The sequence below is a fragment of the Camelus ferus genome, chromosome X (genome assembly GCF_009834535.1).
Source record: "Camelus ferus isolate YT-003-E chromosome X, BCGSAC_Cfer_1.0, whole genome shotgun sequence".
Taxonomy (NCBI): domain Eukaryota; kingdom Metazoa; phylum Chordata; class Mammalia; order Artiodactyla; family Camelidae; genus Camelus; species Camelus ferus.
Window position 1 is genome coordinate 51,641,122 of NC_045732.1, and position 144,179 is coordinate 51,785,300.

General features: G+C 34.4%; 3 protein-coding genes across 5 annotated transcripts; 1 reads left to right on the top strand and 2 right to left on the bottom strand.

The window, feature by feature from the left end:
* Window positions 1–1,143: 1,143 nt before the first annotated feature.
* LOC102507511 (sodium/hydrogen exchanger 2) lies at window positions 1,144–63,539 on the bottom strand. The gene is made up of 9 exons (XM_006194491.2): window positions 63,284–63,539; window positions 59,943–60,406; window positions 59,180–59,430; window positions 41,109–41,326; window positions 37,653–37,849; window positions 20,572–20,661; window positions 7,832–7,902; window positions 5,260–5,424; window positions 1,144–1,336 (listed from the first exon to the last, which is right to left on the bottom strand). The coding sequence occupies exons 1-9, from the start codon at window positions 63,537–63,539 to the stop codon at window positions 1,144–1,146; spliced, it is 1,905 nt and encodes a 634-aa protein (XP_006194553.2).
* Window positions 63,540–115,864: 52,325 nt separating this feature from the next.
* CXHXorf21 (chromosome X CXorf21 homolog) lies at window positions 115,865–123,041 on the bottom strand. Of its 3 annotated transcripts, none has more exons than XM_032475155.1 (3): window positions 121,642–123,041; window positions 119,657–119,758; window positions 115,865–118,156 (listed from the first exon to the last, which is right to left on the bottom strand). In XM_032475155.1, the coding sequence occupies exon 3, from the start codon at window positions 118,112–118,114 to the stop codon at window positions 117,212–117,214; it is 903 nt and encodes a 300-aa protein (XP_032331046.1). In that variant the 5' UTR covers window positions 118,115–118,156; window positions 119,657–119,758; window positions 121,642–123,041; the 3' UTR covers window positions 115,865–117,211. The 3 variants fall into 3 exon arrangements, with proteins under 3 accessions (XP_032331046.1, XP_032331047.1, XP_006193625.1); XM_032475156.1 differs by having other exon boundaries at window positions 119,657–119,764; XM_006193563.3 differs by lacking the exon at window positions 121,642–123,041 and having other exon boundaries at window positions 119,657–120,067.
* Window positions 123,042–123,060: 19 nt separating this feature from the next.
* LOC116662021 (SH3 domain-binding glutamic acid-rich-like protein 3) lies at window positions 123,061–135,823 on the top strand. The gene is made up of 3 exons (XM_032475157.1): window positions 123,061–123,325; window positions 135,147–135,314; window positions 135,724–135,823. The coding sequence occupies exons 1-3, from the start codon at window positions 123,278–123,280 to the stop codon at window positions 135,787–135,789; spliced, it is 282 nt and encodes a 93-aa protein (XP_032331048.1). The 5' UTR covers window positions 123,061–123,277; the 3' UTR covers window positions 135,790–135,823.
* Window positions 135,824–144,179: the final 8,356 nt, after the last annotated feature.

Sequence of the window (144,179 nt, forward strand, 5' to 3'; positions counted from 1 at the left end):
AAGTTCTTATCACATAGAAAAATATTTTTCTATTTTTAATGTATTTTTGTGAGATGATAGATATTTATTAAACCTATTTTGTAATCACTTCATGATGTAAGTCAAATCATTATGCTGTACACCTTAAACTTATACAGTGCTATATGTCAATTATATTTCAATAAAACTGGAAGAAAAACTATACACAATTATTTAAAAAGAGTCTGACAATGAAGAATATAGACACATTTGTTTACAACACTTTGAACATTATAATTACTTCATACTCTAATGTAAGAATTAGTAACTATAAATGAGAACTGAGGGAACAATTATATTATATTGTTCAATTTGAGAAAACAACTTGGATCATGTGAAAACTTGAATTAAAAGAATAATATCCATTTATTATGATTATATATTTATTACTTTAAATATTTTTCAGCTTTTTTCTCAAGAGCTCAAAGTGATTTTCATATCAATTGATTTTTATTCTCTAAGCCTCTCCACCACACAGTTAACCCTCTTATCCAGCATACTACCAAACAGAATGCTTTTGATATTTATGTTAACTGGCATTTCCATTCCATTTCTTTATACAGGGTTGCAAAATGCACACAGGCAAAAATTGTCTTGACAGCAATGACCTAAAAATCTACAAGTTTAAATTAAGCTGTTTCTAACATAAAGTGTAATTTTAAATTTCAAAATGAGATTGCACCAACTAATCTGCAGACAATTTTTTTTCATTGAATAAGGAAGAAAGGTAGGATTCTAATATGCTTACAAATTTTCAGATTCCTGAATCATCAAAGAAATATACATACACTTCAATCTAGATGTATTAGGTCTATGTTATCATAAGTAAAAATTTTAAATGTGGAATTTGACAGCTCTTTAGTAACCTAAAATAATTTAATAACTATAATACTCAATTTTATAATATGCTAAATAGAATAGGGTTTACTGTGAAAAACTGTATACTTAAGAGAATGTCATCATTTTTCAGGACTTTTGAGCATCATGTAATGCATTGCACTGGCAATTACGTAGAAAATGTTAAAGCACTTCCCCATGGGTAACAAGTTTGAATGTGACTTAAACAGTCACTTGTCATTTCATTTATCCCGCTAATATTTCTGTGACATATATAAGGGGCAAGGTTCATTTGGAACTATAAAATGAAAAGAATCTAGATTTATTCCATTTGTGTAACCAGTAGTGTGTACCGAAAAAAAATCTTACCACTCTCCTGATTTTATAAAGGTTTGTGGTCAGTATTTCTTGAATATTATCCATAAGGTCTTGATCCAGGGGTGTTGAGAATGGGATTGACTTGGTTGTTTCATGGCTGCGGCTGCAAAAAAAAAAAAAGTATCTGGAATTCTCATAGGCATTCAATTCATAAATGTATAAATTTCATAAATACATTCACGAAAAATAAATTATGAATAGAGACACCACAAAGATGGTCTGAAAGGCTATTTGAGGGTGAAGTGGAGAGTGAGCAATGTAGAAAGGCACATTGAAAAGCAGAAATCTGAGCTTTAAGGGTAGTAAATTAAAGTCATTCAGGGAATTTCTATTTTTCTCAATATTTTAAAGTATACTTGTATATCTAGACTAGTAGATATATAAGCAAAAATATTTCAAAGGACAGTTCTGTTTGTGAGTACTAAAATCTGTATAATCCATACAACTGTATACTCTATATACAACCAAATATGTATACAGTATTGATAATACTTCCTCAATATGGGTTTAATAAAGATATAACTTGAATATCCGTTAAAATTTAACTTAAAGTATTTATTTATTCATTATGCAAGGAAAATGGAAAATCAATTTAACTATGATGACTGGGACCAGGCATCAGAATTATGCTGTTTCATACTAGCATTTCAAATGGATTTTGAGATTTTTCTCTTTTTTTCCCATTTTAAGCATTTTTAGATGTACAGTTAATTAGCATTAAACATATTCAGTTTTCTGCAACCATCACCACCATCCATCATTAGAAATTTATAATCTTCTCCAACTGAACCTGTGTACCCATTAAACAATAACTCCTGATTTCTACCTTCGCCTACCCCTGGAAACCACCATTCTACCTTCTGTCTATGAATTTTCCTATTTTAGGTATCTCATATAAGTGGAATCATACAGTATTTGTCTTTTTTGTAGCTAGCTTATTTCACTTAGCACGGTGTTTTTGAGGTTCATCCATGTTGTAGTGTTAAAATTTCTTTCCCTTTTAAGGTTGAATAATATTCTACTGTATATATATACACCACATATTTTTATCCATTCATCTGTCAGTGGCTACTTATGTCACTTCCACATTTCATCTACTGTAAATAATGCTGCTATGAACAAGGATGTACAAGTATCTGTTCAAGTCTCTGCTTTTACTTCTTTTGGGTAAAGGCCCAGAAGTGGAATTGCTAGGTCACATGGTAACTCTACATTTAATTTTTTTTTGAGGAATCATTGTATCATCTTCCACAGTTGGTGCACCATTTTACATCCACAACAGGAAAGTACAAGAGCTTCAGTGTCAGCACAATCTTGTCAACACTTGCTATTTTCTGTTTGTTTTTTTTTTAAATAATGGCCATCCTAATGGGCATGAAGTAGCTTTGAGGTTTTTCTTAAGTATGCTACCACTTAACAATAATTGAATTGATTTTTATTATATATATACAATCTTACAACAATATTTTTATGATAATTATCCAATTAAAGCTTTATTCTCCATCTAAATTCTAAAACATATTATCATCATTAAAGGCTTATAAATTCCTAAATATTTAGCATACTTCTTTTCCTAATATTAATGCCAGATTTATATTGTTAAATCAAAGGGAAATTTCAATATTTCTATGGTCATTTCAGACAATGATGAGAGCCAATTTGTGTGATTTAGATAAAATGGAATTCACATTTAGGATCCTGAATTAACCAAAATTACTATATATATACTTATCAAACACATAAAATTTACACTTAGCCCTTAATTGTGTTTTTATTATATATACTTGACTTAAAAATATATTAATGTTCCTATATATGGCCAAAGCCTAATCTATTCAAGAATTTACAGCATAAAATTGTTACTCATCTATCTTTCCTTCTCCATAGCTAGCCTAGTCCTGCCTAATACAGAAGATCCAGCTGAGATAATAGCAGAAGTCCTTTGTGGTAGAAAATACTTCAGTAGGTCGACCGGTGCAGTTCACTTTTAAAAAACAAGTAAGAAACTCAACAATGAAAACAAGTATGTTCTAATTAATAATCTCTTAAAACACAAATTAGTTTGTAATATATTTTGATATCCTACTTCAGTGCTTATTTGGGAACTTATTCTTCTGTTTTGTTTTGTTTTTTATTTGTTTCTTTTCTATTGAAGTATAGTTGATTTATTATATTATATTAATTTCAGATGTACAACATGATTCAATATTTTTACACATTATACTCCAATAAAAGTCATTACAAAATAGTGGCTATAATTCCCTGTACTGTACAGCATATCTTGTTGCTTATCTATTTTATACATAGTAGTTTATATCTCTTAATCCCATACTCTTATCTTGCCCCTTTTCCCTTCCCTCTCATAACATCACATAATCCAGCCATTCCACTCCTGGGTATATATCTAGAAAAAATGAAAACACTAATTCAAAAAGATACGTGCACCTCCAATGTTCATAGTAGCATTATTTACAATAGCCATGATATGGAAGCAACCCAAGTGACCCTCAACAGGTAAATGGCTAAAAAAGATGTGGCATGTATATACATATGTAATGGAATATTATCCATTAAAAATAATGAAATTCTGCCATTTGCAGCAATGTGAATGGAACTAGAGAATATTATGCTTAGTGAAATAAGTCAAGCAGACTAAGACAAATACTGTTTGCTAACATATTCTTGAGAAGCCATCCCTTAATTTCAGTCAATTGTTTAGAACCCAAAGGATTCCCATTCTTATACTGTGGAGTTTGGATTTTTTTTTTTACCTTGAGTTCTGTTTTGCTTTTGCTTTTGACAATTTCCTTCCCTTGATACCTTTACAGTTTTCTTCTGATTATAAAATATATTTGGTGTATTATGTATACACACCAAAAATGTATAAAATACAAAGAATAATATAAAAATCAAATAATGTAATTACTTAGCTCTTGGTCTATGCATTTCTAGGATATTTATGCACATATACAGATACAGGTATAAATTAAATTTTCTACAGAAAATGATCATGTGATATTTTCTATTTTTCAGGCTTCTTATTCTAATCAACACTGTACCCTGGATATAGTTCTATGTCAATACATTCATGTATATCTAAGGCCTGCATTGTGTTCTAGTCAATTCAACAAGAGCTAAATTTTGAGGCCTCAACCTCTGAATACGGAATAGAGAAATGAGCCCTCCAGTGGTGAAATATATCTCTATCAAATCAAGCACTGGCTGGTTGAAAATGATGAGTCCAATGATAAGTAAGTTAATCCTTTTGTCCTGGGCTAAATACGTAACTACAGTTACTTCATACCAGTTAAAATGAATTATTCTTGAAGAATTTTTTTAATTTTATAAAATTTTAATCAAAACAAACCCCCCCTAAGAAAATTTCATGATGCAGGAAAAGACAAATTCCTATTCAAACACCAAATTTAGTAAATTATTATTTATAATAATATTATTTTCTTCCTTAATTACATTCCCTTCCTTATATTTTCTATCTTTAAAGATCTATCTACTCTCTCCTAACAATTGCCTAAAGACATACAGCAAGGACATCTCCAAATTATATATATTTTTCTCTATTGATATTCCCCAGCAAAAGAAAAAAGAAAAGCTAAATACCTTTTAACACTCAGGTCAGTGCTCAATCAACAAAAGTTAATGATAAATTATTTTACCTAAAAAGAGTGTTTAAATCAAATAAAAATACAAACATGTACTTCTTGGAAGATAGATAACATTTTTAAACTTTCAGAAGCTAAAGTTTCATAGATAGAATTTATCTCATAAAGCCTTGTTCAACACTCCATTCTAAACAATGCAGCCTGTGGTACTCAAACAAACATTCTCAATTTCATCTGAGCTCTTCTTCATATTTTTTCAGGAGGCAATGTGATGAAAGACAAACTGTGCTTTAAATGGAAGGAACTTTGAATAATCCTGTAGTTTTTCTGTGATATCTCATTGAACAAATTAAAACACACACACATGCACAAGCACATGCACACATACACACACATACACACTTACAGCAAAGATGTACTAGATGGTGTGTGTATTAACTGGCCTGCTTCAGCTAGCTCAATGGCATGTTTTCTTTCAAGCTTTTCATAAAGAAGCACAATGCTTGATTTGGGCTGGTCATATTCTCTGAGCAAAATCTTCTGCAAATACATGCTATTGAAATACTCCAGTCTGCTCAAGAAGCAAATAAAGTAAAAATTCCAGGAAATTACTGCCAATTTTTAGTACTTTTACACTCTAGTGAGAAGGTCCCAGGACTGCCTACTACAAATGTACTTTGTTTAAATGAAAATTTTAATCTATTTTGTAAAGAGAAAAATACATATGAGAAATTCTTACTTAATTATAAATATGTCTTTATGAGGAAATTGAAGGTTTTTGTTTAACCCACTAGTACCAACCAAGCCAAGGGAAACAGCCTATAAAGCTTTTCATCAAAGACTGAAATACTGGCCAAGCAGAGTCTAAATTTCAGAGAAGGCCATGAAAGAAAAGGGCTTATACAGTTTATTTCAATGGATGGGAAAAAGAATGGAACACCTTTGTTAAATGTTGACTAGGGAACCTGAATTTAAACTCACACAACAAACCCACAAAATGAAAAATAAATCATGTTAAACCACAGTTTCACAAAACCTGAGTGAAAATGTCCAACTAAATATAGATTTATGGTCAATACATTCATATTTTTAAAAATACTTATACCATAATCTTAAAGACTTTATTGAGGTTTACTTCTTTTTCAAATATTTATATATTAAAAGGCACTTATTGATGTTTCAGGAGTCTAAGGCCACGTTGACTCTAGGCTCAAGCTGTTAACCTGAAATTTGCTCAGGAAGATAATAGGTGGCAGTACCCAGCTTAGAAAAACAAAACTGTAAAAAGTTAAATATCAATTTTTACCTATGAAAAATATTGGACCCAGAAACTTATGGGAGTTGGTAGAGATGCTATTTTAGAGGAGGGGGAGATTTGTATAGACTAGGTAAGAGCAAAGGGAAGAAAAAGGAAAGGAGATGACCTAAATCTGTGTAACCATGAAGTTTTCAAGGTCTGTGTGTGTTTAACTTGTCCACAGAAAAAAATCACTGCATAAAACCACACAGAACATATCTAAACAGAAAGTCAGGTGATTAGCTCAAAATTTTATTGTAAAAAAATTTAATTGTTTGTCTGTTTGATATCTCAAGAAGGACAAGTCAGTAAGTATAAATTATCCCATTCATGGTTTATATTACTTCTGTATGATCAAAAAGAGTCATCAAAATCAAACATGAAAAAGACTTATTTTTGTTTGATCCTTTGCATTTATAAGGAGGGTAAAAGAATCTATTCTTTATTTATCAGAGTTTAAAATAAACCTGCTTTGGGAGTGACCACTGTCATAAGTTCTCTTGATTCTCTAACCTTAACATTGTCTTAGGAGACACCTCTCCTGGAAGGTTAATATAAAAGGATCTCTACAAAGTATCAGTCTTACCAATTCTGCCAAGTGTTTGCTCCTAAAATCCTATCTGTTTTTTCACACAGCCCCTGCAAGGAATCTAGGTTGAAGCAGCAGATTTTAATATGTGTTGCTACAAGGGCACTTGAAGTATATCATAATTTAGAATAGTTCAAACATTTGGATTTAAAATCTGGGACTAGATTTAATATCAGAATTTAAAATATGCCTTTTAAAATTCATTGTCATTCATTTATTTATTAAAAATATTTATTGAGTACATATTATTTGGAAGGACGTTTTTTAAGTGCTGCAGTTATAGAACTTAAAAATTCAGACAAGGTCTCTGTCCTCATGCCACTTATATTTTAGTTGGAAAGAAACATACAATAAGAATAAAGATATATTTTATATGAATTATAATTTAAAATTAAAAAATAAAACATTTAATAAACAAGATAAGATATTAAAATATCAGAGATTTATATGTTATTTAGAGAATTACCGTACATTGATATAACAGAGAATGATTGAGTAATGAGGGAAGAACTCTTTGAGAAAATGAAATTTAAGCTAAGGCTTAAATGACAAAAAGGCACACAAAAATCAGGTAGAAGAGCATCCCAGGCAGAGGGAACACTATGCAAAGGCTTTAAGTTAGAAATGTGCTGAACTTAATTTGTTAGACAGAAGGGAAAGACAGCATGGCTATGTTGTAGTATATGGCAGAGAGAATAGTATGAGATGAGGTGAGAAAGCCAGATTTGTAAAATGAGGTAAGTAGTTTGGATACCTTTTAAGTGACAAGCTATTAGAAGCTTTAATTAGTATAGTAACAAGATCTGATATAAAATCCTTTTTTATGGAACTGTACATAATACCCCCCTCCCAAAAATGGATGGTCTGAGAATTTTATGCACACTGTTTAGTTTTGGGGTCTGGCCTTACTGTCAATCACGTCTCTCACTATAAAAAGAAAGATCTCTGTCTTTGTTTCCTAGCTGTCATCTTTTTCACAACATGTGGATAAATATATCTCAACTATTCCCAACAGAAACATACAGAAATATATACAGGCTTATTTTCATTTTTCTACACATGTATACAAGCATATTTTTGGCAAATCCTCACTTGTCTTTCCAGTAATATTGCCCCCAGTGTCCTGATATGTCTTCTATGCCAGCCAGCAAGTGATCAAAGAACTGAAATATAAAAGAAAGTCTAAATATATAGCATATATAAGGAACTTGGTCAATTACTACCAAATATAATGATCCATCAAAAGCACCTTGAAAATTATTGATTTCATCTGACTTGCTTACTTTTTAATCCCAAACGTTTTGTAGGGTAAGGATAAAAAGGAGACTCTACAATTGTATGTGAGGATGTCTGCAGTAATTCTAATACAAGCATTAAAGACATTCTATTTATAATTGCTAAAATAAATAACAAGGTCCTACTGTATAGCATGGGGAACTATATTCAATATCTTATAATAGCCTATAATAATAAAGAATATGAAAAGGAATATATATGTATAACAGAATCACTATGCTGTACACCAGAAATTAACACAACATTGTAAACTGAATATACTTCAATTACCTAAATAAATAAATAGATAAATAAATACAGTGGTTAAATGACAAAATAAAATAAAGTTGAAAATGCACATGTCAATCAGTATCATATGATAGATTCACTTATCTATCAAAAATATGGGCTTGGTAAAGTGATGTAAATAAAAGATATAAAAAGCATGGCCCCCATCCTTGAAGAATATAGAACCAAACTGAAGAGGCAAAACTTAAAGAAATGGACAGAGATTAAAGCATGTGCATGATAATAGAGTTCAAAATGAAACAGGGGTATATAAGGAAAAAAAAAAAAACAAATCATTGCTTGTAATGGGAATATCATGAATAAAATGAATGGGAATATGGGGACCAAGATGGTAGAGTAGAGAGAGTCACACATTGCCCTCTCCCAAAAATACACCAAGAATTACATCTACAAACCCACTGAATCACATAGAACACCTACTGAACTCTGGAAGAGTGTCTCTTACTTCAAAATACAGGAGGATTCTCACAAAATCCAGTGAGAGAAAACAAAAGAAAAAGAAAAGAAAAGAAAAAAATTGGTGTAGAATGGGTCTTGCAGGAAGGGAGTGGCATAGAAAGAAAGGCACCCTTATACTGGGATGCCCACTCTCCAGCCAGGAAGTCAGAGAAGAAAGAAGCAGAGCTTCTGAGGCTCAGAGGAATAAGTCACAGCCACTTGGTGGACAGAACTAAGGGAAACTAAAATGGAGGGTCCCTGCAATCACCAGCCTAGATGTGAGTCAGCAGGGACAAGCCAAGATGGGCTGCTGGAGAGCAGTGAGGAGCCCAGGCAGAGGCAGCCTGAGGGGATTGGAGGGCAGTATGTGCTCTGATCAGGGCTGTGTGCAGAACAGAACAGTCTGGGACCCCAATAAAAAAAAGCACCGCTGCTGTTGTGCATAGTGGGGAGGGGCACAATGCAGCCATGCCATAGCAACTTTCTCCCCTGGGCTCCACCGTTGGTGTGCTATTGTGAGAAGAGAGGTGAGGCTTGGTCATAGCCATCACTTCTGCATGGAGGTGGGGCTGAAAGCTGAATCCATACCCAGTGGTCCTGCAACTTCACAGGTGGGACTGAGATTTGTTTACAAACCCAGGCATAGAGGGTAGATTTGCTCTCTCTGGATGCTTGGTGGATCATGCCTCTGGGATGAACAGGCAGAGTGTGGAGTTCTAGTACACAGTGCAGATGAGTATGGGTATATACAACAGGCTGGCATATCACATGCAGAGATGGGGCTGCAGTCTGCACTGACCCTGTGGTGAACCATGCTTTCAGGTCTGTGACTGCATGCTCCCTACTGTGGGACATCAGGACTGAGATTGGCAGACCTGCACTGGTGGCTCCTGGAACGCAGAACCTGGGGAACACCAGAGCAGGTGGCTGACATTCCCACAGGTAAGGCAGGGATAAATGCATTATCAACAACAACAAAAAAAAAGCCCACATAACAGTGACAGACAACACCACAGAGGGCATCCTCACTCAGTGGACATCTCTTGTGGAGTATATTCAGAGACTCTTCTTCTCAGCTGAAGTGCTCCAACCCTGCCTACCACACACCACAACTCAGAAATGGGTCTAGAAGACTATATTCCAGCAACAGGGGAGCAGACCAGGCCCTTGTCAAGGCTGTGACAACCACAGAACAAAAAAGGAGGCCCTGTTTGACAACAGGGCAGACTCTGATCACCACTGCACCAACTACACCCCTAATCAAAGGGATAATAGCCAACACACATAGAAGAAAGATATAGCAGCCATCTATACTAAGAACAGCCCTCACTACAAAACTACTAGAGGTACAGTCTATACAAGAACACTCCCACTTTAAATACAAGAAAACAAATAAAAAATAAACAAGCCTTTCAACTGAAACCCCTAAATCCATAGAGCCAGAGAAATATAAGTAAAATGAAGAAGCAGAGGAATTATTCCCGATTAAAAGAATAAGAAAAATCCCCTGAAAGAATGATCAATGAAATAGACTTCGATAGTCTACTAGATCATGACTTCAAAAAGGGAGTGATAAAAGCACTGAAGGAATGAAAAGAGACAAAGAATACTTTAAAAAGAAAATTTAAACTATAAAGAGCAGCCAGTTAAAAACAGAAAACACAATGGCTGAGATAAGAGCCAAGGTAAAGACAGTCAAATGCAGACTAGGCAATGCAGAGGAACGAATAAGTGACCTAGAAGACAGGACAACAGAAGTCACCCAATCAGAACAGCAGACAGAAAAGCAAATCAAAATGTATGAAAGCAATATGAGGGACCTATGGATTAATATAAAGTGTGCCAATCTACACATAATAGGGGTTCCAGAAGGGGAAGAAAGAACAAAGGGGATTGAAAAGCTATTTGAAGAAATCATGACTGAAAACTTCCAAAACCTAGAGAAAGAATCAAGTATCCAAGTACAGGAAGCACAGAGGGTCCCCAAAAAGAAGACCCAAATATTCCTACACAAAGACATCATAATTAAGATGACCAAGGTTAAAGATAAAGAAAAAATTCTAAAGGCAGCAAGAGAAAAAAAAAAAGAGTTAGTTACAAGGGAACACCCATAAGGCTTTCAGCTTATTTCTCTACACAAACAACACTGGCCATTAGAGAGTGACAAGATATGTTCAAAGTCCTGACTGATAAAAAGCTGCAACAAAGGATTCTCTATCTGGCAAGACTATCTTTTAGACTAGAAGGAGAGAGAAAGAATTTTGCAGATAAGAAAAAACTAAAAGAATTCAGCAATACAACACCTATGCTAAAAGGAATATTGAAGGGTCTACTCTAAATAGAAAAGAAGCAGGAAGCTATAGAAATGATAAAGCTATAATTGGAATTGTGATAACTACAAGGAGTTGCAAGAGGATAAACATGAACATGCAAAAAATAAATAAATAAATAAATAAATAAATAAATAAATAAATAAATAAATAAATAAAAAGAACATCCAAATCACAAAAGGTGGGAGAGGGGAGCAAGAAAATATTCCTTCCTTCCTTTCTTTCTTTCTTTCTTTCTTTCTTTCTTTCTTTCTTTCTTTCTTTCTTCATTCTTTCTTTCTTCATTCTTTCTTTCCTTCTTCTTAGGATGTGTTTGAGCCTACATAGGGCTACCAGTCTAAAGCAAACAGATATAGTATGGGGCTAACATAATTGAAAAACAGGGTAACCACGAATCACAAGCATATAATACAGTCACAAAAACCAAAAAGAAACCAAGATAATAAGAAAGAAAATTATCAACAACAAAAAGAAAAACAAAAAGAAAAAGAAACAAAGAAGAAATATCAAATCAACTGGAAAACAAAGTTCAAAATGGCAAAAAGCACACATTTATCAATAATTATCATAAATGTCAATGGACTAAATGCTCCAATCAAAAGACATAAAGTGGCTGACTGGTTAACAAAACAAAAGTCTAAAAAAGCTTCCTACAAGAGACCAGCTTTAGAGTGAAGGACACCCATGGATTCAAAGTGAGAGTATGAAGAAAGATATTTCATGAAAATGAAAATGACAAGAAATCAGGAGCAGCCATACTTATATCAGACAAAACAGACACTAAAACAAAAGCCATAAAGATAACGAAGGATGCTATACAATGATCAAAGGGGCATTACAAGATGAGGACATTATACTCATTAACATATATGCACCTAATATAGGAGCACCTAAATACATAAAACAAATACTAACAGACATAGAGGAAGAAACTGATGGGAAGGCAATAATACTAGCAGACTTTAACAACCTCGTAACATCATTGGACAGGTCTTTTGACAAAAAATCAATAAGGCAATGGAGAAACCAAATGACACAACAGAACAGTTGGATGTGCGTGATATTTTTAGGACATTATATCCCCAAAACATAGAATACATATTTTTTTAAGTGCTTATGTAACATTCTCTAGGAAAGACCACATATGTGGGAACAAAAGAAGCCTCAACAAATTTAAGCGGACAGAAATAATTTCAACCATCTTCTCTGACCATAATGACATGAAACTAGAAATCAACAACAGAAAAATAAATGAGAAAATAAAAGAGCATGGATACTTAAGAACATTCTACTAAAAAAACCAATGGGTCAATGATGAAATCAAAGAAGAAATTTAAAAAATACCTTGAGACAAATGATAATGAAAACACAGCCAAACAAAATCTATGGGATGCAGCAAAAGCAGTCCTAAGAGGGAAGTTCATAGCAATAGAAGCCTTCTTCAAAAAACAAGAACAATCTGAAATAAACAATCTCATCTACCACCTAAAATAATTAGAAAAAGAAAAATAAAAACTAAAGTCAGTAGAAGGAAAGAAATAACAAAGATCAGGGATGAAATAAATAAATTAGAGATTTAAAAATAAACATACAAAATCAACAAAACCAGGAAGTGGTTTTTTGAATGATTAAAAAAAAAAAAAAAGACAAACCCCTGACTAGGCTCAACTAGAAGAAAAGAGAGAGGACAAAGCAAAACAAAATAAGAAATGAAATGGAGCGATTACAGCCAACACCACAAAAATACAGAAAATCATAAAAGAATACTATGAACAACTATATGGAAAAAAATTGGACAACTTTGAAGAAATGGACAAGTTTCTAGAAACATACAGTCTACCAAAACTGAATCAAGAAGAAATAGATCATTTGAAAAGACCAATCACTAGAAGTGAAATGGAATCAATAATAAAAAAAAACCTCCCTGCAACAAAAGTCCAGGACCAGATGCCTTCACTGGGGAATTCTCTCAATCATACCAAGAAGAACTCATACAATCCTTTTCAAACTCTTCCAGAGGGTTGAAGAGGAGGGAATACTCCCAAACTCACTCTATGAAGCCATGATTACCCTGATATCAAAGCCAGACAAAGACACTACCAAAAAAGAAAGCCATAGGCCAATATCATTCAATATCATTGATTAATATAGATGCAAAAATCCTCAACAAAATATTAGCAAACAGAATCCAACAACACATAAAAAAGATCATACACTATGATCAAGTTGGATTTTCCCAGGGATACAAGGATAGTTCAACATGTGCAAATCAGTGTGATACACCACATCACCAAGAGAAAAAAACAAAATTCACATGATCATATCAGTAGGTGCAGAAAAACCATTTGACAGAATTCAACATCCATTTATGTTAAAAACTCTAACCAAAGTGGGTATAGGGGGAACATATTTCAACATAATAAAAGCTATTTATGACAAACTTACAACCAGTATAGTACTCAACGGAGAAAAGCTGAAAGCCTTCCAGCTAAAATCTGGAATGAGATAAAGATGCCCACTCTCAGAACTTCTATTCAATATATATTGGAAGTCCTAGCCATAGCAATTAGACACGAAAAATAAATAAAGGGATCCAAACTGGCAGAGAAGAGGTAAAACTCTAATTATTTGTGGAAGACATGATACTATATATAGAAAACCCTAAAGGTTACACACAAAAACTGCTACAGCTGATAAAAGAATTTGGCAAGTTAGCAGGATACAAGAATAGCATACAGAAATCAGTGGCATTTCTTTACACTAACAATGAAATTTCAAAAAAGGAAAGTAAAGAAACAATCCTTTTTAGAATTGCATCCAAAAAATAAAATATTTAGGAATAAATTTGCCAAAGGAAGTGAAAGATTTACATGTGGAGAACTACAAAACGTTAACTAAGGAAATTAAAGATGACTTAAAAAAAATGGAAATATATCCCATGATCTTGCATTTGAAGAATTAATGTTGTTAAAATGGCCATACTACTCAAAGCAATCTATGGACTTAATGTGATCCCTAGCAAATTATCCAGGATATTTTACACAGAACTAAAACAAATAATCCTAAAATTTACATGGAATCACAAAAGACCCAGAATTGCCCAAGCAATATTGAAGAAAAAGAAGAACGATGGAGGAATAAGCATCCTAGACTTCAGAAATACTACAGTAATCTGTACATTAATCAAAACAGCATGGTATTATTTCTCTCAATTTGATCTTTATTTATCTTTGGTTTGTGCTTCTGTTATTGATTATACTGTTTTCAAACATTTGCTTCAGTTTTTTTTTAATTTTTCTTAACTCGATTTTATTTCTCTACATTTTGTTCTTCTGTTGTTGATTATACTCTGTTATCAAACATTTTTTCTTCTTTTAAATTTCTTTATTTTTCAGCTTTATTTCTGCACCCACTATAGATAAATAAACAAACAAATAAACCCCTTCAGGACCACAGTAAATAACTGATACTCCATAATCCATAGTAGCAGAGATATATAAGTAAAATGAAGAAGCAGAGGGACCATTACCAATTAAAAGGACGAGAGAAGTCCCCTGAAAGAATGATCAATGAAATAGACCTTGATAGTCTACTAGATCATGATTTCCAAAAGAGCAATGATCAAAATACTGAAGGAACTAAAAGAGGTTTTGAATAGAGGCAGAGAATATGCCAAAAAGGAAATTGAAACTGTAATAAGGAGCCAATTAAAATTGGCAAAATCATTTGCTGAGATGAGAGCTGAGGCAAAGGCTGTAAAAAGTAAGCTAGATAATGCAGAGAAATTAATAAGTGACTTAGAAAACAGGACAACAGAAATCACCCAATAAGAACAGCTCAAAGGAAAACAAATAAAAACTAATTAAAACAATATAAGAGACCTATGGGATAATATAAAGCATGCCAACCTATGCATAATAACAGTACTAGAAAGAGAAGAAAGAGAAAAGAGGATTGAAAAGGTATTTGAACAAATCATGACTGAAAACTTCCCAAAACTAAAGAAGGAATCAGATATCCAAGTACAGGATCCACAGAGGGGCCCAAAGAGGAAGAACACAAACAGACCCACACCAAGACATATGATAATCAGAATGGCCAGGGTTCAGGATACAGAAATGATTCTAAAGGCAGCAAGAGAAAGACTAAGAGTTAGTTACAAGGGAACCCTCATAAGGTTTTCAGCTGATTTCTTGACACAAACACTACAGGCCAGAAGGGAGTGGCAAGATATATTCAAAGTCCTGAATGAAAAAAAAAAAATGCAACCTAGGATACATTATCCAACAAGGCTAAACTTTAGAATAGAAGGAGAGATAAAGAACTTCACAGACAAGCAAAAACTAAAAGAATTTAGCAACAGTAAACCTATGCTAAAAGAAAAAATATTGAAAGGTCTACTCTAAATAGAAAACAAGCAGTATGCACAGAAAGAGAAATCATTATTGGAAAGGTGATAACTACCATGAATTACAACAGAATAAACATGAAATTGTAAAAGGGAACATATAAATCATTAAGGGTGGGAGAGGGGAGCAAGAAAATATAGTTTTTCATTTTTGTTGTTGTTTTTGTTCTCAGTAGGATGGGTTTGAGTTTATATTACTATCTGTTTAAAACAAGCAGATATAGTAATGGGTTAATATATGTACAAAATAGGAAAACCACAAGACAAAAGCTTGCAATAGAATCACAAAAACTAAAAACAAACCAAAATGATACAAAGGAAAATTATCAAACCACAAAAATAAAAAGAAAGGAACAAAGAGGAAGTATCAAGTCAACTGCAAAACTAAGCTCAAAATGGCAATAAACACACATTTCTCAATAATTACTGTAAATGTCAATGGACTAAGTGCTGCAATCAAAAGACATAGAGTGGCAGATTGGATAAGAAAATAATAACTACAATATGCTGCATACAAGAGACTCACGATAGGGAGAAGTACATACAGAGATTTAGAGTGAGAGGATGGAAAAAGTAATTCCATGCAAATGAAACAGCAAGAAACCAGGAGTAGCAATACTGATTACACACAAAGTAGATTTTAAAACAAAGGCCATAAAGAAAGATAAAGAAGGACATTAACGGAGCAATACAAGATGAGGATATTACACTCATTAACATATATGCACCCAATATAGGAGCACCTAAATACATAAAGCAAATAGTAATGGATAGAAAGGGAGAAACTGATGGGAATAGAGTCATAGTAGGAGACTTTATCACCCCATTAACATCACTGGACAGATCTTCCTGACAGAAAATTAGTAAGGCAACAAATAAATTAAGTGATATAATAGAACAATTAAACTTGGTTGATATTTTCAGAGCACTACATGCCCCCAAAATAGAATATACATTATTTTCAAGTGCACATGGAACATTTGCTAGGATAGATCATGTATTTGGGCACAAAAGAAGCCGCAACAAATTTAAGAAGACAGAAATTATTCCAAGCATCTTTTCTGACCACAATGCCATGAAACTAGAAATCAACTACAGATAAACAAAGGAGGAAAAAAATGGCAGCATGGAGAGTAAACAACATGCTACCAAAAAAATCAATGGGTCAATGATGAAATCAAGGAAAAAATTTAAAAATGCTTTGAGAAAAATGACAGCAAAAATACAACCACAAAGAATCTACGGGATGCAGCAAAAACAGGCCCAAGAGGGAAGTTCATTGTGATACAGACCGTCCACAAAAAAGAAGAACAATTTCAGATAAACAATTTAACCTACCAGCTAAATGAATCAGAAAAAGAAGAGTAAAAACTCCAAAATTCAGCAGAAGGAAGGAAATAATAAAGGTCAGGGAGGAAATAAACACAATAGAGATTTTTTAAAAAATAGAAAATAGTCAGTCAAACCAAGAGCTGGTATTTTTTGAAAGAGTAAACAAACTTGACAAACCTCTGGTCAAGCTCATGAAAAAGAGAAAATAGGGAGCACAAAAAAATAAGAAAAGAAAATGGAGAAATTATAATCAATACCACAGAAATACAAAATATCATATGAGAATAGTATGAAAAACTATAACTACAAGGAAACAAAATGGATAACCTAGAAGAAATGGACAAGTTTCCAGAAACATACATCCACCAAAACTGAATCAACAAGAAATTGACCACTTGAACAAAACGATCACTAGAAATGCAATTAAATTAGCAATAAAAAAAACCTTCCTACAAAAAAATGTCCAGGATCAGATGGCTTCGCTGGGGAATGCTACCAAACATACAAAGAAGAACTCATGCCTGCCCTTCACAAACTCTTCCAGAAGATTGAAAAGGAAGGAGTATTTCCAAACTCATTCTATGAAGCTACCGTCACCATGATACCAAAACCAGACAAAGATATTACCATAACTAAAACACATAGACAACCTATGGAATGGGAAAAAATATTCTTGAAATTTGTGCTTGACAAAGGTTTAATTTCCATAATATATACACAGCTCATACAACTTAATAACAAAATAAAAACACGAACAACCCAATCCAAAAATGGGCAGAAGACCTAAACAAGCAATTGTCCAATGAATACATACAAATGGCCAATAGGCACATGAAAAATTGTTCAATATTGCTAATTATCAGAGAAATATAAATCAAAACTACAAAGAGGTATCACCTCACAGCAGTCAGAATGGCCATCATTCAGAAGTCCACAAATGATAAATGCTGGAGAGGGTGTACAGAAAAGGAAAACCTCTTACACTGTTGGTGGGAATGCAATTTGGTGCAGCTATTATGGAAACAGTATGGAGATCCCTCAAAAAACTAAAAATAGACTTACCATATCATCCGGCAATCCCACTTCTGGACATATATGTGGAGAGAACCTTAATTCAAAAATACACATGCACCCCAAGGTTCATAGCAACACTATTTACAATAGCCAAGACATGGAAACAACCTAAATGTCCATCGACAGATGATTGTATAAAGAAGTGGTGGTATATTTATACAATGGAATACTATTCAGCTATAAAAAAGAATAAAATCATGCCATTTGCAGCAACATGGATGGACCTGGAGATTGTCATTCTAAGTGAAGTAAGCCAGAAAGGGAAAGAATAATACTATTTGACATCATTTACATGTGGAATCTTAAAAACAAAAGCAAACAAACTTATTTGCAAAACAGAAGCAGACTCTCAGACATAGAGAAGACACTTGTGGTTACTGGAGGGGGGTGGGAGGGGATAAATTGGGAGTTAGAGATTTGCAGATACTAACTGATATATATGGAAAAGATAAATTACAAGTTCATGCTGTATAGTTCAGGGAACTAATTTGATATCTTGTAATAACTTATAGTGAAAAAGAATATGAAAATGAATATATGTATGCTCATGTATGACTAAAGCATTGTGCTGTACACCAAAAATTGACACACTGTAAACTGACTATACTTCAATAAATATATATATACATATATATATGAAAAGAAAACAAAACAAAAATAACGAAAACTATGTGAGAAAATAAGGAACTTTATAAAAGATTTATGAAAAAGAAGAAGGTCTGCTAGACATGGGTCAAGGGTGAGGAAGAGAAGGTTGTTGACAAAGGATTTTAAATACTAAGATTAAAAGTTTGATTTGACATAACATCACAAAAATAACCTGAATATATTTATTAGAAAATAATAAACCCAACTGAGTGATATTTTACAAAATAACATCATGCACTTTTCAAAAATGCCAGTATTATGAAAGACAACAAAAAGTTATAAAACAGTTTTAGATTAAAGATCAATAAATACATACGACAACTAAATGCAATGTATGAGCCTAGATCAGGAGAAAAATTTTATAAAAGTATCTTTGGGCCATTTGGCAAAATTTTGAATATGGAATTATATTAGATAACACTATTGTATCAATTTTAAACTTGCTGACTTTGATAAATACTTGTTATTATGTACTATAATGTCTTTTTTCTTAGGAAATATTAATATATGCTGAAGTATTTAGCATTAAAAAGTCAGGATGTCCGCAGCTTAATCTTAAATGATTCAGCAAATGACAATAATAGTATGTACATATATAAACAGAGACTGTTAAGCTAAAGTGGAAAACATAACAATGAATCCAGGTAAAGGGTATATACATATTCATTGTACTATCTTTGAAATTTGTATGCTTGACATTTTTAAAATAGAAAGCTGGAAAAAGAAAATAAAGTTTGATTTGTTCTTATAAATTGGTTAAATAAATTACTTCTTATCAATGTAACATATAGTATACAATCATTAAAAGTCATTTATATTATAGGAATAAGACAGTAAAAATATGATTTTCTCCAAATGTAACCTAAAAATGTCATTCAATTACAATAAAAATCCCATTTTTTTAACAAATTGAGCAATCAAAAAGAAAAGAATGAAAAGTCAAATTTGTCATGCTTATCTTTACATATTTTAGACTCATAGTTATTAAGAAAACTTAAGCATTTTACATGAAGAAAGCCATTATATATGCTGACAATGTATCCCAGAAAATTATGGACTGTGCCACTTTGAAGTTAGAAGCAAGATAGATACTGAATGTTCTTCTTCCCTTTGATTAAAATTCTCAGATATTTTCCATATTGATGAATCTAAGGATATCTTGAAATTGTTCTTAACATTCTCTATATTTCAGTATTTCTATTGTTATATTTTATAAAAGCCCACCCGGGTAAGCACAATTCAAATTCCATTTTTATATATAAAACCAAGTGATACAGAGTTCACATCTTTAAATTTCTCTGATGCTGTCCTTACTTCTAATGTAGTAGTTATATATTTTCTTATATATATAAACTCTGGGTGATTTTGAAACTCTACTTCAAAGAGTACATTTTGCAATTTGATTTGAAATCTTTAACTGTCTCAGTCCTCAATGGTATAAAAAACTCTGTCAAAGTCTAAAATACTCCAAGAAAAAAAATTTCTGATTACATAAGGATTACACAAGTCAGCTTATAAGCAATTACTTTATAATACCAAATACAAAATTAACTAAGTTACTGGATAATTTAGTCTACTATCAATAATAAATATGTTAAACTAACCAAAAACACTTATGATAGTCATAATTTGAAAAAAAAAGCTCATAATTCATAATTATTCTACCTGGATAGGTCCTTAAAAATCATGTAAACAGCCATTAAAATTTATAGATTAGTAAACCAAGGCCACAAAAAAGTTAAAAGTCTCTCCTAAGATAATGTTGGAAGCTGGGTAGCAACAGAGCAAATGTTAGAATACAGACTTTCATTTTTCTTATTCTTAACAGAAGAAATGATTTATTGATTTTCAAATTACAGATGGTCACAATATAACAAATACCTTTTCAGAATTCAGAAAATCATGTCCCCTTTTACTAGAGAAATTCAAATACAAGAAGACCTAGCATGTAGCGACCTAATGGACAAGGGTCAGTTCCAGTCAACAAAATAACCTAGATGATAATATAGACATCTTACCCGAATGAGAATTTGTTCACTCACAGTTGGTGAGGTTTCTCTTCTTCTTGTCACATCTAATAAGTCAACAAGAGGACGAATGGTCATCCCCTACAAAATGAAAAACAAAAAGTCGAATTCCCTTCATATGAAATAAGTTCTTGAAGATTTCCCTGGTGTGTGTGTGTGTCTGTGTGTCTGAATGTGTGTCTATGTATGTGCGCACATGCACATGTGTCTTAATCTGGTTGTGATAGGAACTTAGAACATTATTTTAAAATTCAGAGGGATCACTGGGCTAACACCAGAGAGAAGTGCTGTGATTTTCTCTTACAAAAATCAAAGGAGAATACATATTGTTTACAAAAATCTGGGTCAGTTAATAAAAGTATTTACCATTATATTTCAAAAACAGGAAGAAGTAGTCAAATAACAGAGCCAAAGTGCTTCAAGAGATTTTCATTTCAATTATTGCCAAATATCTCAGGTATATCCTTTTGTCTTTATTACCCATCATACATTAAATATGGGATTACTGTCCTCTTGGCATGTTACCTTAAATTTTCCTTAAGAGGAATAATAAAAGAAGCAAACATTCTATATTAATAACCATCCATTAAGTGGTGCCACTATATTTATTGAACATATATTGTGTATTAGGCACTGGAGTTACAATGGGGAGGTAAAGTTGGAAGGGCCCATAGCCTTATGGAGCTTACAGTGTCGTGTGTCTCAAGGAGAGAGCAATTAGCTAAATAATTGCATTAATGAATAAACAGTTACAACCTGAGATAAGTGTTCTGAAGAAAATGAAGCTGGTTTATAACAGAGTAACATATTTTAAATTGAACTATAAGAAAAGTTTTTTCTAAGATAAAATGTAAAGGATGAGCAGGCATAATGTACATGAAGGGAAAAGAACCATTCCTGGCTGAGGGAACAGCACTGATAAGGCCCCTATGATATGACATATTAGAGAAACTGAAAACTGTGGCTGGGTTGTAGAGTGCAATGGAGATCCTACTATTGTTAAGACTGGAGAGATAGGCCAGGATTAGACACAAAGCTTTTCAGGCTGTTTTAACCATCTTTAAAAAACTTTTTTCTAAGACTACTTCAAAATTGAAATGGCTTGACCAGATTTATGCTTTAAAAAGATAACTCTAGCTGCAGTGTGAAAAAAAAAAAAACTGTTGAAAATGAGCTATAATGGATAGCAGGAGAAGGTTTAGGAGACCATTTTACTACTCCATGTAAGAGATGGTGATAGCTTAGACAAAGATGATGGTAGGGCAGATATAGAGAAGTGAACTTAGGAAGGCAGTATGACAGAGAGTGGGACATAAATGATAACACTAAGATTCCAAAGGGGTAGAGGACGGTAAAACTAATCTTAATGAGGAAAACTAAACATAGGAATCAGATTGGCAGGGAAAATCAAAAATTAAATTTTAAACATACAAAATTGAAGATCCCTGGGAGATAACCAAGGAAGGATGTCAAGAAAACAATATGTTCTAGAACTCAGAGGAGATATTTTGACTGGAGATATAAATTCGTAAGTCATATGTGTATAGTCAGTAAATGAAGCCATATGTGGGTATGGATGAAATCATTAAAGAAAGAGTAAAGGGTGAGAAGATGAAAAAGTCTACAGGAATCTTTGAAGAACTCTGATATTTAGTGATGTAACAATGAGAATAAGCTTGCAAAAGAGAGAAAGGGAAACCAGAGAGGTAAGAGGAAAATCAGAAAGTGGGTTGTCACAAAAAAAAAAAAAAAAAAAAAAGAGATTTCAAGACAGTGGGAGTTTGACTCATGTGGAATCCTGGTGAAAGCTCAAGTGAAATGAGGATGGAAAATGCCCATTAATAACCTTAATAAAAGAGATGGGAGCAACAAAGTTTTATGAGTTCAAGAGACAGCATTACTTTAGTGCAGTTGTATTGTATTTTAAATAGGAGTGACTTGAGCCTGTTTAAAGCTCATGAGAAGGATGTAGTTGAGAAGAAGAGTATGAATATATATGACAGAAAACATATGATTGATAAGGCAAGACAAGAAAGAAATAGATTACAGAGCATAGCTTGAGATAGGAGGACCCAGCTTTGTTATAAGAAGAAAGAGGAGGATAGGAGCAGATGTAGTTATGTTGGGAACTTGAAGGAGTTTCCATGGATGACTACTATAAGCCAAGTTGCCCTTTGCAGAGTTCTCTTTTCTTAGATTATAGGCATTTTAGGGCTGAATAGAATCTGAGATGATCAAGTAGTTCTCAATTATTCTGAAAATATGGAGGGGGCAGCAATTTTTGATTGTCAAAATGACCAGCACTTCCTATTGGCAATTAATGAGCAGGGATCAGGGATATCAAAGAATAAAGAAGTGTTATGCCCCAAAATCCAATAGTGACCCCATTAAGAAACCTCTCATTTTGAAGATAAAACTAAGAAACAAGATAGTTCCTAATGTCAATACAAGTAAGTTTTAAATAGCAATATATCATAACACCAATTCAGGAATGAGAGATCACTTAGTATAATAATCTATAACACAACATTGTAAATCAAGTATACTTCAATTAAAGAGAAAAAAAAAGAATGAGTGATTACACTCAAAATTCCAAAAATGTTCCTAAAATAGAGGTCAAAATGATTAAAATAAAACATCTTAATATATGCATAGCTCTTATTGTATTTAGTGTTCTCTGGGGTGGGAGAGGTTAGCAATTTAAATTGTCTTTTCAGATTTTTGTGCTGAAATATATCTCTACTATTTTTTTTCTGTGATTACACCATTACCTGATCTTAAATAAAAATAAACATATTGCCAGTACTGCTAGTAATAATTAAATAAAATGAAGTCAAATGTGTCCAAAGTCTTACATTTAACCTTTAAAAATAATTATACTGATTAGGTAAATAAATTTAGAGAAGCCAAAAATCAGACTTTACTCTGTTTACCACTATATTTCAAGCACTCTAAATGCTACCTGGCATATAGTAGTTGCTCAATAAATGTTTGTTGACTACATCAACAATATTAATGTAAGTAATATGAATAATAAAGTGAAATAATAGATGTGAAAGCACTTTGCACAGTGTCATGCAATTGTGTGGTCTAATTAAAGCTGGCTTTTAGATCATAGTTGCAAAGGATTACACTTATCCTTTTAAGAATAAAGAAGAGGGGAAAAAAGTTGTGTGAATGGCTCTTATCTACCAAATGGTTGCTATTTCTACCAGATCTGGTCCACAGGCTCTGACTTTTCTCTTAGGCAATTCTCTCATTTCAAAGCAAGAGGAAGGATAGGGCTGATGAATTATACATATTAAATAATTTGCTATTAGAGAAATTTGCCTTTGTATGTCACTTTGAGAATCCCCATTTATATTTATTCTTAAATCCTTAATTATACATATTAAGTGACTGCATAGTCTAAATTCACTTAATACCTGATTTTACCTTTTGAAGCCTGACATATTAGTGCCCTAATGTGAAAATATAGTAAGTGGAATACCAGTTTTATACACTTTGAATGCATGCATACATAAAAATATCATTAAATGAACTAATAGCAAGAGTGAGTGATATTTGTTCACCTTCTATAGACAAAAAGAAGAGAAAGCAAGACCAAGACTAAGACAGTAAAAGTAAGGGGGAAAGAAAATGGAGAGTTGGAAATTGTCTAAAATGTTGTTTTGGTTTTCTTAAACCAAAGTATGGTTGAACAAAAAGTAAGAGAAGAAGCTGAGATTTGCCCTAGAGTTTACATGTGGGAACAAGGATTTTAAGAAAGAAAGTATCAACTGAAGTGAAAAACATGGGGTGGAATATGGAAAAAACTGGTTTTAAATACACAACAAAATCTACTGCTTTCAAATGAGCTTCCACACTTCTTAGTCATTTTTAAAACACTTTGAAAAATGCATCCCCATAAAGCTTCTATCTTCATGTTATTTCAGAAATGTAGGAAGAAGTAGGTAATAATGTCCATTAATGTTAAGGTTGAAACTTAAAAGAAACTCAGGGGTGTCCTAGCTCTTCATCAGCTCTTCGGCACTTTCAAATGATCAAAATGTTCCAATTTGGAACTATGCAATTTTTTGTAAATGTATCTGAATTGCCCAAAGTCAGGGGATCATCCTATTCACATGGTTTTCATAAGTAATTTTCTATAATTCACGCTTTTTTAGATGACATTTGCGTTGTGTGATTCCACTAAATTCATTCTGACATTTGAAAAATTATCATACAGTGCTTTCATGGGATAGAACTACATCCTTTAACAGTGTTTATCACAGGCAAAAAGCTTCTCAGTGTGAGCAGGTCTGCTTAATGAGCTGTCTTTTAAAAGGTTGACTCCATATTTGCATTTTTTAAACCCATCCACACTACTCTCCATCTTCACTTACCTTAATACATTCTATTCAGCCTACCTGGAATAGATCAAAATTAATATTTCTAAAATAAAGATGTCAAACCAACCTGACTCAGTGACATTTCCTCATATAGAGAATTTTATGTATTTTGTACAATTATACTCTGGTTATCTGAAGATGTGAAATACAGGTGAGGGACAAAATTTTATTCCAAATGGTCTGTATGGAATCTCTGTAGTAACTAGCATATCTAGTTAAATGAAGTATTGAATAAATCAAGGCCATGGTTTTAAAGAAATGGACTTGATTTCAAAGCTCTACTACATATGTTCATAATTTATATCCATACTCCAAATTAACTTTTATTTACAATTTATTCACTTATTTCTTTATTTCACAGATATTCATTGCACATTTCATTGGAGCCCATACTAGAAGACTCTGAGTATATGGTGACAAATGAACCATACGTATTTCCTGCATTTATGGAACTCACCCAAGTAAAGGAGACAGACATCATACAAGTGCAGATGAAAATAACTAAAAGATTGATTGATAGATAGATAGATAATAGATACAGTGATATAGCCTATGAAGGTGTTAAAACAAAACAATAGGCCCAAAATGGAGATGCTTATCCTAAGCCCCAAACCATCAAACCAACACTTAAACTTATTATGGTTTCAGGTCTCCCAGAAATGGAATCAAACCAGTCAGGAATCGCCTGATCAGCACAGGTTAGGTAATCTGCCATACAGACCCCTGCAACCAACTAAAGGAAAGTAACCCAACAATAACCAATCTGTTTTTTTGCCTAGTATAACTTCCTTGCTCCTGCTTCCTTCTGCCTATGAGTCTTTCATTTTGTACAGCTCCTTGGAACTCTCATCTGTTACATTGAATGCTGCCTGATTCATGAATTATAAAGTTAATAAGATGTTTTAAATTTACGCAGTTGAATTTTGGTTTTTCAACAAAGGAAAACAGATCTAAGGTGAAATGATCAGAACAACAAGGGGAATCCACCTACACAGAGTGGTCTGGGAAGCTTCTCTGAGGAGATTGTATATAGCTTCTCTGAGGACTGAAGGATAAAAGGAAGACAGACATGCAAGGAACTTAGGAGACAGTGTATTAAGGAGAGGAAATGACATGTTGGAAAGCCTCAAGCTGACAAAAAGTTTGTCAAATTTGGAGCACTTAAAAGGCTGTTAAGCATAGTGGACAAGAGGGAGAATGGCCCAAAAACATGAGGCTTAAAAGGTAGACATGAGCTATATTTGTCACAGTTTATAGCCATGCTAAGTATTTTGGATTTCATTAAATATTCGAAAAGAATCAATAGAAGAATTTTGGAAGGTAAGAAATACAATTTGTTACAAAAACATTGCTTTTGTTTCTCTGGGGATAACAGATTGAAAGACGAAAGGAAAATGGAAGATTTTAAGGCAGTTCAGGAAAATTTAGAGAAGATGGCAGAGTAGAAGGGCCCTCGCAGCTCACCCTTTCCCACAAATGCACCAAGACCCACATCCACAGACCCACTCATCCAACCAGAGCACCTGCGGAACTCCGACAGAACATCGCCCTCTTCAAAAGATAAAGACGCCATAAATCTTGTAGGAGAAAAGGAAAAAAGAAAGAACAAAAGGCAAAGCAGAGCAGGAAGGGCCCCGCGGGGAGGGAGAGGCAAAGAGGACTGGTGCTCACTCGCTGGGTCTCCCCTCTCCAACTGAGAGGCCAGCAGGACGGAGGGGGGCCTCCGAGGCTCGGATCTGTACAGAGCAGCCCTTGACTGACAGAACTAAGTTAAACGGGCACAGAGGGTTCCCCCAACACCCAGCCTGAGACGTGGGCCAGCAGCTGGGGGCAGGGCCAAGCTGCCCGAGCCGGGCAGAGAATGGGGGCAGCTGCACTGAGGCAGCCCCGGGGGAATGCAAGGGGCTGTGCACCATGGCTGTCGGTGTACAGGGCAGAACAATCTGGGACCTCCATAAAACAGCAAGGTTGATGTGCTCTCGGGGGAAGGGTGCACACCCCCATCTCTGAAAACCCGCGGAAAGTTTTCTGGGAAAGAGAGGCAGGGCTCAGGCACAGCAGCTATATCCTCCGGCCCTTAGCACCCAGGTGGGGCTGGGACAAAACGTGCATCCGCACCCAAAAGGCTTAGCAGCCTCAAATGCCAGACTGAGACTTGCCTACAGCCCGAGGCAGATAGGATCCTTCCATCCTGGTCCCTCAGAGAACTTGCTCCACAAAGACAAACAAGGAGCTGAGCTTTGGCCCAGAGGAGGGGCAAAGCTATCCCTCGGTCTTCCCCGAGCCCACCTGCGGAGCGCCAACCATAGGCAGAGCGCACAGCCACACAGAGCAGCGGAGATACCAGCGCCAGGAGCGGGAGAGCCGCCCCCCGCCTTTCGGGCAGGAACAAAGCCCCTGACTGCTGTGCTGGGAGGAGGGACGACCCTCCCTCCTACCTGTCCAGTCTGCAACATCTCACTGCGGCATCAGGAGGGGGCAGTGACCCGCCCGCCCACAACAGAGGAGAGCTACACCTGACCCAGTGTTAGGAGGAGGCGCGATCTGCTGGCCAACAGGTACTGGGAGCAGCATAGAAGAGGGCGCCAATGGAGGGCCTCTGAAAACAGCAAGCTGAGCTTCCAAAACAGGAGGAAGACAGAAAGACTTCACATTAAAAGCACACAGACTCCAGGAGAACACCAACACCCCCCCTTTTTTTAAAATCTGTTTTTACCTGTTCTATTTTCTATTAGCCTCTTAAGTTTTACTTCTTAATTCATTTCTATTTCTCTTGGGTTTTGATGTCCTGCTATTGATTAGACACAGGTTTCAAATACATCTATTCATCTACCCCCCCTTTTTTTTTAAAGTTTTAAAAGGACGTCTCAACCCGATTAATACTCTGCTTCAATTCGCTCTTCTATTAAACATTAAACACTGTTTTCAAATCCTCTTTCTCCCTTCTTTTAAAATTATTTCTCTCTCTTATTTTTTTTCTTTTTTTCCTATCTTCTATTCCTAAATAGGCATCAGATAGATAAACTCCTTAAGGACCAAAATAGACAACTGATACTCCATAAACCACAGTGCCAGAGAGGTATGAGCAAGATGAAGAAGCAGAGAAACCTTTCCCAATTAAAAGAACAAGAGAAATCCCCTGAAAGAAAGATCAATGAAATAGATATTGATAGCCTACTAGATCAAGATTTCAAAAAAGGAGTGATCAAATTGCTGAAGGAATTAAAAGAGACAGTGTTTAGAGATATAAAATATGTCAAAAATGAAATTGAAGCTATAAAGAAGAGCCAAGTAGAATGCTTAAACTCATTGACAGAGATGAGGAATGATCTAAAAACTGTGCAAAGCCAACTAGATAATACAGAGGAACGAATTAGTGATCTAGAAGACAGGGCAATAGAAAGCACCAATTCAGAAGAACTACAAGATAAGAAAATAAAAAATAATGAAAATAGCATAAGGGACCTATGGGATAATATAAAGCTTCCCAATCTTCGCATAATAGGGGTCCCAGAAGGAGAAGAAAGATCAAAGCAGGTTGAAAAGGTTTTTGAAGAAATCATGACTGAAAACTTCCCAAACTTAAAGAAGGAATCAGATACCCAAGCACAGGAAGCTCAGAGGGTCCCAAACAGGAAGAACCCATATAGGCCCACATCAAGACATATCATAATCAAGATGGTCAGAGTCATGGATAAAGAAATGATCCTAAAGGCAGCAAGACAAAAGCAAAGAGTAAGTTATAAGGGAACCCCCATAAGGCTCTCAGCTGATTTTTCTACACAAACACTACAGGCCAGAAGGGAGTGACAACATATATTCAAAGCCCTGAATGAAAAAAAGATGCAGCCTAGGATATTTTATCCAGCAAGGCTATCCTTTAGGATAGAAGGAGAAATAAAGAGTTTCACAGAAAAAACAAAAGCTGCAGGAGTTTAGCAACAGTATACTCATGCTAAAAGAAATATTTAAAGGGCTATTCTAAATAGAAAAGCAGCAGGATGCTACAGGAATGAGAAACTCACAACTGGAAAGGTGATAACACATGAATTACAAATAATGTAAACATGAAATTATAAAAGAAGACATACAAATCACTGAGAGTGGGAGAGGGAGGCAGGGAAGTATAGAATATATTCTTTTCTTTCTTTTCAAATTTTTTTTAACAGTAAAAAAATTTACTGTTAAAGACCTCATGGGTTAGAGATCATGTTACTATCAGTTTAATAAAACAGTTATAGTAATGGGCTAATAGATTTAGAAAAAAGGGTAACCACAAGCCAAAAACTTACAAGGGAGTCACAAAAATTAAATAAAATCCATGATAATACAAAGGAAAATTACCAAACCACAAAAGGAAGAAGAAAGGAACAAAGAGAATATACCAATTCAACTGCAAAGATAAGTTCAAAATGGCAATAAACACACATCTATCATTAATTACTGTAAATGTTAATGGACTTAATGATCCAGTCAAAAGACATAGAGTGGCAGACTGGATAATAAAGCAAGAACCTTCAATATGCTGCATACAAGAGACCCACTTTAGGGAGAAGGATAAATACAGATTGAGAGTGAAAGGATGGAAAATGATATTCCATGCAAATGGAAAAGCCAAAAAAGCAGGTATTGCAGTACTGATTTCAGACAAAATAGACTTTAAAACAAAGGCCATAAAGAAAGATAAAGAAGGACGTTTTATAATGATTAAAGGAGTGATACAAGATGAGGATATTACACTCGTTAATATATATGCACTCAATATAGGAGCACCTAAGTACATACAAGAATTACTAATAGAGATAAAGGGGGATATTGATGGGAATACAATCATAGTTGGAGATTTTAACACTGCATTAACATCACTAGACAGATCTTCCAGACAGAAAATAAACAAGGCAACAGAGAAATTAAATACTACAATAGAAAAACTAGATTTGGTGGATATTTTCAGAGCATTACACCCACAAAAAATAGGATATACATTCTTTTCAAGTGCATAAGGAACATTTTCCAGGATCAATCATGTACTTGGGCACAAAAGAAACCTCAACAATTTTAAGAAGATAGAAATTATCTCAAGCATCTTTACTGACCACAATGCCATGAAACTGGAAATCAACAACAGAGAAACAAAGGAGAAAAAAAAAGGAAAGCACGGAGATTAAACAATATGTTATTGAAAAAACAATGGGTCAATGAGGAAATCAAAGCTGAAATTAAAAAATACCTTGAGACAAATGAAAATAAAAGCACAACCACTCAAAACCTATGGGACACAGCAAAGGCACTGCTAAGAGGGAAGTTTATAGCGATACAGGCCTTCCTCAAAAAAGAAGAACAATCTCAAAAAAACAATTTAACCCACCACCTGAATGAATTATAAGAAGAAGAACAAAAAGCCCCAAAAAGCAGCAGAAGGAAGGAAATAATAAAGATCAGAGAGGAATTAAATACAATAGAGATTAACAAGACCATAGAAAAAATCAACCAAACCAAAAGCTGGTTTTTTGAAAAAGTAAATAAAATCGACAAACCTCTGGCCAAACTCACAAAGAAGAAAAAAGAGAGAGCACAAATTAGCAAAATAAGAAAGGAAAATGGAGAAATTACAACAAACAAAATAGAAATACAGAATATCATATGAGAATATTATGAAAATCTATATGGAACCAAACTGGATAACCTAGAGGAGATGGACAATTTTCTGGAAACTTTCTGTCCACCAAGACTGAATCAAGAAGAATCTGAACACTTGAACAATCTGACCACTAGAAAGGAAATAGAAATAGCAATAAAAAACCTCCCTACAAATAAAAGTCCAGGACCGGACGGCTTCACCGGGGAATTCTACCAAACATACAAAGAAGAACTCATACCAGTCCTTCTCAAACTCTTCCAGACAATTGAAAAGGAGGGAATACTCCCAAACTCATTCTATGAAGCCACCATCACCCTGATACCAAAACCAGGCAAAGACACTACCAAAAAAGAGAATTATAGGCCAATATCACTGATGAACATAGGTGCCAAAATCCTCACCAAAATTTTAGCAAATAGAATCCAACAACACATAAAAAAGATTATACATCATGACCAAGTGGGGTTCATCCCAGGGACACAAGGCTGGTTCAACATAAGCAAATCAATCAGTGTAATACATCACATCAACAAGAGAAAGGACAAAAACCACATGATCATCTCAATCGATGCAGAAAAAGCATTTGATAAAGTTCAACACCCATTTATGATAAAAATTCTCGCCAAAGTGTGTATAGAGGGAACATATCTCAACATAATAAAAGCTATATATGACAAACGTACAGCCAGCATAGTACTCAACGGTGAAAAACTCAAAGGCTTCCCACTAAAATCCGGGACAAGACAAGGATGCCCACTATCACCACTCCTATTCAACATAGTCCTGGAAGTCCTAGCCACAGCAGTCAGGCAAGAGAAAGAAATAAAAGGGATCCAAATTGGAAAAGAAGAGGTAGAAGTGTCACTATATGCCAATGACAAGTTACTATATATTGAAAACCCTAAAAGGTCCACACAAAAGCTACTAGAGCTGATTGAAGAATTCAGCAAGGTAGCAGGTTACAAAATTAACGTTCAAAAATCAGTTGCATTTCTTTACACTAACGATAAATCAACAGAAGAAGAAAGTAAAGAAACAATCCCCTTTAAAATAGCACCCAAAATAATAAAATATCTGGGAATAAATCTAACCAAGGAGGTGAAAGAATTATACACAGAAAACTATAAACCATTGATGAAGGAAATTAAAGAAGACTTTAAAAAATGGAAAGATATTCCATGCTCTTGGATTGGAAGAATCAATATTGTTAAAACAGTCATACTGCCTAAGGCAATCTACAGATTTAATGCAATCCCTATCCAATTACCCAGGACATATTTCACAGAACTAGAAAAAATCATAATAAAATTCATATGGAACCATCAAAGACCTAGAATTGCCAAAGCATTACTGAAGAGAAAGAAAGAGGCTAGAGGAATAACTCTCCCAGTCTTCAGACAGTTCTATAGAGCTACAGTCATCAAGACAGCATGGTATTGGTACCAAAACAGACATATAGACCAATGGAACAGAATAGAGAGCCCAGAAATCAACCCACAAACTTTTGGTCAACTCATCTTTGACAAAGGAGGCAAGAATATACATTGGAATAAAGACAGTCTCTTCAGCAAATGGTGTTGGGAAAACTGGACAGCAGCATGTAAAACAATGAAGCTAGAACACTCCCTTACACCATATGCAAAAATCAACTCAAAATGGATTAAAGACTTAAACATAAGACAAGATACAATAAACCGCCTAGAGGAAAACATAGGCAAAACATTATCTGACATACATTTCAAAAATTTTCTCCTAGAAGAAATAAAAGCAAGAATAAACAAATGGGACCTAATGAAACTTACAAGCTTCTGCACAGCAAAGGAAACCAGAAATAAAACAAGAAGAAAACCAACGGAATGGGAGAAAATTTTTGCAAATGAAACCGACAAAGGCTTGATCTCCAGAATATATAAGCAGCTCATACGACTCAATAAGAAAAAAATAAACAACCCAATCCAAAAATGGGCAGAAGACCTAAACAAGCAATTCTCCAAGGAAGACATACAAATGATCAAAAAGCACATGAAAAAATGCTCAGTATCACTAATTATCAGAGAAATGCAAATCAAAACTACAATGAGGTATCACCTCACACCAGTCAGAATGGCCGTCATTCAAAAATCCACAAATGACAAATGCTGGAGTGGCTGTGGAGAAAGGGGAACCCTCCTACACTGCTGGTGGGAATGCAGTTTGGTGCAACCACTATGGAAAACAGTATGGAGATTCCTCAAAAGACTAGGAATAGACTTACCATATGACCCAGGAATCCCACTCCTGCACTTATATCAAGAGGGACACTACTTCAGGATGACACCTGCAACCCAATGTTCATAGCAGCACTATTTACAATAGCCAAAACATGGAAACAGCCTAAATGTCCATCAACAGGTGACTGGATAAAGAAGAAGTGGTATATTTATACAATGGAATACTACTCAGCCATAAAAACCAACAACATAATGCCATTTGCAGCAACATGGATGCTCCTGGAGAATGTCATTCTATGTTAAGTAAGCCAGGAAGAGAAAGAAAAATACCATATGAGATAACTCATATGTGGAATCTAAAAAAGAAAAACAAAAACAAACAAAGAAACAAACAAAAACAAAGCGTAAATAAAGGACAGATATAGACTCACAGACAGAGAATACAGACTTGTGGTTGCCAGGGTGGTGGAGGGTGGGAAGGGATAGACTGGGATTTCAAAATTGTAGACTAGATAAACAAGATTACACTGTATAGCACAGGGAAATATACACAAAATGTTATGATAACTCACAGAGAAAAAAGTGTGACAATGAGTGTGTATATGTCCATGAATGACTGAAAAATTGTGCTGAACACTGGAATTTGACACAACATTGTAAAATGATTATAAATCAATGAAAAATGTTAAAAAAAAAAAAAAGGCAGTTCAGGAAACAGTTTGGACTAAGATGATGTCAATTGGAATGGAGAATAGCATAGAGATTCCACAAGGAGACAATACAAGAATATTCATGGCAACACAATTTGTAAAACCAAAAAAGAAAAGAGAAACAAAAAAAGTATCATTTGAAATGACAATGAATAAATAAATTGGTCTACAATCATAAAATACAATATTGTAGAGCACTGAAAATGAATGAGCTACAACTACTCACAACTATGTGAATAAATATTGGTAATAAAATGTTAACAAATCAAAAAAATTCCAGAAAGCTACATGCAAAACATACATATATACACATCCTTCACATACACACTTTTATAAAGTTAAAAAACAATTTAAACTGATTAATATATTATTTATGTGTATGTGCCTATATGTGTAATACATGATTTCAAAAACTACTTTTTAAAAAACAAGAGAATGGTAAATGGTAAATTCAGAATATCAGTTACTTGTGTGAGACAGAGGCAAGAAAACTGTATAGAAGTGCATTGAATGGGTAATTATTAACTTTCTATTTCTTAGGTTGTGTTGTGTTCACAGCTGTTAAAAGTATTAAATAAATGAATAAATGTCACATATGGGCCAATGTTTCTATTGTGTCATGAATCAAAATATATTATTAATATAATTCTGCATATCTGGAAAAATTTTAAATCAAATACTATATTGAAGATTATATTTTGGAGTTTGAAACCATAGGGTTTGATGTAGGGGATAAGTTAGAGGGAATAATCAATGATGCATTCCACATTTCTGGCTTTAGTAATCGGGTAGATGTTAGTGCCATTAACTAAGATAGGATTAAAACAGATGAGGATCAGATTTGACCTCTGTAGACATATTGCCTGTGTGGACAAAAAAAAATGTTGCCTGCCATTTCAGAAAATAATGAATACTGCCTGCCATCTAGCCACCCCTAGTGATGTGCCCTGAAAGGAAAGCAGGGTAGAGAAAAACAGGATACTGGCCCTAGATAGTTAAGATGCATATCAAAGGAGTAATTTCAATGAGCCTAGACTCTTGCATCTTCTCAAACACAGAAAAGAACAATAAGCAGTAATTTTTTGATGTTCTACTACATGTTTTTTCAGTAAAAAGTCTTATATAACCTGGCTCTCTCTTACTTCTCTGGAACAGTTTCTCAGAGCTGTCTGAGAGACTGTTTCCCAATCTATAGAGCTCCGTAAGTTCCCCAAACAAAACATAACTCACAGCTTTTAGGTTATGTCTTTTTTCAGTTGACAGCTCTGATGTTCTTGTGAGACATCCAAGTAGAAGTATGAAGTAACAATTTAATATAAACATCTAGACCTCAGAGTAGATATCTGAACTAGATTTAGAAGTCGTCAGAATTTATATTGCATTTGAAGCTATGAAAATGAATATAAACACCTAATGAAAAATTATAATAGAACAGGATGTTAAGGACGTAATACTGGAGATCTCCCACACTTAGAGACCCAAAAAAAGAGAATCAGCCTGCAAAGAAGTCTATGAAATGCCCAGAAAGACAGAAACACTAGGAGGGTATGACGTCAAAAAAGCAAAAAAGAAAGCACTTCAAGAAAGAAGGAGTCCATTGTATAAAACTCTGCTGACAAGTTTCATAATATTAAGACAAAAGAATATGTCCTAATTTGACACTATAGAAGCTAGCAGAGACTTTTTGGCAAGAATAATTTCAGTGGAATAGTGAGAGCAGAATCCAAATTGTAGTTAAGTGGAACTGACAACCTGAGGCAGCATATGAAAATAAGTTTCTTAATAATAATAATAATAGTAACAATAATATCTTATAAACATAAAGTGCTTTTAAACTTATATTACTATTTGATCTTTATAACAAAATAGAGGGAAAGATAGGTCCTGTATCCCCTTTCTCCAAAAAAATATAAAGGATGTTGAGTAATCAATAAGATGTTCGTGATTAGAAAGCTCATCTAAATGTCCATCAACAGATGACTAGATAAAGTTGTGGTATATATTTGAACCATGGGATACTACTCAGCCACAAAAGGAATAAAATAATGCCACTTGCAGTAACATGGAGGGACCTTAAGATAGTCACTCTAAGTGAAGTAAGCCAGAAAGAGAAAGAAAAATACACATGATATCACTTATAAGTGGAATCTAAAAAAAAAGACAAACAAACTTATTTACAAGACAGAAACAGACTCTCAGACATAGAACACAAACTTATGGTTACCAGGAGGGAAATGGGGTGGGAAGGGATAAATTGGGAGTTTGAGATTTGCAGATACGAACTACTATATATAAAATAGATATACGACAAGTATAGCACAGGGAACTATATTCAATATTTTGTAGTAAATTATGCTGAAAAAGAATATGAAAACAAATATATGTATGTTCATGTATGACTGAAGCATTACGCTGTACACCAGAATTGACACAACATTGTAAACTGACTATATATATGATATAAAACTGACTATATATATATAAAAGAAAGCTCATCTGGAATGAAGTTGTGATTAGCACCAGTTCTTCTGATTTCAGCTCTGGTCCTCTTTCTCCCTCAAGAAGAATAAAGGGGTAAAAATGGTCAGATGATTACAAAGCATGTCCAGTACATCACAGAAAAAAATTCAAAGATATGTTCTACTCATGGTGGACCAGACTCATTTGCCTGAATCACATCATGGCAATTTTATTAATCACCAATAAATAAAATATAACATTGTACTTTTGTTTTCTTTTCCCTCCTGGGTCTTAATTCTTTAAAAAAATTAAAATTTCTGCAATTATTTTAACCACTAGATGGAGTTGGAACGACACGAGAAATTCTTTATTGTACAATCTACCTACAATTGCAACTAACAACACTCCCTCTAAACACCTGAATTCCACCCAAACTCCCTAATTAGAGTCTTAAGTGGATTACATCATTATTTGAAACAACAGGAAAATGTAAATGTCAAATGATGAAGTCTCTAGGAGTAAAATGTACTTGAATACTTGGAGGAAATGCACAATTAAAGGAGTATATGAATGCTATTGATAAATTATCAGAGATACTAAGTAAGAATTTTAAAATAATGGAAATTGAAAATTGTGGTAGCTCACAGTGAAAAAAATGTGACAATGAATATATGTATGTTCATGTATAACTAAAAAATTGTGCTCTACACTGGAATTTGACACAACATTGTAAAATGAGTATAACTCTATATAAAATGTTAAAAAAAAAAAAGAAAATTAATTCTTTAAAATGACTTTGCATTTTGAAGTTACATTGTTTTACCTGACACATATTAAAGTGAAGATCAGTTAATGTTTAGATAAAAACACAATTTGATTTGGGTTGGTTTAATACACATGATTAAGTTTTAAATGAGGATAAAATAAATGTTGAATCTTAGTCATTTACAAACAAAATAAAACAAAACAAAACAAAATTTAAAACCTAAGAAAATAATCTCACCTGTTATAGAGAAATAATTATTTTGTTTAAAGGGAAGCCTGCCAAACTCACTCACATCTTCTGATTTGTCCTACCCTACCACACACACACACACACACACACACACACACACACACAAATATCCACCATCATTCTCCTAGTTTAAAAAATTCAGCCAAAATTTGAAATACCATCTCATTAAATTACTAAATAGGTTTTTAGATTTTTTTCCAATATTCTTTTGGCCAGTTTTATAAAACTGAAATGCAGTGAATTAGCAATTAGAGACAAATGGTGATATAGACAGGACAAGGAGATAATTCAAGAGGAAAGTTGCCTTAGAATGAAATTCCTAAAGCATTTTATTTATTTCCTCAACTACTCTCAACCCCAACCTTACCTTTTTAAGTAGCTAAAGTGCAGTATTTGTTGTATAGCTATTGGTATCAACCAATTGAATAAATGGCACATTCTTCCCTTCCCCTATTGATTTGAAAATAAATCTCATCTCAGCTTTTGCAGATGTCCTGTTTGAGTTATGGTAGAAGCTATTTCATATGCTATAATTGTCTCCCCCAAATATAAACTGCCTCAGTTAAAGATCCTGAAAGAGAATGTTGGTCCATTCTTAGCCATTTAAGTGGAAGATTTCAAATTGCCCTACTTTATTTTGTTTACCTGAACAATAACAGTGAAGAGGATAACAACTGTGGTTGCTGCAATGAAGAGCTTCTTTCTGGAAAACTCTGGGAGTAGAAAAACAAGGGAGAAACAGATCGCTCCCCTCAGTCCTCCATAGGCTATAATAAATTGGTCCTTTCTGGTGACTGTATTCACATGACATTTGTTCACGAAGAAAGTCAGCACAAGAACTCCTAAATTTTCCAGTAAGAAGAATAGTTGAGTAATTAATCAACAGAAGGAAAAGTGTTACAAATGTGTTCTAATAAATTAGTGTTATACTCGACTGGAATTCTAAGGATTTGTGATGAATAATTTAAAAGTCTAAATTAACTAAGCTATTAAAAGGTTTGTTTCCTCAGAGAGTTTTCTTTAAATAGTTACATTTTGTTTTGGTTGCGTTTTGTTTTTTCCTTATGATTGTTCTCAGTTTTCTTAGAAAGAAGGCAGTGCAACTCCCTTCCTTAGGCCTATGTGGATTAAATCAGGGTATTCTGCAAAAGTAGACTCTGCAAACAGAATATAACATTTTTCTTCAGTCTAATAAATATTACTGAGCTGATCAAAGCTAGTGAACTAAAAATTAAGTAATGTGACCTGTATTGGTTTTAATCTTTAATGAGCCAGGCTTCCAGATTCTTCAAGGTTTTGAAGAAAACTATTTTTATTTCTGCCACCCAGAATCTAGAGTTCCAAGACTCAAGTCTCAAACAGAGCTTTTTATTACTCATGTTTGTCTGTAGTCTCAAAAACCAGCCTTAACCAGGAGAGAAGTAAGTGCTTAGTAATGTACCAGTACTAGTTGAAGGAAACCAGTTAAATCTCTGCCCCACAGATCTCACTCCTAGTGATTATCTTTTGAACATCTTAATGTGAATGAGTTTATAAGATTATTTACTTCAAGACCAGGAAGAGAATGCAAGTTTCCTTGATAGGCTAGCTGAAAGTGGAGGTTCTTACATAAAATTTGAGTTGAAATAAGTTGGCCAACAGACAATTTAGCTAAAATTGATTTGTTTGGAAAAAATCCCAGATGCTCTTCATTGGAGTATATGGTTTGGAGGTCCATGGGAGTAGTCTTGCAGCCTCTAAATATAAGAATTGTGGTTCATTTTTCTGTTTTTAGAAATATTTTAATTTAATTTAAAAATTTTACACAGTGCCAGAAAATGAAAACTTAGTCAAACTCTTAGAGCTGACATAATTAACTTTAAATAAAAGCTATATCTACTGAAATGTTTAGAACTTTGAATTTTCCTTTTGAAAACTCTGTCTCCTTAGCTCTTTTAATTTTCTTTTTTATTACTACAAAAGCAAAGGAAGCTCTTAGAAAAAAACACAGATATGCAAAGGAAGCATATGACACCCATAATCCCACCCATCCAGAGAAAATTATTGCTAACAATTTGGAATAAAACCTTCCAAAGCCACATATGACTGTTTAAATTATTATTTTTCTAATAGTAACTGTTTCCCTACTGTTGAACATTTAGGTTGTTCCAGTACTGCCTAAACATATGTAATAACATTTCTAATCACCCTTCTGCTATATTAAAATTACCAGAATTCAGAAGTAGTGACAGTATATTTATTTGAGGCCAAATTACCATTTTGACTAAATGGAAATTCATCCAGCACACTTTGAGTCAAACTGCATTTGGCCAACTTAGGTGTACTGTGTCAGTAATATTGACATATTGCCAGAATGCTGACTTTTCCGTTTTGTTTATTACTCATCTTATGTTGGTTCCCAAACCAAAGGAATGAGAATATTCTGATGCATCAACTACTAAAATCTTCTAATATTTCAGAATCACAAATATATATATATAGATCTTTTTCCTTTTCTCATACTAGATGTAGTGATTATCTATACATTATAGTTTATAAATAAAATGGTATTAAAAAGAGGATTTGTTTCATCTCATGAATTTTCATACAAACTATATATACAAATCTATAGAAATCTTAGCCTCTGTCTTTGATGTTTACTCTTGCTAGGTCTTAACATTTTGTAGGAAAAACTCCTCAATTATCTCTCATTTTTTTCTTTCCTGTCAGCTATTTTTTTATAGTATATGAGCACAAAGTAGACTTTTTTGATCAGTTTTATTTAAAAAGATGCTTAGATGAAAAAAGAACATTTTACAACCCTAGTGAGATTTTCCAGTGGGCTCAGAATAAACTAGAACTTGCCTTCTGTGAACTTGCATGATGATTTCACTGTTAATGGCCAGCCTAAATACATTTTAATGGATGATAAAGCATACCCTGGCCAGCCTTTTTATTCATCCTTAAAACCCTAAGCAATTTCCCTAATATGCCCCTCAGTATTGCTAGAGTAACTTATAGTCTCCAAAGAAAAGTTTACAACGATTCTGTTCATTTGTGGAGGAGGAGGGAAACAGAGATATAAATGTCAAGAAAAGATGATAAACTATAAACTGAATTCTTATGCAGACTATAAAATGTAAGATTAAAGAGACAGCTCAGTTTAACTAGCAGTGAAGCTGTGATGTTTTCAAGATGAAAAATATGCTCACATGTGTATTTCATTTCAGTACAAATGGAGTACTTTTTTAAAATGTTAAGCATTGAATTAGAAGGTTTAGCTGCAGCCAACTGTAAAATCACACAGTAGGTATAGTTTGGGGGTACCAGATGTCACTCAGCCTCTACTAGGTTTGGAGGAAAAGACATAGATGGTGCGGATTTTCCTGCTGGAGTCAGCATTCCCCATGATACAGTCAGTACTTAAATAATACTGATGCAAACGTTAGCAAGATGCATACATGTGTGTTAGGATAGGAAGTTGAAACAATAGTGCTGAGGGCAGTGGTAACTTTTACTCCTTCTTTGTAAACTAAGGTGAGGCAGGGAGATGTAAATACTCAGAAAGAGAAGAATGAAATCTTTCAGTGCTCACCCTAGCAACAGTAATATTATTGAGTATTAATTCTTAGTAGTAGTACTAGGAGCACCCACAAATTTGTTATAATATTCTATATTATAATAGCACAAGTATTCACAGTAGCAGCAGCAGCAGCAGTAGTAGTAGTAGTAAAAGCTAACATTTAGTGGAAGTTTATGATGTGCCCAGCACTATACTAAGCCCTTTGACTGCTTTATGTCATGTAACTCTCACAATAGCTGCCTGAAGTTGATAGCAATACCACTTCTATTTTACAGTTGAGGACTCTCAGGCTTAGCAGATTATATGACTCAAAGCCATAAGGCTAAGTCGTGAAACTAGAATTTGAATTCAGGTAGTCTTATTCCAGAGCCTGTTACTTAGCCTTGCTATTATGGACCCCCTACATAAGTGAAGATATAAAACAGTCCACTTATGATAAGTAAAGCAAATATAGCATATTGGAATTTTAAATATCTTGCTTCTAATGCAATCCCAAATTAAGCTGACATATTTTACACACAAAACAATATCCACCATACCTAATGCTCTCCAGAAAAGACAGAAAATGACAGTGAAACAAATGTAAGGCCAATTCCATTCATGGTTATTTCCAATGGTAGAAACACCAAGGAAGATGAAGATAAGAGTGTCACTAACACTGCTCCACATCTTCATGAAGTACTTGATAGTGGTGTGGGACTTCTGAGAAATGTTAGCTTCCACATAGCGTTTCATGCTCATAGCACAGGCAATAATTCTAAAGAAGAGGAAAAAATGTGTAAGAGTAATACTTGAATTTAACTTTAAGGGAAAGTGATCACACAAATGGTGTTGAAGACTAAATTAGCATTTCTGTTACTCAAGATGTCTGTCTTTATTCCAGAACATGAAAAACATTTCATTTCTGCAGAATTTATACAGTAACATTTCTAAGACAATAAAATGCTTAGTTTTCAAGATAAATGACAGTTTTTACACTCATTTGTGTGCTGAGAACCACCCGCCTGTTTTATGTTTAACATCATCTAATCAGTCCTCCTTCAATAGGGCTGCACTGACAGATTCTAATCATTGGTTGGCAGCAAATCACTCAGAGGCAGGGGCTAATAATGAGAAATATTACATACTTGTAGCCTCTAAAGTACTGTAATCAATAATCAATACTAATCAATTCTAATCAATAAAGCATTTTTTGATGCTTAGGGAAGGTTTTACTGTTTTATTCTATTCACTATGCTTTCAAAATTATGTTTTATATTCCTACTTAATCATCTTTTTCAAGTCTTCCTCAAGAGTATTTCATTGCACCTTCAATCCATCAAAACGGTTTCTGGCCTGCAAGACTTTCTTACGACTCTTACTCATTTAAGGGTCAGATATTTAGATATTTTCTTAATAACTGGAAGCAGGGGAGCGGGAGAGTAGGAAGAACATTGTATATAGGATGATCAACAACCTGTTGGCATCCCATACTAAGTAATGTTTAAATTACTTTCTACTGAAGTGCACACAAGTGCACTCATTTCACAGAAAACAGATGTTCTTTCACCTCCAATATAACCTTTTTAAAATGCAAAACTCCCAGAAAATGGCTCACATTAAAAGCCATAAGGGTATGAATGCCAAACTAGGAATCTGAGAGGCAGACCAAGGATATGAGTCAGCTTTGTAGATTGTAAATCCTCAGTTTTGCCCAGGACCAGCTCAGACTAAACAAATAGTTCTAAATCCCGTAATGTGATACTCAAGGCATAAAAACCATCAGTTGCTAATACTTAGTTCAAACTAATCTACCCTGGAAATCTACCCTGAAAATAGCCAGAGGTTTATCATATGTAAAACTCAGAGAAGTAGGTAAAACAATGATTAGCAAGGAATTAGAGTCAAATTTCAGCTCTGGTTAAACCAGACTCACAAAGGGAGCTTTGAAAAGACCGATTCATCTTCAGCTCCTTTAATATCAGTAATAACTGACTGACAGTTGTCCTTAAAGTTACTGCAGGCTCTTTGGGATTGCTTCAGTCTGATTAAACCTATGAAATTCAGTTAGAGGCACACTGATTTAAGAGTTAATTACTTAAAATACCATTTGACAAGCTTAATCTTTGTTCTTTCTTTGACCTACAGATGATTTTAAAGTATACATATACATATTTACATAAAGATTTTATGTGCTAATATTTAAGTGCTTCTTTTGTGTCAAGTATATCTTCTAAGTGTTTTATCTATTTTATCTCAGTTAATTCTCAGATTGACATTTATGAGATAGAAACTATCTCCATGTCACAGGTGAATGAGGCCTGGAGAAATTAAAGAACTTTCTCAAGGACACTTGGCTAGGAAGTAGCAGAGCTGGGATTGAATCTAATCAATCTGTTTATCTAGAGTCCATGTTCTTGACCATCTTGATATATATTTCACATATACACAAGTTACTTCATTTGTGTGAATGATAACTAATATTTTTAAGTGTGACATTTTTAATCAACTTATGTTTTGCTTTTCCATTTTTTGAAAGTTAGTTACCTTATCTTACTGACTTGCTTTTTATGTTTTCTGTCATTAATTGAGCATTGAAATGTTCTGACATTCAGTATCAGCCCAATATAGCCTCCTTCCTTTTTCAAAGAAACACTGTTAACTGTTCTATTCTGGAAAAAAGAGGAGAATGTAAGAAGCTTCTCTGACTTCATTCTTTTTTTCCTCACAACAGTTTACAAGAAGACTTTTTCAGTTGATTATTTCAATTTTTGAAGGTATAATTTCAAAGTATTTGTTACACTTAAAATCAATCATTGTTACCAACATTTATTGTTTTCTCTGTCAAGTTGTATTTTTCCCTCTAGTCAGTTTAGCTCTAAAGAGCTTCCTCTCCTGCCATTGTTATGTAGTGTTGCTTCTTTGTTTCCTAAGTAATTTGAGATTTTTTTCCAGAAACTGGAAGAGTTCCATGATGATGTTCAGTGTTCCAGGACAAAATTTTAAAATGTTTTTAATTGCTCTATTTTCATTTTAGTCTCAGCTACTTTAAGGAGATAGGCTTGGTCAAGTGGTAAATAACCAGACTTTCAAAAATGTGATAGACAAACATATGCTCTCAATCTTTTACAGATTTTTTTGCTTTCAGTTGCAGTTCTGTGTGTAAATTTTCAGGGTTAAAGCTGAGTTCCTGATATAAGCATAGGTATCTCATGAATAATCAATTTTAGTTGGCCAGTGAAACTTTTTTTTTATATTTTAAACCACTTCCTGGATACGGTTTAAAGTATCTAAAAATATATGGGCATCAAAAGCCTTAAGTGAATTATCAATGCTAATTAATCTCAAGATTATTTCTTATTATTTTCACTATGCTTAATAATTTCTTCTAATAAATAGCATTTGGTTACTTGATAATTATCGTACATTTCTTGTTTTCCCACCTGTTGCATGCAAGTTTTATTCTCATTTCCTATTCTGTAAAAAGAAAATTAAAGCAGTTCAATAACCACAAATTTCCACTCTCTAGAGTCAATTTGTGATTGTTTGAGAGAAATAGAATAATGAAATCCTCAAGGAGTAAGATTTACATAGAGCATCTGCTGAAATTGTTGAAATACTACATGCTGTCTGGTGTCTTTCAGCACAGAACAGTTTTTTGTTTGCATGTTTGACTATCTTAGACGTGATAACTAATTAAAATATTACCTAGAATATATCATTGCCATCATACATGCATTATAATCACATCTAAGGCAATTCCTAATTGCTGCTGTTTAATATTTACTGAGCAGTATGCAGCATTGTGTGATTTCCACCCCCAACCCTCATACATGGTTCCTATTCTTAATCACATTAGGATCTTAGGTAACATAAGGTCACACTGACAGTACATACATTAAACTAGAAATACAATTTGCATGCAAACTGATTATTTTCAAAGATTAATTGTATTTTTTCTTTCTATTCTGTTTTATAAGTATAGACAGACATACAATCACACATCTCATAAAGAAAGACAAGTACGAGATAAAAGATGAATGAAGTAGCTGTGGTTTTAATGGTACTCCCCTCAACACTTAGGTCATTTTTAATTTTTTTGTAGAAATGACACCCCAAAAATATCAAGAGAGGTGGGAATGAAAGATCAATTATGCAAACCAGAAATATGACTTGGTCATTTCTTTTAGCCAGAGAAAGAAGAGCTAATGAAGGTACTAATGTCAGGTAAAGGTAAAGGAAGAGTTCTTTAAGTAAAATATAAGTATAAAGCAGGAATAAAATATACTTTGATTTATTAACTATTAAATATAGCATATTCCTAATAAAATGCTTAGAACTGCTAATATTGAGTGCCTACTACATGCTAGTCACATTCCATTTAATCTTCATAACCTCACAAAAATACACAAAGTGTAATAAGTTGCAGAGCACATATTTTAACCCAACTCTGACCAATTCCAGAACTTATGATCTTTCTATTACCCAATGCCACTTCATGTTAAACAAAAATTATCCTGCATAGATACACTTGTTTTTCATATTTAAAAAGTTCTAAATAGCCTTCTCATATAAAAAAAATTGTTACTGCAAGCATTGTAAAACTGTACTTTATAAGGAAGTAAAGTCAGAGATCTAAAACACAAGGAAATCTAGGGTGGAATTCAGGCATACTTCTGTGACATTGTGGGCTCAGTTCCAGATCACTAACAAAGTGAATATTACAGTAAAGCGAGTCATATGAATTTTTTGGTTTCCAGTAGACATAAAAGTTATGTTTATGCTATACTATAATCTATTAAGTGTGCAATAGCATTATGTCTGAAAAAATGTGCATGCCTTAATTTTAAAAGTCTTTATTGCTAAAAAATACTAACCATCAACTGAGCCTTCAGTGAAACATAATCTTTTTGCTGGTGGAGGATTTGAAATATTGGCAAGAATTACCAAAATATGACACAGAGACACGAAGTGAGCAAATGCTATTGGATAAATGGCACTGATAGACTTGCTCAATTCAGGGTTGCCACAAACCTTCAATTTGTAAAAAATGCAGTACCTACAAAATACAATAAAGTGAAGCACAATAAAGTAAGATATCCCTGTACTAGACTAAAAATTTTTAGGTATGTTTTACCTTGTACACTCTGCATACTTTATGATATTCCTTTACATAACAAACAGTATATGGTGCAACAGTAAATCGCTATAAAATTAAGTTATAATCATTCACCTTTCTGGGTAGTGGCTAGGACTAGAATCTACAATTTAGAACACCTGTCAAAAAAGATCTATGTCAAATCTTTACCAGTAATAATCAGATACAGTTCCTGTAGCTCTCTATGTAAAACAAATAAAGCCAGACTGTGTAAGTTAAATTTGTCTTCTTACAGTTTGGCACTCGCCATGTGCTAATTTGGCAATAATTCTCACCTACTTTATAAGGTTTCATGTCCCTCTCTGTTTTATTAATTTCCCCTTCACTATCATCTGTCACCGAACAGATATTTGGTTGGTCTTTTTTCCTTTTTACTTCTTTCTCTTTTCACTATACAATTCCAAAGTTTTACTTCAGCAAAACTTAAAAAAAAAGGTAGGAAGAGAGACAAATGTTATTCTTTTGAGGTACAGCCATTTATGAGTCAAATTCTAACAATAGATAATTTTTAAACATATAACAAGGGTTTTCAAGAAAGTGAGAACAGCTTTCCTTCTAGACCATTTTATTAGACTATCAATTTCAACCATTTATTCACTTTTACCATTACTATGTAAAGTGTTGAAGTATCAGCAAGCTCTAATAATTAAAAAGGGGCTGTATCTCTGCATACAAATTTTGTATGTATCACTAGTACTGTAACTTGAGCTACGAGGCATTTAATACTTATCAAATAACATTATTTTTACCAGTCCCCAAAGTATTTTACCAGTCTAACTTTTCTCCAGGAGGCACACAAAAGTAAAATAATACTAAGAATAAATAAATGAATTAATAAAACATATCTTCAATAAATATTCAGCATCTATTGTATTCTAGTTAATGAATTAAAACAGAAAAATACAAGAGACATTGTCAGTGTCTTACAGGAGTTCACAGCCCTGGGGGTGGGAATGGATAAAACATGCTCCCATACATATAAGATAAAAGTAATTAGGTCCCTTATAGCCACTTTCTGGAAGATTTAATGAGTAGCCAGTTACAAATTGTCTTCACCACTTAAAATATTTAATATGAATCAGGAATCATGCAATACCTAATGACAGTGAAGTTTAAAGAAGCTATTATGGAAGACAAAAGGAGGGAGCAGGCAGAAATTGCTACAGCTTGTATAGGTCTTCAGGGTTGATAAAGCCATGAAGCCAGCCTCCTCTTCTCCCTTTTCTATCTTCACCACTACCCCAACTACCACTCTTGCTTTTCCTTTAGTTCTCAGACTGCCCATTCTCCTCAAGGCACTCTAGTCCAGGCCGGGGCATGACAGCGGATAAGTGTTCTTTGTTGTTACCATACATTTGAGCACTTCCTATCTTCCTTTGTTGCAACCTATTATTTCACCCGTATGTTTTTGCCTCATTAAGTAAGTTATAAGATCTCTGAAAGCAAGAACTTTGTTTTAAAATTCTTTAATCGCTCATAAAAATGAGAACAGCACTAAGCATATAGGAGCTCATAAACGCTTGTGTTTTTTTAAATTAAAATGTATTTCAGGGAGGATGAAAAAAGATCGACTAAAATCCATTCTAACCTGAGAGACCCTCACCCAATGTAACTGTCTATACTCTAGCCCCAATAGGCTCCTAATGCAGAAGTCAGAAATGAAGCTAAGTGAGAATATCATAGTACATCTTTGTGAAAAGTAACTGATTTAGCTATACCTAAAGGTTTCTCCATAAATTAACAACCAATCAAAACCAAGTATTCTGTTTCCATAGGCTTCTGTAATAAAAAGTTAGGGGTAATGTCTTCATGATAGCTTCATAATAATTTTAAAATTTATGAAAGACATAGAAATTAAATCTTCCTTTGCAAGAGAGAAATGAAAAATTTTGTACTTTATCACAAAACAAAATAATTCAAATGGGCTGTGCAAAGAATGTTTCTCTTTAGTCTCATTCCAGCATATAAAAAATCAAGTAGATGATGACTTTATTCAATATTTTGGCTACAATTCTTACAACAGTCTCTCTTTTGCCTTTTAACTGTAATTTCACACTGGTATTTGATATGATTTGATATTTAGGTAACAGTTATAAAATTACCAGCCTTCATGCACTATTTGTTGTTTCACATCTTAGAGCTGTCACTCCAAGAGTACAAAAATGACAAGTAAGTCTTTTAATAGAATACTATGACTTTTAGTCTTAAAAAAGTGATTACAAAAAAGTTTTAAGCAAGAAAGAGCAGCTGAATGTGAATATACTTAACACTACTGAACTGTACATTTTAAAATGATTAAGTTAGTAAATTTTACATTATGTATTTTTCCACAGTAATTTTTTAAATTGGATGAGCTTTGTGCAGAATTGTTTTTGTCAGTGACCCTTTAAAAGTAGAAGAGATTCTGACCTGTTGAGATGACTTATGCTCCTGTGTGAAAAATTCAACTATGTAATCACCCACACATCTTTTCATCTTTATGGGCATCAGTTTCCTCACCTGAAAAATGAGGGGAGTGGATTAAATTATCTCTAAGTTTCCTTCTAACTGTAGGCTTGTTCTAATTTTGTACTTCTGTTTTTTTAATTTTGAAGAAGAGTAAATGGGGACTGCATTTCACTCTGAAAAGTGAAAAAGACAAGCACCAGGTATCTGTAGATAACTAAAATCATAAAATGCTCTGAATGTATGGTCACTATTCTAACACATTAAAGCAATAAATGCAGCAATTAATGTTTTACATGTAAATCATTTTCCAAGTTTGAGAAGAGTGAGGGAATGAGAATTTTTGTGGTTCTACACTAGTGAAGTTTTAATCTATAAGTGGATTTAGTCTTTGGATCACTATAAAATATATTTTGTTTTGTACTTACTCAAACCTAATTTTAACCAGATAGATATTATATCTTAACTTGAGAGGGGGAAAAGAGCTTATCACAAAAGTTTAAGTCAAAAAAAAAAAAGTTTAAGCCTAATGCTTCCTCCCTCCAAAAAATGTCAGTGGTTGCATTGGGTTGTAATGCTTAGATAATTCATAAGCAATTCAATCAACTAATTTTTTATATGCACTGGTGAAGTAAAAGATTTGCCTAATAAAATAAGTTATAATAATTCCAATGTTTTTCAGTGTATGGAGAAAAGAAAGCTGCCATGGCTTAGAGAGAAATGACCTTCATAATGCAGAGAGAAGCCACTTTACACTGGCGAAAGACCACCATTATGTGATACTCTAACTGAATATAGACCTGGCCTCATTGCCCTAAAAGGAACAGGACCAAGCTGCTCCAGGATTAAAGCTAAGACTTTCCCTTCTTTATAGGGGATTTCTCATGGTGCTTTTCACATGCTATAACAATACATATGAGGAAAAAAAAACCTGGAAGGATATCCAACAAAATATTGCTTATGGTTATGTTTGTATGTTTTGTTATAAAATTTATTTTAAGTTTCTGTCAATTTTCTGAATATTTTACAATGAACATGCATAATTTCTAAGAAAAAATTGAAACTGTTTTCCAAAGTGACATAGTGTAACTCATACACAGCTGGTAGCACTATAGGTTATCAGTTCCATGGGTATTTGGCATAAAGAGAAAATCTGAGGCAGAAATGAGCTAAGATCCCTTCTCATTACATTTAATAGAGTCTAATGTTCACATATTTTTAAGGATGAAGAGAAAATAGAAAATAATAATAAAATGTACCATGTATTGAGCTCTTATCATGGGTCAGGTACTGTGTTAAGCCCTTTACATCTCATTTTTAATACAACACAGTCATATAGCTAGTAAGTAGTAGAGCTGGGATTTAAACCCAGATCTGTTTAATTTCAAATCCTTTGATCTTAATCACTATCCTATGCTATGAACTTTCTTCCATTTCTACCTCACTTAAAAAAATTGACCCTCATCACACTTAAAGTACTTAATTATAATGAATAATAAGCTATTTTCTCAAATATAAAAATATGAACATGTTTGTTCTACAATGACTATTTCATTTATTAAAATATATTCTGCAATCCCCTCACTGCAACAACTCTAGACTTCATTTACCAAATAATAGTTGGTATTCCTGGGACTTGATTTCAAGAATAAAAAATAAATAAATAAAACACAAACTAAAAGAATGCAAACACAACAACTAATGAATGATCATTCATCTGTAACACAAAACCATATATGGTTCTCAGCTGTATTCCACATTTCTAAGGAATTAGATATGAGCAGTCTATAAATTATGCACCTATGAGATACATCTCAAAAGCCTATATTTAGTACTTTAAAGTATTAATGTTATGAATTATGGTTGCATTTCCAGACCATCACACAAAATCTATTTAACCCAGAACATAGCTAAGAAGTAGTAGCAGATTAAACTATATATCCTTGGAGCTGGAGTTCCTGCAGTGCTGGAGGTAGAAGTTTTTCCTTTGGTTTTATTGGATGAGAGACTAGCCTAGAACAAAATTTTAAAATCAGATATTTCTAAGGTAACAGCGAACTATAGCTCCTCCAGCTGTATCATTTTTCTCTTTATATCAAACAAACCCAAGGTCAATTTATAAACACAAAATGTCTATTAATGTTTTCCCTTTGATGACACTTGAATAATTGTTCTTGAAACTTAAAGATAGATGTGGTTAGTCTAATAGATTTGCTTTCAACTAATTTGTAATCCCCATACAGCAATCCAGAAGGCCAAAATCACCCAAAAACATTCTTTTAAAAAATTAAACTTTTTCTTCTCTATGGCATTTCGGCAATGGATCTCTCAAACACTAAAGCATCAACCACCTAAGTCAAGACAAATGAAAGTTACAAAATTGCAAATTATCTTTGAGTGCTACTTTTTATGGAAAATATTTTTCCAGAAAATACTCATAATCTAGTGAGTTCCTCTAGAGATTTATAACCAAAAAAAAGTTTTGTACAAGATCAAATGTTCCCACTCAAAGTATTCCCCTCCAACTAATCTCCAGTTGCTCAAATTATGCTAATTCTTCAAAGACCTGAATCACTTCTTCATGAAGCCTGTATCACTCATAGAAATTTATTTGCAACTCTAGCTTAATTCTTGTCACATCTGCCTAGCATCATAGTTACTCACATAGATGTTTCTCCCTCACAAATATTAGCTAATATTCATTGAGCACTTCCTGTATGTCAGGCACTATGCTTATTACTTTACATATATTATCTTGTTTAATTCTCATGGCAATTGCAAAATAAATAGTTAGGCACTATTAATTCTGTCCATTTTAAAGGAAAGAAACCTAGGTTTAGAAAGATTAAATAACTTGCCTAAGGTTATGCTCCTGGCAGCCACATCTGACTGCAAACCCCAGTGTCTTAAAAACTGCACTATAATTCCCCCACCTACCACCCATCCACCCCACTGAATTTATAGAGGTTTATCCATCTTTGTGTAGCTACCTCTTGATATGGTGACTCATACATTTTTAAATGCTTAATAGAAGTGTCAAATGGCTATTTCCTAGGCTTACTTTGACCTAGATCAGTGCTTCTCAAACAATCTGTGATTAAAAATCAGTTTCTGTCAATGACAATAAAAATGAATTACTAGAAAAATGAAGTTTAAAAAAGACCTATAAAATACAAGTCATAATTTATTATTATATTTAAAAGTTGGTTTAAGACTATAAAAGTTTCCAATCTCTATACTAACCAACAGTTCATGGACCAGCAGAAGTCGATAAACCACACTTTGAATATTATAGGCCTATATTACTATGAAGCATTTCACAATGTCGAAACATATTCTATTAGGCCATTTTAGTCCTTTTGTGTAGAAGTCACAGCAATGCATAAACTCTTTGAGGTCATGCATGGAAGAAAATGTAATACTTGAATAAGATTTAAAACTAAAAATAAAAATTATAGCTTATTTCTAAGTCCTTTCTTAATAGAATTGGCCTTGATTTTTATGTGCTATCTTGATTTGTTTCATGTTTTTTTCTTGATGAATTCAATAAGATTTCTCAGCGTCTTTAAGACTAGACTCTAAACTTTAATTAAAGTTTCAAGTATTGATTGCCATATGAGTAAGAGTTTCCTAGTAATTAAATTCTAGAATAAAAGATCATGTCTGTCATTGACTCATTACAGATCTTTAGGGAATTCATTTTACCTCTTCCTTAAGTATAACATGCTTAAGAAAGTCATTTTCTCACTTCCTGAATCCATTTCTCTATAGGGAAGGTTATATGTGAGTCATAAAAATATGATCAATACAAGAACTTTCTTTTACAGAAGTGGTCTCATGATGTCTTATCTAAAATTTCCCTAGTCATTTATGCATTCATTTGTACATTCATTCAAAAAGTAACAATCAAGTGCTGTACACCAGAAATTGACACAACATTGTAAACTGACTATACTTCAATAAAATATATATAATATTGCAAAAAAAGTAACAATCGAGTCCCTACTGTGTGCAAGTCTCGGTACAGATTTTGCTTCTCATATCATTCTTAACAAAAAGTACTGGTTCTTTCCTGAGAACATTGTTGGCATTGTAATTTCAAAACTGAGCAAGCTGGGTAGGCCAGAGAAGTTTTGCTGAAGACATATCCAACAAAACTTATTTTATCCTGGTTTTAGAAATTTTGAATTAAAACAGTGAAGTTGGTAAGCAGGGACATCTTTGTGATTCCCTATTTAATTGTTTGCTCTAATATCAGTAATTAAACATACAAGTATTACTTCAGTTACTCCATAAGACTAAGATGTATAGGCTTGATAAGTTGCAAAAGAAATAGAAAGAAAATATCATTTGAAATAAACTATGATTCTATTTGGTATCTTTCAGGAATAGTCTCAGACTAATAGTGTCAATCATGAAAATAAAATATGGACTGTAGTTAAAATATTTTATTTTATTTATGTACATATTTTGAGCTAGAACTTTGCTTTAAATTTAAGTTTAGAATTTAAAGTGTCCAACTAGGCTAGAAAATAAATAAAAGGTACTTATCTGGAATCTATAGATAATAAAGATCACAGCTGCCAACTAAAGCCATCTGTGTGTCAGTGAGAAAAAAGACAAACTCTTTCCAAAAGTGAAAGAGAACTATGCTTCACAAGCACATAGTTTTATCATTTGAACTAACAAAGGGGAACTTCTACTAGATTCCAACAGCTTTGAAAGTGCAGCAAAGTTATAATATAATATATATATTTCATTATATAGGGCATTTTTTTCCTATGATGATACTTTCTTGGATAAAGCATTATTATATTGCAAAACAGATGATTTATGAAATTACCAACTAGTACAGTTCAAACTCATTATAGAACTGGAAGCTTAAGCTAAAGTATTCTTAAATTCTAATGCCTTAGCTTTGTAGTTCACTTCAAATACACAAAAATAACTTTAGAATATATTTCTGGTACCACAAAAATAGTATCTGTCACTATATAGAATCATTTCTGAATCCTCATGTTCTGTAAGTGCCTCTTTTTACAAAATTTAGAAAGTTTTTTTAAATGACATAGTGAAGAAAATGGTTTGTAAAAAGAATATCCTTTGGTTATTTTAGCTATAATTAGAAGTTCATTTTTTATTAGAATGTAAAATAATTTTGTTCAAGCTCCTGAATAGAAATCACAAACAAGCTAATTTTACAAATAGTTTCTGTAGAGACCATAACGCTTTATCTAAGAATGATTGTAAGATGAGAAATGAATATAAGATGAGAACTGGCCTGCTACTTTCTGCAATGTAATTTTGATATAATACTATCTACAGAGTCAGCAAAGGGTACACTTTATTAATTGTATATGAAAATTATACCACAAGAATAGTTGTTCCTCTGTTTCTTCTGCCAAAACGTGGTATCAATCTGATATTTAATAACACTGCTTACTATTTTTTGAGATTCTCCAAAACAATATTAGGTAGTCATAGCCATCTGACCCAACCACAGTTAATTAAAACACCTTGTTCTCCTACCTATGCTCATAGGCAACAACAATAAACAGTTTTCTGAATGAAATACAGACGAATTTGAAGCTTGCAGAAGCAAACTCATCATTGTCAAGTTGTAAAAAAATGTACCAAAATATAATGGTGATAAAATATATATTATCAGATTTCTAAATAGAAGTCTAGCCTTGGACATTAATCTCAGAATTATTAACAATTGTTCATTTATAATACAAAGATATATAAATATAATTTAATTTTTGTCATAATAAAATTTAATCTTAAACTTAAATTTTATATTATAGCAATTGGTGCTGCTGATGGGTGCATTTTTTTTAACCAAAATATGTCCAAAGTAGGAGGCAATATAATAAAACTTATTATAAAATATCAGTAAATGTGTACTTATTGACTTCAGAAACAATGAATTATTGAAAAGGCACAAAAATGAGTTCTATAATGGATGCAATATACCACTGTTAAAAGCACTTATCATTAAGATTGGATGCCGTATGCTTTTAGGCTGAAAATAGTGTTCAATCTCACAATTCTACCAATAGATTTTTAATTACTTTTCACACAGTAAAGTCGCTTCCCCATTTCCCCCACAAAAAAACAAAAATCAACGATGACATTGACCATTTCTGAGAACCAGTAATCCTTCAGGTAGAACCTGATTTATACACAGCTCATTTCTTAAAAACTAACTAATGACTGACTGAGTTTAGGTGTTTTGTGTACATTTTTCAAATTATTGTAGAATAAAAGAAAATGAAAGGAAGAGAAATTTTTCCCAAAGTAACATTGTGACTCTGATTATATGTTTGTTTTGTATTTAACACAGTGATTCAATCAATGAATAACTACAGAATTACTACAATTTACTTTTTATATTTAAATAGCCAATCAGTTAATACATTATTTCATTTTATTAGCCACAATTATTCTGTGAAGCAGATATTATCTACCTCTAACAGCTAAAAAATAACTGAAGCTCAGACAGTTTTGGAGGAAGCTTTCTATCTCCATCACCAAAAAAAGTTAAATTTTTAATTATTCAAAAGTATTTTATATTTAAAATCTGTGACTTGACTGTTAGTTGAATTATCACTGTATTCACTTTAATTACAGGTTAAAATATCATCATTACCAAATCTGGTTTGGTCATTTAGGTGACCTAAGTATCAGTGTTCCACTTATTAATCCAAGGTTTTCAACCTAATTAATTTTCCAATACTACAATGTCTTAGAAAAGGATTCTCTCAAATATTTCAAATCATGCTTGTTCTTTTCTTTTTCAATTGCATTCAAAATAATTGTACTTTAGGTAAGACAAAATTTCACACATAAACACAAAGTTTATACTGGTATATTATATATAATTTTTAAAGGTTTTATACAAAAACTTTTAAATACAAAAATGCACCTACAGCCTTAGCCTAAGATAGTCTGAATTATTAATCATTTAATGATTTTGTTAAACTGTTTCTATAGAAATTAAGGGAAGATCTGTCTTCACTACCTTTGACAGTCAAAAGAAACAAGATTGTCAGATATAACCTGAAGGATATTTGTAATCCTAAACCAAAATAAAACATCTTAGAGTTATAAGAAAATTAAGAATCAGAACATTTTTAGAGAAAGCAAGTAGTTTTGACAATATTGTTTCCTTTGACCCATTCTTTCAATACTCAACACAGACATGGCAATACTCTCCACATTGCCAAGTTCTTTAAAAATCCAGGGTGCTCAAAAGAAGGAAGCCACCTAAAAGATACTAAATTAAAAACTTTGGAAAATGCTCTAGATTAGGAAAATTAAATTTAAATTGCCATACCCAATTCATTTGTTGGCCTTTTTTTTTTAACATGTCTTTCATTAATAGGTAACATGAACAATGAAAATCAAAGACAATTTAAAGCACAAACTACATCTTCCAAAAAATTAAAATGCAATCACCCAGGCCCTTGCTTTTAGTCTAAAACATTTTATTTAAAACAGACTAATATCAACCACTATACGGTGACATTTATCATTTACAGTAAATCCTTTTAGAAATTAGAGTAACAAAGTCAAACGGCATTACTTCTGTAGAAGTTAAAAATCAACCCTTTCTAAAAGTCCAGGACCAGATGGCTTAACCACAAAATTCTACCAAACATACAAAGAAGAACTCATACTAGTCCTTCTCAAACTCTTCCAGAAGATTGCAAAGGAGGGAATACTCCCATACTCATTCTATGAAGCCACCATCACCCTGATACCAAAACGAGACAAAAACACTACCAAAAAGAGAATTATAGACCAATATCACTGATGAACATAGATGCAAAAATCCTTACCAAAATATTAGCAAATAGAATCCAACAGCACATAAAAAAGATTATACATTATGATCAAGTGGGGTTCATCCCAGGAACACAAGGCTTGTTCAACATATGCAAATCAATCAATGTAATATATTACATCAACAAAAGAAAGGAAAAAAACTGCATGATCATCTCAATAGATTCAGAAAAAGCATTTGATAAAATTCAACACACATTTATGATAAAAACTCTCACCAAAGTTGGTAAAGAGGGAACATATCTCAACATAATAAAAGCTACATATGACAAACCTACAGCCAGCATAGTATTCAATGGTGAAAAACTCAAAAGCTTCCCACTAAAATCTGGGGCAAGACAAGGCTGTCCACTATCTCCACTCATATTCATCATAGTCCTGGAAGTCCTAGCCACAGCAAACAGGCAAGAGAGAGAAATAAAAGGGATCCAAATTGGAAAAGAAGAGGTAAAAGTGTCATTATATGCTGACGACATGTTACTATATATAGAAAACCCTAAAAGGTCCACACAAAAACTACTAGAGCTGATCGGAGAATTCAGCAAGGTAGCAGGTTACAAAATTAACATTCAAAAATCAGTTGAATTTTTTACACTAATGATGAATCAACAGAAAAAGAAAGTAAAGAAACAATCCCCTTTAAAATAGCACCGAAAATAATAAAATACCTAGGAATAAATCTAACCAAGGAGGTGAAAGACTTATACATGGAGAACTATAAAACATTGATTAAGGAAATTAAAGAAGACATTAAAAAATGGAAAGATATCCCATGCTCCTGGATTGGAAGAATCAATATTGTTAAAATGGTCATACTGCCCAAGGCAATCTACAAATTTTATGTAATCCCTATCAAATTAACTAGGACATATTTCACGAAACTACAACAATTGATAGTAAAATTTATATGGAACCACAAAAGACCTAGAACTGCCGAAGCAGTACTGAAGAAAAAGAGAGAGGCTTGAGGAATAACTCTCCCAGACTTCAGACAATACTATAGAGCTACATGGTATTGGTATAAACACAGACATATGGAACAATGGAACAGAATAGAGAGTCCAGAAATGAACCCCACAACCTTTTGGTCAACTAATCTTCAACAAAGGAGGCAAGAATATACAATGGAATAAAGACAGTCCCTTCAGAAAATGGTGTTGGGATAACTGTACAGCAGCATGTAAATCAATGAAGCTAGAATACTCCCTCACACCATACACAAAAATAAACTGAAAATGGAACAAAGACTTAAACATAAGATACAATAAACCTCGTAGAAGAAAATATAGGCAAAACATTATCTCACATACATCTCAGAAATGTTCGCCTAGGGCAGTCTACGAAAACAATAGAAATAAAAGCAAGAATATACAAATGGGACCTAATGAAACTTACAAGCTTCTGCACAGCAAAGGAAACCATAAGTAAAACAAAACAACAACCTATGGAATGGGAGAAAAGTTTTCCAAATGATGAAACTGACAAAGGCTTGATCTGCAGAATATATAATCAGCTCACATGACTTAATAAGAAAAAAACAAACAACCCAATCCAAAAATGGACAGAAGACCAAAACAAGCAATTCTCCAAAGAAGAAATACAAATGACCAATAGGCACATGAAAAAATGCTCAATATCACTAATTTTCAGAGAAATGCACATCAAAACTACAATGAGGTATCACCTCACACCAGTCAGAATGGCCATCATTCAAGAGTCCACTAATGGCAAATGCTGGAGAGGCTGTGGAGAAAAGGGAACCCTCCTACACTGCTGGTGGGAATGCAGTTTGGTGCAGCCACTGTGGAATACAGTATGGAGATTCCTCAAAAGACTAGGAATAGACTTACCATATGACCCAGTTATCCCGCTCCTGGGCATATATTCAGAAGGAACCCTACTTCAAAAATACACCTGCACCCCAATATACATAGCAGCACTGTTTACAATAGCCAAGACATGGAAACAGCCTAAATGTCCATCACCAGATGACTGGATAAAGAAGTGGTATATTTATACGATGGAATATAATTCAGCCATAAAAACGACAACATAACGCCATTTGCAGCAACATGGATGTCCCTGGAGAATGTCATTCTTAGTGAAGTAAAGCAGAAAGAGAAAGAAAAATACCATATGAGATCGCTCATATGTGGAATTAAAAAAAAAAAAAAGAATATTAGTACAAAACAGAAACAGACTCATAGACATAGATTTCAAACTTGTGGTTGCCAAGGGGTGGGGGGTGGGAAGGGACAGACTGGGATTTCAAAATTTGTAAATACTGACACTTATATGCCAAATAGATGAACAAGATTATACTGTATAGCACAGGGAAATATATAAGATCTTGTGGTAGCCCACAGTGAAAAAAAATGTGACAATGAATATATGTATGTTCATGTATAACTGAAAAATTATGCTCTACACTGGAATTTGACACAACATTGTAAAATGACTATAACTCAATAAAAATGTTTTTAAAAAAATCAACCTTTTCTTTTTTATTTTTAAGTTTTTGGAAAACATGCAACATTTGAAAAAATGCATTCCATTACTTTTAAAAACACAAAATGGGATGATCTGTTTACACCCTAGTACAAAAGTGTTTAGATGTTAATATTCACCATATGGTTATTTAGTGTTACAAGCTTATTATTAGATATGAGGTATTATCATCACTGGTTAAATATCAGTGGTGGATAAAAGAAAAACATAACATGCCCTATGATTTACAAAATAAGTTATAATATTACTTAACTGCCATGACAGAAAGTTCATCTATACAAGGGTTAATGCCAAGTTTATTTATATGGTGTCATTTAATTACCACTATAATATGACTAGGATCAGATACTATTAGGGGAATGATTTTCCCTATGCCATGCCAAATTCTCACCACTTTTGTTATGCAATAAAGTCATACTGTCCCGTACCCTCAATATAGGCAAGTTAGTTGGGATATAGCCATTTAATCTCTACTGGAAGCGCAAGAACTTGACCACAATAATATGCAGTGCTATGACTAAGTGCCTATTAGAGGCAACAGGAAATCCTAGAACATAAAGGGAGGGTCCTCCTCCCATATCTAGGAAATGCAATTTCTTAGACTTCTAGTGGAAAATCAGACTCAATTCCTATGAGAAATTGTATAAATTAAAGACTTGTCCAGATACTTACGCCACAATCCCTGAGAGATGGAACATTTCAGCTGTCAGGTAGGAGAGATAACTATATAAAAAAACAAAAAGAGGTTCAATGACCCGGATGGTCTTGGTAAAGCGCGTGGTAAAGGCAGCAACCATGCCAAACAGGAGGCCAATGAAAATGCCTCCTATTCCAACCAAGAAAAACTTTCCTATCCCAGCCAAAATATCCAAAGGTTTGATAGATGGCATTTCACAGAAAGATTTGAACAGCTTATAGAGCACCTGCATAAAAAAAAAAAAAGATTAGAATGAATTTATCATTCAGAAGAGTCTCAAATTATGCCCCATGTAGCCTTCTAATTTGAGGTTTTTCAACTTTGAAGTCCTTCAATTTCCCATTTCCTTCCCAAAATGAGTTCCTAGAAAGCTTCCCTTTATTAACAGATATTTCTGTAGATAATGTCAAATTATGGATTATTATGTTTGAAAATTGTCTGATGGACTGTGAATATATCCTTCATGGCTAAAATATTCTTATCTGCCATGACTAGGAAGGTTTACCCAAGTTTCCATTTAATAAACTGATAGAAGATTAATACAGTATAAAGGAAGCACTGTTATTTTTGAAAACATATTAATGGCCAGTAAATCACAGTCTCTGTTCATAAACTTATTTCTAAGACTAAATTGCTCAATTATCGTCTAAACCAGAATTCAGTTCTTATTTAAATTTCAAGGGTGATCATAAAGGAACCTATTTAATTACCTAGAAAGCTCATGCCTGGGATACTTACGACAGTAACAGCATCATTAAGGAGGGATTCTCCAAACACCAAAATATGAAGCTTTTCATTCACATGAATTTCTTCAAATACAGAGAGTACAGCCACAGGATCTACTGCAGCAATCAAACTACCAAACCAAAGGTTATGGAGCAATGGCACATCTTGAAGGTTGAAGTACTTCACCTGACATATGCCATAGAGGGAAAGGCCTATCCCAAATGCATTCCAGATGGTTCCAACTACAGCGTACAACAGAATTGTCCCTATGTTTTCAAAAAATGGCCGACTGGGCATAAAATACCCTGCATCAAGGACTATTGGTGGAAGTAAATACAAGAAAAATATATCACTGTTCATAACTGGTGGGGATTTGTCATTTAAACTGTAAATTAGTCCTCCCATGATGAGACCTACAAATATCAAGAGGCAGCTTTCAGGTACAACTGTGGGTATCTTATTATAGAGGTGAAATCCTAGAAAAGAAAAAAAGATAGAGTATTATAACATCTTCATTATCAGTCATCTCTGTATGTCAGCCGTTCGAGTCTATGATTCCAGAAAATAGCTTCTCAGTCATTTAACATTTAAATAATAACTTAATAAAGATGAATATGCATGAGTGGAGGCATTTTTCTTTATAATGGAAAAATATTTACTAATTGAATGAAACTATTCACCGTAAACAACAATAAGATTATTTATGTGCCCACTGAATCATTTTCAAATGTGAGAACATATTTTAAAATGGAAACCATGCATTTATCATCTGGCAATATTCTTCTGCTCTTCTCATGATCATAATGATACACATCAGACACTTTAAGAATATAGAAATCAGAAACATAATTTAAACATCTGCTTTGAATAATAAGAGTTGAAAAGGGCTTTAGTAATCGTAACTAATTCTTCATTGATAAGGGATCATGATTATTTATAAGGAAATTGAGACCAAAGAAACAAAGTAACTTTTCATGGCTATATGTTAAGTATGTGGCAGTTGGGAAGACAACCCAGCCGGGCCTCCTGACTTTTAGCTCAATGTTCCTATAATTACCTCAAACTGTCACTTGGTCTGATTGACAAATGTGGGCTTACATTAATGCATACAACTGAATCATCAAAATAAAATTCCAATCATAAAATTTATTTTTTTCTCATAGAATTATATGAGTCTTTCATCCCATGAAGGGAAATGCACCAATTCTAAAAACCCACATGGCAGCAGTCCTCTGTTTTATCCCGTATTCTTTTACTTTTGCCTACATTATGTCACATCATCATGCCCTAGCTTACATAATGCCTATAGATAGTGACTCTAATTATCATCAATACTCTCTGCTTTAGAAAGGACCTTAATAATCTTTCAAGCTAATCAATCCTCTTCCTCTCTACCCCAGCCCCCACCAGTACACTGCTGAGATCCCTTTCTAATATACTTGTTAATTAATTTGACTATAACTTTCTCAAGGATTGAGGCTAGTTTTTTACATTAATCCCCTAGCACATTGCTAGCACAAAGAAATAGCTCAATAGATACTTATCAAATAAATAATAAATACATTTTTAGAAAAGAAAGTCAGCTGGCTTCTAAGCTAGACTTTATTTTTTAATAGTTTCAAAAGTGCCTTCACATATGTTCTTGTATTTGATTCTCTCATCACACCAACACAGTGATGTAAATACTGTTATTCCTATATTTGAAATGATAAATATGAGGCCAAAGAATCACTTCACTCCTCTAACACATACTTATTGACCGCTTATTTGCAGGCACTGACTTCTAAACTTGAGCAAATATTAAACAGCTCAAAGCAATCTTATCTTTTCATTAAACCATGCTGCTTCCCTCTTTATCCTCTATACAGCCATTTATTTCCTCTAGGCCTTGAAATAATTTGAAAACTCCTCATAGGAAAAATGGGGTCTTATCTCTGTAGCCCATGGGCCCAATATAATGCTCCATACATGAAATGTGCTCAAAAAATATTTTCTGAATGAATGAATGAATGAAAGCTAACAAGGAAGTTTTTTTGTTTGTTTGTTTTTAAACTTACATTCTCTTACTAAGGTTATGGTAAAAAAAAATTATCTGTCAGTGATGGCTCAATGAAGTCCTACTTAAACAAATGGCAACAGATGACCTATTGGGAAGATTCTTTGCCCTATGATCCAGAAGTTAACATTTAATTAGACTATTTATTAAATCAACATATCTAGTACTGCAAAAAATAGTTTAAAGAAACTCTTAACTATATAGAAGTGCTAGTTATTATCATCCAAGACAGAATATATCTCTAATCAAAGAGGTATGAGACTAGCATTCTAAGCTCTGGTTTGTGAACTTCACAAAGCATCTTCTCTCCCTGGGCCTCAGATTTCCTATCTATAAAATGAAACGGTTGGATAAAAATGGTCTCTAATGGTTTATCAAGCTCTGATAATCTATCATGCTATAAATCTGTGGATTTTGTGTATCATCGTTAAATATTACATTTCATAAATGGTAATGCTTTGGTATCTATAAAGTCACTTAAATAAAACTTTGAAATGCTGAACATGATTTATTTTAGAATAAATTCATTTTAAAATAACAAAATTCTACAGCTTGTTTCATGTTTTCCTGGCATTGTTCTCAGTTGTGAACCTACAAATAAATGGTAACTCAATCATGAATACTTAGAACTCTTAAAGGTTCTCATAATTTTAATATCACCATAGCAAAGGTTTGATAAATTATTAAAGAACATAGGAGGAATAACTGAGAATAAATCTCCTTAGGAGAACCATAACACTAGTAATTCAGGGTGTTCACAAAGGTGAAATAAAGCACAATGGCTCTTCTTTTCTTGCTGGATTTATTCTTAGTTTGTGTTTCCCCTTCAATTCTGAGTGGTGGCCAAAAGACCTACCTTTTAACAAATAGGAAATAAGTTTGTCCCATTTTTTGCACTACCTGGCAACTATAACAAGGATCCTGTGAGGAAAAACAAGTCATCTAAAGACTTAGATTAGTCAGAATCAATCAAGATTTCTCTGTTCTCTCTTTTAAAGTTATGCCTTGTCTACTTAACCCTTGAACAGCTGGGACCCTCTCCAGTCTAAGTTCCTGTGCTCAGTCTATTCTTGTCTCCTTCTGCTGGGAGACCACCAATATTTGAACATAATCCCTGCAAGAGGGTTGGCGCTATGAAGAGAAAGGTCCTTTTAGCAGAGATCAGGTGGCAAATATTATAGTTTGCTTTTCTTGGGTTTATTAAGAAAAGGGTGCCTATCTTTACATCTGGAAAAGCCCTGAAAGTTCCCCCTGTTAGGCAACTCCCTGGGAAAGCCTTGGGAAATTCCTCACTTACCTATCTTTGCCAGAGATGCTAACATAATCCAGAGTGTGATCTCAAAAGGAACCTGCACATGCTGGTAATCCAGAGAGAAAAGGAGTGTGTGAGCAGACACCTCTGAGCCATTATCCTGTGTTCTTTTGGGTCGCCAGCTGCCATTGTCTGCTCTCAGGTCCCAGTAGTGCAGTATGCTATCACCAGAGGTTCCCAGAAGCTGGGAGCAGAGCTGCCCCAGCAGCAGAGGTAACAGGAGCCCCAGCCTGAGGGCCATCATCAGCTTTGCCAGCTGTGCTTGCTAAAGTACTTAATCTCTTCCCCAGCTGCATCTGCTCACAAATGCAGTTTGCTGTCCTTGACCCTTAGTCCTGCTGGCTAGCATTTAATGCATCAGTGAAATTTCCAGCAGCCCCCTGGAGTCCCAAAAGAGAAATGCTGGACTGTTATGCCCTGGAATGAAATTAGAGCCAGCCCAAGCCAGCAAAGGGAGGAAGCTGGGACAAATTCACTGATTGACATAGAAAGGGATTTTTACCCCGAGTCCTAACTCTCAAAGGAAGAAAACCATTGGGAACTGGATTCTGGCCACTTAGCAATCTATTTTCTCACTACAAGATGACTCCAATTCACAATGGATATGGAAGAATATTCAAGAATTTCTAAATCTCCAGAGACTTTGAAGACCTCTACATACAAGAATCCTGACTCCAAATTCAAACTACCTTTTGGGGAAAACTCTAGACCTAGAGCTCCTTATATTCATAGAGAGGTGAAAAGGTTGGCAAAATTAAATCAGATCAGCTGCTCCTGAAAATTCCAGGAGGAAAGCATTTTCTTTATTCTGAATAAGTGTCCCAGTAGTAAAGACTGAGATTTTGTTACTACTTTTACCATAATTCCTATCTTCCATGTGCTTTCAATAGAACTTCTAAAAAAGGGCAAGCACCTTCTACTCCCACTTCTACCTCATGTAAATTATGATTACTTTATTTGTTAATCAAATTCCTCAGGTTTTTACTATGAAAAACATATACTGGTTGCTAATAAACTAAGTGAAGTTTCACCAGAGAGGCTGACCTCCAGCATAGTTACATACCCTTTTGTATCATCGTGCCCTTTTCATCTTTATTATACTCAAATTAGGCATGAATTTAAACCTGGTGTCTTCTTTCCTGTTGTTTTCCTTTGTCAAAATCTTTAGATCACATCTTGTTTCATAGATTACCAAATTGAATATCATCAGAAATTCAATACTTACATATTTATTTTATCTGTGGCAATTAAGGAAAAATATAATTAAAAGTAGAATGTGATGAAAGAAATTTTCATATATTGTGGTATATATATATATAAATTAACTTGAATTTTATGTTAACTAAAACAGCCTATTTGTGGCCTATCAAACATACATTGTACATCTGCTTTAATTATGAAAGAAAAAGACGCATTGACCAGAAGTAAACAATGTCTATGTTAAAAATAAAGATTAAATGCCCCTCTTCCTGGGATGCCAATGTTGGCCCTCCTTTGATGATAAGACTCCCTTCCCAGGTGTCAGGGCCATACTGACTTGCTGTGTACATGCATATTTGTTTTTCAGAAACCTTAAAGGAGTTTATCCCTGACTTGCTTAATGTTCTTTGTTCTGAAAAGATATAAAACTGTGCTGGAAACCATGGATCTCCCAGAGCAGTTATCTGAGAGGCTGTCTTCCAGGCTATAGTCCTCAGTTTGGTTCAAATAAAGCTTTTTTTCTATTCCTACTATAGATTGTTTATTACTTTCACTGACAAACATTTCATGCTATTAGTTTCAGAGAGCCAATCAGCTAAAAAAGGAAAAGGCTTTATGCAATTTCCATGTGACTTATTTCCCTGAATTTTCAATGTTAAACAGCCACATCACACTGGCTATATAGTTAACAGGTGGAATGAATAGTATATATATGAATCTCATGGCATGTTGACAAAGATGATGAATTTTCTCTGACTACTATTGTGTTTTTAAAATGTATCTTTGTATCTGTCCTGTATTATTATAAAATCCTTTATTAGTATTATTCCTATAAATATTTTGTATTTTTAGCCTCTAAAATTAAATAGTCCAGAATACACCACCATTTTCTAGGGGTAAAGACAATGCTTTATAGACATTGCTTATATAAAGACATATGTCTTTAAAAAGACATTGTTTATATAACAATGCTTGCAATAAGTACTCAAGTAAAAAATTCAGGGCAGATGGTGACAAGTGTATTTTAAAGTTTAAAGTGTATTTAAACACTTTGAACATTATGACAAATATTTGTGATACCGAGGAAAATTTTTTTCTTGTTTTCTATGTGCTCAGAATACCGCAAAATTGCACAGTAAAAGTTGGAAAGTGTTTTCCTGGTAAATTCTTGTTTTTAATAATAATCATCCTTACCTTTCTGATAGAAAGCAAAAAATATATATACATATACACACATAGAAAGGGAGGTGGGAAGGGAGGGAGAGGGGGAGGGAGGAAGGAAGGAAGAAAGAAAGGAAGAAAGGAATGAAGGAAGGAAGTCCAAATAAGTAAATATGCATTTCATGAAACAGGACGTGGGAGTGTTAACATGGTTGACTATTCACAGAGAACATGAGTAATTAAAACATGAAAGCCCTAGGCTATTAGATAAATCAATGACCCATTTTTTTCTTAGCTGCCTAAACACCATCTAACAGCTAATGATAAATCAATGGCCCATTTTTTAACAAAAAGGAATAATTTGGAGATACAAGCTCACCAATGCATACACTTTTTGATATGTCAACAAGAAGTCTTCTTGAAAATAAATCTAATTTTAAAAAGCAGGGCATAAATTAAAAATCTGACAACTTAAAATTTAATTTCCCTGTAAACTTCTCCATTTGCAATTTCATTTGTCATCATCCTGTACTCAATATTTAGTTATTCACTTTACTTTTAGATCAGAGACTGACACTAACCACTATTCTCAGTAATTATTTTCCAGGTTTCCATTAGACTAAGTTCTGGAGTAATTATATTAGGTATGGAATATTCAATATTGGTGTACCTCATTATCTAGGTCTAGCCTTTTATATAAGGGGCATATAATGTGATTTTAGGATCTATGAAGGTCACCCCATGAAAAGAAAATGCCTCTTTTTACTATTTATTCTTTTCTCTTTTATTGATGTATAATTACTAAATATATTTAATAAATACATAGTTCTTAAGTATTCAACTTGATATTTTGGCAATTTATATACATCTTTGTAACTACCACCGAAAGGAAGATAAAGAACATTTGTCTCATGCTCCTTTTCAGCTTATCCCCACCTTAACACACAGACAACCATCGTTCTGATTTTTTTCAACATAGATTAATTTTTGCCTACTTTTGAACTTCATATGAATTGAATCATACAATATGTACATTTTTGTATCTGGCTTCTTTCGATCAATGTAGAATCTATAGGAATTATCCATGTTGTTATATGTATAAACAGTTCAGTTCTTTTTACTACCAAGTGGTGCTCCATTGTATAAATATAGCATGATTTGTGCATCCATTCTTATATTGATGGACATTTGGGTTGTTACTCGTTTTGGCTATTGTGAAAAAAGGCTGCTATGAAAATTCTTGCATAGTTTTGTGTGGATATATGTTTTTATTTCTTTTGGGTAATTGTTTATGCATGCAGTTGATAGGTATTTCTTTCCTTTTTTAAAATACAGGACAAAGTATTTAATTCTATAGCCCATCGTTATTGAGACATATAATGTAAATCTATAAAGAAGATAATTATGGAGTTAAATTCATGGTATAGGATAAATTACTAAAGTTAAAGGGACTTGGTAAATATAAAAGAGCAATAAACTATGAATCAGGAGACCCACCATTAGATAATACTTTCATGATGTTGGACAGTTTATTTAACCTCTGTGAACTTCTATTTATTTGTCTACAAAAATAAGGTTTAGTGTTTAGTTCAAAATCATTTGAGTCTTCTATGTACCCGTTATGCTATGTGGGTACAGAACTAGATGCTGTAGACATGAAGAGTAACACTGATTCCCTGCAATCGAGGACCTTATGATTTAGTGGGAAGAACAGGCATATACATAAGCAAGGTCACTAGAATATATTAAGTGAAGCTCATTCAACAATATGCATATAACCAACAGTTATCTAGTGAGTGTCTACCTTGTACTTCTTGCTAGACACTAGGCATACAACGCTAAATAATTCCATATACGTTTGGCTTTTGTGATAAGGATTAATGGTAGATTCAAATTGAAAATCCAATCCTAATATAGTATGATTAGATACTCAAAGAGTATCCCACAACATATGGGAGCACAGAACAAGGTTCTTAACCCAGACTAAAAGAAGAAAGAAGATGAAGAAAACTTCCAGAAGAAAAAAGTCTGAGCTGAGACCCAAAGGGAGAAAAGTTGGAGATAGTTGGACAAAATGTGATGAGTTTCACTGGCAAAACAAAATAGAGATATAAACGACCAGAGAAAGGTCATGGCAAATTACAGGAATGTAAAACAATTAAATGTGACTGCATCTTAAATAACTAGCATAAATAGAGACAAGGAGACCCATTGGGAGATGACAATAACCTGAAATAGAGACACAACAGTGAAAACATAAAGTTTGCAGATTAGAAATATTAGCAACAACAGAAGCTACTACTATACCTAAACTTAAGGGACAAAGAGAGGAAATGGAAACTTATCACCTGACAGAATGACCTGGCAGAAACTGAAACATTAGCAGTCATGTTTAGTGAGAGCTGGAGTCATGAACAGCTGTTGCCAGTGATACCACCATGGAAGATAAGACCAAGAGAAATACTCTGGCCTCTCCCTTCTCTCTCTCCAAACTCCCATCAGTACCTACAATTATATGAGTCCACCAGGAAGCCAACTGATACAGGAGCCTGAGAAACACAGCCTGGAGGAGTCTGCCCCTCTGCAAATAAACGTTAAGGACAAAGCAATCAAATGTTAAGGAATGAATCTGAGACCAAAAAAGTCCAAGACTGGTACATAGTCCTAACTACTATCAACTAATACCAATAGTATTGCTATGACAGCTGCATGTGAGAAAAAGAAAGGGGAAAGGAGAGAAGAGAAGACATCCAAAAAAGAGAGAACACATAAGGAAGAAGTGAAAACTTTCAATCTCTTCACTTCTCCAAAGAGGAGAGGCCTGGGTGTACCCACACATAGACTGAAATCTCTTTTTCTGCACCCGATCAGTCAAGAATATGACACATTTCATCAAAATGTGTAGTTCATTACAGCAGTGATTTACAAACAAAGGTGCAGATGGACATACTAGGTATTCCAGAGGGTATGTGTTGTTTGAAGTGCCTCTCCAGCTTTGATGAATACTCTTACACACATACACACACACACACACATACAAACACACAATCAGAATCACTACACTTTTTTACTGATACCATCTACTTTATTAAAGATGTCAGTATCAGAAAACCACTGCCCTATTTTTTCAGAGCCCTTTTGTTATATCATGAGATATTCCTACCTGGAGAAATTACTCTCTCCTAAGAAAATAGAATGGAGCACCATTGCCAGAAACAGAAAAGGAGAGTAAGTTGAAATGCAGTCAGCTGCAGGGGCGTATCCTAGACATTGCAATGGACAGGTACTGGAATATTCCTAAAGGGGATGGGCATTCCCCAGAATTCACAAAAGGGAATATCTGTGGGAAAAATGTTTGAATTTGAGCACATGACACATAATGAGGGCATTAGGTGCCAAATTACAGTGGAACAGTCCAGTAAGATATATTTCCTTCCCTTCACCTCCCCTTCAAACCCCAACCATCCTACATGAGCTAGAGGCAGCCAAATAAGCAATGAAGGAGACATAAAAAGGAAGGTAAAGAAATAGGAAAGAAGCCATCCATACATAACCTCCTCTCTACCAGCATTTCTCACTGCAGGTTTCTAATCATGAGTCAGACCCAACTCTAAGGAGAAAGAGATTAAAAACATAACAATATACTAGATTGATCTTTTAGTACATAAAATTAGACTGTTGATCCCTGAAAGTGACCATAAAAGCAATGTGATCTGCCCAAGATATAAACCATAAGCAGAAGATGAGTATTCTACAGAACTCAGTTAAAAAGTAATAATGGGGATAAAATAGAAGAAAAAGAGAGCAAAGAAAACTCAGTCAACCTAATAAAGACTGTCAACTTAAAAGATCAAAAAGGTAGGAAAAAACCTTAGAAACTGGCAAATAGGAAAAACGCAAAATAAAATGTAAGAATAGGTCTAAATATAATCATAATCATAGGCAAAGTGAATGGAATAAACTCACTGTTAAATGACAGATGCTGTCAGATTGGAATTGCTAAATCCAGCTATATGTTGTTAACGAGATAAACCTCAAATAAAAGTTGTGAAGAAAAAGATTTTAAAATATACAAGACAAATTGCTTTAAAAATGAAAAAAAAATATAGCAATATTAATATCAGATGAAGAGACTTCAAGGAAAAGAAAACTATCTGATGTAGAGTTGGAGATGACACTGATATCAAGGGACATAAAATACTGTCATTGTTCCTTGAATAAGATGGGAGCTTAAGGAGGCTGGGGTGATAGATGGGATTCTGGTCTAAGTCCATCTGAGAGTGGGTCCAAAGTTTTCACAGACCTATGCTATTATTTTTCCAGTCCCTGGGTAATAATTGGTAGAAATCTTATATTGGATCCCTTTCCAATATAAAAGCAATACAGTGATTGGTAGTCCTCGTTGAATGTTGAATACCATAGTTTATTACACTTGGAAATACTGTCCTTACCCATTTATCAAGAGATTTAAAAGGCATAGTTTTGAGTAGGGCTCGAGGAGTAAGGGGATGTTTTAATTGCTTCCCATTCACCCCATTGGTGAGGAACACACTAGAGTTATGGTAATGGTTAAATACACAACAACCAACACTAGACAGATGAGCTCAACAGTAGATTAAGAGTCACATATACTCACAGCCCAGGGGAGAAGGACACCGTATGCCACATAAGACAACACGGTGGTTGCAATTTGAAATAGAGTGAACAAGAAAGGGGTGTAGAAGGCATGCTTTATAGTATCAGGAGAGTGAGGTGATGCCTGGTTCCTGTCAGAAATTGGTTTGTTTGAATAATTATATAGGTTGTCAGGGAAGTGAAATCCACTACTCAGGTATAAGCAGGAACTGTGCCTGGCACCCTTGATAAGCACAGTGGTCTGATAGAGATCTTAACCACAAAGACAGACTACAAAGGGGAACTTTGCAGTTAGGCCATTTGGGCCCTTTCTGGCATCAGAGATCAAGGCAACATATAATATTGGGCCTTAATTTTAGGCCTTATATCACAGAGGCTCTGAAAAAGATCCAGGTGAAAACTGCCCTGTTCTCAAGCCATATGACCTAGCAGATTTGATGGTGTTAGAGGTATCTGTAGTGAATGGGGATGCTATGTGGATTCTCTGGCCCCAATTAGAGAATTATAGCACAGACTCCAGGGGTTACAGACTAAGGCCATGCTTTCTGCAGCAGATGACTACTTGATGTTTGAAAAGCAGACTTGGATATACTACTAGACCCTAGTAGAGACTAAGCACATGACTAGGGGATATCAAGTGACTTACCACTAGACCTGACCATAATGAGCTGGTTATTATCAGATCCACTAAGTCAATAGCAATCAATCATACAATAGACTGGTCCCAAAGTCCCAAGTAAATTGCACAAAAACAGAAGGTCAAGACCTCATGTCATTTGCCTTTGTTGCACTGATGCCTCTCCCTCACATGGGTTACCTTATAACCACTCTGAAATGAAAAGAAAGAGAAAATATTCCAGGACTTGATTCACAGAATGGTGGGCTCAATATGCTGTTGTCAACCAAAAATAGCCTGCTACTGCATCTACCAGTCACATATATGGGTGTCCCTAAAGGGCAGAAATAAGTGAAAATCCTCCCAACTGGCAAAGTTTTATGTAGTACACCTGATTATCAATTCCCTGTGTATAAAAAATTAATTGAAAAAACGGCCACAAAAGTTTTTTCTGACTTTTCAGCTCCTCCCATTAAGAGGTAGAGTTTATCTTTCCACCCCGTGAGAGTTGGCTGGCCTTGTGATTTGTTTGGTACATTGATATAGCATAAGACCAATTCAGGGCCTAGTACTCAAGAGGCTTTCTATGCTTCTCCTCTCTCTCAGAACCCTGAAATGACCATATGAAAAATTCCAGGATAGTTTGCTTGTTGATGAGATACATGTGGCCCCAGTTACCCTAGCCAATAGGTAACAAAGTACCAGACATGTGAGACAGGCCCTCCTAGACCAGCCATCTCTTAGCTGATGCACTGGTTGACTGAAGACAGATGAACAAGCCTGGCTGAGATAAACCAAGCCTGGTCTCGAAAAACAGAATCATCCAGCTCACCAAAATATCATAAGAAAAAATACATGTTTATTGTTTTAAACAACTGAATTTGGATGTGATTTATTCTGTACCAATAGCTTACTGATATAATGTGAAAGGAGAAATGGTTGGAAGTATGGATATCCATGGACTTCTGGGCAATGATAAATGGCTTGGATGACTGTTCAGAGGCCTGGAAATGGCAAGATTAAAACATCAGAGACAAGAAAGTCTAGGGTACAGACATGTGAATGACTCAAAGGAATAGGCAAAACATGAAAAAGTTTGAGACACCCTTTAATGTTGAGAACATCCAAGTGAACAAGATAATTCACCCTATAGATATCAGCCAACCTCTCTCCTAGGCTATCCCAGTGCTTTTGTAGTGGAACCATGAATAAAGCGGCTATGATGGCAAGGATAAGAGCTAGGCAAGGGCTTCCTTTCATCAAGGCTGATATAGCTACCTCTACTGCTGAATGTCCAATTTACCAGCAGCAAAAACTGATATTGAGCTCTATATATAATATAGTCCTTCAAAGAGACCAGCCAGCCACTGTTGCTGGTTAATGACAAAATCCCTCTTCCATCAGGGATCTACTAGTTCTACCATATGTAACATTATCTGAGATAAGCTAGCCTAATTAAATGGCCTAGTAGATGCATGATGAAGGTTCCATTTGGAAACTACACCCTACATGGATGAGGCACGATCCTCCAGTATAAAGCATATTCATTGAAGGAAGAGCTGATACATGGTTCCTATCCTCAACGGCTAGAATAAATTGGTCCAGTGAATAATGGAATTGGCTCTTCTCTCCAACACTGTGGGTTATGACTTTCTATTCCTAAATTTTTAGTCTCTGCCAGATTCAAAGCCCCAGTTTCAATTGGGGAAGAATGCTTCTTAAAAAGGGAGAGTGTAGGGTGCCATTGAACATGAAACTACAACCCCTACCTGGTCATTTAGGACTTCTCATAAAAATAGACCAGCAGGCAAAGAAAGGAGTTAATATTAATATGAGATATTAGCCCATTACCATGAAGAGCTAAGGTTACTCTTATATGATTGAGGTAGGGAGCAATTTCTAGAACCCAGGAAATTTTACTAGGGTATCTCTTTGTGTTTCCACATCTCATAATAATGATTAATAGACAATTACAGTTGCCATAGCCTGGCAAGGGCAAGTCTCCTAAGGACGCAGAACCCTTAGGGTTGAAAGTTTGGATAATCCCACTAGACTAGCAATCTATATTAACTAAAGTATTGACTGAGAGTGAGGGAAAAATAGACTGCAGGTAGAGGAGTGAGACAGTGAATATCCACACAGACTTGGAACCAGTTGCAACAGTAGGGACAATAGTAGCAAGTTCCATTAATCTCCCCGATGTATTGTCATTTGTGGAGAAAGCAGTTGGATATTGCATTAAAAACTTAATGAAGAAAATGAGAGACAGTGAGTGCAAAGGGTGGATCCTATAGGACACATCTGAACACTACCTCACAGCACCTCACTCTCAGGTCTGATTCCAGCCATATAATGACAAAAAGCGGTGTCCAAGTTTTGATTCTACTTCATGCTGACAGTATACTTCATCTCAATAGCACAGTCTTCAACTAAATTGTAATCAAGAATCAATGGATAGACAATATCCCTTAGGCAAGTGGTCATTCTGGGGTACATTTTATATATCTCCTCAGAATGGACCATTTAGATTGAATATCAATTATCCACTGTGGTAGCCAACTTGATTCTGTGTAATTAGATTTATCTCCTTCCCTGTTTCCCTCTCTCTGGTTCCTCATTCCCACTTCCCAAATAAACTATCTTCATGAAAAAGCTTTTGAATCAGGCTCAGCTTTTAAGGTAAACCAGAATGAGACATATGTATTTTGTTCTCCCTGTATTTTTCCCTTCCTGGTTCCTTCTTGTATACTTCAACTCTCAGGGAAGAGTTGAAATGCAGTGCTAAACTCAGAAGTTGCTTTCAGAAAATATAATATTCCTAGTTTTTGGTTTCCAGAAGCCTAAGTAACCTGAGGTAAATATGCTTGGAAACAAAGAATGGAATGTATAAATTTAAGGAGAGAGAACCTTGAGGAGAGAAAAGCATGAGCAGTGAAAGAGAATGAAATATCCCAGGATCAGAAAGGGATTATGATTTGGGATCTCCACAATCAGTAGAGGACCTATACCCTGAATCTGATGCTTCAGAGAGATGCCGGGACCTCCTGGGAGTGGGAGTATGATAGAGCAAGCTGGATCCTAGACAGGACAGCTTATAAATCTGGCAAATAATGTCGTGCCAAAGCTTGACAAAAATGCAGCAAATCTTTAAGGTACCATGTGGAGTCAGACAATGAACAACTCGCTAGCATCCATGTTGCAGCAAAGGCAAGATTTCCAGGAACCATATACAATCTCAGATATTTGTGAGAGTTTAAAGAAAGGAAAAGGTCCTCAAATATACTTATACACACACACACACACACACACACACAAACAAACATGCATGCATGCATGTAACATACAGTGACTGAGATTGAAGCACCAGTTGGTTAGTATGGGGCCTCAGAATTAACTTTAATTTGATTTTTTAAGAATAATGTGATATTTATGGCATGCCCAAGACTGTGTTTGCAATCTCACACCACTATATACCTTTCCCAGCTCAATGCAGGGCTTAGGGGCTTAGTATAGTACATATACTGTTTCTGCAAGCATATGAACACGCTTCTACACACACACACAAAAACACACACACAAAAAAACACACACACACGATCTGTTCCAATCTTCCACAAGGATGAAAAAGAAGTCTAAATGCACTCAAATATTCCTCTCAAAGTTATCATGACTGAAATGGAAATATTTATAGCCAGAGAGCTATATTATTTTTAAAATTGACTTTTTAAAACATACTACAATGTTTAAAAACTCTACCCTCCAACTCTACCTGTCCAGAATTGGATATATGGCCTCATAATTTCTTACTCTAACTCTGATTTTCTTCTTGAATTCCCTGTATCAGATAATGGTACACCCATGTTACACATGCTAGAAATCTGGGAGTCATTCTTAACATTTCTCCCTTACTTTATCAATCTAACCTATTACCAAATCCTGTTATTTCCATTTCCTATCCCTTTCACATATCCATCTCCTCTTCTCTACTTTCACCATATCAGTTCATGGCCTCAACATCTCTCCCTGGGACTAGCGTAATAGCCTCCTAACAGTTCTTCCTGTATCTGATCTCATCATCGTCCAAACCATTTGATGTATTGCTTGCTAAAGTTATCTTTCTAAAATATCAAATCAATAATCTCAATCCCTGCCTAAAACACTTCATTGACTCCCAACAATAAAGAGTATAAAACTCAAACATATTAAATGCTGCTGATAATTATTTCACTCATACCTCTCCACTCTCATTTCCTACCACTTCCTTCCTCTAATTTCATGCTTTTATGATATCAAAATATTTGTGGTTGCTTTCATACCATATGCTACTCCTCACTTCCATGCTGTGGCCATATTGTTATTTGCTTCCAGAAAGCCATTTCTACGTTTCTTCACTGAATAATTTTTATTCATCCTTCAAGATGCAATTCAGATGTCATTTTTTCCAGGAAATTGAATTGTATTAAGTACCCACCTACTCAATTTCTCATATCACACCATGCTTCTATCACTGTATTTTATTTGCTATATTGAAATTATTTTTATTCTTACTGTCCCCCACACTATACTGTGAGCACCTTCAGGGCAATAACTTATTAATTTATGGATCCCTTGTTCTTAGCATTGGGTCTGGCACATGGCAGTTTTTAATCAATACTGAACTAAACAGATAAGTGACTTACCTCTCCAGAATTATGGTCTGCCATCCCCTTCAATATACACTTTCTGTTTCCTAGACTTGGAATATAGTGTATCACAAGCTACTGGAGCAAAAATTCACAAGCAGAAAACTATCTTGGGGCAAGTACCAGGGTAGGAAAACTTAAACTTTAATAGGCAGATTCCTAGGGAGGGTCATTGCGGACAGGTCTAAAAATTAAAAATTCTGGGTAGAGGAGGCAGTTATAGGGGGATTCCCATGCTTCATCTCCAGGAGTTCTACCAGGTTCTCACAGTGAATGTAGAAGAAGAGAAAAATCCCTTTGTGTTTCCTGCAGGGGAGAGGGAGAAATAACCATTTGGATATACACCAGGGAATTCTGTTCTTTGAAAGAAAGCCTGTCCTCAGGAGAAAATATTTTACCAAAGCCTAAGCTATTAAGAGCCTAACTGACCTGGAGGAACTCAACTCCTCTCTGCCTTTCCATGGGGTGGAAGAGAAATACCAACTCCTGCCCATGCTAGTTATCCTGTCCCACCTAAGAGGGAGAAGAAACTGATAAATCCTTGTAAGGTGCATAGCCCAGAGATACACACTCACTGAAAGACTGAGATCTAATCATACAACTATAGACTTACTCCCTCCCCCTATACCTTACCACTGTACCACCAAAAGCCTATTTACCACCGTGTCTTTTACCTAGTATATTATGTCTTGCTTTCAAAATTAAAAGACATACTAAAAAGCCAAAAACACAGTTTGAAGACACAGAACAAATATCAGAACGAGACTCAGATGTGCCAGGGGTGCTGGAGTTATCAGACTGAGAGTTGAAAACAACTGTTATTATGCTAAAGGGGAAAAAAAAAAAAAGGAAAAGTAGATAACATAAAGTAAGAGATGGATAGTATAAGCAGAATGATCCAAATTCTAAGAAACAATTAAAAAGATATGTTAGAATTTAAAAAACAGAAATTAAGACTGCCTTTTATGGGCTAATTAATAGAATGGGCACAGGTGAGGAAAGAATCTCTGAGCTTGCAGATACAACAATAGAAAATTTCAAAACTGAAAAGCAAAAGAACAAAGACTGAAAAAAAATTGGAACAGAATATCCAAGAACTGTAGGATACAAATAAAAAATGTAACATAAGCATAATAGGAATATAAGGAGAATAGAGAAAACAACAGAATAATTTTGTGAAACAATAATGAAGAATAATGAGGAATTAATGTCACACATTAATTCAATAGATTCATGAAGCTCAGATAATACCAAGGGGGATACATGCCAAAAAACCTACATGTAGGCATAGAATATTCAAACTGCAAAAAATTAAAGAGAAAGAAAATATTTTGAAAGAAACAAGAGGAATAAAACATCTTAACTATATATGAGCAAAAAAAAAAAAAGAAAGAATTATATCTTACTGTTCAGAAACCATGCAAGCGAGAAGAGTGGAGTGAAATACTTAAAGTGCTGCAAGGACACACACACATACACATACACACACAAACCTAAAATTCTGTTTCCTGCACCTGTCTTGCAATAAATGTTAAAAGACATTCTTCAGAGAGAAGAAAATGATACATGTCAGAAACTCAGATCTATATAAAGAAAGAAAGAAAGAGACATGGAGAAGGAATAAAATAATTTTAAAAAGTTTTTTTTTCTTATTCTTAATTGATCTAATGGGTTGCAGTTTGTTCTAAGTAATAATAACAACAATGTATTTGGAGTGAAAGGTATAGATCAGTGGTATAGTGCGTGCTTAGTATTCACAAGGTTCTTGGTTCAATCACCAGTACCTTTGTTAAAAATAAATAAATAAACCTAATAGCTCCCCCCAAAAAACAGCTTATTCAATTTTGTATGCTTATGTATATTTATATACTTACATATTCATTTCAAAGTGAAATGAATGATAGCAATGATGCAAAAAATGGGAGGAAGGAATGAAGAATATTTTAAATGAAAAAAAGTATAATTGACATGTTAAGAAAGAAAAGTAAATGGAATCATAAAAAAATTTTCATTTAAAACCCACAGAATGCAGAAAAAGAGTAAAAAGTGAAAGACAAAAATAAGAATAAAGAACAAAGGCAACAAATAAGAAACAATATTAAATGTGGTAAATATTAATACAAATATATTAATAATCATTTTAATGTTAGTCATCTAAATACCCCAAATTAAAAGGCAGACATTTAGAGAGTAAACCAAAAAGAAGACCCAGATGCATGCACCTAATAACAGGGTACCCAAGTATACAAGAAAAAAAAAACTGATAGAACTACAAGGATAAACAGAAAAACCCATTATTATAGTTGGAGATTTCAAAACCCCTCTATCAGAAACGGACTGATCTATAAGGCTGAAAATAAATAGGGACATAGATGAAATCCACAGCACCATCAATCAACTGAATATAATGGACATCAATAGACTACCTCATCCAGCAACAGCAGAAAACACATTCATCTCAGGATTATATGGAGTATTCACCAATATAGATCATATTCTGGGCCATAAAACATACCTTAAATATTTTAAAATAATGTAACTCATACAATGTCTGCTTTCAATCACAGTGGAGTTAAACTAGAAATCAATAATGTAGAGACAAGTGGAAAATGCTCAAATGCTTGGACTGCAACAACAAACTTCTAAATAATACAGGAGTCAAAGAAGAACTCACAAGAGAAATTTTTTAAATTTTAGAAAATAAATAAATATAGAAATAAACTCTAAAACTGTGGGATTCAATGAAAGCAGTGCTTAGAAAAAAATTATATTATTAAATGCATATACTAGAAAAGTAGAAAGATCTAAAATAAGTAATTTAAGCTTCCACTTTAGGAAACTGCAAAAAAGAGAGCAAATTTAATACAAAGTAAATAAAAGAAAATGAATTATAAAAATTAGAGCAGAAACCAGTGAAACTGAAAAAAAGAAATCAATAGAGTAAATTTTAAAATAAAGCTGGTTCTTTGAAAATATCATTAAAATCAATAAGCCTCAACAAGACTAAGACAAAAAGACACAAATTACTAATAATAGAAATTAAAAATATCCATCATTACAGATCCTATGACAAGATAATAGTGGAATATCATGAACAACTCTACGCCCACAAATCTGATAACCTTGTTGAAATGGACCAATTCGTTGAAAGACAAAATCTAGCAAAACTTATGCAAGAAGAAAGAGAATAGCTGAATAGGTCCATATCTAATAAATAAATTTAATCAATAAGTAATAAGGCCTCATAAAAACTCTTACCAAAGTGAGTATAGAAGTAACATATCTCAACATGATAAAAGCTTTTATGACAAGCCCACAGCCAACATAATACTTTTCAATGAAAAGTTGAAAGCCTTCCTGCTAAAATCTGGGACAAGACAAGGATGCCCACTCTCACCACTTCTATTCAACATAGTATTGGAAATCCTAGCCTCAGAAACCAGAAAAGAAAAAGAAATAAAACGGATTCAAATTGGAAGAGAAGAGGTAAAACTGTCACTACATGCAGATGACATGATACTATTCAGAGAAAACCCCAAAGGCTCCACACAAAAACTACTGATAAAAGAATTCATCAAGGTAGCAGGATACAAGATTGACATACAGAAATCAGTGGCATTTCTTTACACTAACAATGAAATATCAGAAAATGAAAGTAAAGAAACAATCCTTTTTAAAACCACAACCAAAAAAAAAAATACTTAGGAATAAGTATGACCAAGGAAGTGAAAAACTTATATGCAGAGAACTACAAAACATTGACTAAAGAAATTAAAGACTTAAAGAAATGGAAAGATATCCCATGCTCTTGGATTGGAAGAATTAATATTGTTAAAATGGGCATACTACCCAAAGCAATCTACAGATTTAATGCTATCCCTATCAAGTTACCTGGGGCAAATATACATGGAGTCAAAAAAGGCCCAGAATTGCCACAGCAATACTGAAGAAAAAGAACAAAACTGGAGGAATAACGCTCCCAGACTTTAGACAATACTACAGATTTACATTAATTGAAACATTCTGGTATTGGCACAAAAACAGATATATGGCTCAATGGAACAGAATAGAGAGCCCAGAAATAAACCCACACAGCAAAGGTGAATTACTTCTTGACAAAGGAGGCAAAAATATATAATGGAGAAAAGACAAGTCTCTTCAGCAAGTGGTGTTGGGAAAACTGGACAGCTGCATGGAAATCAGTGAAGTTAGAAAACCCCCTCACACTATACACAAAAATAAACTCAAAATGGCTTACAGACTTAAATATAAGACAAGACATGATAAACCTTCTAGAAGAAAACATAGGCAAAACATTTTATGACATAAATCTTAGCAATGCTCTCCAAGGGCAGTCCACCCAGGCAATAGAAATAAAAGCAAAAGTAAACAAATGGGACCTAATTAAACTTGCAAGCTTTTGCACAGCAAAGAAACCATAAACAAAGCAAAACAACAGCCTATGGAATGGAAGAAAATATTTGCAAATGATGCAACAGACAAGGACTTAATTTCCAGAATATATAAACAGCTCATACAACGTAATAACAAAAAAAACAAACAACTCAATCCAAAAATGGACAGAAGTCCTAAATAAGCAATTCTCTGTTGAAGACATACAAATGACCAATAAGCACATGAAATAATGCTCAATATCACTAACTATCAGAGAAATGCAAATCAAAACTACGATGAGGTATCACCTCACACCAGTCAGAATGACCATCATTCAAAAGTTCACAAACAGTAAATGCTGAAGAGGCTGTGGAGAAAAGGGAGCCCTCTTACGCTGCTGGTCAGAATGTAGTTTGGTGTAGCCATTATGGGAAACAGTACAGAGATTCCTCAAAAAAAAAAAAAAAGTAGACTTACCATATGATTCAGCAATCCCACTCCTGGGCGTATATCTGGAGGAAACTCTCATTCAAAAAGATACATGTACCCCAATGTTCATAGCAGCACTGTTTACAATAGCCAAGACATGGAAGCAACCTGAATGTCTATCAACAGATGACTGGAGAAAGAATTTGTGGTATACTTATATAAAGAAATACTACGTAGCCATAAAATAGAATAAAATAATGCCATCTGCAGCAATATGGATGGATCTGTAGATTGTCATACTAAATCAAGTAATCCACAAAAAGAATGAAAAATGCCATATGACATTGTTTATACGTGAAATCTAAAAAAGTGACACAAATGAACTTATTTATAAAACAGAAAGAGACTCATAGACATAGAGAACAAACTTATGGTTACCCAGTGGGTAAGGGGAAGATGGAGGGATATATTAGGAGTTCAGGATTTGCAGAAACTAACTACTATATATAAAATAGATAAACAACAAAGTCCTACTGAATAGTGCAGGAAGCTATAGTCAACATCTTGTAATAACCTATAATCAAAAAGAATATGGAAAGGAATATATATATGTATATAAAGGAACATTATATATATATATATATATATGAAAAGGAACATATATATTGAAACAATATGCTGTATACCAGAAATTTACACAATATTGTTAATTGACTCTACTTTAATAATGTTTTAATTAATTGGGTTGAAAGTCTCTCTTGATTTTTGGCAAAAAATTTCCATTGAAACAAATGAAAATTTTAAAATCATTTTCAATCTATATCTCCACCCTCATAAAGATTGATATTGCTCTCTATTTTGACTCATTGCCCTTACACCATACATAAAGGAATAAACATAGTCCAGTGGTTAAGAGTATCTGCTTTGGAGCCAGGGAGATTGAGATTCATATGTCTGATCTGCAACTTCCTACTTTAGAGCCTTTGTTTCATATATACAATGGAGATTACAATAGTATTACCTTACAGGATTAAATAAGATGATGCATTGAAAACACTCAGTAAATTGTAGGTATTATTAAATAAACTGTATAACCCTTCTCTATTCATAGAGTCAAAGAGAGAATTTCATTATGAAAAACAGAGAACATTATAAATCTAATGGAGTGTAGTTTCAACATTATGGTTGATGGAAATCCTAATGAAAACAAAACTGGTGAAAATAGGCCATATATTAATCTTAATGCAAATTCTTCATTTTGGTTTATTTCTGTTCATGGAAAAAATATGTATTTATCATGGATAATTTAGAAAGAAGATAAAAAGACTGCTTCTAAACATTTTTAGTATAAACCCACAATTCCTACTATTCTCCACTAGATGACACTAGTGGGTAAAATAGAATGGTGATTTTTGCCAATATTTCCTAAACTGAGGCATACATCCAGATTATTTTCTGGTATGCAGTCAAATCTCAGAAGCAGTGAGAGAGAGAGAGAGAATGATGCATAGCTTTAAAGTAAAATAAAATAAATGAATCTGCAAAGTTTGAAGCAGCAAAGCAGAAAATGTCTGTTTAATAGAAATTAGAAGAGGAAACAAAATATTTTGGGTAGTGTATTTGTAAATTTTCAATTGAGCATGCAGCAACATAAATCATAACCTCAATATTTTGAATATGTGTTTCAAATATATGTTTGAAAATAGATTACCAGATAGTAAAAATTTCATAATCTAAAATGTTTCTCTTTATCATTTGGCTGCAAGAATGCTCAGGGTAAAATTTAATAGTAGTACTATCCTGATCCCTTTTTCTGTTTTCTTTGTGATATTTCTTTTAAGTTCCTTTGTAACATTCAATGTTTCTGTACTTTCATTTTAAGCCATCTTCAATTAGTATCAGAAGTGGTTGGGAGAAAAATTTCAGGATTACTATAATACATTACAATTATTCATAAAAATAAGGAAAAATTACTATATAAAATAAGTCAAACTCTAAATGCCAAGAAGACACACACTTCTCGGATATTGTTTTGCTTTTCGTTTTTAAAAAGTCTTGTTATTTTATACTCATTAAACTGATTTTTGTTTTTTACAAAATCAATAGTACTCAATACCTTTTACGAGTTTGTGGTAACAGTGGTACATTACTGGTTCACTATAAATATGAACAATTTGTATTTAAGCCAATATGATAATATGTATCAGAAATACATACAATGAAATAAATATTCATTACTGATGTACCTGGAGCAGATATAGACTTGAGGAAGTTTTAGAACTAAATATACAATAAAGAGGCAAAAAAAGTAGTAGAGAAAGTGGAACTTGTATATAACAAAAATTTGGAAACTAAGTTAGTTGCAAAGGCAAGTCCCATCAAGAGCAAGTAAATAGTGTTGTATCAGAGAGGATCCAATCTGCTGAACAGGGTCCAGCAATGACAATGTGGCAAGTGACAGGAAATAATATAGTGGAGGTATGGATATATTCTAGTTATGGAAGGGTTCCCAATGTTTTAATGGGAAATTTTTTCAACTAATAAACAGCATGGGAAATGAGGAATAGAATTAATCCTCTCAGTCAAGGAAAACATTAGCACAGCTTACACAATGTATCAGGAAACACCAAAGAGATGGGATTCTAAGAAAGATTAATTTCATGGACATTAACTGGAATGCTCAACAAGACAAACTACATAGTTGGGTTCAAAACAAACCCCAATTCTATGTACTAAAAAACACTGGACATGGAGAAGGGCCAAGATGGCATAGTAAAATGATGCTCGTAGTTCACCTTCTCCCGTGAACACACCACGACTGATATTCACAGACTCACCCATCCAATCAGAACATCTGCTGAACGTTGACAGAACATTGCCTTCTTCAAAAGGCAAAATACACCACCAATCCAGTGAGAGAAAAGGAAAAAAGAGGGAAGGAAAAGGAAAATAGTGTGGGACCAGTCCTGTGGGGAGGGAATGGCAAAGGAGGAATAGCACTCATTTGCTGTGTCTTCTCCTTTACATGGGAGAGGTCGGTGGGATGGAGGGGAAACCTCAGAGGCTCAGATCTGTACAGAATAGCCCTTGACTGACAGAATTAAGTAAAACAGTCACAAAAGGTCCCCACAACTCCCAGCCCTAGACACAAACCAGCAGGGTTGGGATGGGAAAGACTTCCCTAGCTGGGCAGAAGACTCGGGCTGACTGTACAGAGACAACCTCCAGGGACTGCAGTGTTCTGTGTGCCATTGCTGGGAGGGTATACAGATCAGAACAGCCTGGGCCCCCCATAAAATAAGAAAAAAAGGCAAAGCAACACTGCTGGTGTGCTCTGGGGGGAGGAGTGCCATAGCGTTTGTCTCCACAGACCTGCAGCACCATTACTGGCCTGTTCTCCGAAGAAGAGAGGTGGGGCTCAGTCACAATCACCATATTCTCCTGTGTGTGATTCCCAGGTGGAGGCGGGTTCAAATCCTGAATCCTTACCCAGGGGCTCTGCAAACTCATAGGCAGGACTGAGATTTGTTTACAGTCCCAGGCAGAGGGGAACATTCTGCTGTGGTGCCTCTGTGAACTCTCACCTCTAAGACAAATGAATAAGGAGCAGAGATCTGGCACAGAGCATGGTGCATGCTGGTGTGTCCATTTTCTCTGAGCCCACCTACATAGCACAGACTTACAGAGTGCAGAGCAGCATTGAACCTGGGAGTGACCTCCCCAACTACCAAGCAGGAGCCATGCACCAGGAGGAGGCATCAGGAGGGGGTGCAACCTGCCTTCCTGCCATGCATGAGCTCAGCTCTGGATTGTGGCATCAGGAGAGGGTGTAACCTCCTGCCCACCTAATGGCACTGTGAACAGCACAGACAAGGGGTGAGACCAGAGGGCCACTGGAACCAGCAAGCGAGTGGAGTTAATACAGCAGGGTGAGGGCAGGAGTGGTGACAACCACAAAACAAAAGGAGGCTCCGCTCAATAGCCAGGGCAGATTCTGGCCACCAGAACATCAGACACACCCCCAAACAAAGGGACAACAGTCAAAAGTCATGGAAGGAAAACCTGGCAAACACCCATACTTAAGAAGGACCTCTTGACAAAATTATTAAGAGCACACAGTGTTGAGGGGAACACATCCACTTTTTTTTACTTTCTTTTCTTTTTTCTTTTTATTTTTAATTTTAATTTTTAAAATTTTCTTATGTTTCTATTTTTAATCCATTTCAAAATTTTCTTTTAAAATATTTTTATTAATTTTTTAAAAATTTGTCTCAATTTAATTTTTATTTCTTTTTGTTTTGTTCTTTTGTTATCGATTATATTGTGTTTCAAATCTTTTTTCTTCTATTAAATTTTTTAAAAATCTCTCAATTTGGTTTTTATTTCTCTTTGTTTTGCACTTATTGGTTACACTCAGTTTTCAAACCTTTTTTTCTTCTTTTAAGTTTTCAAAAATTTGTCTCAACTTGAGTTTTATTTCTCTTCATTTTGTTCTTTTGTTATTGATTATATTCTGTTTTCAAATTTTTTTCTTCTTTAAAATTTTTTTAGTTTTATTTCTGTATCTGCTTTAGATAATTAAACAAATAAATAAACCTTTTCAGGACCACAGTAGAAAACTGATATTCCATAATCCATAGCTCCAGAGAGAGATAATTAAAATGAAGAAACAAAGTAACCATTCCCAATTAAATGAACAAGAGAAATCCCCTGAAAGAATGATCAATGAAATAGACCTCAATCATCTACTAGATCATGATTTCAAAAAAGGAGTGATCAAAGTACTGAAGGAACTAAAAAAGATTCTGATTAGAGACAGAGAATATGTAAAAAAACAAAAAACATTGAAACTATAAGAGGAGACAATTAAAATTGGGAATACTCATTTGCTGAGATGACAGCTGAGGTAAAGTCTGTAAAAAGTAGGCTAGATAATGCAGATTAACAAATCAGTGACTTAGAAGACAGGAAAACAGAAATTACCCAATCAGATCAGCTGACAGAAAAACAAATAAAAACCAATGAAAACAATACAAGGGATCGATGGGATAATACAAACTGTGCCAACCTATGCACAATAGGAGTCCCAGAAGGAGAAGAAAGAGAAAAGGGGGTTGAAAAGATATTTGAACAAATCATGACTGAAAACTTCCCAAAACTAAAGAAGGAATCAGATATCCAAGTACAGGAAGCACAGAGGGGTCCAAACAAGAAGAACCCAAACAGACCCACACCAAGACATATTATAATCAGGGTGGCTTGTATTAAAGATGAATAAATGATTCTAAAGGCAGCAAGAGAAAAACAAAGAGTTAGTTACAAGGGAACCCCCATAAGGCTTTCAGGTGATTTCTCCAAAAAACATTACAGGCCAGAAGGGATTGGCAAGATACATTCAAAGTCCTGAATGAAAAAACGATGCAAACTAGGATGCATTCTACAGCAACGTTATCCTTTAGAAATGAAGAATAGATAAAGAACTTCACAGACAAGCAAAAACTAAAAGAATTTAGGAACAATAAACCTATGCTAAAAGAAATATTGAAAGGTCTACTCTAAATAGAAAAGAAGCATGATGCTACAGAAAGAAAAAAAAAACAAGTTGAAAAGGCAATAACTACAATGAGTTACTACAGAATAAACATAAAATTGTAAAAGAGGACATCTAAATCATCAAGGGTGGGAGAGGGGAACAAGAATATATAGGGTTTTTTGTTTTGTTTTGTTTTGTTTTCAGTAAGATGGCTTTGAATCTGTTTAAAACAAACAGTTATAGTAATGGGTTAATATACATATAAATAGGGTAACCACAAAACAAAAGCTCACAACAGAGTGGCAAAAACTAAAAAGAAACCAAGATAATACAAAGGAAAATTATCAAAACACCAAAATAAAAAGAAAGGAACAAAGAGGAAATACCAAATCAAATGCAAAACTAAGTTTTAAATGGCAATAAACACACATCTATCAATAATTACTGTAAATGTCAATGGACAAAATGTTCCAATCAAAAGACATAGAGTGGCTGACTGGATAATAAAACAATAACCTATAATATGATGCATACAAGTGACCCACTATGAAGAGAAATACACATGTAGATTGAGAGTGAGAGGATGGAAAAAGACATTCCATGCAAATGAAAATGATAAGACAACAGGAATAGCAATACTGGTAAAACAGACATTAAAACAAAGGACACAAAGAAAGATAAAGGACATTTTATAAAGATTAAAGGAGAAATACAAGATGAGTATATTACCCTTGTTAACACGTATGCAACCAATATAGAAGCACCTAAATACATAAAGCAAATAATAATGGATAGAAAGGGAGAAATTGATGGAAATACAATCATAGTAGGAGACTTTATCACACCATTAACATTACTGGACAGATCTTCCAGACAGAAAATTATTAAGGCAACAGAGAAATTAAATGATATAACAGAAAAATTAAACTTGGTTGATATTTTCAGAACATTACATCCCCGCAAAATAGAATATACATTCTTTTCAAGAACACATGGAGCATTTTCTAGGATAGATCGTATACTCAGGCACTTAAAGAAGCCTCAAAATTTTTAAGAAGATAGAAATTATTTCAACCATCTTTTTCTGATCAAAATGCCAGTAAGATAGAAATCAACTACAGAAAAACAAATGAGAAAAAAATGACAGCATTGAGATTAAACAACATGCTACTAAAAACTCAATGGGTCAAAGATGAAATCAAAGAAGAAATTAAAAAATACTTTGAGAGAAATGACAATAAAAACACAACCACACAGAATCTATGAGATGCAGAAAAGGCAGTGCTAAGAGGGAAGTTTATAGTGATAGAAGCCTTCCTCAAAAAAGAAGAACAATCTCAAATTAACAGTCTAACCTACCAGCTAAAGAGTTAGAAAATGAAGAGCAAAAAATCCAAAATTCAGCAGAAGGGACGAAATAACAAAGATCAGGGAGGAAATAAATAAAATAGAGATTAAAAAACAAAAGAAAACATAAATCAAACCAAGAGCTGTTTTTTTTTTTTTGAGAGACTAAACAAAATTGACAAACCTTTGGCCAAGCTCATGAAGAAGAGAAAAGAGAGAGCACAAATAAAGAAAATAAGAAAAGAAAATTGGGAGATTACAATCAATACCACAGAAATACAAAATATATGAGAATACTATGAACACCTATATGGAAACAAAATGGAAGATGTAGAATAAATGGACAAGTTTCTGGAAACATACATTCCACCAAGACTGAATGAAAAGGAAACTGACCACTTGAACAAACCAATCATTACAAATGAAATCAAAATAGCAATAAAAAACCTCCATACAAACAAAAGTCCAGGACCGTATGGTTTCACCTAGGAATTCTTACTAAATATATAAAGAAAAAAGTTTACCAGTCCTTCTCAAATTATTTCAGAAGATCGAAAAGGAAGAAGTACTCCTATATTCATTCTGTGAAGCCACCATCACCCTGATACCAAAACCAGAAAAAGATATTAACAAAAAAAGAGAATTACAGCCAAATATCACAGATGAACATAGATGCAAAAATCCTCAACAAAATATTAGTAAATAGAATCCAATAATACATAAAAAGATCATACACTATGATCAAGATGGGTCTACCCCAGGAACACAATGATGGTTCAACATACACAAATCAATCAATGTAATACACTACATCAACAAGAGAAAGGACAAAACCCACATAATCATCTCAATAGATGCAGAAAATGCATTTGATAAAATTCAACACTTATTTATGATAAAAACTCTTGCCAAAGTGGGTATACAGGGAACATATCTGAACATAATAAAAGCTATTTATGACAAACCTACAACCAGCATGGTACTCAACAGTGAAAAACTCAAAAGCTTCCCACTAAAATCTGGGAAAAAACAAGGTTGTCCATTCTCACCACTTCTATTCAGCATAGTCATGGAAGCTCTAGCCACAGCAATCAGGCAATAAAAAGAAATAAAAAGCATGCAAAATGAAAAAGAAGAGGTAAAGAGAGTGAAAGAGAGAAGATGGCAGAGTAGAAGGATTCCCGTAGCTCACCCTCTCCCACAAATACACCAAGACTCACATCCACAGACCCACTCAGCCAAACAGAACACCTGCAGAACTCCAACAGAACATCACTCTCTTCAAAAGACAGAGATGCCAAAAATCTGATAGGAGAAAAGGAAAAAAAAAAAAAGAACAAAAGGCAAAGCAGAGCTGGATGGGCCCCACAGGGAGGGAGCTGCAAAGGAGGACTGGCGCTCATTTGCTGGGTCTCCCCTCTCCAACTGAGAGGCCAGCGGCATGGAGGGAGAGCCTCCGAGGGTAAGATCTGTACAGAGCAGCCCTTGACTGACAGAACTAAGTAAAACGGGTACAGGGGGTCCCCCAGACACCCAGTCCGAAACACCGGCGGGCAGCTAGGGGAAGGGCCAGGCTGCCCAAGCCAGGCAGAGGACAGGGCGGCCACACTGAGGCAGCCCCAGGGGACTGCAAGGGGCTGCGCGCTGTAGCTATGGGTATACAGGGCAGAACCACCTGGGTCCTCCATAAAACAACACGGTTGATGTGCCCTGGGGGGAAGGGTGTATACCCCCATCTCTGGAAAGCTTTCAGGGGGAAGAGAGGCGGGGCTCAGGCACAGCGGCCATATCCTCCAGGGCTTAGCATCCGGGCGGGGGCGGGGGCGGGGGCGGGGGCGGGGGTGGTGGCGAAACCTGCATCCTCACCTAAGGGCTTAGTCGACTCAAAGGCCAGATGGAGACTTGTCTACAGCCCAAGGCAGATAGGATCCTTCCATCCTGGACCCTCAGAGAACTTGCTCCACCAAAACAAACAAGGAGCTGGGTTTTGGCCCAGAGTAGGGACAAGGCTGTCCTTCGCTCTTCCCCCAGCCCACCTGCGGAGCACCGACCCAAGGAGGAGCACGCAGCAGCACAGAGCAGCTGACTGACCGGCGCTGGGAGAGGGAGTGCAGCCCCCCCGCCTTGCTGGCAGGAAAGTAGCCCCTGACCACGCTGCTGGGAGGGGGCGCTACCCGCCCTCCTACCTGGCCAGTCTGCAACAACTGACTGCAGCATCGGGAGGGGCAGTGACCCACCCGCCCACAGCAAAGGAGAGCTGAACCTGACCCACTGTTGGGAGGAGGCACGATCTGCTTGCTGACAGGTGCTGGGAGCAGCACAGAAGAGGGCACCAATGGAGGGCCTCTGGAAACAGCAAGCTGAGCTTCCAAAACAGGACGAAGACATAAAGACTTCACATTAAAAGCACACAGACTCCAGGAGAACAACGACAACCCCCCCCTTTTTGTTTTTAAGTCTGTTTTTACCTGTTCTATTTTCTATTACCCTCTTAATTTTTACTTCTTAATTCATTTCTATTTCTCTTGGGTTTTGATGTCCTGTTATTGATTAGACACAGGTTTCAAATACATCTTTTCATCTTTTCCCCTTTTTTTAAAGGTTTTAAAAGGACGTCTCAAACCGATTGATATTCTGCTTCAACTTGCTCTTCTATTATTCATTATACACTGTTTTCAAACCTTTTTTTCTCCCTTCTTTTAAAATTCTATCTCTCTTTCTCTTATATTTTCTTTTTTTCCTAAGTTCTATTCCTAAATAGGCATTAGGTAGATAAACTTCTTAAGGACCACAATATATAACTGATACTCATAAGCCACGGTGCCAGAGAGGTATGAGCAAGATGAAGAAGAAGAGACACCTTTCCCAATTAAAAGAACAAGAGAAATCCCCTGAAAGAAAGATCAATGAAATAGATATCAATAGCCTACTACATCAAGATTTCAAAAAAGGAGTGTTCAAAGTGCTGAAGGAATTAAAAGAGATAGTGTTTAGAGATATAAAATATGTCAAAAATGAAATTGAAGCTATAAAGAAGAGCCAAGTACAATGAGTAAACTCACTGAATGAGATGAGGAATGATCTAATAGCTGTACAAAGCTGACTAGACAATGCCGAAGAACGAATTAGTGACCTTGAAGACAGGAAAATAGACAGCACCCAATCAGAATAGCTACAAGAGAAACAAATAAAAAATAATGAAAATAGCATAAGGGACCTATGGGATAATATAAAGCGTCCCAATCTTCTCATAATAGGGGTCCCAGAAGGGGAAGAAAGATCAAAGAGGATTGAACAGGTTTTTGAAGAAATCATGACTGAAAACTTCCCAAACTTAAAGAAGGAATCAGATATCCAAGTACAGGAAGCTCAGAGGGTCCCAAACAGGAAGAACCCATATAGGCCCACATCAAGACATATCATAATCAAGATGGCCACAGTCATGGATAAAGAAATGATCCTAAAGGCAGCAAGAGAAAAGCAAAGAGTAAGTTACAAGGGAACCCCCATAAGGCTCCCAGCTGATTTCTCTACACAAACACTACAGGCCAGAAGGGAGTGGCAAGATATATTCAAAGTCCTGAATGAAAAAAGATGCAGCCTAGGATACTTTATCCAGCAAGGCTATCCTTAAGGATAGAAGGAGAGATAAAGAATTTCACAGACAAGGAAAAGCTGCAGGAGTTTAGCAACACTAAACCCATGCTAAAAGAAATATTGAAAGGTCTATTCTAAACAGAAAAGCAGCAGGATGCTACAGAAATGAGAAAGTCACAACTGGAAAGGTGATAACACATGAACTACAAATAAAGTAAACACGAAATTATAAAAGAAGACATACAAATCATTGACAGTGGAAGAGGGAGGCAGGGAAATATAGAATACATTTTTTTCTTTCTTTTTTGAACATTTGTATCGGTAGGATGGGTTTCAGTTCATGTTACTATCAGTTTAATAAAAACAGTTATAGTAATGGGCTAATAAATTTACGAAAAAGGATAACCACAAGCCAAAAACTTAAAACGGGAATCACAAAAATTAAATAAACTCCATGATAATACAAAGGAATATTACCAAACCACAAAAGGAAGAAGAAAGGAACAAAGAGGATATACCAATTCAACTGCAAAGATAAGTTCAAAATGGCAATAAACACATATCTATAATTAATTACTGTAAATGTTAATGGACTAGATGCTCCAGTTAAAACACATAAAGTGGCAGACTGGATAATAAATGAAGAACCTTCAGTATGCTGCATACAAGAGACCCACTTTAGGGAGAAGGACACATAAAGATTGAGAGTGAAAGGATGGAAAAGGATATTCCATGCAAATGGAAAAGCCAAAAAAGCAGGTGTTGCAGTACTGATTTCAGACAAAATAGACTTTAAAACAAAGGCCATAAAGAAAGATAAAGAAGGACATTTTATATTGATTAAAGGAGTGATACAAGATGAGGACATTACACTCGTTAATATATATGCACCCAATATAGAAGCATCTAAGTACATACAAGAATTACTAACAGAGATAAAGGGGGATATTGATGGGAATACAATCATAGTTGGAGATTTTAAGACTGCATTAACATCACTAGACAGATCTTCCAGACAGAAAATAAACAAGGCAACAGAGAAATTAAATTATACAATAGAAAAATTAGATTTGGTGGATATTTTTAGTGCATTACACCCCCCAAAAATAGGATATATTTTATTTTCAAGTGCACATGGAACATTTTCCAGGTTTGATCATGTACTTGGGCACAAAAGAAACCTCAACAATTTTAAGAAGATAGAAATTATCTCAAGCATCTTTACTGACCAAAATGCCATGAAACTAGAAATCAACAACAGAGAAACAAAGGAGAAAAAAAGGAAAGCATGGAGATTAAACAATATGTTACTGAAAAAAAAAATGGGTCAATGAGGAAATTAAAGCTGAAATTAAAAAATACCTTCAGATAAATGATAGTGAAAGCACAACCACTCAAAATCTATGGGACACAGCAAAGGCAGTGCTAAGAGGGAAGTTGATAGTGATACAGGCCTTCCTAAAAAAAGAAGAAGAATCTCAAAGAAATAATTTAACCCACCAGTTGAATAAACTAGAGAAAGAAGAACAAAAAGCCACAAAATGAAGCAGAAGAAAGGAAATTATAAAGATCAGGGAGGAATTAAATACAATAGAGATTAACAAGACCATAGAAAAAATCAACCAAACCAAAAGCTGGTTTTTTGAAAAAGTAAATAAAGTCGACAAACCTCTGGCCAAACTCACAAAGAAGAAAAAAGAGAGAGCACAAATTAGCAAAATAAGAAAGGAAGATGGAGAAATTACAACAAATAAAATAGAAATGCAAAATATCATAGAAGAATATTATGAAAAACTATATGGAAACAAAATGGATAGCCTAGAGGAGATGGACAAGTTTCTGGAAACACACTGTCCACCAAGAGTGAAGCAAGAAGAAACTGACCACTTGAGCAAACCGATCACTAGAAAGGAAATAGAAATAGCAATAAAAAACCTCCCTACAAATAAAAGTCCAGGACCGGACAGCTTCAATGGGGAATTCTACCAAATATACAGAGAAGAACTCATACCAGTACTTCTCAAACTCTTCCAGAAGATTGAAAAGGAGGGAATACTCCCAAACTCATTCTATGAAGCCACCATCACCCTGATACCAAAACCAGGGAAAGACACTACAAAAAAAGAGAATTATAGGCCAATATTAATGATGAACATAGGTGCCAAAATCCTTACCAAAATATTAGCAAATAGAGTCCAACAATACATAAAAAAGATTATACATCATGACCAAGTGAGGTTCATCCCAGGGATAAAAGGGTGGTTCAACATATGCAAATCAATCAGTGTAATACATCACATTACCAAGAGAAAGGACAAAAACCACATAATCATCTCAATCGATGCAGAAAAAGCATTTGATAAAATTCAACAACCATTTATGATAAAAACTCTTGCCAAAATGGGTATAGAAGAAACATATCTCAACAAAATAAAAGCTATACATGACAAACCTACAGCCAGCATAGTACTCAATGGTGAAAAACTCAAAGAGCTTCCCACTAAAATCTGGGACAAGACAAGGATGCCCACTATCACCACTCCTATTCAACATAGTCCTGGAAGTCCTAGCCACAGCAGTCAGGCAACACAGAGAAATAAAAGGGATCCAAATTGGAAAAAAAGAGGCAAAAGTGGCACTATAGGCCGACGACATGTTACTATATATAGAAAAGCCTAAAAGGTCCACACAAAAACTACTAGAGCTTATCGAAGAACTCAGCAAGGTAGCAGGTTACAAAATTAACGTTCAAAAATCAGTTGCATTTTTTTATACTAACGATGAATCAACAGAAAAAGAAAGTAAAGAAACAATCTCCTTTAAAATAACACCCAGAGTAATAAAATGTCTGGGAATAAATCTAACCAAGGAGGTGAAAGAATTATACACAGAAAACTGTAAACTATTGATGAAGGAAATTAAAGAAGACTTTAAAAAATGGAAATATATCCCATGCTCTTGGATTGGAAGAATCAATACTGTTAAAATGGTCACACTACCCAAGGCAATCTACAGATTTAATGCAATCCCTATCCAATTACCCAGGACATATTTCACAGAAGTAGAAAAAATCGTAATAAAATTTATATGGAACCATCAAAGACCTAGAATAGCCAAAGCATTACTGAAGAGAAAGAAAGAGGCTGGAGGAACAACCCTCCCAGGCTTCAGACAATACTATAGAGCTACAGTCATCAAGACAGCATGGTATTGGTACCAAAACAGACATATAGACCAATGGAACAGAATAGAGAGCCCAGAAATCAACCCACAAACTTTTGGTCAACTAATCTTCAACAAAGGAGGCAAGAATATACATTGGAATAAAGACAGTCTCTTCAGCAAATGGTGTCGGGAAAACTGGACAGCAGCATGTAGATCAATGAAGCTAGAACACTCCCTTACACCATATGCAAAAATCAACTCAAAATGGATCAAAGACTTAAACATAAGACAAGATGCAATAAACCTCCAAGAGGAAAACATAGGCAAACCTTATCTGACATACATCTCAAAAATTTTCTCCTAGTAGAATTAAAGGCAAGAATAAACAAATGGATCCTAATGAAACTTTGAAGCTTCTGCACAGCAAAGGAAACTATAAATAAAACAAAAAGACAACCTACGGAATGGGAGAAAATTTTTGCAAATGAAACTGACAAAGGCTTGATCTCCAGAATATATAAGCAGCTCATAAGACTCAATAAGGAAAAAATAAACAACCCAATCCAAAAATGGACAGAAGACCTAAACAAGCAATTCTCCAAGGAAGACATACAAATGATCAAAAAGCACATGAAAAAATGCTCAATATCACTAATTATCAGAGAAATGCAAATCAAAACTACAATGAGGTATCACCTCACACCAGTCAGAATGGCCGTCATTCAAAAATCCACAAATGACAAATGCTGGAGTGGCTGTGGGGGAAAGGGAACCCTCCTACACTGCTGGTGGGAATGCAGTTTGGTGCAGCCACTGTGGAAAACAGTGTGGAGATTCCTCAGAAGACTAGGAATAGACTTACCATATGACCCAGGAATCCCACTCCTGTGCTTATATCAAGAGGGACACTACTTCAGGATGTCACATGCACCCCAACGTTCATAGCAGCACTATTTACAATAGCCAAACCATGGAAACAGCCTAAATGTCCATCAACAGGTGACTGGGTAAAGAATAGGTGGTGTATTTATACAATGTAATACTACTGAGCCATAAAAACCAAAAACATAATGCCATTTGCAGCAACATGGATGCTCCTGGAGAATGTCATTCTAAGTGAAGTAAGCCAGAAGGAGAACGAAAAATACCATATGAGATCGCTCATATGTGGAATCTAAAAAACAAAAACTAAAACAAGCAAACAAAAAGCAAAGCATAAATACAGGAGAGAAATAGACTCATAGGCATAGAATGCAGACTTGTGGTTTCCAGGGGGGTGGAGGGTGGGAAGGGATAGACTGGGATTTCAAAATTGTAGAATAGATAAACAAGATTATACTGTGTAGTACAGAGAAATATATATAAGATTTTATGGTAGCTCACAGAGAATAAAATATGACAATGGATATATATATATATATGTTCATGTATAACTGAAAAAATGTGCTCTACACTGGATTTTGACACAACATTGTAAAATGACTATAACTGAGTAAAACATATTTAAAATAAGAAAAATGTCAAATAAACAACCTAACCTTAGACCTAAAGGAAATATGGAAAGGAGAACAAACAGAACCAGAAGTTAGTTAAAAAAATATATATCATGAAAGTTAGAACAGATAGAGATTCAAAAAATAGAAAAGATCAATGAAACTAAAAGTTGGTTCTTTGAAAAGATAAACAAAATTTAAACCTTTACTAAACTCATCAAGATAAAAAGAGAGAGGGCCCAGATCAAAAAAATCAGAAATTAAAAAGGAGATATTACAACCAACACCACAGAAATGCAACGAAAGATAAGAGACTACTAAGAACAACTATATGCCAATAAAATGGACAACCTATAAGAAATGGGAAAATTCTGAGAAATTTACAATCTCCCAACACTGAACCAAGAAGAAATAGAATCTATGAACAGACCAATTTCCCATAATAAAACTGAATCAATAATTTAAAAACTTGCAGAAAACAAAAGTCTAGCACCAGATGGCTTCACAGGCGAATTCTACCAACCATGTAGAGAAGAGTTAACTCTTATCCTTCTCACACTTTTCCAAAAAATTACAGAGGAAGGGACATTTCCAAACTCATTCTATGAGGCCCATCACCCTGATACCAAAATCAGAAATAAGATATCTTAAAAAAAGAAAATTATAGGCCAATATCACTCATGAACATAGATGCAAAACCTCAACAAAATGTTAGCAAGTCAAATCCATATACTCAGGAAACTATAAGATATGACAAATAAAATTGAAGATGACACAAACAGATAGAAAAGCATACCATATTCTTAGATTGGAAGAGTTAATATTGCTGAAATGGCCATAGCACCCAAGGCAATCTACATATTCAATGCAATCTTTATCAAAATACCAATGGTATTTTTCAGGGAACTAGAATGAATAGCTTAATAATTTGTATGGAAACACAAAAGACCTTGAACAGCCAAAACAATCTCAAGAAAGAACAGACCTGGAAGAATCACTCTCCCAAACTTCAGACTATAATACAGAGCTACAGTAATCAAAACAGTATTGTACTGGCACAAAACAGACACATATCAATGGAACAGAATAGAGAGCCTACAAATAAACCTACACACTTATGGTCAATCTAAAACAAAGGAGACAAGAACAGACAATGGAGAAAAGACAGTCTCTACAATATGTGTTTCTGGGAAAACTGGACAGCTTCATGTAAAAGAATGAGAGTAGAACATCCTCTAACAACATAGACAAAAGTGAACTAAAATGGATTAAAGATCTAAATGTAAGATTTGCAACCACAAAATTTCATGAAGAAAACATAGGCAAAACACTCTTTGACATGAATCATAGCAATATTTTTTAGATCTGTCTCTTAAGGCAAAAAAAAGCAAAAATAAACAAATGGGATCTAATTAAACTTAAAATGTTTAGCACAACAAAGGAAACTACCAACAAAATGAAAAAAACAACCTACTTAGTGGGAGAAAATATTTGCAAATGATATGACTGATAAAGGAATTAATATCCCAAAATATAAAAAGCTCATACAACTCAACATCATAAAAACAGACAACCCAATTAAAAAATAAACAGAAGACCTGAATAGACATTTTCCCATGGAAGAAATGCAGATGGCCAACAGGCATATGAAAAGATGCTCAACATCACAAACTGTTAGAGAAAAGCAAATCAAAGTCACAATGAGATATCACCTCACACCTGTCAGAATGGTTATCATCAAAATGAACACTAATAGCAAATGTTGGTGAGGATGTGTAGAAAAGGGAAACTTCCTTGTATGTTGCTGTTGTGAATGTAAGTTGGTGCAGCCACTCTGGAAAACAGTATGGAGGTTCTTCAAAAATTTAATGATAGAACTACCTTATGATCCAGCAATTCCACTCCCAAGTATATACCTGAAAAAAATGAAAACACTAATTCAAAAAGATACTTGCACCCATGTGTTCATAGCAGCATTTACAATTGGCAAGATATGGAAGCAACCTAAGTGCCCATCAACAGATGAATGGATAAAAAAGATGTGGTATATATAGTAAAATACTACTCAGCTATACAAAAAAGAATGAAATTTTGCCATTTGTAACAACTTGGATGGACTTAGAAGATATTGTGCTAAGTGAAATAAGACAGACAGAGAAAGATAAATACCATATGATATCACTTATATGTGGCATCTTAAAAATACAACAAACTAGTGAATATAATAAGAAGGAAACAAACTCATATATATAGAGAACAAACTAGTGGTTACCAGTGGGCAGAGGGAAGGAGGAGGGGCAAGTTAGGGGTAGAATATTAAGAGGTACAAACTGTTATGTATAAAATAATTAAGCCATAGAGATATACTGTACAACATTGGGAATATGGCAAACATTTTATAATACGTATAATCTTTAAAGATTATGAATCACTATGCTGTACACCTGTAACTTATATAATATTGTCCAATTATATATCAATAAAAATTAAATAATTTTGTACACCAGAAAATGTATTCAATAAAGTGAAAAGATTACTAACATAATGGAAAAAATATTTGCAAATCATATATTTGGTAAGGGTCTACTATCCAGAATATATAAACCCTTACTCCTCAAAAATAAAAAGTCAATTAGCTCATTTTTTAAATGGGCAAAGAATCTGAATAGCCATTTTTCCAAAGAAGATATACAGAAGGCTAATAAGCACTCATAAAGATGTCCAATATCATTATTCATCAGAGAAATGCAGATCAAAAACATGAGACAGGACTTTGCACCTGCTAGGATAGCTACAATAAAAAGTAACAGTTACAAGTGTTGGTAAAGAAATAGAGAAATATTTAGCATTCTACATGGCTGATGGGAATGTGTTATGGTAGATCATCTGTGGAATATAGTTTTGTATTTTCTCAAAAAGTTAAACATAGAAGTTACCTTAAAAAACAAGACTAATAAACAAATTCAGTAATATTGTATGATATAAAATTAATATATAAAAATCAGTTGTGCTCCTAAATGTACTTCTAAATAAACCTTCAGAAGAATAAATTAATAAATTAATCCCATTTACAACTGCATCAAAAAGAATAACATACCTAGTAATAAATTTCTCAAGGAAGTGAAAGACTTGCATGCTAAAAACTCTAAAACATTGATGAAAGAAATTGAACAAGACACAAATAAATAGAAAGATATTCCATGTTTATTGATTGGAAGAATTAATATTGTTCAAATTGCCATATTACTCAAAGTAATGTACAGATTTAATGCAATTCTTATCAAAATTCCAAAGGCATCTTTCACAGAAATAGGAAAAAAATCTTAAAATTTGTATAGAACCACAGACCCAGAATATCCAAAGAAACATTGAGAAAGAAGAAAGTTGGAGGCACCACACTTCATGATTTCAAACCATATTACAAAGCTATAATAATCAAAACAGTATGGTATTGACATATAAACAGATATATACATCAAAGGAACAGAATAGAGAGCCCAGAAACAAATCCATGCATATGTGTTCTATTATGTACAACAGAGGAGCCAAGATTTAACAATGGGGAAAGAACAGTCTCTTCAACAATGGTGTTGAGAAAATTGGACAGCCACATGTCAAAGAATGAACCTGGGCCACTATCTTACACCATATATGAAAATTAACTCAAAATGAATTAAAGACTTAAGAAAAACCTGAAACCATAAAACTCCTAGAAGAAGACATAGGTGATATGCTCCTTGACATCAGTCTTGGGTATGATGTTTTAGATTTGATATCCAAAGCAAAGGTAACAAAAGCAAACATAAACAAATGGAACTATATCAAATGTAAAAGCTTCTGCACAGCAAAAGAAACCATAAACAAAATGAAAAGACAATTTATGGAATGGGAGAACATATTTTCAAACCATATATCTGATAAGGGGATAATATTCCAAATATATGAAGGATGCACACAACTCAATAGTTAAAAAAATAAATTTGACTAATAAATGGGCAGAAAATCTAAATAGACATTTTTCTAAAGAAGACATGCAGATGGCCAACAGGTACATGAAAAGGTGCTCAACAGCACTAACTAACAAGGAACTGTAAATCAAAACCACAATGAGATATCACTTCAAATCTGTTCAATGGCTACTAAGAAAAAGACAAGAAATAACAAATGCAAGTGAGGATGTGGAGAAAAGTGAAATATTGTGCGCTGTTGGAGTGATTGTAAATTGCTAAAGCCACTATGGAAAACAGTATGGAGATTCCTCAAAAAGATAAAAATAGAACTTCCATATGATTTAGCAATTTATCTGAAGGAAATAAAAACACTGACTTTGAAAAGATATCTATGTTCAGATACTCCCCATGTTCACTGCTGCATTATTTACAACAGCCAAGACATGAAAGCAACTTAGGTGAGTCCATTGATGGATGAATGTGCAAAGAAGTTGTGAGCTATATGTGTATACACACACACACACACACACACACACACATATATACCCATTATGGAATATTGTTCAGCTATAGTAAAGGAGGAATCTTGCCATTTGCAACAATATGGATAGACCTTGAGAGCAGTATGCTAAATGAAATAATTCAGATAAAAACAAATATGGTGTGGCCTCATGTGTGGAATGTAAAAATAACAACAACAACAAAAAAAACAAGCTCATAGATACAGAGAACAGATTAATGGTTACCAGAACCTGGGGGTGTATAGTGAGTGAAATGAGTGAAAGTAATCAAAAGGTAACATTTTCCGGTTATAAAATAAGTAAGTCCCAGGGATGTAATGTACAGGCTTTGGTTAATATGCTATTGTATATTTGAAAGCTACTAAGACAGTAAATCTTAAAAGTTCTCATCATAAGAAAAAATTATAAATATGTGTAGTGAGGATATTAACTAGCCTTATTGTGGCGATCATTTCACAATATGTACATTTAGTGAATCAATATATTGTACACCTGAAAGTAATAATGTTATATGTCAGTTGTACCTCAATTTTAAAAATATTCAGCATTTCCACTTCTAGGTATATACACAAGATAAATGAAACCTATGTCCACACAAAAACTTGTGCAACAATGTTCACATCAGCATTATTCATAATAGCTAAAAACTTTCAACAATTCAAATGTCCATCAACTGATGAACAGGTAAACAAAAGTTTGTATATGCATACATTGAAGTACCATTCAGCCATAAAAGGAATGAAGTACTGATACATGCTACAACATGAATGAATCTTGAAAACATTAACTAAGTGAAAGAAATCAATCATAAAATGCCACTTATTATATGATTCCATTTATGTGAAATGTCCAACATAAGCAAATCCACAGAAACAGAGAGTAAATTAGTGGTTGCCTGCAACTTGAGGGAGAGAATAATGGGGAATTATTGCTAATGGACATGGAGTTTATTTTGGAGATGATTAAAATTTTCCAAAATTAGATGGTGGAGATGATTGGAAAACTCTATGAATATACTAAAAACAAATTAAATATATTTTAAATGGGTGTAATTTATAGCTTCAATTGTATCTCAACAAATCTGTTATTAAAATACTCTAAACATCAATTAAACCAAAATTATGCTATAAATAATAGCTTTGAGAATAATGAAAGATGGTGTAAGAGGCATATTTCCACCCCACACTTAATGAGAACTTCATAAGGGAGAAGAAGAATCAGAGGATAGAAGAGAGTCTGATTTTAGATATGGCTTCTTAGAAGGAGACCTGAGAACAGAACCTCTTAGAAATTAGGGATTTTATGTCCTCCTTTACATTTGGAATCCTAGTAGACAATAGCTTTCCAGAGTTTCCCTGCACCAATATATTATCAAGGATGGAAGGAACTTCACATGACCCAGAGTGACACAGGGGCAATTCCATTTTTTCATACTACCAAGAGAAATGATGGAATGTGCTGAGAGAGAGAAAGAATATCCTGAAGTATTGTAACTTTGATTCATTTTGAGATGTAAACAATGTAGGAGGTGGGAGTTGGGAATAACTGTGATTAAAAGAGGTGTAACTGAAGCCATCTCAGCAGGTGCCAGCATAGAGGGGAAACATTAACCAAGGAAAGAAGTATTTCTGTGCTTTAGTGGATGTGAGTATGGGCAGACACTGATGACTAAGTGCCTCTCCCAGATGCCATGGTACTATTTGAGCAGCTGGAAATGTATATACCACCCCAGGGGGAGACAGATAAGATGAGTAGAAATTCTACAAAGACTTCATTGAACCCCGAAATAACTGAGAAAACCTGAAAATGACCAGAACTTCCCCTGAACTGACTAGTAACAAGTTTTGCCATTAGGTGAAATTAAGGCTCAGTACTGAAAGGAAGTTTAGTAACAGAAAAGTGACTTTTTGGAACACATGAATAAATGGTGTATGATAGACATACTTGCTGCATAAAGTGTACTAATATGATATGATAGAAAAATAAACAGAATAAACTTTATTAAATGCAAATCTGTAAGCGAAGACATATTTCCTTCTTCCATGAATGATTCCCCTGCTCCTTATTTAATTTTTATTTCCAGATAACAGAATCTAGATTTGGATAAACTTCAGAAAACAGTTATTCCATTGCACTGTCCTTACCTCTACCTAGCCCTTCCTGGAACATCTCCAGTGACATGAAATTCATAATTCACAGTAAAACTTATTATGTTTTGGATGTTCTAACTGTTAGAGTGACTTTTTAATGATCCAAAATCTCTCTCTAATGTCTGAAAATTAGACTAATTCTGGTCTTATTAATGTATTTACTCACTTAACAAATATGTGACAGACACCATGTTAGGCACTGGTGTTGCAACAGGAAACAAGACAGACACAGTATAGTTTATAAGGCAGACATCAAACATGAATTGGGCACCCTGATTTTTTCTAGCTTCTATGAAGCCATTGGTTTATAAAGAAATGTAGGAGAAAACAAATACAACTAATAACCTTTCCAAAGATAATATTTACTGACAAGGTAGCTATTGAAACAATAGTTCATGGAATCTAAAATGGATGGTGAGGAAAGTGAATAATAGGAGGCGGTTACTTAGATAGGAGCAAGTTAGAGGTATCAATGGACCAGAAGTTAAAGAACATTTTTTAAAAATTTATTGAAGTGTAGTTGATTTACAATGTTAGTTTCAGGTGTATAGCAAAGTGATTCAGTTATACATATACATACATATATTCTTTCAGATTCTTTTCCATTATATGTTATTATAAGAAATTAAATAAAGTTACATGTGCTATATAGTTGTTTGTTTATCTATTTTATATATAGTAATGTGTGTCTTTTAATCCCAAACCCCTAATTTATCCCTCCCTGCCCTTTCCCTTTTGGTAACCATAGTTCGTTTTCTATATCCATGAGTCTATTTTTGGTTTGTAAGTAGAATTTGCATCATTGTTTTTTAGATTCCACATATAAGTGATATCATATGATATTTGTCTTTCTCTTTCTGGCTCACTTCACTTAGAATGACAATCTCCAGGTCCATCCTTGTTGCTGCAAATGGCATTATCTTATCACTTTTTAATGGCTGAGTAGCATTCCATTGTATAAATATACCACAGCTTCTTTATCTATTTGTCTGTCGATGGACATTTAGGTTGTTTCCATATCTTGGCTATTGTAAATAGTGCTGCTATGATCACTGGGGTTAACAAGAAATCTGGTAAGGTAGATAGGAGACTGTAATGATAAAACAGGATGCTTGATGTGGATTAGAGTATTTTGGGGTGATGGCCATGGCTGATGTAGAATAGCCACTGGAGAAAAATATGAGAGTATTTTGGGTAGAAAGACTTTGAGCCATGTATCACAGTCTTCTATAAAAGAGGGAATTAGCCAATGCATAGGAAAGAGTGATATAGAGGATTTCTATGAAACAACGGAAAATTGTTGAGCTGGAAGGAGCAATGGGGAACAAGTGAATATAAAATCCACCTCCCAATCCCAAAGAAGCAATGTTCTCAAGGGAGAATTCAGACTGTTAAGATAAGGAGATGACTGGAATATTCCCAGAAGAAGCTGAATATATGAGTAAATTTTGCCAATTATAGAGAAAAAATTCCTGAGAGTACAGTGATAGAAAACTGGGTGAAGAGAAGTATCTTGATAAAAAGCAAAGAAATGCAGCACAGTATAAGTCTGATCATGCCTTAGAACTCTGGGCATCAAAGTGAGACTGCACAGCCAGAGGATGGGTGCTTGAGGAGATGTGATTATAGTTACATAATATAATCCATTAAGGTGTGAAAAGAAAATATAAGTGCTTCTATGTATATTGTTGGTTGATACCCAATTTATTTTTACTGTTTTGAAAACTACTGCCATAGGGAATATCTAGTCAGGACCACTTCTTTATGTTCTGAATGATAAAACAGAGATCAGAGGCATGAAAAATTAGTCCCAAAAGCTTCCATGAGGAGCATGGTCACAGAGCTTAACTATTTCCAAGCTTGAGGTGATTGTAGGTTCAGCAGTGACAGTTGCAGCATCCATGGCTTACAACCATGTATGTCTACACACCTCTTATGCAATGGAGCAGTGATTAAAAAAGAGAGAGAGATACATCTTCAGTGTAAACCAATATTTATTTGTCAATATATATTTTATACATTTTAGCTAAGCTGGTATAAATAATGGACATATGAAATCTATATTTTAGGGCAAAAATAAATTTAAAAGTATAATAGTAGTCTACTATATAATTGTCAACAATAATTTCCACTAATTTATAGTAAAATAAAATTACCACTCTTCCATGATCTGCTGACAAGTTTTTTGGGGGTATGCATGTCTCTTCATTAATGTCATCTCTGGAGTTAGCCATTATTACAATTTGATTTAACATGTCCATTTCCAACCTAGAATCTATCTTTTGATCTACAGTGAAAAACATAGCTTCAAATATGATTTTTCCACCTTTTAGATAGCTATGAGAAAAAATGAGTTATTTCAGATAAATTGCTTAAAAATTTCATCTTTCACATAATAAGCAATAGATAATATCTTTATTTCAGTCTCTGGAATGAGTCACAAGAACCATAAAAATGTTAGGAATTTTGGAGGGGAAGGATAACTGTAAGCTAGGAAAAACTGCATGAATAACTTATTAACACTTGTATAGACCTTCTAGTTAGTTTACAAAGCACTCCCAAACACATTATACTATATATTATATATAGTATATATATTGCACTGTATCCCTGTGAGGTGTGAGTAGCACGAGTAAAAATCTGATTTTACAAATGGGGTTGTAAGTGACTTCCCAAAGCTCTGATAAGAGGCAAGCTATGATATGAGCCTGAGTCATCTCACCTCAAGTCTGGTGCTCTTGATTTGCTACTGTCTTCCTTGATAATAATAAAACTGAAAAAGAAACCTTAAAAAATGAATTGGTCCAAAACAGTCTAAGTTAAATTGAAAAGCAGGAAGTCTAAAATCATTATTCAAAACCTTGTTGTTACTTTCTTAATGACTTTGTAAAACTCCTTCAGGGAAAGAAGACTTCTGCCTTGCTTACCTACTGTTCTCTATACCTGTTCCTCAGAACCATGTTCTAACTGTTCTTTTCAGCTAAGGAGCTATGATCAGTTGTTCTTTCCACACATGAGACCCCAACATCCCATTCCACCCCCCCCAGTTTTTTGCAATGGACACATCTCCCTGTGAGAAGAAAACTTCCTTGCTCTTGAGAGAATATATACTATCTTCACTCTTCTACTACGCTTTCTTTAATACCAAATCTTGTATCATTTTAGAGCCAATCCATTAAAATTGGGTACATAATTTGTCTTATGTGTTCTAAGGGTATCAAGTATGTGATTTTCCTTGGATAAACTGAAATTTTATGTCATTTGCATTGTATCTAATTAATGTTAAATATGAAGCTAAAAAAATCACTTCTCTGCTGGTTAAGCCTACAAAATCTTTTCAAAGGGCACTCTGAATATTCATTCTCAAGATGGAGAATTATAAAAGTTCTATAAAGAAGAATTTTTCACTAGTTGAATGATAAAACACCACAATGCATAACTGAAGGTTTGCTCCTCAAGAACTTTTTAAATAATAATGCAGTAAAATAACTACTATCTTGGATGAATAATTTAGATCTTCAGCAGCTTGAAAGCAATATATTGAAAAGTATGACCTCCTAACATATTTTTTTAATTTTTGGTGCAACTACTCTATGATGTAACCCAAGTAAATAACATTAATACCCTGCATATAATGTGCTCCATTGATATTATCGCTATAGTCTCAGGGTCCAAGTACAAAGGAATATTTATAATTGAAAACCTAATAATTAAACAGCAGCAACCCACATGACTAAAGTTAGGAGTTCCCAATGAAGACGGCCTTAAAATTGTGGCCTCTTTATTAGAATAAACTGAATATATCCAAGGAATGAAAAATAGAAAATAAACTAAGAAAATAAGCTTATAAAACCTGCATTTCAGAGCCACATTTCAGGAAATTCTGGTCTTTCCCACTAAATACTGTATGACAGATTCTGCAAAGACCCTTCATATAGTATTTCATGGGAAATAAATAAATGACCCTGTATCTATCTTTATCTTCCAGTATTGGGTGGGTCTCCACATTTCTCACCTGTCCCCAACCTCTTTTGGGAAAAAAATAAGCTGTCTAGAATTGTTTTCTAGGTGTTTAAAAATGTCTTAACTTTGTTTTACCAGTGAGAATATAAACCTCTCTGGGATAAGGGTACTGTTCCATATCACTTACACCGCCCCCCCAACATTCACTGTTCAAAAACACAGGTGGAAAAAAAAAGTGACCTTCAGCAAGTCACTTACACTTTCTGACTCTAGGTTTCTTTATCTTTAGAGTGAAGGAGTTGATCTAGATCTAGATCAGAGATTCTTCACCAAATGTCTGTATCAGAAACTAAATAAGATTTGAAGCCTAAGCCTCAGAGTCAGATTTGGTAAATATGGGGCGAAAGACAAAAAAATTTCTCTGAGAAGTTTCTCAGGTGGTTTTGATGAAGACTCTTAAGTTGATAAATAGGCTCTAAGAAATCTGCCATTCTACAGCCATATTATTTCTCCATAGTCCATATGAAAATATTTTATAGCCCTTTTTGAGATCTTTTTGAGTTTAGGGCTCCTTACACTGGCTAGTTAGTTCAACCACTGCTCTTCATCAGCCAGCTATCAATTTTCACAATCTGGTCTATTCAGATGCCTAAATGTAAAAAGTAATGAGATTTATCTTGCTCTCCTTTATTTGGACATTAGAAGCACTGAAGAAGGTGTCCCACATATATTTATATACAAGAGAGCAGTTTTAATATCCTGCAATGATAGGAAAGAAGAAAGCAAACATATTTACCTGCTTATTCAAACAAATATGGTGGTTTGACTCATTTTAATGGATTTGCATTCCTCTTAGGAAAATACACTCACTGAATTTCTACATCCTTTCCATTTTATGAACACTTTATTGCTCACTTTGATTATTTCCTTACCACTGCCCAGGCAGCAAAGCTAAACCAGTGGGAAAATTCTCACATTCATTGCTGTTATTTCTCTTTGAAAATAAGTTCCAAAAAATAGAATAAGTTTACAAAATACATGATGTATCATCCCTAAATCTTAGTGGATCTGGGCATGGGGGATGAGAAATGATGAGTGGCTGCCAGTGGTTGTGTGACAACTGACCCCTTTGGTGCTTGGAAGCCAGAAAGAGCAGCTTATGTCATCATTTGAGAGGAGTATTTGGAAGCAGCAATAAGGCCCCACTATATGGGAGCCTAGGCCACTTCTGGCATGCATACCACAGGGTAAAATTATAGCTGCTGTTGATGATAACAGTGATGATAATGATGATGATGATGATGACGAAAACTATGACGATGACGAGGACATTCTGGTCCCAGCATATAGAAGCCTGGAATTTTGACTCATTTTAAGAAGAGGAAAGTAATTTAACTAGCAATCTTCTAGAAGACCTGGATACCGGTACCAGTTCGGTCGTTCACTAACTGCTTGAACAATTTTTCCCTCTCTTTGGGCATCACTTTTAATTTATAAAATAAGAGCTCCAGATTAGATCAACAATTTTCAAACTATTACGAGGAGCCCCACAAGGGTTGCCTTAATGTGGGAAGAAGGTCAGAATTTTTATTTTCCTTCTTTGAATCAGAGAAACTCTTAAAATATCTGTTTTACATATTGAGACACTGCAAAAGTGTGCGTGTGCATGTGTGTGTGTGTACAAAGGGTGAGGGGAGAGAGAGGTTTATTTCCCTGGAGTTTTAAATGTAAAAATACACCTTGATTATCTCTATGGAACTTTATATCTATGATGCTCTACACCTCTACAATATCTAAACTAGAAAGCAAAGACCTTCCAAGAGCTCACAACAAATCCTCCCTTATTTTTCCTCTATCAGAAATTTTTTTGCTATTGTTGTCATGTACTTCTTTTTTTTCCGTTTCACTACAAGTTTGTTTTTTTTTTTTTATTGAGTTATAGTCAGTTTACAATGTGTCAATTTCTGGTGTACAGCACAATTATTCAGTCATACATGAACATACATATATGCATTTTCATACATATATGTTTTTTCACCATGAGCTACTACAAGATCTTGAATATATTTTCCTGTGCTATACAGTATAAACTTATTTATCTATTCTACATATACCTCTCAGTATCTATAAATCTCGAACTCCCAGTTTGTCCTTTCCCAACCCCTCCCCTTGGCAAACACAAGTTTGTATTCTATGTCGGTGAGTCTGTTTCTGTTTTATATTTTAAGCTCATTTGTCATCTTCTTTTTTTTTTCAGATTCCACATATGAGTGATATCATATGGTATTTTTCTTTCTCTTTCTGGCTTACTTCACTTAGAATGACATTCTCCAGGGACATCCAAGTTGCTACAAATGGCATTATGTTGGTTTTTTATGGCTAAATAGTATTCCATTCTATAAATATACCACAACCTCTTTATTCAGTCATCTGTTGATGCATATTTAGGCTGTTTCCATGTTTTGGCTATTGTAAATAAGCACTATTTACTATGAACATTGGGGTGCTGGTGTCTTTGAATTTTTGAATTAGGGTTCCTTCTGGATATATGCCCAGGAGTGGGATTTCTGGGTCATATGGTAAGTCTATTTTTAGTCTTTTGAGACATCTCCATACTGTTTTCCACAATGGCTGCACCAAACTGCATTCCCCCCAACAGTGTAGGAGAGTTCCCTTTTCTCCACACCCTCTCCAGCATTTATCAGTTGTGGGCTTTTGAATGATGGCCATTCTGACTGGTGTGAGGTGATACCTCATTGTAGTTTTAATTTGTGTTTCTCTGATAATTAGTGATATTGAGCATTTTTTCACATGCCTATTGGTCACTCATATGTCTTCATTGGAGAATTGCTTGTTTAAGTCTTCTGCCCATTTTTGGACTGGATTCTTTGCTTTTTTCTTATTAAGTCATATGAGCTGCTTATATATTCTGGAGATCAAGCCTTTGCCAGTTTCATCTTTTGCAAATATTTTCTCCCATTCCATAGGCTATCATTTTGTTTTACCTATGGTTTCCTTTGCTGTGCAAAAGATTGTAAGTTTAATTAGGTCCCATTTGTTTATTTTTGCTTTTATTTCTATTGCTTGGGTAGACTGCACTAGGAGAATATTTCTGAGATGTATGTGAGATAATGTTTTGCCTATATTTTCTTCTAGGAGGTTTATTGTATCTTATGTTTAAGTCTTTGACCCATTTTGAGTTTATTTTTGTGTATGGTGTAAGGGAGTGTTCTAGCTTCATTGATTTACATGCTGCTGTCCAGTTTTCCCAATACCATTTGCTGAAGGGACTGTCTTTATTCCTTGTATAGTCTTTCCTCCTTTGTCGAAGATGAGTTGACCAAAAGTTTGTGGGTTGATTTCTGGGCTCTCTATTCTGTTCCATTGGTCTATATGTCTGTTTTTGTACCAATACCATGCTGGTTTGATTACTGTAGCTCTATAGTGTTGTCTGAAGTCTGGGAGAGTTATTCCTCCAGCCTCTTTCTTTCTCTTCAGTAATGTTTTGGCAATTCTAGGTCTTTTGTGGTTCCATATAAATTTAATTATGATTTGTTCTAGTTATACGAAATATGTCTTATGTAATTTGATAAGGATTGCATAAAATTTGTAGATTGCCTTGGGCAGTGTGACCATTTTAACAATATTGATTCTTCCAATCCAGGAGCATGGGATATCTTTCTATTTTTTAAGCCTTCTTTAATTTCCTTAATCAATGTTTACTGTCATGTACTTCTAAAAGCCTTCCACTCTTATCTTCCTGAGCCTCAAGTCACAAGACATTGCCTAAGGAAGTTGCACTAACTCATATTTTGTAAAATGGCCCTACAGCCCCTACAGTAGCAGCTTTATACCTAAACAGATTCAGGTCAGCTTTGGTAGTGAAATTCTGAGGAACTATCACAGGAAGGTCAAATTTTAAGCCCATAGGTATCTGGATAAAGCTTGAATGTGTTTTTCCAGAGAATAGAATCCATTGTTCCACATTGGGAATTTAGCCTTTTAATCCAGGCTTCTATGGAAGAAGGAAAACTGACATTCACAGTCAGTTAGAAATGACTCTTGTCCAACGCCATAAATATAATTAACACTGCTGTACATTACATATGAAATTTAAGAGAGTAAATCCTAAAAGTTCTCAGCACAAGAAAAAAATGTTTTCTTTTTAATTTTGTATCCATGAGATGTTGGATGTTCACTAAACTTATTGTGATGATCACTTCATGATATAAGTCAAATCATTATGCTGTACATGTTAAACTTATACAGTGCTGTATGTCAACTATATTTCAATAAAACTGGAAGAAAAAAAGAAGACTCTTGTCTGAAATCAAGCTTCTGATTACAGAAAAAAAGAACTGAGTGCCTAAAATCACTGGACAGAACAAATCTCAGTTTCCCCATGTATAAAGTGGGAAAATGATAAATATAATAAAAGTAACAGCACTCACCATTTATTGAGTATTTAATAGGTATCAAACATCATACTAGACATGACTTATGCTATCTCATTTAAGTCGAAAAACAATCTTAAAAGGTAGGTGAATTACCCACTGCAATGAGAAGGCCTCTATTATTTTTAACTTCTTACCATTATCATTACTGCTATTATTACTGAAAGGATCTAGAATGAGGAAACTAGAAAAACAAATTTCACCAACTGCACAGTCCTGCTGTCACACTTTCTTAACAGCATAGAGTTGCCTCTCTCTTTCAGGTAGTATCCTATCCTTTGCCAATGTTACATTTGTTTAAGAAATAAAAAAAGTACTGTATCTACATCATTTGCTGTTGAATCCTAGTACTCTTTCAGTGACTCTTCCATAAAAGTTCCCACTGGTCTCCCTATACTTCGCTGTAATAGGAGATACTGTGCATTAATCTTAAATAGTTTCTGTTTCTCTCATCCAGTATTTATAGCATATTTTGTGTTCAAAAAGCATTTACCTTAAATTTCCTTCATCTGAAATAAAAAATTAAATCAAAACGCTATAAAGTTTCTCAAGCACTAGGAAAAAGGCAAATCTTTTTCTTCTTATATGTTCCTATAGAGCACAAAAGCGTCCCCTCCCACCAGTAAACACTAACAGCATATGTGAATTCTCATTTCTTATTTTACATTCAGATGGTCCTTTTAAGTAATTAGAAGGGATTTATTACAAATGTTAATTAGGTTAGCAGAAAGGAAGTCTTTACCCCACCCCAACTTGAACGTGATGATTGATTTCTTACAAGTGTGCTGATTCCTTATTTAAAAAGCTATATATTAGTGGAATCTTTTACTACTTACCAAATCTTTTAAACTCCTTTTAATCCTCATAACAGTGCTGTTATATATTTGGGGGGAGTCCTGTTGCCCTCATTTTTAGATAAGGACATTGAGACTCAGAGAAGCAAAACGCCTTGCCAGGCAGTTACTGTATGAGTTGGAACTGCTAAAACACAAATCTTCTCATCGCAAATCCTCTGCTCTTTCTAGCTCTCTTCTTACCTGGTTCACTGAATGATTTACTCATGTAACAGAACAGAAACAGATGTCTCAACATACCTACAATAAGCTCTGTGAATCTATAAAGTCCTCAGGAGATGAATCTCTCTCCCCAGCTCTCCTTGAATTAATGGCTCTGTAAAATGGTATCCTGCACTTACAGCTTCCAGAATTCTTGGTCTTTTTCCCCTTAGTTGTGTCCCTCAGGTCTCACTCTGCTGTTTTAACCACTGTGGAAAAAGCAAGGATAGTGTTTAAGGTAGGGTCACCCAATAAAATACAGGACTCCCAGTTAAATTTGAATTTCAGATAAATAAATAATGCTCTTAATATAAATGGGTCCCAAATATTGCATTGGGACATATTTATACTTAAAAGTAATTTGTTGTTTTCCCAAAATTCAAATTTAACTAGACATTAAAAAATGAATTTGCTAAATCTGGCAACCGTAGGTTAACAGCATAGGTTCTAATGTCAGAGTGACTTCATTTGAATAATGACTCTTACTCTGAGTAGCTGTATGACACTGGGTGACAATTTTAACATCTCTTAACTTCTTCTTGTCTAAAATGAGGATAAAGATACTACTTATCTAATAAGGTTATTGAAAGAATTAAATAAGAGGATAAGAGCAAATATCTTAGTAGAGTGCCTGTCATATAATAGATACTCAAAATAGTAACCATTAATATAACTGAATGACAATGACTAATAATAGCATTCCTCTTGTTAGGTAGATAGGCATTTCACAGGTAATAAAATCTCCAATTATATGGATAAAGCTCTATAGTAGAAATTTAGGGAACTTCACATAGGCAGAAAGTCTTCTCAAGGCATTGAGCTTTTTTATACTTAAGCTTTAAAGTATAACTTTTCAGTGTCTGAAACAAAAATAACTTTTGTTATGAAGAACAATGCAATATCAGTCAATAGCTTTTAGGTCTGAGATGACGTATAAACCAGGAATATTATAAAGTAGAATGTTCAAGATAATCAGTGTCAGACACCCAAGATGTGGTCCTCTCTTTTGTGTCTTAGGTCACTCAGTTTGGTCAACAGGTGGCAAGCAAAAATTTCATAAGTCAATCTGCATCTGGATAGTATATCAAGAAGTAAATGACCTTTGAGAAAAACACAGCAATAAAGATTAAAGGCAAGGCCAGAGAAAATCAAAGAAAGTGACTAACAGTAAAGAAGTCCCAGTCAAAAGATTTGGTGCTCATGAATATATCTCCACTTACTTAAGAGTTGCAAGAGAAAAACAGAGATCAAGTCTAGAAATAATAGTGTTACTCAGCAGGTTTTTGGAACTGTAATCTCAATATTGAAGTATATACAAGCAGAATGAAGGGTCAAAATACTTAACAATTTATATGAATAAGAAGTGTCATAGATAGTACTAGAGTTGGGTATTAAAGATCTCTCATTTGTCTGTTTACTTGCTGGATCATAAGAAGATATAAGGATCCAGAAGCAGGGATTAGAGTGGCCAAGGTAGTTATGGGGGGTTAGGACTTGGAGAGTTAGTGGTGGCAGCTTCACACAAGTTGTCACAGAAATATTTCAACATGTTTAATAATAAATAGAGGTATGCTGGTGAATGACACCAAATAGCAGCTCTGGATACAAGATTCAGACTAGATTAAAAGTAAGCCAGGCAGGTAGAACTACCAGCATACGTAATCTAGAGCTACGTGTTATAACTTTCATGGCCCTAAAATAGTCTTGTGGTAATTTACTTTTGTTCTTTGATTCTATTATCAGCTGAACTATAAACTCAGTTAAAAGCAGTAAAAGCATCAATTTTGTTCATCATTTATTGGGATTGCCTATCACAGTGCTCAATAAATATTTGTTTAATGAATAAAGAGCCAGTCAGTTTCTCCTAGTGCCTGGAGTGTCCTGAGGATAAATATTCCTAGAGGATGAAAAGCTCTGAGAATTCACTCTGATCTTGAACTGGCCTTAGAAGTCTTCTCCAGGTGCAAGATGGTCCCTGTCATTTGAACTCTTAGAAATCAATTTCTAAGCCTCATCTATGGGGAATACAAGGATGCTCTACAATTGTATAGCTTCCCTAAAGCAGAGCTGAACCCTTAAAGGAAAGGGGCAGAACTACATAAGTCACTGAAATCCTGACCAGCCTCTTAAACTTTTTCAATTCTGCTCAAGAGTTCATTTGTCAGATATGAGTCCAGTTTACAATTGTAGAGGGAAATAAATTTCAAGAAGTAGCTGACCAATGAATTTCAATCACTCTCAGCTAAAACCAAGGTCTTATGACAATTTATGTTTCTCATGATAAACTGCCTCTATTAATTTAGGGAAGTAAAAACCAGAACTACAATGTAATTCTGTAAGCTACAAATTTCTCAGCTTTAAATAGAAATAGCACAAAAATTCAAAGAATTAACTGCCCAGAACAATGATTCAGTATTTTTAACTGATGTCAGTATACCTTAATTTAGTTCTCCTCATGTTTATCGCTGTGATCTTAACATAATTATGTAAAAGTTATCTCATAAAATTACAAGTGATGAAGTGCATTTACACTATAATAAATATGAAACCAACATTTCTATAAATTTTTGCTAAACCTTGAAGAAAAGAATACTACATGATTGGGGATTAAAAGTCCCAAATTTCCAATAAGCATTTTTCAAAAGGGCAGGTATCTTTATTTTACCATGAAGAGAACATTTTTTGCCATCATTTTTTTTTTTTTGCTTTCAAATATTACTTTGTTTTTCATTGACTTTCACACATAAGTAGCTGATTGGTTAATTTCCATACAAATGACTAGTCATGAAAACATTAAATCACTTGAAATTTGATTTAACAGATATCTGTTGTTGTCAATTTACTTATTTCTTTCCTTCTTGTATTAACTGCAACCAATTTTCTACTTAACTGCATAATTATTCCAGTTTATTGCACATACTAATCCTCATCAAGCCATCCCTCCACCTTTCATCCAAATATGCATTATGTAGTAATGCTATATTAGTCAGATTACCTGAAAAGAAATTCATTGTATTTAAAGATAAATATATTTGTATATTTATAATGATCTACTCTACTCCTGCCCACAAAGCAGCTGCACTTAAAGGGAAATTGCATGTGAAAAGATATCCGTAGAGAACTATTTATTTTGTTTTTCCACTTCCAAAAATCAGTTTTGATAAGACCCAAATGTTAAAGGTAAGATTGGAAAGAACCAGAAAGTCTGCTTATAACTTTGAGTGGACCAGGTCAGTGTTATCGTTGGTCTTAAGAACCTCAGGGAGACTGGCTTCTTTTAAAGACTAACCCATGAGACAGATAGATGAAGCCTAAAAACCCCAGGAGTCCAGAATAGTCTATCTCTTGAATTTTTTTTTAATGATTTAGGGATACTCCTGACAGAAAATTACTTGAAACTGGGTCAAACCCACTCTGGGACCTAAAATAGTGACCTGAAATCCAAAGATGGGATATAAATTACACTGACCTACACAGGTAAGGAGCAGCATTGTAGTGGGCATCATTCTTAACCTCCTAAAATTTTTCCCTACACAGAAATTTTATGATCCTCCCCAACTGATGAATCAAAAACATTCTCCATTTTCACAGAAGCACAAAAGTAATACTTTCAACTTCTGAAAAAGTGAGACAGAAAGAAATTAATCATTTCATACATTTCAAATAACATTTTAAAGGGAACTGTATGGTCATATAAGTGAAACCCATGATGAAAGACAGAATGAAGAGTGACTACTTAAGGTGAAAATATGCTAAACACAGTCCCATAAGCATATCTAAGTCAAGCATTAAAGTCAGCAGGTATGAGGTCAAGGGGAAAATAATACTAAATTTATCTTCTTTCCTTGGTTAAATATTGCATTGAATTCTTAGGCCATTTTAACAATAAGTATCTTTAGATAAGCATTTTGGTGACATAAACAGGAGGGAGAAAATTGAAGTCTGAGAGTATAATTAAATGCATTTGTAAATTTTATACTAGCTAAATATTATGCTTTTTTACATAATACTATGTAGTCTTAATACTATTTATGAATATATACACTTCATAAAGTATTAATACATATTATAATATCTTAGAAAATTTCACACAAATAATGTTGCCCAACATTTAATTCACTTTAGAAAAGATAAAGCTTGACATTAATATTTCATTATTTTGGTAACATATTAAAAGTATAAATTTAGCAATATATAAAACAATGTATACACAACCATTTTTCAGTATCTACAAGACACTAAGTCAGTTTTTCCGAAATCTTTGCCCATTGTTTCTTCAGAATCAATGTCAGAATGATGGATATGGATTGGAAAGGTTACGGAAGAAGATGCTGGGGCAAGTACCGATGAAAATAAAAACAAGGTAATTCAGGCATATTTGTTATTAGATCATAGAAATTTGAAGATGATGAAAATAAACTAAAGGTTGTATGATCAAAATGAACAAGCTGTAAGGACATCTGGATAACTCATTCTTTAACATTTAATCAAAGACCAAAGAGATAATTAGGGGGGAATATGGGATTTCTAAGGTACAAATCTTATTAACATATAATGAAAACATAAAAATTCCATAACATAAATTCATACCATTTAATTTTACAAACAAAAGTACATGTCAATCATTTTACTATCCAAGAGAGAAGTGTTAGCTGTCAAGTATAGGATCTTGTTCCAAGACTGCAATAAACCATACCATTCCTTTAGGTATGTCATGTTTATTTTATTAATTAATTAATTAAATTCCAAAATTGCCATAACATTCTACTGACTTTTATCCTAAACCAGGATCTTGACTGAGGATAATCTGAGAAGTGTAAAAAGTTGCCAAGAAAGCCTCTTTATTTCTAGGTGATTCTCTATGTACTCTGTTCACTCTCCCTATATGCTTTCCTTCCTCCCATTGCTGAAAAACACCATGCATAGCAGAGTGATATAAAAAAGTTGATGCTTGTCCCAAGAAAGATCAAGGAAGCATCAAGTTTAGTTGCAAATGTTAATGGCAAATTCTCCATTTTTCCTTAAGTCCTCCTTCCATATTTCTTTCAAATATAATTTAAATCCAACATTTCTTTGAAGAATTGCTGATTGACAGCGTGAACGATTCTATCTGTTGAAAATAAAAAGAATGGTGTTTAAGTACTATTCATGTCTTTAAACATTTTTGTAGAAAAATAAATGCTCCCTTCTGATACAGTTTCTACTGGTCTTTTCAGTAGCTGAGAACAATAATCCTCTCCTTGTTCCACTTTTTTTTTATCACTTGTGTGGTAAATAAATCTGATGAGTGAGTGTGAAGTGATTAACTTGGGATGCTCTGACAATTAAATAGATAAGCACATCAAACTTGAATGTAGCAACCATTAAAGATGTCAAAAACAATTAGAATTTATGGTCATAAAATTTAATTATTAAAATTGTCTCCTACAAGAATTCAGATGTACAATTGGTCAAATAATTTATCTGTAATAACCATACCCCAAAGGGCCTGATGTGGCACAATAAGCCAGAGAATACTACTGTTACTCCAGTCTCATAAAACAATCCAACAAACCTACAGTTGGTTCTTATTGTAGATGTAATACATGTTCCCTACTTCTCTGGTTTGATATTTGTAAGTAAGGAGTGCTGAATTCAGAACTATTTCCACAGGAAAAGTTACAGAGATTACATCTTGCTAAAGAGTGTAAGAGAGCTTCCCGAACTTTCGATGCCTCTATGTTCTGCTCTTGAGAGATTTGAAAGCTTATCTGATTTACATTATTCATTAGTAAATTGGAAGCCATAAGATTGGTTATGGAGCAGCACCTAGTAAGATTTTCTTCCAAAAACTGTTTGTAGAGTTCGTCCACTTTTTTTTCCATATAACTATTAAGCATAGAATTAGAGATGGGCTTCTTATGAAACAACATACTTTTTTCTCGAATTTCATCCCCATTCAAAATCTTTGAGGTAGGTAGTTTATCTAGAGGTTCAAAGATAGGAGAATGTCCCAGAGGTATATCTACTGAAAGTAAAAGAGGACCATTAAAAGTATCATCACGTATGTGTTCCACAAAGCATCGTGAATCATACATGTTACCCACGTGGTCTCCTCCAATCTGTAGATCAGGATAATTCTGGCAAATACTTGTACATGACCAAGATCGGTATAAATCTACTTGTGTTTCATCATGTTGTTCTCTCTTTGGTATGGGCAACGCAGCAGATACATTTCCTGGAAGCAATGCACTTTTACGTTTTGTTACAGTTTTCTCATCCACAGGTTTTATTATATTTGTATCATTACATTGCTCTGTTAAACTTTCTTTCACAACCTTATTTTGATTTTCCATTTTATAAGGGGAAAGTGAATTGTCATCTATATCTAAAAGCTGCTTTTTCCAAGTTTCCTTTTCATCATTTGAGGTTTTCTTACATGTAAGTGGTTCTTTGTATAAGAGTTCAATTAAGAAGGCTTCTCCAAGCATTTTATTAGACAAAGTTTCTAACCAGAAGAAAGTAATATATTCCTGTAATATAAAAGAACTCATTAAGGCAATGTACATTAAATTGTGAAATGAAGATTTAACTTCTACATGAAAACACAAAAGATTTAAGGAGGCAGTATTACTCAAAGGATAGAGAATAAGACTAGCAGTAGAGAGACTTGGGTTCTAATTTTGTCATTAACTTTTTACTGTCAGGTGATTTGTTTACCATTCTTGTGTCTCAATTTTCCTCTCAATTAAATGGTGATAATAATGTTCCCCTGGCTTCTTCACAGGGTTATTGTCAGGATAATATTTAAGGTGTACATGCAAGTGTTTTAAAAGTACAAACTTGGAGGGCTTCAAGATGGTGGAATAGAAAAACATGGAGCTCACCTCCTCCCACAAATACATCAAAAATACATCTGCATGTGGAACAGTTCTCACAGAATACCTACTGAACTTTGGCAAGAGATATTATACAAGCAAAGCTACAAGAAAAATCTCCGTGTAACAACAAGGTCATACTGTAATGCACAGGGAACTATATTCAATAGCTTGTAATAACTTATAATGAAAAAGAATATGAAAAAAATATATGTATAACTGAATCACTATGCTGTACACCAGAAACTAACACAATATTGTAAATCAACTATACTTCAATAAAAAGTACAAACTTATACAAATGTATTCATATAGATTCAATTGTCATAAATGATTTATTTTATTTTTTTAAACATTTTTTATTGAGTTATAGTGATTTTACAGTGTTGAGCACAATTTTTCAGTTATACATGAACGTACATATATTCATTGTCACATTTTTTTCACTGTGAGCTACCACAAGACCTTGTATATATTTCCCTGTGCTATACAGTATAATTTTGTTTATCTATTCTGCATATGCCTATCATTATACATGATTTATTTTAAAGTTATTAGTTAAAGTGCTTAACTCTTTCTCTATTTTCAAATAGTTTGCTTAAAATCAAGCCTGCTTTCAAGGAATTGATCATAACTGTGCTTTAATTGATGTCATTTGAATCACGTAAAAAACATATACCTTACAATGTGTATAAGAAATGGATATTTATATATAGCTTGGACAAATGCAAATTGTCTGATTTAAACTATAAACAGAGTCACTTAATTTTTCAATAATTAAATGCAAATAAGTTTATGAAATTCACTGCCATCATTTTTCTTTTTTTCTCTCTCCCTTTCTTTTTTCCTTCCCTCTTCCCTTCTTTTCTTTTTTTTTTTTTTTTTTTTTTTTTTGGACTTAAATCTTATTTCCCAAAGCACTTATGTCAGTCTTTTGCATGATTCTTTAATACAGTTTTAAGACTTTCAATTTTCTGTACAAACTCTATAAGCGTGCAAGAGGGAAAAATAGACTTGATTAAAGATACACTTTTCTTTTAATAGGACTATAATGTCTACTATAAATGTTTCCAGGAAACCTACTTATTCATATTTTAAATCATTTGGTAAAAACTAAAATAATATGAACTAAAATACATAAGAATTCAAACTTACCTTTTCCAAATGTCAGGGTAACTAAGATTTAGTCTTCTGAGATTCCAACAATCCAAACTCAGGAAAAGTCCCTTTTGGCTTGTTTTTTTCCTCAGGTCTTGCCTACACCTCAGAAGGATAATTTTAATCACACAAAATGAAATGGTTCTGCTTTCCAGTCATACCCTAGGACTGAACCAACTAACAGGAAAGTGATGTGGGTTGATCACATATATGGTATGGCAATGATCACATACTAAAAGAGGATCTTGAAAGTATTTATTCAAGATGCAACTGACAATGACAGTGGGAAATGTTAACAGCAATAGCCTTCTTTATTCAAGTGAAGACAGAGACAAGATTATTTTAATTTTTTAAGTATTAAAAAGCAGTATGGTAACCAGCATATTTTGTAACAATTAATAATTAAAAGTAACTTAAATGGCCACCAGTAAGACAATGGTTAAATTGTGATATATCTATTATGTGAAAAACTAAATTTCATAAGATTTTTAATGATGGAATGATAATAAAGAGAAGTAATTACTACATAACAGTCATTCTAAATGTTATACACATACGATTTAATTTAAAACAGAAACTATTATCTCCATTTTATAGAGGAAACAGAGAAAGTTGTATATATGAAAGTTCACAAAGGGTGGAATTAGATTTGTACCAGGCAACTGGACTCAGAACTCATGCTCTTAATCACTATACTGTACTGCCTCTATGTTTATTGATGGAATGCAAGTTGCAGAACCTTATGTACAGTATGATTCCATCATGTGTTGTATGTGTACTATGTGTCAAGCACTTTTCTAAATATTTCACATATACTAACTAATTTAATCCTTTTAACATCTCTTTGAAACAGACATTATAATTGCCATTTTACCTATGAGGAAACTGAGGAGTAGAGAAGTTAGATAAGATATCCATTATCACACAGTTGTAAGTGGTAGAGTCTGGGTTAGAACCCAGGCCACCTGGCTTCAAAGTCTGTGTGGTTAACTTTCCTGGTGTAACAGAATTTTTTCCCCTTTTAATTGACTTAATATATGTAATCATGTTAATGGAAAAGACTACAAATCAAACTGTTAATAGTGGTTTCCTCTGGGAGAAGGGTGGCAGGCAGAAGGTGAAAGGGTAATTTTATTTTTCACTTTCTATATTTCTATAGAGTTTGAATTTATCTACAAAGAGCATGTATTCATGTATTATTTGTATGATTAAAAATAAATAATTCACATACATAAAAGGACAAGAAAAACAACACTATCTTCTTTAGAATTTATTTTCTCCATCTCACAAGTGTCTGGCCCATTCTTTAAAATGATTTTAAACCCAGATAAAAACTGTGAAAATAGACTGGGAAGCATGAACAAAATTTCTACATAGTTGATACTTTCAGCTACAATTATCAATGCAGCTCTTGTTTTACAAATAATTATTTTAAAATAATTATCACAAACATCCTATAGAATAGGTTAATTCTAGTTTTGAAATACATATCGGCCATTTTTTTTTAGGTTGTCAAAGATAGCCTCTTGTAAGAAATAGTGCATTAATTTAGCTTGGAACCAACGGAATGGTTCACAGTGAAATGAGGAACTATTTCACAATACCACACCAGAAAGATAATGAAAACAGTTGTTAAAAAAAATTTTTCTACCACTGCTACCACAAAGAAATATTAAAGGAAAATAGAGGTCTCAAATTGTTTCTAACTTAAACTCCTTCATTGGTTTTATCCCATCTCCTCTGACTTTCTCCTCTCTATTTCCAGCTGATCCAAATTCTAGCAGTCCTCTGTACTAAATATCTCTACCTTTCACTACTGTCATTTTGTTCTTGGATTGTTGTAGCTACTTCCAATCTTGCCTCCTTTCAAATCCATTTGACATTGTAGATTTATCCATCTTTCACATGAACCTGCTAAATCCTTCAATGGCTTCTAATCATCCATGGACTAATAATAAGAATAGACATAATTTATTGTGTACCTCGTAAGTGAAAGATGCTTTTAGGTGACATCTGTTGTTTATTTAATCTTCTCAGCAAATCTTCAAGTTATGATTTTCCACATTTTCACAAAACAGAAAACAGCCTGGAAAGGACTAAAAAGCAAAATCAAACATGACACCTGAAGGTCTATGTGCTTTTCCCTGTTTACTTCCTTAACCTCTATTCCTCCACTTGCTCCCCAAAGTTCCAATTACCATGTTGCTTCATGACTGTTCCTAAAATTCTTTTACTCTTATAATTTCCTGGCAGACTATATATCCTTCAGTTTTCAGTTTCAGTCTCAATTCTTCAGGTCCCTGAAGGGCCTTGACTCACCTAGCCTGGTAGATTTCTCTATATTGCATTTACCTTGTCTTATCAGTTATCACTTTGGTTTTTTCTTATTCATATTGATGTGTTTGTTTCCAAGCAGCATGCAATGAGTATGGCATTTATTATCATCTAAAGTAATCATCATCATTTTCTGAACTACCTGCGTGTCAGATTGTATGCTAAACACTTGTACATACTAAATTCTTTTACCCTTCACTATGATGCCGTCAGGTAGACATCACCTTTCTCACTTTAATAATAGAGAAACTGACATTCAGAAGGAAATAATTTGCCCAAGATGCATAGTTATGAACTGGAATCCAAATCTGCCTAACAGAAAATCTGGTGCTGAGGTTCTCTGGCACTTTACTCTCAATTTTCATTGCCCATTTTTGCCAAACCAAAAAAATCCTGGAAATATTACAGTGATCTTTAAATACTGGAAAAGATTAAAACTCGAAAATAAACGCTGGAATGAGTTATGAAGATATTGAAGAGGAAATGGTCTTTAAAGTACCAGGTTATCTTTTTACAAAGGGGTGGAGAGGAAGTTCTAGGAGTCAGGGACTATTTGCACCCACTATCACACAAACCCAAAGGTCAACTCCCAGAGAGAAAGGGTGCCTCTTGCAAAGCACATGCTCAAGAAGCAGGTGGGGTAGGGGGACTGGAGAGGGAAAGGAGGCACTTCTCTGGGCTAAGAGAAAATGTAAGACTGCTATGGTGGTCCAGACCCATCCAGGTAAATATCGGTTCCATTTGCGCTGTTCCTACAAACCTAGACAACACAAGTTTTAATTTATATGTTTTCTTCACTCATCACTTTGTATTTTGGCCATTTTCTCCCTCTGGTGTCTCGGCCGTTCAGACATGGCCATGTTTCTCAAGCATGAAAGCTCAGGCTCACCACCATTCCCAACCAGGGAGACAGGAGAAGGGGCAGCAGGAATGTAGAGTGCTATGGTTCCCCTGCTATTCCTCCCCTGGGCCTCACAGATGAGGAGAGAGAAAAAACTTTAACTAAGCTTTATTCTCCCTGAGAATTCAGCCCCTCCCCCGAGGCCAATGGGAGCCACAGCCTCCGCCTCACCAGGCACCTGGAGTTCCTGGAATGTGCACAAGCTTGCGCCACAAGGGCTCTTGTTTCCCAGCCAATCGTGAGCGCAGGGCCTCGGGCCGTTAGCAACGACCCTGGAGAAGGGCCGGGTGTTGGGACACAGTGCCTAACGTTGCTGATCCGGAAGCAGCGGTGAAGTGGCAGAATTCGGGTTACTTCTGCAAAGTAGCCTCAGAGTGGAAACAATGAGCTCCATTAAAGTCTATTACACCAGCGTGTCAGGGTCTAGGGAGGTGAGTGGAAAGAAAAGGGCCTTAGCGGGCAGAAAAATGACTTAAGTGAAGACATCCCAGTTGGGGACTTAAGGATTGTGCTGAGCCATTACCATCCCCTTCCTGCCTTCCATTCTTCAGTTCCCTCCTCTGTAGGTTTTTGGGGGTGGGAAGTGCGGGAGAGAACAGAGAACTTCATTAATACCCTCACCCAGGTTGTGCTCTAAGACCTGATCTGGGAGGTTTCTGTGTCCTGAGTTCAACCATCTTAAGAGCTTCCAGTAATTTTGTGGATGTTTCGAATGGATGAGATAAAGAACTCTGTTTAAGACGGGAGAGGAAAAATGCCAGTGAATGGCCAAAATCCTTAGATAAGTCTTGGCAACCACAAAAATACAAACTGATTAATTCCTAAGAAGGTATATTTGCACAGATCAGTCATTTCTTTAGCTTAATTAGAACTAAGGAGAATCATCTTGACCAAGATGTACAAAATATTATAGAGCAATGTTTTCCAGCAGCAATATATTGTGAGCCACATAAGTAATTTAAAATTTTCTAGTAGCCACTTAAAAAATAGATGAGATTTTAATATTTTATTTAACACAAAATATACTAAATGTTACTATTGCAACATATAATCAGTATAAAGATAGGAATATATTATTTTTTCATATTAAATCCTCAAAATTCAGTATGTATTTTGCATTTATAGCACATCTAATTTTGGACTAGCCACACTACAAGTGCTTCATAGTCACATATGACTAGTGGTTATCACATAAGACAGCTCAGTTATAGAAGGACCATTATATGACTAGAAACTTCATTCTGCAAAGTTTTTGGAGAAGCATGAAAACTGAAAGATTTGGAATTGGTTATAAATGGTTGAGAAACATTCATCACACTCCCGATGTGTGCCAGATACCATGACAGGTGCAAGGAATGAGATTTGATCTGAGCCTAGAAAGAATACATTACTTTTCATAAGCCTCATCAGGTAGATTAGAGATTTCACCTGGATATTAAGAAACAATAACAAGTATTAGTTTAAAAAAGAAAATTACAGGCCATTTGACTAGTTATTTTTTTTTAACACTGTGAATTGTTATTGGATATGGTACTGAGTCTGTAAGAGGGAATGATTTGAAATCTGTAAGGACTGAAGTGGATGCAATAGAAGATTCACCCAAATGTTGATTTGTGTCACTCAAACTGTAATATAAAAATAATCTGGAGGACTTATTAAAACACTCCTGAGACCCACTGTAGACTCTGACTGTGTAGTTTTGGAGTGGAGTAAGGCTGATGATGCCAGGCTTATGAACCACCCTCTGACTAGCACTGGTCTAAGCAATAGTTCTTCTCTTAATGGGTTCCTCTGAGAAGGTTTTGAAAAACCACTATAGAAGTGTGGCTAAAGTCACATGCACCGTGTTTCTGCAATTTTAAAGACAAATGAGCCTCAGAAAGTGGAAATGTTGCATTTTGGAATTTCGGAAATTTCTCAGCTATACGTCAGAAATAAGCAGTTTTCCTAAGCGTGAGTGTGACTCGATTACATTTTCAAGTAGTCAAACAAAAAGCCTACTGACATGCCCTTTCACAGAAATCCCACTTGAGTAGACTGGGGTTTGTACTTGTCAAAATGCTTTCACATAAGTTTTCTCATTCTAACGTCAGAGATTTTATGTGACAAAAATGTTCAAGACTGTCATATGAAAATGTAGAAACTTCAAATTTAATATTTCTGATATATATTTTTTTAATTTCTATTTATAAAACAAGTTTAATAGATAACTATTACAATTTTACTTTAATAGTAGTGTGTATTTTTAAAAGATATCCGGCTATGACAATTTTATTTTAGTTGTCTGTGATTTAGGGGAAAAGACAATGGAGGGAAATACAGTAGTAACAGATGACACAAATCTAACTGTTTATATAAGCGGGCATAACAAGAATTGATCAACTGATACACACCGCATCTTTATCTATTCATCTGATAATGTGCATAGGTTGTTTACATATCTTGGAAATTGTAAATAGCGCTGCTATGAACACTAGGGTGCATATATCTTTTCAAATTAATGTCATCATTTTTTCTGGATACATACCTAGGAGTGGAATTACTGGATCATATGGTAGTTTTAGTTTTTTGAGGAAACTCCATACTGCTTTCCAGAGTGGCTACAACAATTTATCTTCGCAACAACAACGTACTAGGGGTCACTTTTCTCAACATCCTCTCCAACATTGGTTATTTGTAGACTTTGATGATAACAATTCTCACAGGTGTGAAGTGATGATATCTCACTGTTGTTTTGATTAGCATTTCTCCAATAATTAGTGATGTGAAGCACCATTTCATGTGCCTGTTAGCCATCCATATTTCTTCTTAGGAAAAAATGTTTCTTCAGGCCTTCTGCCCAATTTTTAATTGGGTTTACTTTTTATATTGAGTTGTTTGAGCTCTTTAAATATTTTGGATGGTAACCTTTTGTCAGTCATATCATTTGCAAATATTTTCTCTCATTGTGTAGGTTGTCTTTTTTAATTTTTTTAAGTTTTCTTTTATTGATTTATAATCATTCTACAATGTTGTGTCAAATTCCAGTGTAGAGCACAATTTTAGTTATACATGAACATACATATATTCATTGTCAAATTTTTTTCTCTGTGAGCTACCATAAGATCTTGTGTATATTTCCCTGTGCTATACAGTATAATCCTGTTTATCTATACTACAATTTTGAAATCCCGTCTATCCCTTCCTACCCTCCATCCCCTTGGCAAACACAAGTTTGTATTCTATGTCTATGAGTCTGTTTCTGTTTTGTATTTATGCTTTGTTTGTTTCTAATAGATTCCACATATGAGCGATCTCATATGGTAGTTTTCTTTCTCTTTCTGGCTTACTTCACTTAGAGTGACATTCTCCAGGAGCATCCATATTGCTGCAAATGGCGATATGTTGTCAGTTTTTATGGCTGAGTAGTATTCCATTGTGTAAATATACCACTTCTTCTTTATCCACTCATCCGTTGATGGACATTTAAGCTGTTTCTATGTCTTGGCTATTGTAAATAGTGCTGCTACGAACATTGGGGTGCAGGTGTCATCCTGAAGTGGGGTTCCGTCTGGATATATGCCCAGCAGCAGGATTCCTGGGTCATATGGTAAGTCTATTCTTAGTCTTTTGAAGAATCTCCATACTGTTTTCCATAATGGCTGCACCAAACTACATTCCCACCAGCAGTGTAGGAGGGTTCCCCTTATTCCACAGCCTCTCCAGCATTTGTCATTTGTGGATTTTTGAATGATGGCCATTCTGACTGGTGCGATGTGATACCTCATTGTAGTTTTGATCGGCATTTCTCTGATAATTAGTGATATTGAGCATTTTTTCATGTGCCTATTGATCATTTGCATGTCTTCCTTGGAGAATTGCTTTTATAGGTCTTTTGCCTATTTTTGGATTGGGTTGTTTGGTTGTTTCTTATTAAGTCGTGTGAACTGCTTATACATTCTGGAGATCAAGCCTTTGTCAGTCAGTTTCATTTGCAAAAATTTTCTCCCATTCTGTAGGTTGTCTTTTTGTTTTACTTATGGTTTCCTTTGCTGTGCAGAAGCTTGTAAGTTTCAATAGGTCCCATTTGTTTATTCTTGCTTTTATTTCTATTCCTTGGGTAGACTGTTCTAGGAGGGCATTTTTGAGATGTATGTCAGATAATGTTTTGCCTATGTTTTCTTCTTGTCATATGTTTAAGTCTTTGATCCATTTTGAGTTTATTTTTGTGTATAATGTAAGGGAGTGTTCTACCTATTGATTTACATGCTGCTGTCCAGTTTTCCCAACACCATTTGCTGAAGGGACTGTCTTTATTGCATTGTATATTCTTGCCTCCTTTGTCAAAGATGAGTTGACCAAAATTTGTGGGTTCATTTCTGGGCTCTCCATTCTGTTCCATTGGTCCATATGTCTGTTTTTGTACCAATACCATGCTGTCTTGATGACTGTAACTCTACAGTGTTGTCTGAAGTCTGGGAGAGTAATTCCTCCAGCCTCTTTCTTTCTCTTCAGTAATGCTTTGGCAATTCTAGGTCTTTTGTAGTTCCATATAAATTGTATTATGATTTAATCTAGTTCTGTGAAATATGTCCTGGGTAATTTGATAGGGATCATTAAATCTGTAGATTGCCTTGAGCAGTGTGACCATTTTAACAATATTGATTCTTCCAATCCAAGAGCATGGAATTCTTTCCATTTTTTAAAGTCTTCTTTAATTTCCTTCATCAATGGTTTATAGTCTTCTGTGTATAATTCTTTCACTTCCTTAGTTAGATTTATTCCTAGGTATTTTATTACTTTGGGTGCTATGTTAAAGGGGATTGTTTCTTTACTTTCTTTTTCTGTTGATCCATTGTTAGTGTAAAGAAATTCAACTGATTTTTGAACGTTAATCTTGTAACCTGATACTCTGCTGAATTATTTGATCAGCTCTAGTAGTTTTTGTGTGGAACTTTTAGGGTCTTCTATATATAGTAACATGTCATCAGCATATAGTGACACTTTTACCTCCTCTTTTCCAATTTGAATCCCTTTTATTTCTCTTGCCTGATTGCTGTGGCTAGGACTCCCAACACTATGTTGAATAGGAGTGGTGATAATGGGCATCCTTATCTTGTCCCAGATTTTAGTGGGAAGCTTTTGAGTTTTTCACCATTGAGTACTATGCTGGCTGTACGTTTGTCATATATAGCTTTTATTATGTTGAGATATGTTCCCTCCATACCCACTTTAGTGAGAGTTTTTATCATAAATGGGTGTTGAATTTTATCAAATGCTTTTTCTGCATCTATTGAGATGATCATGTGGTTTATGTCCTTTCTCTTGTTGATATGATGTGTTACATTGATTGATTTGCATATGTTGAACCACCCTTGTGTCCCTGGGGTGAACCCCACTTCGTCATGATGTATAATCTTTTTTATGTGTTGTTGGATTCTATTTACTAATATTTTGGTGAGGATTTTGGCATCTATGTTCATCAGTGATATTGGCCTATAATTCTCTTTTTTGGTAGTGTCTTTGCCTGGTTTTGGTATCAGGGTGATGGTGGCTCCATAGAATGAGTTTGGGAGTATTCCCTCCTTTTCAGTCATCTGGAAGAGTTTGAGAAGGACTAGTATGAAATCTTCGTTGTATGTTTGGTAGAATTACCTGGTGAAGCTGTCCAGTCCTGGACTATTATTTGTAGGGAGGTTTTTTATTGCTATTTCGATTTCATTTCTAGTGATTGGTTTGTTCAAGTGGTCAGTTTCTTCTTGATTCATTCTTGGTGGACAGTATGTTTCCAGAAACTTGTCCATCTCCTCTAGGTTATCCAGTTTGGTTCCATATACTTTTTCATAATATTCTCATATGATATTCTGTATTTCTATTTTGTTTGTTGTAATTTCTCCATTTTCCTTTCTTATTTTGCTAATTTGTGCTCTCTCTTTTTTCTTCTTTGTGAGTTTGGTCAGAGGTTTGTCGACTTTATTTACTTTTTCAAAAAACCAGCTTTTGGTTTGATTGATTTTTTCTATGTTTTTTTAAAACTCTATTTTATTTATTTCCTCCCTGATCTTTAGTATTTCCTTCCTTCTGCTGCCTTTTGGGGTTTTTTGTTCTTCTTTTTCTAGTTGTTTTAGTTGGTGGGTCAAATTGTTTCTTTGAGATTGTTCTTCTTTTTTGAGGAAGGCCTGTATTGCTATAAACTTCCCTCTTAGCACTGCCTTTGCTGTGTCCCATAAATTTTGTGTGGTTGTGCTCTCATTTTCATTTGTCTCAAGGTATTTTTTAATTTCAGCTTTGATTTCCTCATTGACCCACTGTTTTTTTAATAGCATATTTTTTAATCTCCATGTTTTCCTTTTTTTCTCCTTTGTTTCTCTGTTGTTGATTTCTAGTTTCATGGGATTGTGGTCAGTAAAGTTGCTTGAGATAATTTTCTATCTTGTTAAAATTGTTGAGGTTTCATTTGGGCCCAAGTACATGATCAATCCTAGAAAATGTTCCATGTGCACTTGAAAATAATGTATATCCTGTTTCTGGGGGTGTAATGCTCTGAAAATATCCTCCAAATCTAATTTTTCTATTGTATCATTTAATTTCTCTGTTGCCTTATTTATTTTCTGTCTGGAAGTTGTGTCTAGTGATGTTAATGTGGTGTTAAAATCTCCGACTATGATTGTATTCCCATCAATACCCCCCTTTATCTCTCTTCGTAATTTTTTTATGTATTTAGGTGCTCCTATATTGGGTGCATGTATATTAACGAGTGTAATATCCTCATCTTGTATTACTCCTTTAATCATTATAAAATGTCCTTCTTTATCTTTCTTCATGGCCTTTGTTTTAAAGTCTATTTTGTCTGAAATCAGTACTGCAGCACCTACTTTTTTGGCTTTTCCATTTGCATGCATCCTTTCACTCTCAATCTATATGTGTCCTTCTCCCTAAAGTGGGTCTCTTGCATGCAGCATATGGAAGATTCTTGCTTTATTAACCAGTTTGCCACTCTATGTCTTTTGACTGGAGCATTTAGTCTATTAACATTTACAGTAATTAATGATAGATGTGTGTTTATTGCCATTTTGAACTTACCTTTGCAGTTGATTTGGTATTTCCTCTTTGTTCCTTTCTTCTTCCTTTTGTAGTTTGGTAATTTTCCTTTGTATTATGTTGGATTGTATTTAGTTTTTGTGACTCCCTTGTAAGTTTTTGGCTTGTGGTTACCCTTTTCTGTTAGTCTATTAACCCATTACTATATCTTGATCCCATCCTACTGAAAACAAAAAATTAAAGAAAACAAAGAAAAATAAATACTGTATATTTTCTTGCTTCCCTCTTCCACTCTTAATGATTTCAATCTCTTCTTTTACAATTTCGTGTTTATTTTATTTGTAATTCATGAGTTATCACCTTTCCAGTTATGAGTTTCTCATTTCTGTAGCATCCTGCTGCTTTTCTATTTAGAGTAGACTTCTCAATATTTCTTTTAGCATGGGTTTAGTGTTGCTAAACTCTTTTAGTTTTTGCTTGTCTGTGAAATTCTTTATCTCTCCTTCTATCCTTAGGATAGCCTTGCTGGATAAAGTACTCTAGGCTGCATCTTTTTTCATTCAGGAGTTTGAATATATCTTGGCACTCCCTTCTGGCCTGTAAGTGTTTGTGTAGAGAAATCAGCTGAGAGACTTATGGGGGTTCCCTTGTAACTCACTGTTTGCTCTTCTCTTGCTGCCTTTAGGATCATTTCTTTATCCTTGACTCTGGCCATTATGATATGTCTTGGTGTGGGTCTTTTTGGGTTCTTCCTTTTTGGGACCTCTGAGCTTCCTGTACTTGGATATCTGATTCTTTCTTTAAGTTTGGGAAGTTTACAGTCATGATTTCTTCAAAAACTATTTCAATCTTCTTTGACCTTTTTTCCCCTTCTGGGACCCCTATTATGTGAAGATTGGTACGCTTTATATTATCTCATAGGTCCCTTATATCGTTTTCATTTGTTATTATTTTTTTATCTTGCAGTTGTTCTGATTGGGTTCTTTCTGTTGTTCTGTCTTCTAGGTCACTAGTTCTTTCCTCTGCATTATCTAGTCTGCTTTGCACAGCCTTTAGGTCAGTTCTCATCTCAGCCAATGAGTTAACCAGTTCTACTTTGCTCTTCTTTATAGCTTCAATTTCATTTCTGACATTTTATATCTCTAAACACTATCTCTTTTAGTTCCTTCAATACTTTGATCAGTCCTTTTTTGAAATCTTGATCTAGTAGGCTATCGATGTCTATTTTATTGATCATTCTTTCAGGCAATTTCTCTTGTTCTTTTAATTGGGAATTGTTTCTCTGATCTTCATTTTGCTATATCTCTTTGGCACTGTGGCTTATGGATTATCAATTATCTATTGTGGTCCTTAAAAAGTTTATTTATTTATCTATCTAATGCCTATGTAGGAATAAAATAGATTTTTGGCATCTTTGTCTTTTGAAGAGGACAATGTTTTGTCGGAGTTCCGCAGGTGCTGTGATTGGCTGAGCGGGTCCGTGAATGTGAGTCTTGGTGTATCTGTGGGAGAGGGTGAGCTACGAGCATCCTACTACTCCACCATTTTGGCCTCGTCTCTCATTGTGTAGGTTGTCTTTTGATTTTATTGATGGTTTCATTTTTCTGTGCAAAAGATTTATTTAAGTCCCATTTATTTATTTTTGGTTTTATTTCTTTTGCCTTAGGAGACAGATCCAAAAATATATTGCCGTAATCTATGTCAAAGAGTGTTACACCTGTGTTCTTTTCTAGGAATTTATGTTTTCAGGCCTTGGGTTGTGGTCTTTATTATATTTTGAGTTATTTTTGTATATGATGTGTGGTAGTGTTCTAATTTCATTGTTTTACATGTAGCTGTCCAGTTTTCCTAGCACTATCTGTTGAAGAGACTGTATTTTGTCCCTTGTATATTCTAGTCCCCTTTGTCATAGATTAGTTGACTATAGGTGTGTGAGTTTATTTCTGGGCTCTCTTTTCTGTTTCATTGATCTAGGTGTCTGATCTTGTGCCGATATCATACTGTTTTGATTACTGTAGCTTTGTAGTATAGTCTGAAGTCTGGACACATGATTCCTCCAGCTTTGCTGTTTTTCTTAAGATTGGTTGGCAATTTGGGGTCTTTTGTGTTTCCATATGAATTTTAGAATTATTTGTTCTAGTTCTGTGAAAAATGTCATGGGTATTTTGACAGGAATTGCATCAAGTCTTTACATTGTTTTGGATACTATGTCCATTTTAACAACATTAATTCTTCCAACCCAAGAACATAAACTATCTTTTCATTTCTTGTATCATCTTCAATTTCCTTCATCAGTGTTTTCTGGTTTTCAATGTATAGGTATTTCACCTTTTTTTAAAGTTTTTTCCTTGGTATTTTATTTTTTGATGTTATTTTAAATGGAATTTTTTAACTTTCTTTTTCTGATAGTTCATTATTAGAATTTAGAAATAAAACAGATTTCTGTACATTAATCTTGTATCCTGCAAGTTTTCTGAATTTATTTATCAGTTCTAATTGTTCTTGCATGGAGACTTTAGGGTTTTCAATATAAGTATCATGTCATCTGCATAAATGACAGTTTTACTTCTTTCCTTCTAATTTGAATGGCTTTTATTTCTTTTTCTTGTCTGATTGCTGTGGCTAGGATGTCACTACTATGTTACAGAAGTATCCAGAGTAGGCATCCTGCCTTGTTACTGAATTTAGAGTAAAGGCTTTTAGTTCATCTTGTTTGGGACCCTCTGTGCTTCCTGTATCTGGATATCTGTTTCCTTCTTCAGGTTTGGGAAGTTTTCCTCCATAATTTCTTCAAATACTTTTTCGACCCTCTTCTCTCTCTTCTTCTGTAACCCCTATACTGTGAATGTTGGAGTCCTTGATGTTATCAGAGATCTCTTAGATCTCTTAGATCTCTTAGATTGCTTTCAAATTCTTTAATTTTTTTCTTTCTACATTTCTGGTTGGGTGATTTCCATTATTCTATCTTCCAGATCACTTATGTGTTCTTCTGTATCACTTAGTCCTCTTTTCATTCCTTCTGGTGTGTTTTTTTTTAATTTCATCCATTGAATTATTTATTTTTGATTTGATCTGTTTTATAGTTTCCTTGTTTAAATGTTCAGTGTTTAGATTAATTCTTTTTCCTAATTAATTTAACATTTTATTACCAGTGTTTTGAATTCTCAGTCTGGTAAATTGTTTATTTTCATCTCATTATTTTTTTCAAGGGCTTTCTCTTGTTTTCAATTGAGAGTAGTTCCTCTGCCTTTTCATTTTATTTAACTTTTTCTGCCTCTATGAATTTAGGTGAACCAGCTACATATTGTGGTCATGAAGGTGTATTCTTATGTGGGAGCATCCTTATGTAGATTGATTGTGCCCAGTACCTTTACTGGGAAGGCTGGATTTTATGTGGATGCCAGTAATTTTTTTCCTTAGGGTGTGCTGGTAGCTATCACCTTGGTAGTGGGTGGGGCTAGAGATGGAGGTGCTAGAGCCTGTGCAGGGTGTGAGGCAGGACTTTCCCCCAGCTCAGTGCCCATCACAGCCTTGTCAGGTGCAAAGTCTGATCCCAGGTTGCTGGAGCAGTAGCCCCAAGGGTCATTCTTGGGATGGCTCTGTTTCCTTTAAGTGTTTGTTTTTCCCACTACCCACACTTGAATATTTTCCACAGAAGAGAGAAGTGCTGAAACAAGTAGGGCCTGTGCACATACAGAAATCTGATGTACTCCCTGTGTAATTGTCTGTGTCTCCACTTAGGCACAGACCATGGTTGAGCCTTTTCCTGGTTTTGCTCATCCCAGATCCAATGCCACACAGTGGCATAGTCTGAGCAGTGTTGGAGTGTTTGCTCTGCTTGGGCTAGGCTCACTCTGCTGGGCCACATGGCAAGTGGTTGCTGGAAACCCAGCAGCCACTAGAGCAGTCCTCTCTTTGCCCTCCTTAGGGGCAAGATACCTTTGTCTCTCACAGCTGATTACCATTCCCAGCCTGCACTGCTCCGCAAGGGAATCAGGGACTGTATGGTTTCTCTGAATGTATGGGGAGGTGAGCTGTGGCCAAGTAGTTGCCATCAGAAATTTGGGCTGCTTCTGGAGTGCCACGTGAGTAAGGGCCCACAATGGCCACCACAGCCTTACTTGGACTCTGCCTTGGGACCAGGTCACTTCTGAGTCCTAAGATTGAATCTTTTCCTTAGTCTTGGCTGCCCCAGATCCAGTGCTGCACTGTAGCAAGGAGAGAGGGGGGCTCAGAACATTTGCTCTGTTCAAGCTGGGGTACATGGCGAGGAAGTTGTTGGAAAGCCAGCAACCACGAAGGCAGACTTTTTCTCTACCCTGCCTCCAGGGCAAGCCAGCACAAGTGAGTGCTACTTACATTGGAGTACTGGCTTTTCCTGCCTATCTGCCCCAGTGGTCCTTCAACCAGAGAAAAGCATTTGTTATCTCCACATAGGACCTGAGGACTGGGAAGCCCAGTCTGTGCCCTGACCCATTCACTCCCTAGGGTCTGTGTCTGCTGGCACAATCTTTCTTTTCCTCTGAGTCCCCTCCCAGGACAAGTCCTGACCTAACCACTTTTCTTCCCTTCCTATATGATTACATATGTATCTTTCTTACAGCCTTGGTTGTACAGGTGTCCTTCTGCCAGTTTCTAGTTAGTTTTCAGTGAAAATCATTCCACATGTAGATGTATTTTGGATGGTGGTGAGGATGGGGAAGTGAGCAATATATCCTTTTTCTCTACCATCTTGATCTCTGCCAGCCTGATTACGGTTTTAGAACTGGCATTAACTTTCCCTCAAATTTAAAAACCTGATATCATGTCCATTTTCTACACAGTTACTATGTATTAGCATAAATTAATGCTGTGATGAGTTCAAAAGCCTGCTTGAACTGTTAGCAGAATGTTCATAACACTTCATGCCCAGTATGAAAAGAATTTGTTAAATATTTATAATTAATTAGATATTTTCAGCCCCCATTGACTGTAATTCTTCATATTTATGTATTAAACATATTTATATATTACATGCATACTATGTGTATATACATATGTAACATATAATATAGAGCGATGTTTATTTATAAGATATGTATACATCTCACAAGAAAATTACCTAACTTTTGCTCCTCAAAAAATATCATACCATTATAAAAGCTGCTCCTCTTACATAGCATAACGAACAGGGAAAATAAAAACATAAAATGAAATCAGTTTATTAATATATTTTTATCTTTGTCTATCTAGGTGAAGCAGAGACAGGAAGAAGTTACCAGAATTTTAGATACTTACAAAATAAAATATGAATTAATAGATATTTCTGTCAGTTTGAAAATGCTTCAAGAAATGAAGATGAAGGTTTCCATCTCTAAGGCTCTACCACCTCAGATATTCAATGGCCAAGAATATTGTGGAGTAAGAATAAATGTCTATATATTTTTTATTTTTATTTCATATTTTAAAGTCATATACTGTGGAAACAGTAAATTATGGGGTGTGAGGGTCAAGTTTATCTATTTATGTAATAACTTATGTTCTTGAAGAAAGGCAATTTGTATTTTATTATGAAAAGATCATAAAAAGAAACTGTATCATGCTGCTTGTTTGGGATACTTATGCAGTATTTTTCATCACACACATTATAGCATGAAGTGACTGCTATTCTGAGGAAATTTTTTTTTTTAATCTAACTTAGCTGGCAGCAGTTTGCATGCAAAGACCCAGGGAAGGTTATTAGCAAACTTACCTAGACACTTGAGTTTAATAACTTCATAATTGGGAATTATCAGTATTCACATTATGAGTTAATTTTTATTCTTTTTAGGATTTTGAAATGTTTCATAAGGCAAAGGAGAACAAAGAAATTCTGAAATTCCTGAAGATGGAATGAATGGGCAGCAACGACACAAAAGATGTTTATCAAGGTGGATCTGCATATACTTCCATATACATCAGTTACTCTAATTCTAACAATATAACTGTTTCATTAAAGTTAATTGTTACCTAGACTAAGTTGTAATCATTAACATGTGGATCTTTATCATGCATTAAAATAATTTCTCTATTACACTGTGAACATTTTATAAAACTGTGTAAAAATTTTGTTAAATATCTATCTATTGATATAAAACTTTTATTTTAAATCACTAGTAGCTGCCACTTTATAGGCATGAAGTAGACCTTTAATGCAATTTTCAATTTACTTTCAGCATTATTTTTTAAATATTTCTCAGTACTTTTAACAAAAGCCTACATACTGTACTAAGGCTGCTTAAAAAAAGAAAAGAAAAAGATCACTGGAATCCTTTCCAAATTCTCCTAAATGGAAATGAGGGAGGGAATAAGAATTTGTATTGTAAACAAATTCCTCAGGTAATTTTTTTTTGGTACACTAAACTCTAGGAACCGATACTAAAGAATACCAATAATTTTAGGTCACTCCTCCCTTGGTCTCTACCTGTGCTATAAAATGGCACTCTTCCTCCAAATCTGTTTCTCCTGTGATTTCTATATTGCTGAACGGCACCTCCACCCACTCAAATCTCAACTCAGAATCCTGAGAGTCATTCTTAAATATCATCCACTCCCTCACCTCTGTATGTAATCAGGCAACAAACCTTAGACGAGCTAGTCTTAATACCTCAGTTACTTCTCCAGTGCTCCAGCTATTGCCCTTGTTCCTGTCCTCAGCACTCTTGCTGTGCTATTGCAATGTCTTAACTCCCGACTTCCACTTTTACTAATCTAATATCTGCCCTTTGCATTGATTCTAAATGAGGACTTTTCAAACTTGACTGAACTTTGGAATCACCTGAGGAACTTTAAAAACCACAATGTCTGGATCCTACCTTTAATGATTCTAACGTGCACCTAAAGTTGAGAATAATAGAATTGGAGGGATCTTTCTAAAACTTAAGTCTAATCAAGTTTATATTGCCTGTAGCAAACATTTCTCAGTGTGGTGTATGAAAACCACATTCCTCAGAATCATCTGGAGAACTCAATGAATATGCAGATTCCTGAACACTTCCCCATACCTCTAAATCTGGGCAAAGATATTTGAATTTTAAATGAGTTGCTTCAGATAACACACTAATTCTTGAAAAGTATTGATCTATAGGTTAAAATTAAACTCCATACTCATTCTCTGAAACAAACCTCTGTACATTATTATTTTCTCACCTTTTAGTTACATCCAACACTCTCCCCTATTAACCCTACTTATCCTATTTGTAGTTTCCTAAAGGTTTCAGCTTTGCGTTATCTTGCCTTTTTGTACATACTTGCAGGCCTACATAGTCCTGCCATCTGCTTGACAAGTAATTACTGCTATTTCAAGTAAAATTTCTCTAAGATGCCTTTTGTGACCTCCTCCTCCCTAATATAATGAAATACCATTTTTCTTTATGACCCAGATGGTACCCAGTAGCTACTTTTATTGCAGCACTACTAACAGTTTAGAACTATTACCTCCCTTGAAAGTCATAATTGTCAATACTTCTTTTAAGTGAGGATCTAAGAGAATGGGACTGAGGTCAGCTTCATAAAGGCTTACATCTCCATTGCAGTGAGTGAAAGAGCATCCCAAACTTTCCCATGTCTCCTATGGGAATGAACAAAGAGCAGTCAAATGTGAACAATTAAAGGTTATTCAGATATTGCTATAACAAGCAGCCAGTCACTAGCACTTTTATTCTTCAAAGACTGAAAGGCAGGCAAAGGAGTGGGAAAGCTTTATAGTGGAAAAAAGAAGGCTTTAGGTATGCGCTGATTGGAGGTTGTTGGCATGGGGAAGCTGGAGGCAGGCTAACAAGAAGCATGGCGTCTTATGTTGATCTGCTGGGGGAGCATGTTTGGTTTTCTACGCTTAGTCCCAATTTGTAAGCAGGGCCAAAAATTAGGGAAGCTGTCAGTTGTCGATCATGCCCTGGCTGTTTTGGACTGATTGCTACAGAGGTTGTTTGACTTCCTGAATGGATTACTGCAGAGATTGTGTTTAGCTTCCTGGGTTAGTTGTTGCAGGTTATGAGTTAAAGTTCTATTTTTATATAAAGACTAGCATTTGTCTGTTTGTGTATTCAGTTTCACACTCCACTTTCAGAAAGGATCAAAGGTGGCTGAATGTGAGCTAGCAGATACAGAAGTCCTCAAATTCAGGAAATAAATGATGAGTGACTTTTGTGAACCTGGTGATCATGGAGTAGAGGGATATAAACATATCATCCACAGTTTAAAATCAGTTTGTCCTCCAAAATAGAGAAAATGCCCATTATGTGCTAACATTTTCCCACTTTTAACAGTTTATGCTTCCTGCTTTCAGGCAGAGACTAAGAAAACTGAGGAGAATTATCATCCAGCATAATAACATTAACTGAAGCTGTCCCAGGACTATAAATTTGGGTATTATAAAATGTTTACTGATTTTGCAGATACAACACTCTGACAGCCATCCACTGAGAAGGTTTTTTTCTTACCTCCATTCCTAAATCCCCTGTAATAGATTGAATGGTGACCCCTAAAACGGTACGTCCACATCTTAATTCTTGAAACCTAGGAATGTTACCTTATTTGGAAAAAGGGTCTTTGCAAATGTAAGGATCTTGAGATAAGATCATTCTTATATTATCCAGGTGAATCCTAAATGTAATGCCTCTTTATTAGAGTGAATCAGGGGATATTATAGAAAGAAAAGAGAGCACCATGACCACTGAGACAGAAATTGGAGTTATGCGACAACATGCCAAGGAATGTCCAGAAGCAACAGAAGCTGAAAGAGGCAAAGAATGGATTCTCCCCTAGAGCCCTCACAGGGAGTGAAGACTACTAACACCTTGATTTCTAACCTATTGCCCCCAGGATTGTGAGAAATTAAATGTTTGTTATTTTAAGCCACCCATTTTTGTGATAATTTGTAATGGAAGTCACAGGAAATTAATATTAGACCCCATGTGCAATTTCCCAAAACTAAGACAAAAGGGAATAAAAATAACTGGGGTCATGTGTGGTGTCAAAAGAAGAAGAGGTTTTCCTTTACACCATCACGGGATGGATACAGGGATACCCATAACTTAATATTATAAATGAGAAAGCTAGTGGAATAGGGCAAGAGTCACTCCCAAGTCCCAAGGATCTTTTGTAAATTCTGTAATGCAGATATTTTGAAAAGGCAAGTGGCTACACAATGAAATTAACATGGTTGCATGCTACCAGCATTTCTGAAGAATGAAATATAATACTAGAAAACAGAAACTAACAGAACAGAGGCTTCAGTGATCACATATTAAAGGGAATAGAATATTTACAAAAATAAATTAGAAAACACACTAAAACAATGGATGACTGTAGCTTTAAATGATCAAGAACAGCAAATCCTGAGGAAGGGGGCAAGTCTGATTTCCAGAGATACCACATTATGCTACTGTTAGGTGGAGTCCTTTATATGTCTGTTAGGCTTAAGTTATATTGTTATTCAAGTGCCCTATTTCCTTATTGACCTTCTGTATAGATGTTATATTTGTTTTGAAAGTGGAGCATTGAAATCTTTAGCTCTTATAGAAATATCTCCCTACAGGTCAACATTTGCTTTATATATTTTGAAGTGCCATTGTTTTCTGTGTATATTTATAATCATCTTTTTTTGAAGTATAGTCAGTTACAATGTGTCAATTTGTGGTATACAGCACAATGTCCCAGTCATAGATATACATACATATATTCATTTTCATATTCTTTTTCATTAAAGGTTATTCTGTGTGCTATATAGAAGAAATTTGATTTTATCTATTTTTATATATAATGGCTAACATTTGCAAATCTTAAACTCTCAAATTTATCCCTTCCCACCCTTTTTCCCCCAGTAACCATAAGATTGTTTACTATGTCTGTGAGTCTGTTCCTGTTTTGTAGATGAGTACATTACTGCCCTCTTTTTTCTTTCTTTTCTTTTTTTTAGATTCCACATATGAGTGATATTATATGGTATTTTTTCTTTCTTTTTCTGGTTACTTCACTTAGAATGACAATATCTATGTCCATCAATGTTGCTGCAAGTGGCATTATTTCATCATCTTTTATGGCTGAGTAGTATTCCATTGTGTAAATATACCACATATTCTTTATCCAGTCATCTGTTGATGGACATTTCAGTTGTTTCCATGTCTTGACTATTGTAAATTGTGCCGCTATGAACATTGAGGTGCATGTATTTTTTCAAATTAGAGTTCCCTCTGGATATATGCCCAGGAGTGGGATTGCTGGATCATACAGTAAGTCTATCTTTAGTTTTTTGAGGAATCTCCATACTGTTTTCCACAGTGGCTGCACCAAACTGCATTCCCACCAGCAGTGTAAGAGGGTTGCCTTTTCTCCACAGCCTCTCCAGCATTTGTCATTTGTGGACTTTTGAATGATGGCCATTCTGACTGGTGTGAGGTGATACCTCATTGTAGTTTTGATTTGCATTTCTCTGATAATTAGTGATATTGAGCATTTGTTCATGAGCCTATTGGCCATTTGTATGTCTTCATTGGAAAATTGCTTGTTTTAATTTTTTGCCTGGTCTACAAATTTCAGACTTTCCAGTCACCATTATTGTGTGAATTTCCTTAAAATAATTTATATATAGTTATAATTCACATATAAAATAATTCATATATATATATATATATATATATAGGATGTGTATGTATGTGTGTGTATATATATATATCCTACATATATAGGATGTATGTGTGTGTGTATACATATATGTATCTCCTATTTGTTTTTCTGTTCTGTCCCCTGAAGAACTCTGACTGATAGGAATTTTGGCACGTAGAATGGTTCAATAGGAACAGAATCTTAAGGGTGAGTTCTCTCCTGCTTTAGTTCTGGAATTTCTTGAATTGTTTCTTTAATCTTATTAGATTTAAAGGCATTAATGACTCTATTTCTAATGGTAAAGAGGGCATTGATAGTCCAAGGCATTACATGTCAATACAGAAATGTAAAATATCACCATTGGAATTCTTAATCAAATAATTATAAAAAGAAAAGTTTTGGGTGACCATGTATTTGATGCCTTAGAACATTTTTGTTAAGCTCAGGAATATAATGGGATTGGTAGTCTCTTCCTACCTCCATTAGAAAAAATGAGGAAAGGAAAAAATACTATTTTTTAATATTTATTTTCCAACTATAAACCTATGTGGAGAAATTGATTACATGTATATAAATATGTATATAGAAAGATAGGTGTAGATAGAGATGCATACACATATAGATGTGTATTCATCTGTTTAGCATCATGATTTAGGATGTGTTTTTCACTGGATATAATAAACAACTAAGTTTGAAAGCCATTATTCTATTAGGTTGAAACAAATAACCCAAACCGAAAGGTAAGGCTCTTTTATATTCTTTTTTAAAAATATACATTCTTTCAGACTGTATGTGTGTGTGTGCAAGTGTGTGTGACTGGCTTAAGAACATTTGGATTGTTCTGAGTCCCATCCATGACAGAGATGTAATATTGAGATTAGAATATATTTTAGGTTAGTTTAAAAAAGTAGAACCACTGCATATAACATAGCATAAGTAACCAAGGTATATTTCAATAATTTTACCCTACTTATACAGAGATAGTTTCCATTCACCTGATTTAATTAGCCAATATGATGTCTATTTATTAAATCCAGCACATGATAAAGATGTTACTAATAATCTGTTCTATATATTTAGTTTACTGGCATAATTTGGGGTCAGATAATTGATACATTAGTCTATGAGCTTTTGTGTTACAGAAAGGTATATGATATGTAGGATGTGAAAATATGTTTTAAAGTATGAATATATAAAATTAATAATTCCTTCAGCAGAAACACTTGTTCCTCAAATGCAATGGCTCTCAAATAATTCTTGGTAGAACTTTATGGGATCTCTAGGATTTTTAATGTTTGGCAGGGAGCAGAGGAGAGAATAGAGCCAGCCAGACTCACAGTCCTCCAAATACACACAGACACACACATCAATTTCAATCAGAAAAACCACTTACACATCTTCTATACCAGGCACTTACATCATATTTTCCTTGAAGAAAGAGTCGCACCCATCAAATTTAAAAGCACTAAGTTTGACACAACATTGTAAAATGACTATACCTCAATAAAAAAAAAGTAAAAAGCACTAAGTAGTGATTACTTCTTAGCCAGAAGTGATCAATATTGGAAACGGAAATACATGTTTTTGAAAAAAAACTTCACATGTGCACTTTATAATGATTTTTTGTTACTTCACTAGCTTATCTTTCAAGGTAACCCTAAAATAGGCATAGTAGAAACATCACTGAATTGAGTAAGAAGCCCCAGACTCTTGACATATTCTTGTTTTGTAAGTCAGCAGGTTTCTGTCTTAGGGTAAATCAATTGATTTTTCTGGATTTTAGTTTCCTTTTTGGTGAAATGAGGTTGGTCTAGACTAAAGTAGCAAATAATTTCTAACTCTTGTGCTAAATCTGGTTATAGTTACTGCCTTTCTAAAGTAATGTGTCTAGAAGGATTCCAAGGCTCAATAGGAAAGAGAACTGTTATTCTTTAACAATATCTTCCATGAACAAGGGAATGGGTAGGGAAAGATTTGGGGCAATTTATTTGACATCCCCAGGCTAGATGATCTCTTGAAATCTTTTCCAATCCTAAACAATGTAACATAAAAAAATAACAAGTAAAAAGCCCATCAAGTAAAATGTAAAGCACAGGAATAAATGATAAAATGCAATAAATTTCTGAGCAGATTGACAATCAAATGACGTGAATGGAGCAGGGAGGAAGTGATGAATAGGTGGAATACAGGGGACTTTTAGGGTAGTGAAACTATTATGTTACTGTAATGTAATGTAACATTATGATTCTACAATGATGGATACGTGACATTATGCATTTGTCAAAATCAACAAAACGGCAAAACACAAAGAGTGAAACCTAATGTAAACTATAAACTTTAGTTAATAATAACTTATTAATATTAGCTCATCAATCATAACAAATATATGCTACTAATTCAAGATGTTAATAATACTGGAAACTAGGAAACGGAGAGGAGTATATGGGAACCCTCTGCTTTCTGCTTAATTTTTCTTTAAACTTAAAACTGCTCTAAAAAGTAGTCTATCAATTAATTTTAAAAGTAAAAAAACCAAAAAGGACACTCATTACAAAAGAAGACTGCCAAGTAATGGCAGTAAGGAACATTTCAAAGAAAAATGTAAATACATTAAAGTCTTGTCTACTTATCTAGCTTTTTAACTGATCACAGGCACCCCTGCATTAATAATAGTGTGCTGACCATGCACAATCTCTACCTTAGCCATACTGAAGTACTTGTACTTTCTTTAGTGCTCCATAAGGTCTCCTCCAACCAGGCCTAGGGCCATGCTGCCGCACTCCCCTTGCTTCTTTACCTAGCTAACTCCTACATAGCCTATATGTCTTAGTTTATAACTCACTTCCTATAGGAAAGCATGCCTGTTCACCTCCTACATCCGCCAACACATAATGAGGTATCTCTCCTAAGTCCTCTCTTAGCACCATTTACTTATATTTCTGTATTAGAAATGTGTAGTAATTTGTACATTTTCGCACACTAAACTATTAGTTTCTTAAAAGTAGAGATAATGCCTTGTTCGTGGTAGTATTCTCATCACTAAAATTTTTCTGCTATGTAGTATGTGATTAAAAATATGGGTTGAATGAATGATTAATTACAATTGCTACTCACAGTAGCACTTTAAAATTTAGACATTATAAAATATAGAGAATAAGATTTTTAAGACAAAGTTCTTTGATGATCAAGAATGCCTTTTTCCTTTTTTATTTCCTCAGAGCATATCAAATACATTTTAGGAAACAACAAATGTAGAATGGAATTGGAAAGGCTATTTGCCATCAGCTATGTAAACCTATGTACTACTTGCTGAGGTGTCACTCACTAAACCAGGTGCTTAATTTGTGTTTTCTTCCACTTCCACTTCAAGCTAGTTATTATAAATTTCATATACACAGTATTCCTTGACCCTTTCACTTAATATTTTACTAATACTTAGAAATAGTTAAAAATGAAATATGATTTGCATATATTTCCTCTATTTATTGTGAAGGAAAGTGAAAAGAAATGGAATTATCCATAATTTCTCCAAAGCTCCATCTATATGAACAAACCTGTTTGATTGTTTTGACTGACTTAACCAACTGAAGCCAGGCCAGAAGCTGTCAATCCAATACCTCATTTGACTTTTTCCCCTTACTG

Bases quoted from the DNA above. Each gene is read 5' to 3' on its own strand.
- LOC102507511 (XM_006194491.2), bottom strand. From the start codon at position 63,539: ATGGCCCTCAGGCTGGGGCTCCTGTTACCTCTGCTGCTGGGGCAGCTC. The intron at 41,327-59,179 runs GTAAGTATCTGG...CCTCTTCTTTAG, and splicing joins CATCTCTCAGGGATTGTGGC to AATTATTGCCTGTGCTATGA. The intron at 1,337-5,259 runs GTAAGTGTGTAT...TTTTTTTTGCAG, and splicing joins CCATCTAGTACATCTTTGCT to CCGCAGCCATGAAACAACCA.
- CXHXorf21 (XM_032475155.1), bottom strand. From the start codon at position 118,114: ATGCTTGGAGAAGCCTTCTTAATTGAACTCTTATACAAAGAACCACTT.
- LOC116662021 (XM_032475157.1), top strand. From the start codon at position 123,278: ATGAGCTCCATTAAAGTCTATTACACCAGCGTGTCAGGGTCTAGGGAG. The intron at 123,326-135,146 runs GTGAGTGGAAAG...TTGTCTATCTAG, and splicing joins GCGTGTCAGGGTCTAGGGAG to GTGAAGCAGAGACAGGAAGA. The intron at 135,315-135,723 runs GTAAGAATAAAT...TATTCTTTTTAG, and splicing joins ATGGCCAAGAATATTGTGGA to GATTTTGAAATGTTTCATAA.